The sequence below is a fragment of the Candoia aspera genome, chromosome 1, assembly GCF_035149785.1.
Source record: "Candoia aspera isolate rCanAsp1 chromosome 1, rCanAsp1.hap2, whole genome shotgun sequence".
In the NCBI taxonomy this organism is placed as follows: Eukaryota; Metazoa; Chordata; class Lepidosauria; order Squamata; family Boidae; genus Candoia; species Candoia aspera.
The window spans coordinates 200658213-200773860 of record NC_086153.1 but is presented as its reverse complement, the minus strand read 5'-3'; the positions used below and the strand labels follow the sequence as shown (position 1 = coordinate 200773860).

General features: G+C 41.2%; 1 protein-coding gene across 1 annotated transcript; it reads right to left on the bottom strand.

Annotated features, from left to right (window-relative positions):
- Positions 1-18814: 18814 nt before the first annotated feature.
- ACVR1 (activin A receptor type 1) lies at positions 18815-94166 on the bottom strand. The gene is made up of 11 exons (XM_063318343.1): positions 94025-94166; positions 69457-69622; positions 55545-55618; positions 44856-45116; positions 43701-43918; positions 36091-36190; positions 33120-33266; positions 30705-30980; positions 29040-29237; positions 24312-24442; positions 18815-21262 (listed from the first exon to the last, which is right to left on the bottom strand). Exons 2-11 carry the CDS (start codon positions 69498-69500, stop codon positions 21128-21130), a joined length of 1584 nt encoding a protein of 527 aa, XP_063174413.1. The 5' UTR covers positions 69501-69622; positions 94025-94166; the 3' UTR covers positions 18815-21127.
- Positions 94167-115648: the final 21482 nt, after the last annotated feature.

Genomic DNA, 115648 nt, shown 5'->3' with positions numbered 1-115648 from the left:
AACTCCGCTTTTACATAAAAGCATAAAGGATAAACATAGCGGTGGCCAAGATAGTTGGACTAAGTGTACACATGCTTTTTTTCTGAAAAGTTGAGTTTCCCGCCAGCGAGTGTGTTTAGGACTGAGGCCTGTATGCCCTTCTCAGTTGCATACAAACTCAAAGCCGTGCAGCCTCACCAGGTATCCGAGATTAAATGCGAGATAGTTATTTAACAGTATTTCTCACCTTTCCACCCCTTTCAAGCAGGGGCTGGGTATATTTACAGCAACCCTACATCCTTTATTATAAAGGGCAGTCCTTTATTTCAGAAAGCTGTCCTTTAGATTTATTTTAATTATTTATTTTCTTAGTTTTGCTCTTGACTTTTCCTTTGTAAAGCAAAGTTATAAACATAAACTTTTTTTATCCTCATGAATCTCTTTCAGATTTGCCCTCTTTTCAGGTTTGTCCTTTATTTTTTCCAAGAAAATATGGTCACTGTAGGTATATATTGGGAATGTATATGCGACTGTTTATAACATAATATGCATTTATTTACTTACATACTTACTGGACTAAAGAAAGTTTCATATAAGGTATGCCTCATAAATTAATTCTTGGGTATGGAATAGCTGTAACATGCAGGAATCCCGCCCCCCAACTTTTATTTTTGCCCTTCAGTGCCTATGGCTTTAGTGAAAACTTTTTAGTTTTATTATAGGATTTTTTAAACCTTATTTGAGGTTATACTCTGTCCTATGTGACACAGGGGAAACAGCTCAAAGCTGTTGTTGCAGCAAAGCTTTCAGGATATCACACAATTATTATATAGTGAATATGGGACTTACTTCCAGCACTGACACAGAAAGGTTGATTGATATTTGATTTGATTATTAAACATAATATGCTGTTAAGTTTATTAAGAATACTATAACTTTTATTAAGCTTCTCTATATAATCATTTGAAATTAGGGGGGTTTTTTGGTGTCCAAGCTTTTGAAATTTACAATTTCAAGATTGTAAATATATTGAACATTGCACATGAACATAAAAACTAGCCGTTTATACCGTACTTGACAAGCCCATTCATTCCAGTGAATATTGACTTTGCAAGGAGTTTATTTATTTATTTTCAAATTTCTATCACCGCCCATCTCTCCCGAAAAGGGGACTCTGTTCTGAATCAGATTAATACTTTTACAAATAGCTGTTAGATAGGGACACATTATATATTTAAAATTTACATTGATCTAAAATACTTTACAAATATGCCTTTAAAGCACAGTGTACAGAGGGGAGCATAAGTCCTAAGAGGGTAATTTTTAAAAAAACATATTCCAGTGCTTAGATCAAGGTAAGGAGGGTTTCAGTGTAAATTTAAGATAGCATAGCTGCTTGTTGAGAAGCAGTTGATTTAATTCAAATTCTCAGCAGGTGGCAGCATCTAGCTGATCTTAAGCATTAAGCATAGTCAGATCTGGTTGGTAGTTGGATAGGAGATCAGCAGGAAATCCCAGGGCTGTAGGCTAGGCTTGGAAAATTAAAAAAAAAAGAAAAAAAAGAAGTCATGTCAAACCACTTCCATACTGTTGCCAATTAACAGAAGTAACAGGACTAAAGCTTGACTTGGAGTCACTGATTCCAAGCCTTGACATTTCGCAGTTCTTGTAATGTAAACAAGTTCTGTTCAACAATTCCAAATGCCATATAAATTCAGAGATGGTCTTTGAATTTAGCATAATTTTTCTAGCCTCCACAGTGATCAAATTACATAGTTTTTTTTAATCTTAAACTCAAAACAGTAAATGACAAGCTTGAATCCTGAAGAAGCCTGATGTTATGGTTTATCTTATACTATTTTGCGATGTTGAATAAGCTATATAACTTCAGTCTGAAAGGTTCCCTGTGAACAGTTGTTGCCATCTCTGTTTTCAAATAGTTAAGAGACTGCCAAAAACTATTTTATTTCACTCCACACTTAAACTTTATAAAACTCGTAGTAGCTTGCTTTATGTTATTGAATATCTCAAATTTGCCCTATTTTCTAATAGTTTTGATCTACTTATTCCCCCATGCCTGTCTGTTAGCTCTACATTTGTTTGCCAGCCAAGTGCCCACAATTGTATTCACTCTATAGCTTCACAAATGTGATCTACTCTGTTCCTGCACACATTACTACATAGGAATCCCAGAATAGTCTTGACTTTTCTTTGTTACTGTATCAAATCACAAACACTGTAGGGCCTTAAGGTTAAAACCACTACACATTTGTCTCCAGACCACTGCAGAACTGTTTTTGATGTCAATTGAGGAAACTGCGTTGCATTACAAGGTGTCTAGAACATTATCAATAACCTGTATTTAGATTTGCCCCCTTACCTTGGAATTATGTAATGTCTCAGAGGTTGGTGGACATCCAGTAGCTGGAGCCTTTTACACATAGTGTCTTGGGGGAAGCCAAATGATTGGAAGAATATGCTCAGCCCATTAAAATATCAATTGTATAATAAATAAGGTAATCTTATTGTACCAATGCCTCCTGCTTACCAGGAAGAGGCATTGTCAGATAGCTTTTGATTTTATACAATTTTTTCTTCAGGAAGTTATTTCCAGCCATAACATGTGGAAACATGTATTTTTTTACTACATCATGCCGGTTCCCTACCCAGTCTTAGTTTTTCTTATAGTGAATTAGCCTTTTTCTGACATTCATTTTAATATTTTCAGTCTATTTATTCCTAAAATATCCTTATATCATGTTATGCTCACACAAAATGTTAAAAGTAGCCTTAAATCATTCAGATTTAGATGAGTATAACCTTAGTTATAAAAGAGTTTAAAAGCTATTTAGAAGTAGCTTTTAAATCATATAGATTTAGATGAGTATAACCTTAGTTATAAAAGAGTTCAGGGGACTTTAGGTATTCATATAGCTCTGTTCCCATAAAGCTACTATAGTCATGTACTGTAATTCAACTTCCAGAAATGTTGATTTTAGACCTGGAGTCCAACTTTAATCTAATTACAACAGAGCCTGGGGTCTTCTGCTTCAGTTGGAACTATAGTACATCTGGTTGAGAATTATGATAGTTGTCTCAATTTCTTGGGAAGGCACCAGGCCGGAGATGCCAGCCTAAAATCCAGCAGACATTAAAAGCAACTCCCTCTAGAGAAATTCATGGAGACAGGAAATAGTCTTAAGTAAAACACCCCACTAAGGTAAAATGGTGGAATAGTGCTGCTAAAAGTTATTTAAGCATTTCAGGAAAGGAAGCATTGTAGAGAAGCCACTGACAAGGCTTTTCTGTAAACACTTAATCCAAGGATTTAAACCAATCCCTTTCATTAAAGGAACAGATATGTGGGCCCATGTAGACTACAGAAGCCACACATCCCACTGGCTTCTGGGTGCTGATTATCACCTTTAAAGCCATACATGGCATGGGACCAAGTTATTTGTGGAACCACCTGTCCCTGATGGTTTCTGCCCATTCCATTAGATCTGGCAGATTAGATATACTCCAAGTTGCCTTGGTGAAGCAGTGTCATGTGGTGGGTCCTAGGAAGCATGTTTTCTCTGTCATGGCATCCACATGGAACAGCCTCCCCCCAGCAATTTGGACTGCCCCAATGGTGTTGGCCTTCTGGAAGGCCATGAAGACCTTGCTTTTACACCCATGCATTGGGGCTGAGATGTTAATAGAGTCTATTACGTGGGCGTGATGTTTTTATGGTGACCTCGACTTGGTTCTTTTAATTGATTTTATTGTGAAATATATATCTTTTGTTCACTGATCAGAGTTCCATTGATAGTTGTGTGGCTATATAAATTTGTTAAATAAACAAACAAACCATTGCTAAAATGTGGTAGGGATGTTCATGCTGTTCGGTATTATGAGAGTCAAGTCTGATTAACTGGAGGGCACAGTGTTGGGGAAGAATGATTTAACCTATTGTAGAAGCTCAGGGGCATTAAACATCTGTTCAGATTGCAATGGTGAGAGTAGCTTCATATGGTAGCATAATTTCATAAGACTCTTCAAAGCAGCTTTAAAAGTCAACTTTCCTAAAATCAATAGTGTTTATTTATTTATTTGTTTATCTATCAAATTTTTATGACTGCCTATCTCCCCCCTGAGGAGGGACTTTGGGCATATTATTTACAGTGTCATGCGCTGCCTCCCCCTGAATAACAATCAGACACTGGTTTGCGAATCAGGCTCTGGTTTATTGCAGGGCAGGTACAGCGTTGGTAGAAAAAAGCTGAGAGTGACAGGAGCGCGCCGGTGCGGGGTTTAAATACCCCGCGCCGGTCAGCGCCCCCTCGCTCACGGTCACGTCACCCCCCTTTGTCCCATGCGTTGCCCTGCCGGTGGGTGAGGGTTTCCGGGATCGCCCATCGGCAGGTTTCCATTCTTCTGCTGATTGCTTTCAGCTGGGCGATCCCCGTTGTATTGCCGCTGATGGTTTGGGTGGCTCCGTGATTCCTTTGGCTATTGTTTGTTGGCCGTTAGTCGTTGTAGGTTGATGGCTACTTAACTTGTACCCCTTCACCTATTTCCTTGTCATTGTCATGAGTGCCATTGCGCTGATGACTTTAGCTCAACGGCACTCATGACATACTGCCCCCTTTCCGAATAGTGTTCTCCCTCGGGTTTCTGGGTTTTCCCCGTGGAGCTGTCAAAACGCCACATTTTTTTTTTTTTTTTCAAAGTTCCCGCCGGAGTAGTTGTCGCCCCTCCCTTTGCTCCTCCCTCTACCACGTGCCTTCCCAGGGTGTGTCCATGGTGCGCATGCTCGGGTTCTAACCTGGCGTGCGCATGCTCCAACCACACCCTGTTTGTTTGGCTCAGTTCGGCGAGGCGAGAGGCGTGGCTGGTCGGGTGCTGCTCAGCTCCAGGTAGGGCCCTTCTTTTCTTTATTTAGAGTGCGTCGCCTTTGTTGTGTCTCCTGGGCGTTGCCCCCAGGTTGCCCTGTTGACTTGCTTGCCACTCCCCCGCGGCCAGGGGGCGGGGGGAGGGTGCTGGCGATCGTTTGTCACCACCCCGTGGGCCCGGGGCGAGGGGAGTGAGTCCCGGGGGGGGGAAGGTCCACCCAAGTCGCGGGCTTGGGGGGGGCCCTTTCCCTTGGGGCACGGGAGGCGGGGGGAGGCCTGCGGGGGGGGGGGGTTTGGTTTTGCTGACCTTGGTTGCGGTTTGTCGGGGTATGCCCGGTGAAATGCTCTGGTCAGGTCAGGCGCGTTAACATTGTGCGCCGCCACCCATTCCGGGTGGGGGAAGTGTTTCCACCTGACCAGATAGTGTAGAGTTCCTCGTTGCTTGCGGGAGTCGAGGATGTCCCTTATCTCGAAGTGGTGTTGCCCGTCGATCATAAGTGGTGCGGGCTGTGGCGTGCTTGGGTGCCATCGGGAGGTGGTTGCCGGTTTTAGGAGGCTGGTGTGGAACACCGGGTGGAGCCTCCGGAGGTTGTGTGGCAGGTCCAGGCGTATTGCTACCGGGTTCACTATTTGCGTGACTCGGAACGGCCCGATGTACTTAGGCCCCAGTTTTTTCGAGGGTTGGGTTGACTTTAGGAACTTGGTGGAGAGATAGGCCATATCCCCCGCCTGGAACGGCGGTTGTTGGCGCCGGTGCTTGTCGGCCTGCTCTTTGTAAGCAGCCTGTGCCTCCTTCAGCGCCGCCGTGATTACTGGCCATGCTTCCGCGATCTTCCGTCCCCAGTCGCTGGCGTCCACCTGTGGTTCCGGGGGTTGAGGTAGCTCCGGTATGGGGACGAAGTCGCGCCCCGAGACTACTTCGAACGGAGTTTTCCCCGTGCTCGTGTGGACGGCGTTGTTGTATGCGACTTCGGCGAATGGGAGCAGTTCGGCCCAGTCGTCTTGGTGGTAGTTCGTATATGATCGTATAAATTGCTCTAAGGTGGCATTAAGAACCTCAGTGGCTCCGTCCGTCTGCGGATGCCAAGCCGTAGATAGGGCCTGTTGGGTCCCCGTCAGCTTCAGGAAGGCCCGCCAGAATTTGGAGGTGAACTGTGTGCCCCTGTCGGTCACCACACGTGCGGGACATCCGTGTAGCCTGTACACGTGGATGAGGAAGAGTTTGGCTAGTTGTTGTGAGGATGGGACCGACGTGCAGGGGATGAAGTGGGCCTGCTTTGAGAAGTAGTCCTTCACCACCCAAATGGCCGTTTTCTTCTGGCTGGGTGGGAGGTCCACTATAAAATCCATAGAGATTTCCTCCCATGGGCGGGAGGGTTCTGCCACCCGTTGCAATAGCCCCGCGGGTTTGCCTGGTGCCCGTTTGGCCCTAGCGCACGTTGGGCAGGACGCCACGTAGGTTTTTACGTCTCGCCTGAGCGCGGGCCACCAGAATTGGCGCCGTGTTAGGTGTAGGGTCTTGAGGAACCCAAAGTGCCCCGCTTGCTTGGCGTCGTGTGACCTATGCAAGATCGCCTGGCGCTGCGAGTCCGGGACGTAGATTCTGCCTTCCCCCCATGCCAGGTCTTGCGCCATCGTTACCTTGTCGGGGTTCGCCAGGAACCAGGGGTCGGTTTTGAGGGCGGCGGCGAGGTCCGTGCGCATTCCCCCTGGTAGTTGCGGTTGGCTTCTTTCCGTCGCCGGTTGTCCCGCCGTCGGCTGCGCCGTAGCGTCGAGCTGCCTCCGTGCGCCGCTTCGGGTGGTCACGGCCATCCCCAGTTGCGAGGCGGATAGGACCGTCCCAATGGTGTCTGGGGCGGGCTCTTCGTCTTGGGGCAGTCGGGAGAGGGCGTCGGCCAGGAAGTTCTTCTTGCCCGGCATGAACTTCAGCTGGAAATCAAAGCGGCTGAAGAATTGGGCCCATCGGACCTGTTTTGGGCTAAGGCGTCTAGGCGTTCGTAGGGCCTCGAGGTTCCGGTGGTCCGTCCAGACCTCGAATGGTTGGGTGGCTCCCTCGAGTAGGTGTCGCCATGTCTCTAGTGCCGATTTCACCGCGAAGGCTTCTTTCTCCCAGACGTGCCATCGCCTCTCTGTCTCGGAGAACTTCCTTGACAGGTAGGCGCATGGTTTCAGGAGCCCCGTGGAGTCTTTCTGTAGTAGGATGGCTCCCAGGGAGAAGTCTGAGGCGTCGGCTTGGACCACGAACGGCCGTTCTGGGTCCGGGTGCGCGAGGATTGGCTCCGTAGTGAACAGCGCTTTCAGCTTGTCGAATGCGGTCTGGCACGCGGGAGTCCAATTCAGCACTGTGCCTGGGTTCTTGGCGCGTCGGGTGTCCCCCACCCCTTTGGTTTTGAGGAGGTCCGTTAAGGGGAGGGCTATCTCAGCGAACCCCCGGGCGAATGACCTGTAGAAATTCGCGAATCCCAGGAAGCTCTGTAGTTGCCGTCTGTTGCGGGGCCGCTCCCAGTTTAGCACCGCTTCGACTTTTGCGGGGTCCATTTCGATGCCGTCCCCGGAGATTCGATACCCCAAATAGTCTAGGCGCTCTTTGTGAAACTCGCACTTTGTAGGCTTCGCATAGAGCTGCGCCCTTCTGAGCTTGTCGAGGACTTGCCTGACTAAGGTTACGTGTTCCTCGTGTGTTTTTGTGTAAATAAGGACGTCGTCGATGTAGACCAGGACCCCTTTAAACAGATGTTCATGCAGTACCTCATTGATGAGCTGCATGAACACCCCAGGGGCCCCCGCGAGTCCGAAGGGCAGTACCTTGTACTGGAAAGCGCCTAGGGGGCAGTTAAACGCCGTCTTCCATTCGTCCCCCTCCCTGATTCGGATGCGATAGTACGCCTCGCGAAGGTCCAATTTGGAAAAGACTTTGCCCGTGGACAGGTGGGCGAGCATGTCCTTCACCAGGGGTAAGGGGTATTTGTTGGACAGGGAAGCCGCGTTTAGGCCCCGGTAGTCGGTACAGAGCCGTAGGGTCCCGTCTTTCTTCTCTCGGAATAAGACGGGGGCTCCGACCGGTGAGCATGCTGGCTCTATGAATCCCCTGTCTAGGTTTTTATCGATGAACTCCCGGAGGGTTGCCATCTCCTTCGGGGTCATCGAATAGATTTTTGGTCGAGGTAAGGGGACGTCGGGCAGTAGGTCGATCCGGCAATCCGTCTTGCGGTGGGGGGGTAGTTGGTCAGCCTCTGCCTCTCCGAAGACCTCGGAGAAGTCGGCGTATTGTTCTGGTAGGTCTGCTGGGTTAGCGGCGTTGTCTTGTGTGGTCGCCTCCGCTCGTCCTACCGTGGGGTTGCTTTTGCCGGCTGGAACTGGTGCTCGATACTCGCCGTCGCCGAATGTGAAGGTACGGGTCGCCCAGTTGATCCGCGGGTTGTTTTTCGCGAGCCATGGCATCCCCAGGACTGCAATGGGCCGTCCGATGTGCGTGACTACGAACGATGTGCGCTCAGTGTGAGTGCCCATTTGCAGGGTGACCGGCTCGGTTTGTAGCGTGGCTGGTTTCCCTCCCGCTGTAGAGCCGTCCAGCTGGTGGAATGCCAGCGGCGTGGGGAGGGGGAAGCAGCGGAGGTCGAGTTTGGCGACTAGGTCGGGGTGGATGAGGTTTTTTGAGCACCCCGAGTCCACTAGTGCCGCGGCCGTGGTGGCTCCGTTTCCGGTGGAGAGTTGAATTGCTGCCAATATTACGGAGCTTTTGTCGTTTCGTTGAGGTGGTCCGCGTTGCTGTCCCACCGCCTGCCTCGCCACGCGTCTCAGAGCAGGCGGGGAGCATTTCCCGCCGGCTGGTCGGGGTCGGGATTGTCCTCTTCCCCCCAGTAAGCGTCCCAGCTCTCTTTCGGTGTCGCTGTGGCCACGGTCATTCGGCGGTGAGGCGGCGGCCCCGGGTTGGGTGGTTTGGGGCTAATTTTCGGGGTGGGCTTGGGCGCGCTGGTCGGCGGTCGGTTGGCGAAGCAATCCGCCGTCTTGTGCCCTAATTTGCCACACCTCCCGCAGGGCTCCCGGTTGCACTTCTTTTTAGGGTATATGGGGCCGGCCATCCCCCCGTGTGGTGCGGGTACCTTTTTCCCGGCATCGTTTGTGTCTTCCGTGGTTGTCATGAGGAAGGTGCGGTGCGCGTGTTCGGCTTTCCCCGCGAGGTGGATCCACCCGTGTAACGTTTCTGGGTCGTCGCGGTAGAGGGCCCATTGGAGAACGTCGCGGTTGAGCCCCCTTTTGAAGATTTCCAGCAGGGTGGTCTCGGACCAGTCGCTGACCTTCCCCGCGAGGGCTTTGAACTCCAGGGCGTAGTCAGGGACCGTGCGGGTGCCCTGTTTAAGTCTTTGGAGTGCGCTTTTCGCCCGCACTTTGGCTAGGGGGTCTTCGAAGTAGTCTTTCATCTCTTTGATGAAAGCAGGGAAGGTGGCGAGGGCGGGGGAGCTTGACTCGTACAGTTGGACGTACCAGTCCGCCGCCCTGTCTTGGAGTTTGATCGCCACAGCGGCGATCTTGTCGGCCTCGGAGTCATAGGAGTGTCCGTGCCTCCCCATGAACTCCCTAGCGTTGGTCACAAAAAACGAGAGTTTTGTGGGGGTCCCATCGAAGAAGATGGGAAAGTCCTTTGGGGCCCGGGCGTTTTGTGCGGCCCCGCCTCTCGCTTCTCGGGGTGTGGTGTCGGCCGCCTGTGCCGTCTGCTGGCCCTCCGCTGGCCCGTGTGGGTTCGATGCTTCGCTCGGGGTGTGGGCTTGTGCGGGGACGTCGTTGGGTGGCGCGGGGGGCATAAGCGCCTGGAGCATGGTCCGGAGTTCCGTCAGCTGAGCCCGCATGGCCGCGAGTTCAGCTCGTGCCTCCTCGTCCACAGCCCGCGCCGCCGCTGGGGCCGGTTCCGTTGGCGCGTCCTCGGGGGTGGGTTGCCGGCGGGGTTCATCGTCCCTCTGCCGCGGGTCCGCTTCCTCCGCCGTCTGATGGGTGTCTCCGTCGTCCTCCTCCGTGTCGAGCGCCGTGGGGCTGTCGCTCCACGCCCGTTGCTGGGGTGCGATGTGGGGCGCGGGGTCCTCCGCTGGTTTCGGAAGTCGTGCTGCTCCCTCCCGCGGTCGGGTTGCCTCCGTCGCCATCTCCCCTTGGGGTTGGAGCTGAGGCCCGGGTCGGGTTGGGTGGGCGTCCATGGCTCCGGGAGTCCGCGGTGCCTCTGGCCTTGGTCGGTCCTCCTCTGTCTCTTGCCACGCGGCTCGCCCTCCTTGCCCGCGCCGTTCCGGCCTCATCTTGCTGGTCTTCTCGCCGTCTACTCCTCCCGCGGCTCGTTGTCGTCCGGTGGGGCTCGGCGAGGCTGAGTTTATGACTCTCAGCTTTATGTCATGCGCTGCCTCCCCCTGAATAACAATCAGACACTGGTTTGCGAATCAGGCTCTGGTTTATTGCAGGGCAGGTACAGCGTTGGTAGAAAAAAGCTGAGAGTGACAGGAGCGCGCCGGTGCGGGGTTTAAATACCCCGCGCCGGTCAGCGCCCCCTCGCTCACGGTCACGTCACCCCCCTTTGTCCCATGCGTTGCCCTGCCGGTGGGTGAGGGTTTCCGGGATCGCCCATCGGCAGGTTTCCATTCTTCTGCTGATTGCTTTCAGCTGGGCGATCCCCGTTGTATTGCCGCTGATGGTTTGGGTGGCTCCGTGATTCCTTTGGCTATTGTTTGTTGGCCGTTAGTCGTTGTAGGTTGATGGCTACTTAACTTGTACCCCTTCACCTATTTCCTTGTCATTGTCATGAGTGCCATTGCGCTGATGACTTTAGCTCAACGGCACTCATGACATACAGACAGATGATATAAAACATCCAAAACTTTAATAATTAATATTTATCATTTGTTACAGTAGGTTACCTGGCCCTATTTCCATGTACTTACTTGGACTTGTACCCAACACAGCTTATAAAAAAAATTTCATAAAAGCAAAATTATGGAAATATCCATACATTGAATTCATGTGTTCATCTTGTATCTCAGTAGAGGCTTTCAGCCCCTTTTCTGCTAAGCATACTAACAATTCCAAACAATGAAAAACACTTCGTATTGAAATAAATTAAACTGTTATCATAGCATCCAACGAATGGATTCCAATGGACAAATCTATTCATTTGTCCTGATACTGTAACTGAGTTTGCACGTTGCATTATGTCATAATGTGGTTTATTTGGATTTAGTGTGCCACACTGTGCAAACTTGGCCATTGTGGTTAATTGTAGTTTATGACAAGAAATGCACAGTTGTATGTAACGGGCAATTTTACCAAACTAAATTGTTGATGGTAAAATTATGCTATCTTTTCCTCTGTTTTCCTATTAAAGATCCTATATAAGATGAAGTGAACACTCTGAAGTAAGTTATAGGGGCTGCTTAGGATGGAGGAAATCATTTCAAACCAGGCACACTTCCATGTAATTTTAGGCAATTTTTCCCTCTGTCCAGTATAACCCTCAGTCACCTCTTACATTTTTCAAAACACTCTCAATTCTCCAGAGGGGCTTTTGGAAATACAACTACATTGGTGTGTGTGTGGGGGGGGGGGGCTATGCAGGGCATATGAGTTTTCCCTTTGTTTATGTTTTTTTAAAAGGATCTAAAACATTATAACATGACATACTTCATTATTGTCAAGTTTCTTTAGACTTTATTGGGGAGAAGTAGGATAGTGTTGATTCTTTAGATAATGCACATCCCAAGGTAATTCACTAGATATGAACTTTAAATCTGAACATGTGCCCAATTTTTGTTTAAACCCCCTACAGAATACCAGTACTTATATTGAAGCTGCTTCTGTGTGTACTTCTTCTGGGGAACAGATTTTTTTTTTTTTTAATTAATCAAATTTATCACCGCCCATCTCCCAAAAAGATATATATAATATATATCTCAAGGTGTAATGGTTGCCTATTCTAAAACACTATCAGACTCATGAGCAGGAATTCAGAGATATCTGATTTATTAAAGAATAGTATGCAGGATCACAGAGAAAGCTGAGAATGATAAAAGCGTGCCAAATGCAAACTAAAAACCCTCAGTGCAAATGAGATCCCACCCCCCGTAGAATCTTCCCAAGCTCACAATCCCAGGTGCTCCTAACGGCTTCTGATGGTCTGTGGGAAAAGTCCTTGATCAGAGAACATAACTCAGACACATTCCATTGTAATGAACACAGATACAGAGCTTGGTACAAGGTTTCACAGCAGCTCCCTCCCAAACAAACGCGCGTCAGCGCCATGGCATATGAAACGTTACGATGTACAGTGCACATTGAAACAGTGAACATGACACAAGGTGGAATAGTGGAAAAATTGAATAGAAATAAATGGACATGTACCAAAGTAGCAATTATGCCTAAACCTTCACGTGTTAAAAAGAGGGATTAAATAGTAGCCAGCTGCTCCTGACTCAGAAGCCACCTTCAAGCTACCAAAAAAGTAAGCATGTTTTACAAAAAGTACCCCTTTTATTTGGCTAGATTTAATTTAAAATCTCTTTCTTTTAAAAACTTCAAAAACAAGGTATTAAGTAGGGGTGTATGTGTGCATGTATGTATACACACACACACACACAGAGAACTTCTTAATATTGTAGCTGTTAGTAGTAAGTGTATTTGTTTCCCAGGTAACTAGGTTGGTTGCATGTAATTTAATTTTTAATCTAGAGTTTACCTTTCAGTTGTATTTGACAGAAATAGAAGTGAAGCACAAGTTTTCAGTGTAAGCTGAATTTATTTTTCCCTACTGAAAAGTACTGAATTTATTTTTCCCTACTTTTCAGCTCTCTCCATGTCATTGGTATAACATCTGATGGTTTTGCTTGGGAGAGGCTACCAACATTTTAATACAACTGTGTGGTTGGTAACAGAAGTGTGTAAGTATTAGTGTAATTCAAAATTAATCAGTTCTGCTATAAGAAATTATATAACTACGCAGGCAAAAAACTAACCATTATATCATTGGGATTGCAGCAAGTTTATTGTAACACATAGCACCAAAATTATGCTCTCTTAAATGGTGCTTAATTATGAGTCCATCTTGTTTTGTCTATATACCAATTGATATTTTAGGCAGAATAATTACATAACCCTGACTTTGGAGATACTTTCAACTCAGAGATTAGCCACATTTTGGTACCAGAGGCTGCACTTTCCTTTCTGCAGTAACATCATTGAATTAGATAGAGATGGGATTTTTGGTAAGTCAGATAGTCCTCATTTAGCAACCATAATTGTTAAGCAAAGCTGTCACTAAGTGAAACCATGACTGTGCTTATGATCTGACGTCAGCTTTCCTTTGCTCTACAGACCTGCAAAGGTTGTAAATGTGAGGATTGGTCGCAAAGTTACTTTTTCATCACTGTCATAACTGCAAATGGTTGCTAAACGAGGCAGTCACTAAACAAGGACTACCTGTACATTTTTAGGCTGAGTCTGTTTATATTATTTCCCACTGAAGTTGACAATATCATTTCTAGGAGCCCCGGAGCCACAGAAAGCAAGACTAAGGACCATATGAGACCCACAAATTGGTGCTGGTGCTTCTTCTTCTTCTTCTTATTTAGCTAGAGATTCTCCGATCAAACTGATTTTCTTTCGTCAAGGAAACAGGACACAGTAAATTCAGATGTTAAGCTATTGACACATATGGACAGCTAGGATAGTGGTTTTTGTTAGAATTACTGGCGATATGTTCTTTCCTTAGCAAGATAAAAACTTAACTGTATCAAATCACCATAGAAATGCAATTTTGTTTTTTGGTTTATTTTGAAATTTAAATTGACCCTTACCATGAGTTTTAGAACAATCCCCATGTGTTTATCTGCACACCAGGAAAATATGAAGAGTTGCCAGGACAGCACAATTAAAATGTATTGCCATTCAGTTCTCTTACCCATCACCCTCTTTCGTCTTTACATCGCACATTGTTGCAAGAATGTCCTCTGTGGTTGCTTATGCACTGAAGTGGATGGTGGAATAGCTGTCTGGAGAATTAACTTTGATGGCACAGTTCATCAACTCCGTTGTCCATCCCTGGATTATCATTCGCTTCCATCTCAGGACAGCGATAGGCACATGCTTTTTTAAGTTCTGATCTTGTGACTGGAAATAGACACCAGAGCTCCCATGAAGAGTTAAATCTTTCTGGGTCTCCTGGCATATATCATTGTTTGGCAACATGTCAATTACTCAAAGCAAGTTAGCAGAAAAAATTAGTGTTGTCCTAGAAGTGAATATCTGTATGAACGTTTTGGCTGCACTGCAAGCTATTAGTAACTTGGATGGTCGAGAGCTTGAAAGTTGACCAGAGTATTCACTTTTGAATGCGATGTGCAACAACTGCTCACATTACTTCTAGACCCTCTTTCAACCACTCCATGCTTCACTTCTCTATAGGTTATTTAGTAGCAACTTACACTTTGCTCAGCAGGAGAAAATGCATTACCCCAAGGAGGCTGTATTTTCCTGAAAAAAGTATCACCATTATATGTAGGTTTACACCAGTCATTCTTCACTGCTCAAAAAGGCACCTTTTTTACTTCTTTAATACCATGCTTGTGAAATAGAAACCAGAATTTTTAAACTAACGTACATTACACTGCATACCTTACACTGTATAGGTCATCTTGTTGGGGCAATCAGCCTAAGGCCCCGAAGTCACTCCTGCTCCTCTGTATACCTCAAACAGTGTTCTTAAAATGCTGCACTCTTATTGTTTGCAAAGAGCTCACCATGAACACCTTCCAAGATTTAGAACCGCACATATCTGCTCCAGCCAGCTTCGGGAATAAACCTTGGACTTTGGTGCCTAGAATGACATGTTGGCCTGGCATCTTGAAAATAATGACATACTGATTTCCCCTATGAGACACATCAGTCTATTTGTTTTGGAAAGTTTTGGGTAGCTACTTCATTTTCCGTGAGCATGTTTTCCTCTGGCACAGCAATCTGGGAGAAGTATTTTGCAAGGGCGAATGATAAGAAGGGCCACTTGCAGAATGCAAGAAAGAGTGAGCGAGCAAGCTGCAAGCTAGGAGCTCAATATGCCCAGTGCAATACTCACTGCAGTTGAAAAACCATAGGACCATACACCAACAAACCATTTTTGACTAGCAGGCATTATAAAGCACTGAGTTATTAAAGCAACCTCACTGTGAGAAGCTTTAAAAGATCTGGATATATCACACCTAAAACAAATTATTATAACTGTCACATCAAGACATTTTTTAGAAAGTAGCTTTGCTTATTAGGATTTTTTTAAAATGTTTTTAAAAAATATTTCTTTTTAATATAGATTTAATAAACACCCAACCAACTTGGAGCCAGAGAATCAAATCAGCTTTGTGGGGAAAAAAACACCTTTCTTCTAATAATTCCTTTTCACAAGACTCTATGTACATGGTAAACTTGTTTATTAGTTCAGTATCCAAGTAACTTCATTTTTAAAACAATAAAAATCTATCTGCACTCTCAAGCCCACACTGGAGATTTTTCTCTGAGAGTTCCCACTAAAATGTCATTTTATTAATTTTATTATTTTATTTATTTTCTATCCTGCATTTATTTTTATAAATAACTCAAGGCAGCAAACATACCTAATACTCCTTCCTCCTCCTCCTTTCCCCACAACAACCCTGTGAGGTGGGTTGGGCTGAAAGAGAGTGATGGGCCCAAGGTCACCCAGCTGGCTTTCATGCCGAAGGCGGGATTAGAACTCTTAGTCTAGTGGTTTCTAACCCACTGCCTTAACCACTAGACCAAACTGGTTATATAGCTAACCAACCTTTTCTGCAATGCCCTATAGGAGGTGCATATGTTAAAATTACATTTAATATATTTTATTAGGGTTATTATATATAATATATATAATATAAACCTACTCTAACCTTTGAAAAAATATTGTGCAAGAGGAGTGGGAAAATATAGCTAGCTGATCATTACAGATGTCTTTAGATTGTCCAACATCCATAACACTTCCACCATGCTCAAGTTTAGCAACCTGGCCCTCAAGTTTAGCAATAAAAAAAGTTGCAAGAAAAAGTTGCACTGCCCCAGACAGACTCAGTGCATAATCTGGGGTTCTCCTGACTCACGACTCCTGCTCGAAGAGCAGGTGGCAGTCGTGGCCAGGAGGGCCTTTGCGCAACTTCGGGTTGTGCGCCAGTTACACCCTTTCCTGGATTGAGAAGCCCTCCGAACAGTCACTCACACCCTGGTTATCTACCATATAGACTACTGCAATGCGGTCTACATGGGGCTACCCTTGAAGAGTATCCGGAAGCTTCAGCTGGTCCAGAATGCAGCCGCACGGGCTATTTTTGGTGCCCCTAGGTTGGCACAAATAACACCGTTGCTGCGCGAGCTGCACTGGGTGCCAGTTTGCTTCTGGGTCCAATTCAAGGTGTTGGTTATTACCTTTAAAGCCCTACATGGCATGGGGCCAGGTTACCTGAGGGACTGTCTCATCCCCATTACATCGGCCCACCCCACCCTTTCATCCAGAGAGGGCATGTTGCGGACCCCGTCCATAAGATAATTTCATCTGGCGGGGTCCAGGAGGCGGGCCTTCTCTGTAGTGGCCCCCGCCCTCTGGAACATCTTGCCCCCGGAGGTGAGGCAGGCCCCATCACTCCTGACCTTCCAGAAGGCCCCGAAGACTAGGTTCTGCCGTCTCGCCTGGGGCAGGAAAGTGAATAACCATTCTTGGGGGTGGCTCGCACCCTAGAGTCCCTCCCACCAGCCTGGATTTTATACCTTTCTTGGATTCTATTCATTTACTGTATTTTATAATAACTGTTTTTATGAGATGTTAATGTTTATATTTCGTGCTTGACTTTATTGTAAACCGCCCAGGGTCCCTCTTATGGTGGAGATGGGCGGTGGCTAAATTTGATTAATAAATAAATAAATAAATTAACCCGTTTCAACTTTAAATTCAGGAAGTATTAAAGCTTCATTTCCCTACTTCAGCCTGCTCAGCTGATCTTTCTTGTAAGCGTTCGTTCAAACAAGCAACACTAAGGAAAGTAGTAGTTCAAAATTTGCAGCTGGGTAAGAAAGCTTCACAGTATATCCAAGTGTGAAATGCAAACTATGGAGATATTAAATACAAGTTTAGCCTGCAATTTAAAAAGAGACTCCCTAAATTAACATTATAACATTAATTCTTCCTTGGATAGAATTGACATTCTATTTAAAAACTGTTTTTGCAATGTTGGAGATTGCAATACCCTCTGTGGATAAGCAGCGTGACCAAAGAAAATGGTCCAAGTCTCCAAAGTCAATTATTTTCCAACTCCCTCTTCATTATGGAACTTTTGAAGGCCATACTCTTAAGAGAATTTCTCTGTTGTCAGTTTGTGATACAAGCACATTTACAAATTGATTTCTTCCATTTATTGCTGCCATTTTATAAACATGAATGGTCCTACGCACGCTCTCTCTAGAGAGCAGGGCAACTACTAATGTAAATCAAGTGAAGTGTGATTATAAACACAGTACATTGTACACAAACATCGACTAAAACATTACAAATGAACAAAGCTAAAAAAACCTGAATGGTACAACACGAGTGCTGTGACAGCGATGTACTCATCAACCCACTAATACTTATTCTTCTCGTTTAAAAAACAATTTTTAATACCAGCTAAGAGATAAGGTAATAGGTTGCCACTGAACCAAGAAACACTTTACACAAAAGTGCTCTAGACATTAAAACAGGGCAAATGTCTTGCTGATCATCATATACTAATGTTTTACCCTCTCTCAATGGTGCCAAATTGTCTTCATAAACAGGAGTTCGTCTGCCATCTCAGCAGCCGTGCTTCTATCTGGGAACTGTCCACCTGTGATCAAGTAAAGGTCTTCTCTACTTTGTACACTGGATTACAGCATTTTGAAAAACTATCTGCCAATTTATCCCTCTGTAAATGAATTGAAGCACATTATTTAAAGTACTGCATCCTAATTTCTATCGAAGTAATTTAAAATCTCTCTTGTAACACATAAAAATATTGTTTTTAAGTACTGCAACATGCTATTTTTTTAAAGACAAGTTTTACCAGCTCCCCAATATATTTGAGTCATAGGGGCCTAGTTCTTCATATGGTAGGCATATTATTGAAGAAACTTAATCCCTGATACCTCAGACCGGGGTTCCCAAATCTTGATGCCCTCCAAACAGCATAGCCATAGCTCAACATCTGGAAGTTCAAATTTACAGATCTGGCGGGAAGTCTGCTTTAGGGGGGCTTTGGACCTGAAAATGCAGCTTAAAAAAGTATGTGAAAAGGAACGGACTGACAGGCATGCTTGTCCCATGATGTGCAGTATCAAATACTGAAGCCATATGATGTATTGTTTTATCTCTTATTTTGGCTAAAAATGGCAATGGCAGCAATTGAACAAGAATCTATTCCACTGCAGAATTACCGATCAGGTATTTAATACAAGGTTTCTGTTTTTGTGCATTTTGCAATTACTATAATTTGTAGATAGCAATTACTAATATGCAAAACATTTCAAATTTAAACTATTTGTAACAGCCCAAAATGCCCTGTTTCAGGTTAGAGACAGCTGTTCCACATTCAAAACAGGCTGTTTCAACTTCACAGGAAATGTTCCAGTGCTATAGGTATTTCCAACTTAAAATGTTTCAGATTTGAACCGTATTGCACAGCTCTTGCAGCTCCTATTCCAGATATGATATGAACTCAAACCCATTCTTTCTACAGCAGCAGTGACCCCCTAGATTTTTTCTACACTTTTTGTAAAGTGTGCCAACTGCATTGTAATCCTCTTCATTTTAGGACTACTTGAAGACAAAAAGATCTACCAAGAGTATTAAAGTGAATCAGCAAATCAGTTTGTGGATGCACCGAAACTCCATCAACCTGTAAATATTGTTAAATAGCCATACAAACAAGTTAAAGATTGAGTATTTATTAGATGGATAGCCAGTCCTCTTGGAAAAGTTCATCATTATTAAATGGAGTTTATTAAAAATTGGTAACTTCTCATTCCTTTTTCTTTGATTCTGGTTGCCATCAAGCATTTTAACAAGTGAAAGTGAGTTGGACAAGTTACAATTCTCTTAGAAAATACCAAGCTGCTTATCAAAACTATAGAAAGCTTAGGAAGAAGTATATCAAACACCATTTTTAATGGGTCCTTTCCAGCATTACTCTTTGCTTATTCACATATCAGTTGCCCCTTTTATGTGAACCTAGGGCCACAAAATTGTAGTTTCTGGTGTTAAATATGAGGAAGAAGTGATTTAACTACTTTTCTGCAAGCAGGGAATTTTTGAGGTGGGGAATTAGTTCCTATCTACAGTCAATGCAAATGCTACTTTTGGGACTGCTTGGCAGGTTCTGCACTGCAGAGGTAACATTTGAAAATCTACTCTACATAGGAGATGCAAATAAATCCTAATAAATCATGGTATATCTATCCAATACTATACGAATGATGGTCATATCTCCTTTTAGTGAAAGCAGTAGTACTTCATTGAGCATATAGCTGTCCAAACCAAAGCTCTTGTACACATATGTTATTGAAGCATGTAAGTTAGGACAGGGGTTAATGGAAGCCTCAATTGTCCTGTCCTATTTAAAATACTCTCATTTGAAACCAAGTCCATTCAGCCTGTTTCTAGACAAGCCTGTGGCATTGTGCTGGTTTAATGTTCAAAGGTCTGTTAGGTTCAGCATCCCTAGCTTTTACTTGGAAGGCTTCAAAAGGAGAGTACCTATTGTATAAGGCAAGGCACTGGAATCAAAGTTGTTTACTTGGGAAACTGGATATTTAAAAGCAGCCAGAACACATAATCTGATTCGTCAATACATTGTCCAACAATCCATGCCATTATGAGGTCACAGCTCCAGAATGGACACTCAGTGTTGGCATCCCCTGTGTGAGGGGCTGCTCCAGCATTCCAAACCTCAGAGACATCCCTTCCATCCCATGGGCCAAAGAGCATGACAGCTGACTTTCCAGCACAGCACAGGGTGGGAATCACCAACAGATATATGCTGGTGATGCTTCACCTTAAACACACCACCTTCACCTTAAGCCTAAGAGGCACTAACAGAATACTCCCCTTCCGTTTCACTGGGAAATATTCTCTTTCTACTCAGCAGGGAAAAAAAGCAAATTAAAACAGTAATTTCTTCCTTGTCAGCATTTAAATGCTCAATACATATAGCTTTGGGGAAAGGGGGGGAAGCAGCACTTTCTCACGACCTATTGTTTTGCTCTTTTGATCCCTGCGCTTCTAAATCAATAAGGTACTAGATGTGACATAATTTGGGTAATGGCTTTATATTTAGATATATATTTATATATATAATATTTATATATAAATGTTTTGCATATTTTGGACTGAAAATATATGTTACAGACCACACGCATATAAAATGTGAAGCACTTAAAAAATTGTGATTAAAATGTCTAAATGATTCAACAGGGGAAAGAAACAGAACCAATTCAGATTATATGATATTACCAAAAGGCGGCTGTAAGAAATGATAGAAGCTACATAAAAATAAACTTTAACTGTATGCACTTTTCTCAGTTTTTTAAAAACTGTTAAATGCACTAGTAATAAATAAAATCTGCATGTTTCCTCATCAACAATAATTCCTAGTGTCCAGCATTATTGTAAACAGTACACCTATGTAAAATGCAGCTTAACAAAATAAAAAAAGAGAGAGAGAGGAGAAGAGTCAGTTACAGGTTCAGTTGCCCAAACTGATTTCCTAATATCCAAAAACATAGATCAAGGAGTACAGAGCCAATCCTATTTTTGGCAAGTCAGTTCCTTAAAATTAAACTGTAACAGTGCAAGGAAGGAATGCAAGGAATCCCCTAGTGCAAGAAGAGAAACGCAGGCAATGTTGTGGATTAAAATTGACCGCTTCCATGTATCAAAGTTGGAAGCATCAAATTAACTCTGTTTCTTTTTATGAATTAAAAGAAAAATTAAAAGCCATGATTCTAATGCCCCAATTTTGTCTTAGGACTCCTCTGTCTTCTTCCATAGGCCACCACAGACTCTGCCTGAAGCCTTTACTGATTGGCCATTTGCACAAATGCCACGACAGGCTCTCATTGAAGTTCGCATGGCTCTGTTTCCTCTCAGATGGCTGGTTGGGTATACAACTGTGCTGATGCCTGAAGCCACTTGGAACCGAATCCCAGAGTTCAGCAAGCTGTATGTCCTTCTTTGTGGCTTTTTATCAACAGTCAGATTTGAGCTTGTCCAAGGAATTGTCAATTTTGGTCAACGTCTTTTTGATACGCAAAGCTGTTAATCTTGCCGATGGATTGTGATACCAGCATTCTTTCATGAGCTTAGCAAGTGAAGTTAACGTCTGAAAAGGTAAACACACAGACAGCTATTCAGAGCAGAGTATTTTGAAGGCACTGCTCCAACCACAGTTACTATCACTGCTCTGTTTGCACCATGGAAAACAGTTACTGAGCACACACAATACAGAAAACACCACTAGCTTCAAACCACAGTTTGAGGCTTAAACTATTGTTTATACTCTAAGTAATCATTACTATAAGCCATGGTCTGACCCAAACTGGGACGTGCAATCAGTTTCAACACTGAACATAATTCACACACACAGAAATGATCAGTGGCAGATGGCAGCTGTTTGAAATTATAAGAAACTACAGAAACCAGGAGACTGGGAGTTCTAGTCCCACCTTAGGCATGAAAAACCTGCTGGGTGACTTTGGGCCAGTCACTCAGCCCAACTCACCTGACAGGGTGGTGGTAGTTGTGGGAAAAACAGGAAGAGGAAGGAGTATGAAGTATGTTCCCCATGTTGAGTTATTTATAAAAATAATAAAGGCAAGATCAAAAAAAATCTAAAAAAAATCTTATTTGGTGGTTCACAAAAATTAGCATCTCCACAAGGTACCTTCCTAGGAACTGCTCACCATAAGGAGTAGTCTACACAAGGATTGTCTCCATGAGCTGTTTTTTTTTAAAGAACCAAAGTAGCACTTGGTATTTTGCTTCCAACTCTAAGCAATATTTCAATTTACATAAAGCTATTCCTGTTGGTACTTACCGGAGAAATATAACTAATTCTACATGGAAAGTTAAAAAGCTTTCTACAACTTTTTGGAATAGTGACCCTTATTAATCTGTTGCAGCCAAAGCAACATCTCTTTACTGAACAGGTAACATTTTTGAAAAAATCGCTAATAAGGAAGCTATGTGGCCATAGCACTGATGAAAAAGTGAGGAAAAATTCAAAATGTTGTTATGGGATATGGTTCTGGCCATTTTTAGTGAAATGTATATCAAAAAAGAAGGTATAAAGATGAGGAGAGCCAGTTTGGTGTAGTGATGAAGGCGCCAGGCTAGAAACCAGGAGACTGAGAATTCTAGTCCTGCCTGAGGCACGAAGCCAGCTGGGTGACCTTGGGTCAGTCCCTCTCTCCCAGCCCTAGGAAGCAGGCAATGCCAAACCACTTCTGAAATCTTGCCATGAAAACTGCAAGGACTTGTCCAGGCAGTCTCCAGGAGTCAAAAACTGACTCGAAGGCACAAAACGAAACAATGATGAGGGACACTTTCTTTTTTTCTGGAAAGATAAAGAATTATCATCAATGTACTTCATTTAATAAGCCCTAATCCTACTATAAGAGGACGATGAGAATAAAATGGAAAAATATTTTAAAAAGCAGATTTTTCCCAAGTTCATTTTGAGCTATAAGGTACACATGAACAGGAAAATCATAAAAAGCCGAAAGCATTTGAAAGAAAGAGTCTCCAAAGAGCGTTCTCTTGCTCTTTTTAAAAGAAAACAAGTGTCCTGACTTGTTTGCCCTAAGAAAAAATAATTCAAACTTGTGGAGCATTTTACAAATGACCTTTTCTGTTCAGCACCAGCCTAAAGCTTGCTTTTTTTCTGGTCTTCCCCATCTTCTATAGGGAGAATCATACAGTACTCATGAATAACTTTTTTTAATTAAAAAAAGTTGCTTCAATATTTAAACAGAGAAGTAGTAATGGGGCCGCCAGCATTTCCTGAGCCTCAAATGCCTCTCCAAAGAGCTTTCAGAAGCATTTGTCTCAACTGGCCTATGGGAAAGAAGGAGAGAGGCCACTGTTGGAAGAGGAGATGTAAAACAGGGAAACAACTGCACATCGGGGGTATACAGAAACTAGAAGCTCATACAACTGAACAGCCCATAATTGATGTAAAGTATACTTCCTTTGGCTTGGCAGTCTCAAGTCAACTGGTGGTTGAAGCAAAATATTCAAGCCTTTTGTAACAGCTTCATCTCTCGCTGATGAATGAGCCCAGAATGGTTTCACCTTATCAAGATCTTCTTCCTGTCTCCTGCCCAATGGCTTATGCCTCCAGTTGGCTCTGCAGGGCCACTCAATGGAAAACTCCCTCCCTGGTCTTAGATAGGTATATTCTGTTTGCATTGTACAATTTGTAAATATATAGGTAAAACTATTATGCCGTCCTGGGAGCGATAGGCTATATGTCTCTGCTGATGATATCAAGATCTTGTTAGTGATATTTTACACTGGGAGAAGCAACAATGTATATAAAAAATTCAGATTTTTTAAAAGCCTGAAAGCTTTTTTCAATTTTTCTTAAAGATGATTCAGTTTGCAAATTTCTCTCTTTCAACATGTAACCGTGACTAGCACAGTTGTTTCTCCAATGATTTTTCAGATGACACATTTTTCCCAGTTTCAATATAAATAGAATGGAAAGTACCAGAAGTGAGGGCTGAAGCCAAGGCTTTCCCACATTATTTCTAGTAAAGGTAAAGGTTTCCCTTGACGTAAAGTCCAGTCGAATCCGACTCTAGGGGGCGGTGCTCATCTCCGTTTCTAAGCCTTGGAGCCGGCGTTGTCATAGACACTTCCGGGTCATGTGGCCAGCATGACGACTCGGAACACCGTTACCTTCCCGCCGAAGCGGTACCTATTGATCTACTCACATTTGCATGTTTTCGAACTGCTAGGTGAGCAGGAGCTGGGATTAACAACGGGAGCTCACCCCGCTGCGCGGTTTCGAACCGCCGACCTTCCGATCGACAGCTCAGCGGTTTAACCCGCAGCGCCACCGCGTCCCTTACATTATTTCTACCTTCACCCAAATCCCTCATCTTCCAAAGTAGACCATAGTAAAAGTGCCAATGGTGAATAGATTTCAGGGGTGAGAAGTTCAGCTCCTTTGCCCACATGCCTTTTTTATTGTAAAAATATGACCACCCCTTGCTGTATTATGAATGGGAAAGATGGATGATTAAACAAATGTAATTACTGCTGCCACATCTAGTTTGGCCTATAGTCTAAACAGCAGATGGTTTTAACAATTCTTAACAGATGATCAAGTAGAAAATATATCAACCCATTACAGCAAGCACACTTACCGGGTCTGAAAACCATCTGTTGGGAATATTTGGCCTCTGCTGATCCACACAAACTACTTTTCTCATATCTTCAAAACTAGGATCATTAGGAACTACATCATAAAATGGAGGTTTGTAGTCTTCAACTATACCTATGACCAAAAACACAAGAGATACGTTATTGCACCAATATATTTTAAGAAGTTCATTAGCAATACAAAGTTCACATATTATTACAAAGGTTTAAGCTTTGCCAATTGGAAGCTCTTGCAACATCTCACTGATATTATGAAATGAAATCCTAAGAGCACAATACAACCAAAGCATTACTCAGCCGGGCCTCCCTGTGGACTAGAAAAGAGTTCTTGACTCTACAAACATGTACATGTACAGAAAACAAATCATATATATGACAAAGCAGCAAAGCTATTACAGATTTGGAAAGAGGAAGAACTTAATATTTCTTTACACATGCTTTCACATATTCTGCACCAGCTATCTAGACCCAAACTAGCCAGCATAGACTTCAGAAGATGCTGAGTGGGGCAGGATAGTAATTTTGAAAGAATAGGATGAAGTCAGTGTAAGATTAATCACTGCTCCTTCCCAAAACAACCAGCATGAAGTTCAGAATAAGTTGATCACAACTGCCTATAACAAATAAGGTGTTTTACTGGAATAGTGACTGCTACTGTATGATACATCATCAGTGATAATGATAATGATAAATTCTGGTGCTGCCTCTTGATGGAACGGCAGTAACCCACAAATGCAGGTCTCTGACTTGGGGATCCTCTGGACTTATGGCTACTGCTGGATGGGCAGGTGCAGATGGCAGCCATGAGGATCTTTGCCCAGCTTTGGGGTCCTACTTGGAATGACAGGACTTTACCCACATCACTCCTTGTTTAGACTACTTCAGTGTGCTCTAAACAGGGCTGCCTCTGAAGATGACTTTGAAGCTGCAGCTGGTCCAGAACGCAGCACTACTGTTCTTGGTTCCTGTATGTCAGTATAAGCACATCACACCAGTGCTTCGGCCTGCACTGGCTCTGATTAGTTTTTGGGTACAATTCAAAATGATGAATAAGGTGCCAAGTCATAAGGGCTTTAACTTATAAAGCCCTTATGACTTGGTACCAAGGTATTTGCAGGACCACCTTTTCCAGCCAGATTCAGCCTGCCTGATCCATCCAACCTGGGAGAAACTATTGGTTCTCTATTTCTCAAGGGGAGGGGAGGGGAGGGGCTGAGGCTTACAGGCACTGCTTCTCAGTGAGTGCACCTGCATTATGAAAGAGCCACCCCCTGGAAATCAGACCGGCTCCCACACTGGCTTTTGTTAAGTGTTTGAACAGAGAACTGTTCTGAAGAGCCTACAGAGGACAAAGTGATGCCACCAGCATTGTGGATGGAGCTCTTGTACTGTTTGATTTTTATGATTTAACTATGTTTATGGTATTGTTTTCTTTATGGCTATAGTTAACTGTTGAGAGTTTTTCGAGATACTTTTGAGACAGCTGAGAACTGTTGAGAGCTTTTCAATTGTGGTGGACACAAAGCCCCCTCCCCAAATAAATAACATGATTTTGCACTATATATTTTAACTGCAGAAATATTCAGGGTGGCTTGATGTGTGTTCCAATTCAACATTCCCTTTGGACTATATCTTAATTTTAATCCCATTATGAGTTGGTCATGTACAACTATTATACATGTCACACTCACGTTATTTATTTGGGAAGGGGGGTTTGTGTCCACCACAATTGAAAAGCTCTCAACAGTTCTCAACTGTCTCAAAGGTCTCTCGAAAAACTCTCAAAATAAAAGACAATAATACTTCAACAAGTTTCAGGAGGAAATGTTCAGATCAATTCAGTATTTTATTTTAAAAACATAAATATGGCAATTTACTCTTAGAAAAGTCTAGCGATGAGAAGACAGGCACACACACACGATTACTTGTCATGAAATCTTTAGTCTACCATTAGTTTACCTCTTTTAAGAAAACCTTCTATTCGGAAATATTGCCTGCCATTAGAGTTTTGTCATACATGATTTTTAAAAAGCAGATAGAAATAAAGAGAAAACTTATTTTATCTGGCAGTTTGTAATTATGTCATTGCATTTCAAAACTCCGCAGTTTGGATTTGCTTAATTCTGAAGCTATTACTTCTCTCAAATACAAATTGTGTTGGCCATGAGAAAAATAATCCAAAACCCTAAAGGCAGGTTGTTTATTAGCCCAACTGAAGTTTTACAACACCGTTGCAAAATTTTCAAGTTTCCAAGGACTCTTTATTTGACTAAAAGATTAAAACCCAAGAAAAAACAAGTGGGGAGGAGGAATGTGCCTGATCTTCCTGCCATGCAGATGAACAGCCTTGAGAAATACAAATGGGGCTTCTCAGGTGCACGTTACTGTTAGGTTCCTCAGCCGTGAACTTCCAGGAATACCCTATCAGCATGGCCTCTGACCGGAGGACACTGTACACTACAGCATCTTCCGAAACTTATTAGGGATATGAAGCAAGCCAACAATCACAAAGCCTCCCAGTTTTGGAGACATGCTTTCCAAATGTTCAAAATCAAAACCATTTCCAGACTTCGTGAGACACAGCAATCTTTTGGCAGAGAGATTCAGTTAGTGCGTCTGTACACGTAGAACAGGTTGTTATAGACACAGCTGGAGGCATCAACTGGGAAGGTCTGTTCAATACAGGACTTCCATTTATAGAACCAAATCGCTCTTTGTATGTTAAAAGCTGAACATATTACAATAAAAGAAGCAGTTGTCTGGCTTTTACTCCAATGCATTTAAAAAACACTAAAAAGACAATTAGTGTAGTCAAAATTTCAAGGACCTAGGGGACTGCAGCTGATTCCAGAGGCACTGAAGAATGCCAGCAGGGCAATATTAACCTCTGAGCTACTCTGTCATAATACTGTCACAATGAACCTTGACCCACTTTCTTTTCATTTCCCCAGAAGAAAAGAAAATGCCTTAAAGAGAACTGTCCTCGAACCTACAAAATAAATAATAAATAAAGATAGGGGTCCTGTAAGGGATCTATGCCTATAAAATCAGCCATCCTCAGCTTGGGGCTCATGGTGGGACTGCAATCCAGCAGGGCTATATTTTGCACTGCATGGCATTAAAAAAAAAAAAGGTTTATTTTGAGCTTGCAGTTAACCAAATTCAGGTTAGAGCTAATGCAATGAAAAGAGACACTATCTCCATTTTCCACATTATGCTTATTTCTAATCCCCCCTTCAGCAGTTACCATTTTTTCCCTAATAGAAAGGTGAAAAGGCTTTCTCTTTTCCCTTACTTAAGATGTTCCAAACCCTCCCCGTGTTCCCAAATCATTCTGGTTGCTCAATATTGACCCTTCTCAGCACAGCTGAAGAGCTCATAAAAGGTCAAATGGGAAAGCTCTGAGTAGTTCGGCTATACTTGTGCCACCAAAAAAGATAAATCCGTTCTCTTTTTCTTTACTATATTATTTTTTCTTTCTTTTCTATTTTTGTTTTTTTTCCTATTTTTTTTTTAGTTTGTATTAGTTTTATTGTTGTTTATATAGAGAACAAAACAAAACAAACACCAGCAGGGTGGGAGCCATTCAAATCTTGGGAGGAACTTCATTCCAGAGGGCAGGCATTGCTATGGAGAAGGCTTCGCTACTAATGGAGACAGGCAGTCCCTCAAGAAACCATGCCCTATGCCATGTAGGGCTTTATAGGCAGCAACTAGCACCTTGAATCGCACCTGAAAGCAAACTGGCCACCAGTGCAGCTCATGAAGCAGGTATGTTATATGGGCATACTGAGGCATGCCCACTGCTGCCTGTGCCACTTCGTTCTAGACCAGCTGAAGCTTCCAGGTGGTCTTCACTCCTGGATTGATACACTGGGAAAGACTGTTGGGAGAAACCCTGTTGAATGCTTTTGTTTGCCTCTATATTCTAGAGGTCAACAAGACATTGAACAGAGCTGCCCACTAGATCTCCGGGAAATTCCCCAACTGGAAACCAATTGGATTTATTAATTACCTGGAGTGGACCAACTGAATGGGTCCATCTACCCTATGGATGGCAGTGGTGGCTATAAGCCTCAAGGTAACCAGTGATCTGACCATGTGTCCTAACAACCAGGAAACACACTGAGACAAGGAACTGGTCTCTAATATTTATTGCTAGTACTTAACAGGAATCCTAACAAACTGAAGAAGCGTGGGGAAAACCCAGACATATAACCCCCAAGGGTTAAGGCGGTCCCAATCTGTGTCTCTTTGAATGGCTGAACAATTCATCAGTGCTACGCATGCGCTTGACAGTCTGGATGGGAGCCCCCTGCTCGCCATCCTTACTCATGACACCATGGCTGAACATATGTTAATGTCCTCCACCCTGTAATCATACAGTAGTTGCCCCTAAGGCAAAGACCAGACATACGGATGTCCCTCAGTGTGAGTTGGGACCATGACAACTTGGACACACTCATGGTTGTCATGGCAGCCATGAATTCCTCAGTTTTCAGGTGTAAAGATAAAAGATTTGTCTGTCTTTCCCCCTTGGCTTTCCCTCCTTTAGCTGATTTGCTAATTTTCACCCTTCTGGCTATCTGGTATTTCAGCATATACATTTTCAGCATATTTTATCTTGTTAGCCAGCTAAAGTGCTTTTTAAGTAGAAAAGCAGGATAAAGCATTTAAACTTAATAGATTAAACTGAATTCGCATTTACGTACCATTGCTAACCATGCGCCTGGCTACTTCCCAGAGGACTAGTCCGAACGCCCAAATATCAACTCTTTTGTAGGAGTCAAAGCAGTCCACCTGAATGGTTTCATCTAAGACTTCTGGGGCCATGTAGCGCTTGGTACCTACACGGGGATTGTTCCCAACATCCAACTGATTGGTACTTTGAGAATGCATGACGGAGAGGCCTATAAGTACAAAGGGAAGAGTAGCTGTGAAGGTGTCTCCTTTTACTTTCTTTTAAGTTAGGCCTGTGATAGTTTTAGGAGGGAAAAAACCCTGAAGAAGTTAGCTGAGTTTGCTGCATAATTTCACAGGTGAGACAAGTCACTGATATGGAATGGAAGCAGAGAAACGAGTTTCAGCTCATCTGTTATCAAACCACGTACATTTCAGCGATATAGCTACGTGTTTATCATCCAGAAAGCAGGCAGACTCAGGTGGAAAAACAGAACAGTAACAGCAAATGCAGCAATAAGTGAATAGCCCATGGGTACCCAGCCAGAATTACCACTGTGAAAATAGAGCCTTGGGCTCACACACTGCTCTCTCTCCTACCATGTGGCTATAAGAAGTTTAAAAACCTTCCCTTTGAAATTAGATAGTATTTACTACATAGCTCAAACTCCAAATAAATGATGTAGTGGAAACAAGCGAACTTCAAACCACAACTGATTGAAGCTGGCTTGTTTTCACCAACCATGATGGATTTTTATTATAATTTCTGGTCTGGATGCAACACTTTACTATGGTAAAAATAAGCAAAAGAATATGATCTTCTCACAGTGAACTGGAGGAAGGGAGAGAGTCCATAAGCTCGTGCCTTACCACAGCTTATTTTAATAACCCTAAACTTGGTTCAGCATTGCATACTCTATTGTTATAAGCTTTAAGGAAGCTTGTGTAGGGTTTTTGAAAGAGAAATCCATTATTGTCATATAAAATGCTGGTAGGAAATTCAAGGAGTTGAGGTCCAACACACCTGGAGGACATCAGGTTGGGAAAGAAGTCTCTTGTGGCAGACACTCTAAGCTCAGAAAACCATACAAGATACATCCAAGAGCTGTAAGACTTTTGGATGTTAAGTGCCCTCTAGTGGATGCTGAAACTTCCTACCTTCCTATCAAGTGACACCAAGGAAAGCATGAATGCCAGTCTGGTCTAGTGGTTAAGGCGCTGGGCTAGAAACCAGGGGACTGGGAGTTCTAGTCCCACCTTGGGCATGAAAGCTGGCTGGGTGACCTTGGGCCAGTCCCTCTCTCTCAGCCCAACCCAACTCACAGGGTGGTGGTTGTGGGGAAAATAGGAAGAGGAAGGAATATGAGGTATGTTCGCCGCCTTGAGTTACAGTACTTATAAAAAATAATAAAGGTGGGATAGAATGAATGAATGAATGACATCCCCTTCAATATACACCCCATTCATTACACTGGCTAATGTGACATCTATAATCTTTAATCTTCCTTAAAGCCTATAAACCTTCATGATTTAGATTTATATATGAACCTGTCTGTTATTGTTGCATTTGCTCGTTTTCTTCTTTTATCCCCCATGAGTTTTGGTTGGTTGGTTGGTTGGGCAATCTATGTACTCTCTCTCTCTGTGATAAACTACTCATGCTAGCCATGTGGAAAAGGAAAGAGGAAGCTACTTACCTAGATCTGCAATGCAACACTGCCCATTTTTCTTAACCAGGATATTTTTACTCTTCAAGTCCCGATGGGCAATGGCAGGTTTTCCTTGGGTCCCAAATATCTCAATGTGCAAATGAGCAAGGCCGCTAGCTATGGACAAGACTATTCGTAAGCAGCTCACTGTGTCCAATGTTGTGAGTTGCAGGTAGTCATAGAGTGAGCCCATTTCATGGTAATGCGTGATTAGCCACAACTGAGTGCTGGAATTCCGTGATGTCATGTCTGAGGCAATAAAACCTGAAATGGACAGGAACATTCCTTAGAAAGGTCAGATAACTTATCAGATACTTTCTTCCCTCATACTGTACAAACCAGGGGTAGGTAACCCTGTGCCCTCCAGCTGAGTTGGATTTCAGTTCCCATCAAGTGCAGCCAACATGGTCAATGCTGAGGAACAGAGGGAGCCATGGTCCAAAACATCTGCAAAGCACCAGGTTGATGAACCCTTAGCTAAATTCTCCCCAAACTGCATCATTCCCCACTATCCCTAAAACCAATGAGAACTGAATCCAGGCTGTTCTAAGTACGAAAGGCAAGTTCTATTGCCCACTGAACAACTGGCCTGACATCTTTTGAAAAAGGTGTTAAACATTCTCCCCTAGTTATGGCTGAAGACATGAAAATGCTCAAAATGTTGCAATGTCTTGTTCTGCTTATCAGTATAATTCCTTTCCTTTTTAAGTCAGCAATTCCTGTATTAAATGATCATTGGGCTGTGCAGTGCTTTGAAATAAGTTTGGAAAAGATTCTTTGGAATCTGCAGGAGTATGAACAAAGCAACTGCTTGTGACTCATTAAAGCAGCTGCTTCTGTTTCCAGGATGGCCTGTGTAGCAATGAGTCACAGCCAAGTGCTCCTGTGGGTTCTGAAGCACTTCTTCTGAAGTGAATCTGCAACTGAATCTACAGAACGATGTATTAACCTACATGCAATGCTAGAACTTGGAGCTCGTCTCCTCTGGCAGAAACCCAAGAGCATCTTTTTCCAGGACACACAACTTGCCACTGCTGTGGGGAGCTGTCCTCTGCACCAAAACATACACATAGACTACCTAACTCAGCCAACTCTTACATTTGCTTAAGTGCTCAACTGGAAACACAGCAGAAGCACTTCCCAGAAATGAGAAGGCATTGTATAGACTAAAGGAATAAGATACTGAACTGGCTTTAAAACTCGGGGAAAATAGCTTGATGAAGATTCTTCCAATATTAACAAAGGAAGCCATGCCAGTTCCACTAGTATATTCCTTCACCAGAAGGAAGACTGCATTAAAAACAAAGGTGGGAGGTTAATAGGTCCATTTAGACCTACCAGGTACACTGAAGGACTCAGAAGACAGGAAAGCACCTGAATGCTTCCCCCAACTCCACCCAGTGGCCCTTAAGTAAATGTAAATTAGCTTTAGCCATCACCAGATTGAAATACAGAAACGACTGTACAGAAAGCACTTGATTTTGTGCTGTATTCGATGCAAATAGATCCCAACACGTGCACCATTAACCTGGCAACATAAAGTCCATCCCCTCTCTGCTGCCCCTAGCAACATAGACCACTGCAAGTCTCCCTGACTATTGGTCCAAGGCTAAGCTGTGTACCCCTGCACTCACCCTCCTCTTGCCCCTATATATCGGACTAAACCCTGCAGAGGATTTAGAGAGGAACCATGACTTCACGTGACGCTTCACCACCAAAGCATGGCAAAAGATAACCGCAGACAGGCAGAAAGCCTAGAAGGATCACGTCTGAACTGAGATGGTATCAAGACCTGCACCAATTCTACAGCCCAGCTGGCCTATGATTGAATTCTGGTATTTTATCCCCCTTCCCCATCCTCAATGGTTAGGAGGAGACATTCTCCTCTGTCGCCCCATACCTCCAACTTATTAGATAAAGGAGAAGAAAACATCTGCAAAGGATAATTCAAAGGACTTTGAATCTGGGCTTAAAAGGTTTGCTCAAGCCTTTGAAACACCATACTTGATTTAAATACCATCTGGCAAGCATGGTCCAAAAGTCTATTTGGTATTTTTATGGCAACCAACACGCTCCAGTTTATTTGCCGTCTAAATGCTTTATTCCACTGCAGTTCAGCTTTTTTATTTCTTGAATTATACAAACATGTATAAACTGGCAGACTTAAAGGCTTTCTAGGGAGATCAGGCTGAAGAATATATTGTTTTTAAACTAAAAAGTATTCTCTATTACTTGGTCTTATCTAACCTCCCTTTTACTCTGGCAACTAAGTTTATTTCTCTATTTCTTCACAAAGGACAAGAGGAAAAGCTGAGTTGGATGGTCTCAGCAGACGTGGGGTCTCAGTTCACAAAACTCTCCCCATCTGTCTAGGCCCATAAGCAATGCCATTCCTCTCCCCACCTAAAATATTTTCATGCCTCAGCAACACAGTATTGTATAATTCTGTTTCTCTGAACCAGGACTTTTCATCTCGGGAAGAAAAGATCTTGACAGCAATGTTCTCTCCTTGCCACTGTCCTCGCCAGACTTCTCCGTATCGGCCTTTCCCTAGAAAGCACAAACAAAAGAGATTTTTATCTATAGCTCTTCATTCAAAGGAAAAGTTTTTGGCTTATCACCCCAACCAGAAACTGCATTCAATATCCATATTTATGAACCTCCAAAGGTTACACTGCTGGACTGAGGGGGAAGGGGACGTCTGAATCTCTATCATCTCCTTATGGCAGGGGTTCTCACCTTTGCAGTGCCTTAGCCCCCTAAAAAGAGGGGTGAACTTATATGCACTCTATCCCATAAATAAAACCAATGAAATCATTGGGGTTAGACCTGGGCCAGAAATAAATTAGTCACTCTTAATATTTAAATTTTAACCTAGATATCAAATAAATCATGATAGAACTTTGCAAGTCTATGAAAGAAAGCCTTTCCACTGGAAATAAATGTTTAATGGGAAAGGCCTGAAATCTGGATTTTAGTTTTGAGACAGCCACTTTCATTTCTCCTTTTTATTTTGGATCTTTATATCAGCAATATAGAAAACCTAGACTTTGCAATTGGCTTATGCCAATGGGAAGGCGTAACTTTGCCATTGGGAAGGCGCTCTGGCAGTTATCGTGCTTTGTGTGCACAAGACTCCCAAATCTGCAACCCTCAAGTTGGCTCACAATACTCTGGGGACTTGTTACTCACTGTCTGAATACCCCTGCCTTATAGGAATAAGGCTCAAACCTGAAGCTGGGCTAATCTAACTCCAGAGGTAGCCTCATCCCACTCCACATGTGACCTGACACAAACACCCAGCAATGGCTAATTGCAACATTTCTCTCCATTTAGCAAGCAGATACTAACAACTGCTGAGGCTTGTGAAACACGGTGATATTGACAAATAGCTTGACTAATTCTGCTTCAACTTCTTGTTCTAAAACCTGAGAACAGAGTTTGATGTAGGTGACTTGCTGAGGTGTTTAAAATTTATATGTGATTAAACTCCAAACATTAATCATGGACAATCACCTCCTTCTTTCCCCAACTCTTATTCCAAAATACTTTGGATTGGTGCAAAGCATATATTCTCCCGCTGAATTATGATCTGCCCCCTGCCCAATGGAGATACAGTACCTGGAGACTTGGTAACTGTTTTTAAACAGAACACCAGTGATGTCCTTTGACCATACAAAAGAATGACACTTACTCCCTCCTGCCCCCCAAATGGCACTAATGTGACTTGGATAAGAAATTGACATAGAGTATCCCTGGTCAACCTAAAGAAGTTATATTCAGTGCAGTGCCACCTGCTCTGTTTGTCAGCAACATACATCTGATTGGAGTCTCTCATTTCTTCATATTTGGCACATGTTCCTCAACAACAGATGTGGTTCAGGGTAAAGAGACATGTGACACATATGAGGAATTCCTATTACCCAGACGAGACTTCCTATCCAAAAATGACACTAGTAATGCAATACAGGCTAACCATTTAGTCTCTCAAAACAGATGCTATCTATCTTAGGAGAAGACCAAGTTCCAAGCCTATAAACAGTTGCAATAATTATCTGATCATTTTAGCTATAGGTGAGTGCAGTGCATATATTGAAAAAGCTGGCTAAGATCATATAAGGACTGCAGATTCCTGATACTGTACATATTCACCATGTTAACGACAGACAACTCATAAAGAATATAAAAAAGACTTCTTTATGACTTGTCCATCATTAAAACTGTGAGTGTTCCCAGTTAGTTGCCTGGGTTTAGAATTGTTCGTTATATTCAAGAACAACCTGCCGAAAACCGAAAGAGTGGGAGCATTACTAATACAGGAAACAGACCCCTTGCCAGCTCCCATGAGAACTGCCATTTGAAGAACCCACTAGAATAGCATCCACGCCAGTCCTGTGATGTAAGCACTGCCAACTCCTTTCACTCTTGCGGTGACAGAAATAACCTTAATTGCACCAGGGAGAGTACAGAAAGGAGGAAGAATGCTGCCAGCAATTGCTCCACACTCTAGAGCTGATCATCATTTCAAGTTGAACAGTTCTGAACCGAGGTTCCAGCATGAAAAGCTTCACAGAACTGAGATGGGTGCCTCCCAAGTAACTTTTGCAGTGGTCAGTTCCTAAGATCTGGAAAAGCAGGATCGTATACAAACGTATCTGGACTGTGCAACAGCAAGCAAACTGGATTTTAAAAGAAACAATATTATGGCCACACCATTTCTGCTTATCTTCTGATGGGAGCCCTTTATGCTTCAAATTATTCCAATCAAAGGCAGATGTATATTTCCTTTCTCTTATCCTTCCCAAACTATTACTTGGCTCCAAGATATATTAAGGATTATTTTATTTAATCAATTTGTAAAACTGCCTATCTCAACAAGTGACTCTGGGCGGCAAACAGTAACGAACAGAATAAAAACGATTACATCCTAAATACAAAAATTAAATACAAAAATTAAAACACATAGCAGCTGAGAAAAGCAACACAGTTACATTCAGTAGATTCCTGTTTGTCATTTTTTCCTTTAAGGTTAAGTGTCCTTTCTTAATCTTGCCAGTGTTTTTAGACCTAATTAAAAACATTCCACGTTTAGGAAAAGCAGAGAAGAAAAAAGGTTCTGGTTTTCTTCTGTGTAGCCTTCTGAAGCATTTTAAAACCAGCATTTGGATCCACCCCACTTGAAAAAAGTAATCCACCTATATCCATCTAGCACAATCTTCCTTAGCCTAAAAGCAGGAAGGTAGAATCTAATAATCTAGAGGGCATCAGGTTTGGGATAACTGCTTTCACCTTTCTCCAAGTCTCATTGCTCAACTTTTACTCATGTACTCGTTCATGCGGCTGTTCTTGATGGACAAGTCAAATGATGACTAACCTACACACTCCAGCAGGGTAATCTGCCGAGCCACTGTTCTCTGTACCAGGAAAGGCAGTCCTGAACCACTACCAGAGGTACAAGAATGGTCCAACAGGTCCTGTGTAGAAACAACAAACATCATTAGGTGCTATACTGAAAATGGAATAGGAGTAAGCATTCATTCCTTTCTCTCTCTTCGGGGAACCTTTCCTTACTGGATAAACTTGGAAATAATCTTACTAGCTAAGAGCATTTGGCACTAGGATGAACAAATCTTGTTTAGAGAGTACATAAACATTGCAATCTTATACAGCTTTATTGGGAAGCAAATCCTCCTGACCTCAATAAGCCTTAGTTCTCAGGTGACAAGTTCATGTAATTTCTTTTTCAGTAGCTACTGGATTACTGATCTAATGGACACTCTTACTAACTTTTTAACTGATCATAATTGTAACTAAATTTTTCAGTTTCACATCATCATTCCCTGGTATACAGCTCTCACTTCCTTCTTACCAATCTTGAACTGCCTGCCTGCCTGCCTGCCTTTCTTTCTCACTGCAAATGATGGCTTTTCTTAAATGAAAGGGAGGTTGATATTTCCAGATTTTCCAAAACTGCAAGATACAATTCTGTGCAATTATAGGAAATCACAGACAGATTGTATTTTATCAGAAATCTGCCAAATAGAAACACAGTTGCTTTTTGTGGACGCTAGATGCAGATGTTAATTATATACTTAATTAAGAGCCAGTTTGGCCTGGTGGTTAAGGTGCTGGGCTAGAAACCAGGAGGCTGAGAGTTCTAGTCTGGCCTTAGGCAGGAAAGCCGGCTGGCTGACCTTGGGCCAGTCCGTCTCTCTCAGCCCAGCCCACCTCACAGGGTGGCTGTTGTGGGGAAAAGAGGAGGAGGAAGGAGTATTTCTGTATGTTCCCTGCCTTGAGTTATTTATAAAAATAATAAAGGCGAGATATAAAATAAATCAAATTAAAAAAAAAACTCTTTCCAACTGCTTATTCAGGTTTCAAATGCAGAGTATTACTCAATTCTGAAAACCATTCCTATTCAAAGCAATTTACAGGTTGTGAAAACACTAAAAGGCCTGATCAGTTTGGAGATGCGTACAGAGGTTCTGTAGCCAAGTTTATAAATGTAAATCTATAGAAGCATCAACCACATACACAATTTACACTCTGTATGTTCATGTCAGAATGTACACATGGCAGTGTTGCTGTGTCATATTCCAATTTAATATGAACATGAATATAATAAATATGCTAAGAATCATTAACAAAACAATAACATAAAAGCAAAACGTTGCAGCTTCAGCTTCCTTCAGCTGTTCTGGATGCAGTAGTTAACATTTTATATATGCATGCTCATCCACACGCATGCAACTGTGCTGAAAAATAGGCAAAAGCTGCATTCCTATATATCAGGAACAAACAGTCTTTTTCACTGGATGGGCACTTTCACGTTGGGCATTTTCTCCAAATGGCTACCATGGTGGCCATCGGCAATCACAAAACAGCCAGTCAACAGAAACCACGAAGATGTTGCCTGTAGCCATTCCTTCTTTCCCTGACTACCCCAGTGTACACTTGGCTTTTTTCCAGGCAGGTAAACATGCTTATTTTATTTTATTATTTTATTTTTAAAACACTAAACTCACAAAATTGAAACTCCTTTAAACATTAGAATATTTCATATTATATATAAAGTAAAACTAAGGGACATCAATGTATTGCCTATTTCTTTTATGGATCTATGACTTAATTTACCAGAAATAGTAAAGTCCACCTTCTATTCATCCAAATCACTAATGGTAAACATTTTTATTCTTACCATAGTAAGAAATTTAGACATTATTTCTGGCTTATTCTTTGTCACTGATATATCCAGTAAGCAATTTTAGGTACTATGGAGACAGAGCATGTAGTGAATCTTTTCATGATATCAACCACCTCCTTCCAATATGCTTCCATTTTTTCACACCCACCACAGATGAAAATTGTCTGCTCCAGAACCCACGCATCTTCAACACAAATATGTTACTAAATTCTTCATTTTATTCAGATTTAAACATCTCAAAAACAAGTTATGCAAGACCTTCAAATGTTTTTCCCTCAAAAGCTGTTGAGATTGCCATTTTATTTAACTAGTAAAACCAACATGCCAAATATTCTCATTTATCTCAATACCCACCCACTCCCAATTACTATGCTACTTCACTTTCAACATTTTGTGTTTTTTCCAATGCCATTAGGCTACAATATGCTATGGACAATAATTTTTCTTTTTGTATTCTGAGGTTGTACACATAACTCTTCAAACCAATCTAAATGTGTTTTACAGTTATCCTTTACTAGGAAATAAATTAAAATTAAACCCCTCATTTCAAAGTCCAGTGAATTCTCTTGCTAAATCCTCAAACATATTTGTGTATGTAATACATTCCCATTCATTTAAGACATATAAAAGAAGGCTTGCTTTAATAACAGCCAGTTGTCAGATTTTCATTTAGGAGGTCTGCCAGATAGAAGAGATGCAATGAATTTCAATGAACACTGTCTTGCCCAGTGAATTCTTCCTGAAGAAATATCCATACAGGAGCCTCTGAAAGGAATGTTATTCCTGGATCTCATTCTTTTCATTAGATTTGTCAAAACTTAACTATTAATGTACTGTCCATAAAAGTACTTACAAATCTCGGAAAACCAGAAGTGATAATTCAGAAAACCTTTTGATTTTAGCATTCTGAAAAATTGTCAGGTCAGACTGGCAAAAGCCTTGAGTCAGCTGTATGTCATAAACCATACAATGCTATTTTAAGTCATATAGACATGTCCGCAAGGTGGCAGCAAAACAATTTCTTTGAATGCAGAGCGGAAAGGGGAGAAAGTCTCTTTCTATTAAACAATGGTGGAGATCAAGGAGTATACAGGGGGATTCTCCAAACAGGGGCGAGTGTGTGCTATAACTCCCAACCAGGTGAAGCCCAACATTTTTGATAGGTACGGGCCAAAAGGCTGATGGAGGCCACCATTAGCCGTTGTTCTCAAAAGGCATATTGAATTCAAATTTATAGCAAGATTTTCCTTCCCCCTAAATCTCAGATTAACTCTAATCAAAACTCTCTCTAAATGGAACTCAACAAACTGAGAATCTGACCAAGTTAATCTACATTAGATGAAGATAGTCTAAACCAGATTAGTGATTAGTATGTTGGCCTAAAGGGGAGGCCCAGGTGGTTCAATTCTCCAGCCTTGAATCTTACTGGGTGATTTGAGTCAGTCAGTATCTTTCTGCCCAACCTCTATTCAGGACAGTTTTGAGGATATAATGTATGCAACCTCAAGGTCTTGGAGGAATGATAAAATAATAATGTTCACTTAGCCATCCTACATATTTGGCTTTGTTTCTTGGAGAGAGATCAAGTGTCTTCTAAACCTTGCCTAAGAAGTTTCACAGAAATCAGCGACTCTCAGGATTTTCTTTAGCTGCCTTGGGCTTGAACTCAAAATTAAGTCAATTCTCTTAATTTTACAGAGATCTTTCTTCCTATTCAAAAATATTTATTCCTCTTGTTTTGCTGCTGTATGAACTAAAAGCACAGACTAGCTAACAGCAACCACCACACAACACTGGAAATTCAGTTTCACAACTGGCTGCTGAATGATCCCAGCAAGGAAACCCAGAGAGATTTTTGCCCAGGTTCATTTGGTTTTATTGTGGTCAAAATATGCATTATCAACATTTATATCACTGGCCAGTAAATTCTGTTCAGTGAGGTAAATTTTAAGAAGAGTCCAGTGAGATCAGGCCAAAAACTCATTTAGTCCAGCACACTATGTTACACATTGGTCAGCTGGATGCATTTAGCCTAGGCTGGGAAATACGCCTTGCATGCTGTTTCTGTGAAATCCAATTTCCTTGTACTATGTTACTTGGGCCACCAGAGTTCCCTTGTCTCCAAAATTTCTCTATTCTCTTCAAACAGAATTCCTCTCCACAGGTTGTATGTGGAGAGACACTAACTATGTGCAAAACCTCCTGTTCTGGACACGCCACTCAGTCACTTGGCCATTTTTTGGAAGCTTCAGGATCAGAAGCCCTTCATGGTGTTCACTTTCCACTAACCTTCAGAAACTGCCAGACCACCCCTGGAATGGAGTGTGGTCCAGATCGACTGAGGACACATGGAATCTTCCAGAATTATCTGGATTGTTCCATCCTAGAATAGATTTTGCACAGAGATTTTCTTTCAGCCATGCTTCTCCTCCAACTGCTAGGTGCTGCCTGTATCATTTTTCTTTCATTCCTTTCCATTCTTCCACACGCACACACTGCTGCCTGCTCAGGAAGGAAGGATATCAGTTAGATTAGCTATGATGTGGAAAAGATAAGCATGCTGGAACAGAATCTGCTGGGAATAGGGAGAATTCAAATGTTCACTTCCCAGAGCGAGCCTCTTTCCCTAGACAGTCATTGTGGCTCCCTGGTCCTCATTAAACAGAATATATCCCACCCTCAGGGATATGACTGTATACACTGTGCAGCCTATTCTCTTCAGGCCTCTTCTGAGATACCTATAGTAACTATGGAAACATTACCTGTTTGCTGCTTATAACAGCCAACTATGATCACATAAAGTTACTACAACAGGCAAGCTGCCTCTGCGGGCAAAAAAAAAAATCTGGTACAACAGCATTATTCTTACAGGGTTCTCTATTCCTTCCATGAAGTTAACCAACCCTTGGTGTTCTAGCCCCACTGCTACACCTCAAGCTCTAGTTCCCATTCTTCAGATATTGTAAGAATATTCTGTGATGCTACAGTGCCTTTGGGGAATTCATAAAAATCTGGAAGAATTCATTTGAGTTCACTGCAATTATCTACATACTCACAACACTATAAACCTGTAAGGGAGAGCCAGTGTCTCAGTTACTAAAACAGACCTATATTGCTTTCCTGTTAATCTTTTAACCTCCTACTTGTTTGACTTTGCTGTGACATATTCTATACTGCAAGATCTCAGACGAAGGAGTTACTTCCTTGCATTCTGCAAGGTGTTCAACAGACTGACAACAGGATATAAATATATAATATATGCATACATATTGATCAACTGAGTTTACCTTAAGTCATAAAGAATGGTTTATTAAATAAACCTTCAGTAGGTTCTTAAAGCACATTAAGCTATAAACCATGATCTGCAAACCAGAATAGCCGGATTTGCACAACATACTATACCTAATTCAAACCTTCCCCATTATGGCTTAGTTCAATGTGGGAAGCTGATCATTATCAGAAGCATTTTTCTTTCCCACAAGATATCATTGTAGGCCTTTCATTTTTAAAAATATTTTTATTAATAGGTTTTACATAGATAATAAAAGAAAGGGAAGGAGGGAGGGAGGAAATATAGCAAGGTAAATGTGGGAAAGGGAAGGGAAGGGAAGGGAAGGGAAGGGAAGGGAAAAGCAGATAAAAAAGAAGAAAATAAAAAGAAAGCATGAAATATATATATATATATATAGAGAGAGAGAGAGAGAGAGAGAGAGAGATGGCTTCCGATATCCTTCTTGGCAGTTAAACATACAATTCTCTAATCAAGCCTCTCTAAAATTGCATCATAACTCCCTTCTTTCTATAACCTATTCTTTCTAATCATCAAATCATAAATCACCAAATCAATTTCTTTCTCATGCAAAAAGTCCATAAGGGGTTTCCAGTCATTGATGAATGCCAGTAATTGTAGGCCTTTCATGAGGAATATAGCTTCTTTATCTGGGAGTAAGATACATAGGGCCACATCACAGTCTAATTTTCCTTCATCCACAATTCATTTCAGTAGTCAAAAAAAACCAACACAGCTCCTAATAATATAAAAGGTTTTAAGTAACAGTTGCAATGGATCTATCCTTCATTATCCTACACCAGGATGAACACCCTGGAGATCTCCAACTATTGCCAAAGAATACCCATTACTCTGATTACAGCTGGGACTGATATAATCTGAAGGTTTCTAACAGACTCCTCACCCTTGCAATATAAGAAACATTAAGACAAAATCCAGAAAAGGCATTTCACTGAGATCTAGAAAGCTCTCTTTTGCAGTTTACAAACAAACCTGCAATATTAGTTTCAGCTACTCTTGTGTCCAAGTGGCACAAGCGGTAAGTGTGCTTTTAAGTAACACATTGGATCCTTTCCAGGGAGTTATGTACATAGCTCCAGGCATTTTTACTCCTCCTCACCCCCACCCCCACCCCCAATTAAAAGAGCAAAAGTCCTCCTGTGCACCAAGTTGTACCTGGGATGTCCCAGGGTAGTTGCCAGGGGCAGGACACAGGTTCATAGTTCAAAAAGAAGGACAGTGGTTGTATATCTAATGTGAGCATGCAAAAACCTAGGTACCTTTCAACTGCACTCTAGGTTGTACCCACACTGTACCAACAATAACAGCCTTCCTTCCTTGCTTCCCCAGATGAGATAACCTGATCATGTATCCTGTATTCTTCATAATCCCTAATTCCCAGGTCATGCTCCAAGGGCAACCATAAAAAGGTCAAAAGAAATGGTTAAACTGTTTTGATAGTCTCCCTATCAGTCCTAACGATATCACCATCATCATCATTTTGTGATAGTGTCCTTGTTAACTAGCTGTCATCCACACACAGAAGCTGGGTTTGGCCCACACACTAGCTAGGCTCAGTTGGGGTTTCATAGTTTGTGGCTCAGTGTGTTGGGGAAACCGCAACCTCAGCATCCTATATGAACCAGGTTATCACAGGAAACCACACAAAGATTTTATTTATTTGGGCATAGTATTTTGCTTTGCAACAGAATTTGTATATCATTAACCCAGGTTTAGGGTATTGTATGATCCCAGCCAATGAGTGCTGTATTATTTCTCTGCTGCACAGAGAACAGCAGTCAGAGCTGTAGCTTTTAACTGTACGTACACTTACTCCTTGTTTAGCGATCAAGTTCCATTCCAGAAACCAGGTTGTTAAGTGAAATGGTTGCTAAGTGAATACATGACAGAGAGACAGGGATGCTGTGTGCTGCAAAGATCACTGGTTGCTGCCATCGCATTCAGACAAAGTTCCCACATACAGCTACGCCAGAGTTGCTCACACTCCGGTATGTGTTGTTGTCAAGTACACAAGTTTTGGTTGTAAATGTGTGCATTGGTCAGAAAATGAATTTTTTTATTACAAATGATTAACGGTATTTACAAATGGCTGCTAACCAAGGTAGTCACCAAACGAGGAGAGGCTCCATGTAGAAAAGTGGGTCAGTAAATGGGAACCTGTTCTTTTTCTAAGCCATTCAGGGCAGCACGAATTTAGTTCTTGGAACAGCCCTTAAAGTTAGGTTGAACGAGACTCCCTAGTGAACCTTCCATCTAAGTGTGTCTCAGCTTTCCCCAAACCATGCTGTGTGCCACATCTTGACAGCTTTCCCATGGTTTGCCCTGGCACCGTTCTGTACAGTCAGTAAGAAAGGGGACTATGCCATTCTCCGTATTTTATACATCACATTTTGGGCAATCTGATTAGAAAGAAAAACAAGGGAGCATTATTAGATGCTTAGCAACAGATCGTAAGACAAGGATTACTCACTGCCAACGTGCTGTCACCAACATTTGAGGCTATAAGCCCTTCAATTGTGCCATATTCTGCATCCCTTGAATTCAGCCTTTCCATATGGCGCTGCCGAATCTTTCTGATGATCAGCGCCGCTGCTGCAGAAAATACGATCAGCACCATAACAGGAGCCAGTATGAAAATGACAAGTGTTTCCATGGTGTAACCCACTGCTTCCCCTTGAGGTGGATGTCCTTCACAAAGAGAAACAACAAAAAGTACGATTAGGCAAAAGCTTAATGCTGATGATTTTGAGAAAGATGGTTTAAGAGGAAAACTGAGTAAAATCAAGAGTAAAGAGAGACTTCCTTAGGAAGGTGAGCACAAGCACAGGTGTCTCCCTTTGCAATGGAAGAGGATTCAGAAAGGAGGCGGTCAGACTGTGTGCTTGCTCTCCTCCCACTCTCTGGAAAAGGGCACTCAGGGATTTGGTGCAGGGGGGGGGAGGCAAAGTAGTGTACAAAAATATCCCATGGACACTCAGATTTGCATGTGGCAAATTTGGTGCCATAAGGGGTTACTGTACTATCAGTGAGAAAATAAAACAAACAAGAAGTACAAAGTGGTTCTCTCCAGTCTCATCACTGTAGAATCATCCATTAGTAAGATCAACTCTTCCTTGCCAGTTCTGCTGATCACCAGCCTCCTGCTTGGACATTTGTACCCTTTGCCCTAACCAAGAAGCAGGCAACCTTTCTTCTGTTGATAGAAAGAATGGGGGCTGCTCTACAAGCTAATGGTGGTTAAAAGAAAATACGGCAGATGAAGAACGAACATTTTTAATGTTCCAGTCGTTTACTGCTCTCAAACACACGTGACCGAGTTCTAATTTTGCACGTCACCATTATTCATCAATATGCTTAAATGAAGGCTCCTCCAACTATGGGTCATGATCTCCCAACCCCCAATGAATTCACAAGCAATTTAGAAAAGAATGGCAACTTTCTTCCAATCTGATCAGGCTTGTGCAGGCAGAGCAGGAGCGCTGCCCAAACTCACTCGTGCTTTACCTGGACGAGCATGTAGATTTGGATCTCCTACGAAGCCTGCCAAAGGAACAAGGGAAGACTAAACGGTAAAAGGTTCTCCCTCTCTAAGGTCTCTTTAAAAATATAACAAAAAAGGTTTCACCTTTTGTTGGTAGCTCGGCTGTTATGTTAATGTTACACAGGTCCCCTTGACAGCATTCAACTGCTTGGTCTGAAGATGGAGGCGTTCTGCACGTCATCTTCCCCTGTTCATAGACTTGGAAGCAACCCTTCTGATACACTCTAGCACCATTATTGATGCTCAGGGAGGAAAAGCACCTATGTCCTCTGCAGCGGACTCCGTTCACACATGACATGCCTTCGCACACGCATTCATAGTCAGTCATTAATTTTAGCTCGTCATCTGTGGAAAGGGGGAGGCATACCACTTCATTAAGCCAAGTGCATGCAAACAAATGCATTCTGATACATTTTGACAACAACAACAACAAGAGTTTGGTTCTCTGATTCTGTGGACATTTTGCGGAATCCATTCCTCCCTCTTGGTCCAGCTATAGAGCATTAGCGTTCCATGAAACTGCAAACTGTTCAGCATTTGTGTACTCTGTTGAGCCTATGTTTTAAGGTTAAATTAAGCAGAACATGCTAAGCCAAAATGTGCTTTGTTTGTTTTGGCTTAGCACGAGGGTAGGAACTCAGCTACCGGTTTGCAAACCACTGCTTAGAATTTAGTGTATGTGCAGGCCCAACTGTGGTTTACTCAACAAACTGTCCTTAATCAAACCATGGCATAGCATGACATGTAGGCAAGGCCACTCAGGAGAGCAGGGTATGCTTGCCAGGTGTCTTCAGTTTTCCATCAAAAGGTGTAGAATTCAATAACAGTGAATATAAATGGGCATGGAAATATCCTACAAATTCTTTTAATTTTCCTGATGTAAAAGCAAAATGTCCTGTCTTATTGGACCTAATTTCTAAAATTCATTCTACAGGTTTAATCATAAATCACAATTGTCTCTGTTCATACAACACTCTAAGCCTAAGCCAAACCCAAACCCATCACATTATGTACGAATGAAACATACGTACATAACTGGATGTCTACTGTAAAAGCCACCTTCAAAACACAAGCTTGATTCAAATATCATGCTAAGCCATAATGTGGTTTTCTTGATTTAGGTACAAAGGCTTGTATAAGTTGGTTCAGTATATGTGAATCCACCCATAGATTCCAATCCTGGCTTGTCATCCATCTGTATCTTCTCAAAGGATATACTGAATTACATTTAGAAAAATCAGGATGAAGGAATCATATTTATCTAATTTTCATCAAGCAAACAGCCTTGGGGAGAGGCAGAATGGATCCACCCGGCACACTTAGAATAGGATGTAGGGGACAAAACATGTAAAATATAACAATAAATGATACTCCTTATGTACCCACTTAGGGTGCATCATTCTCAAGGAAAGCCAGTGGACTGTGGCATATGGAGCAGAACATGCAACAAACACTTCCCAGCTCCAGGACTAAAAAAATAAAACAACATAGCCAAGTAATAGTTTGATTATCTTTCTTGACACCCAAAATATGCTGTCTCTGATGGCTGACGTGGTTTGCCTAATAGTAGGGCTGGCCCTGCCAGCAGGATATGAATTTTCAATTATGGGCAAGAGAAAGTTCCCACTGTAGAGTATAGGCATGTTTTGAAAGGATCAGGGATTGCAACTAAACGCCCCAACCTTCTGGGGATCTGCTGAAAATCACCTGCTGATCGGAGGATATCACCAAGGGGCCGTGGCCTTTGGGGTTTCAAGGGTAAGAATGGCAGTTGGAGGCTCCAACCCTTAAATCTGTGAGAAACACACACACACACACACACACACAAAATGAAGTTGCCCCATGAAATAGTGGTTTCAGATCTTTTGAAGGGGGTGGAGGATGGGAACAGGAATGTGAGGATGGATCCTGCATCTTGAAAATGTTCTGCAGACCACTTTGGGATCCTATAGCTCTGATGTCCTGGAGATATGCAGGAATTGTGTATGTACATAGTTCAAACACACATACTGAAACCAATTGGTAATCAGCCAAATTACATTTTTATAAAATGAGTGCTAAGCTATGTTTGGAAACAGTAAAGAGAACATTATTCTGCAAGGTGCCTTGTTGGCAAAGCAATAGAAACGTGTGTGTGTGTACACATGTGTGTGTATGTATATATAATCAAAGCTATACTGTTTTAAACTTGAGAAAAAAGAACATATGGTTCTGAAGCAAAAACAGGGCTAATTACATAAAGCAGCATCTAAAAATAACTCATGGCATGGGCCCTGATTTTCAGTTCTGGCACATGTTTTATTTCCTGATTGTGATTCCATGGCTTTGTATTTTAAAACTGCAGTTCCAAAACAAATCTGATTTGTCAATAAACAATCAAAGTGGAGTCCTTGGTGCTCCCTGAGCTTGGTTGTTTGCTTGCAGATGTTTCATCACCCAACCAGGTAACATCATTAGTGCGAGCACTGATGATGTTATCTAGTTGGGTAATGAAATGTCTGCAAGCAAACAACCAAGCCCAGAGAGTACTAAGGACCCCACAGTTCAACCCTGAGCTACATATAGTCTTTTCTATTGAAACAATCAAAGTCTCTACCTCCTAATTGATTGATTGACTGATTATGCACCATCAAGTCATTGTCGACTCTTATTGACCACATAGATAGATTTTTTCCATGACAGTCTATCCCTAACCTGGTCTTTCAGGTCTTCTAACAGTGCACACATTGCCACTGTAACTAAGTCCATCCACCTTGCTGCTAGTCATCCTCTTGTCTTTCCTTCCACCTTTCCCAGCATTAGAGCCTTTTCCAGAGAGCTAGGTCTTTGCGTAATTTGAGCCTGATTATTAGTATCTCAAGAGAGAACTCTGGGTTGATTTGTTCAATGATCCAACAGTTTAATTTCTTGGCTGTCCACAGTCTGCCCCCTAAACTAGGACCTATTTAGAGTAGGTTAAAATCACATTCATTTTCATGGCCCAAGAACCAAACAGAAACAATGTAGTCCACTTCCTGTATTCTCATTACTGAGCTCATCTCTACTCCATCAGACAGAGCTCCTGATGTTTGGACAGCCTGGGAGCAACCTATCCAAATCATGTAGCCAAGAAATTCCTGAGCCCTCTGCTCAATTACATCTCTGTGTAGCAATAATTGCTGGTAGTATCTCAGTATGATGTACTTTGGAAGACACACTGTATAAACAGGGGCAAACAACTCTACTTTCCCTTGGACATTTTTCCAGACAGAAGTATGCTTTGGTTTCCCTTTGGTTGGTCTATTCAGAAAAAGTATATGTGTTTTTGTAAAGCATTGCCTGTTTGTCATGGAACAACACACGCTATACCAAGCGTACTTCACAGTAATGTATGCACGCTCTGTGCATTTCTCAGCACATTTTTCTTTGTTTTGTTTGTGCAACTCGGTCAGAATTCTGGGAGTTCAAGTCCACACCTCTTCAAGTTGCCAAGGTTGAGAAACACTGCCATTGACTAAGCAATTCTTTTCCTACAATGTCTAGAAAGGGCAAGGAGTTTTTAACAAACTGAATGGATTTGTAAAAAAAATCTAAATGAAGCTTCTCATTCATAAACAATTCACCTGGTAGATGCTGTTTTTAACAACTTCCACCTGTTATGAACTCCAGCATTTTCTCTGGAGGTCAGAGGGCCCCAGTCAGCAGATCTGACACACCCACTGAGGAGGAGGGGAATGCCTGCTTAATAAATAGAAAGGCACTTGCTTAATGTTGCTTCTAGTGCCAGACAGGGTTTCCTTTGTTAAAACAGTCACTGTCTGTTCTGCAGTTGAGTGAGCCCCAGGTAGTGTCAACTGGTGCTGGGTTTTACCACCTGCGATCAATACTTGGTGATCATGTTATTTGTTCTTGCTACACAATGCCAGTGGAAATCTATGGGCCTGAATGATTCAGTTAATATCCTGATCACAGAGACAGTAAGACTCCAAGCAAGCACATAAATAGAACTCCTGTTTGCTGCACACGTTGCGTCTAATGAAAAGGGAGGCAGCTGAAGCAAGCTACACATCCTGCAGGTGGTGAAAGTGCTAAGAAGGGCAAAAATTTGGAAAGAGTCTGGTAGACTCCTTCTGATTTGTTTACTACCATAGACCAGTGTTTCTCAACCATGGCAATTTGAAGAGGTGTGGACTTCCATTCCCAGAATTCCCCAGCCAGCATTGCTGGCTGGGGAATTCTGGGAGTGGAAGTCCACACCTCTTCAAGCTGCCAAGGTTGAGAAACACTGCCATTGACTAAGCAATTCTTTTCCTACAATGTCTAGAAAGGGAAAGGAGTTTTTAACAACTCATCTCCTACATCTGAAAAATTTGAGCCACTGCAACACCAAATTGGACCATCCTCCCCAAAAGAACTTTCACTTTGCCCAAATTTGCTACCTGTACAACAGAATCATAACAATTATGAGATTTATTCTCAAAACACACAGACACCCAAACACAGATAAAGCCAGATTCACACACAATACTAAGCCATAATGCGGTTCAGTTTTTCACATACCCCTTCCACGCATTATAGCCGGATCAGGCTACTATAATTGATTCCACAAACCATACTTTAAACAGTGCTGACTTACCATTAAATGTGAACCAGACAAACTGTCTTCTAATAAGCCAAACCAAATGCTAGATGAAAGTACAAGGGCTTCTGTTGGTGGCCAATCAACATCAGAGAGACCACTGAGCAGCTCTCTAGGACAAGAGATACCACTTTCTAGGAGCTATAACAGTTCACATAAATTTCACAGCCGTCCCCACCTCTGAAGGCAGACTAGCACCCTGATAATCTAAGCAAATCAAGTACTGCCTGCCACATGAAACCATCCTTAAGAAACCTGGAGTCAAACTGTTTGGAAATTCTTCATTTTAAACTGAACTCACAAGTATAGCCAAAACCATTAAATTGAATACAACAATGAAGCTGCTATGAGAGCAAGATAAAAAATGCAATGCTTTTATCTATTGCCCTGCAATGACTTGGATTCAGAAAACCAGTATCACTCACAAATCTTCACGGTTGCATCACTATCACACTCTTGAATATCATGCCCAAGAACAGAATATTTGGGACCACCCTACCATTACCTAAAACAAAATAGTCTTTTTTTCCCCCCAGAATTATCTGAAAATTGTTTGTAGGCTTAGTTTCATACCTCCAAAGTTTCGGTCTACACTAGGCTGCACAATTTCCAAAATATGACAAATTGACGGTTAATTAAAGGTTTATTTAAAACTACTGTTGTCAGTGAAGAATTTAGGGTGGAATAGGTACAAACAACTTCATTACTGAAGCTGTCTTGTAAATCAGTCACATGAGGCCCCCGAGAAACATCTCTCCTCTACTCCCCAAAGCCACTGTGAAGGAGAACAGCTGTCCTCATTCTGAAAAGATTTATAAGCTGAGATGTATGAATGAAATACAACCAACATCAACAAAAACCAGATTGGATTTGCCAAAAGCTTTCCTACATTATCACTCTACCTGTCATCCCTGTTGTGTCCACTGCTCTCTGCACCCGAGGAAACTAGGAACTTCCTAGTTCAAAGGAACACTGCAGAGAAATCATATAAATACTGTAGCTCCAGCTATTTTGTCATTGAAGAAGGTGGGTAAAACCTTGCCAAAACTATAAGCCAAGCAGTAAGAACCCGTCAAAAGAACTGTTTGAAGTTCACTGAGATCAGGGGTGCAGAAAGTACCTAGCAAATCTTTGTTTTTCAGAGGTCTGGGAGTTTTAAGGGGCAACATCCCCCTACCTCTTCCATTAAGGTCCAGCTTATATCCACTTTTGGAGTGCGGCAAATCAGCAAGCCACACAAAGTCTGGCGGGATCTCTGAGCCAACAGGAGTTGCCCTCTGCTAGTCTAAACTTACTCATTTCCTATAAAGGCCTATACCAATAAGCCATTTTAATTTTACAGCTTTGAGGTTCTAATAAGCCTAAATATGGCATTATTTCTGCCATTACAAGTTTACCAACATCCCATCAGGAACACAAATGCAAGTTCAACATATAACTTTCAAAATAAATGCAACCAAGTAACACTTATGATAGAGCCATAGCTGCTGGGAGGGCCATAAAATCCTGACTGTAGCATCTGATGAGGGGGCTTTGATATGAATATTGAAATCCTTCCCTCCTCTATTAAGAAAACTCGTTTTACAGGATGCCAACACCTCCCCTTCAAGCAGAGATGTTAAATTTCAAGAAATGTTGAAGCAATGGGGAAAAAATCTCCCTAAGATTTTGTGGGGGGAAAATGGGGGGGGGGAAAGGAAATAAACCTGTAATATTTTTAGCATATTTCACAGATATAAAACCACATTATTTCATATAATTTATTATGTACAACTTGGTTTGCTGATTAAAAATATGTTTGGTATGTAAATATGTAAAAGTACAGTTTGTGCTCAGGCAATAATTATGGAATTATTGATTAGAATGTACTTCTAAAAGTTTTTTTTTTAATGCAACAATATGCTGCTGAATCTGACAGAACATAGCACATCTTTATTTTAGCTCATTAGGAGATACAGACACATAAATGTTAATATTGTAAATGGAAGTAATCATTAACATTGTTGTAGTGAAGCAAAATCAAAAAAGTATTCTGGATTTGTCCTCCAGGTTATCAAACAGATACTGAAAGCATTAATTTTCAGAAAAAATTAAGCACAGTGGTATTAATGAAGGCTCAGAATACACATTTTGCCCCCTGAAACACCGCTTAATTGTCTTCCACCCCACCCACCCCTGCCCAAATCTGAAATAGTTCTGCTGTACCTATTGCTTCTGATACTTTATCACTTTCATGCTGATATTGAGCCAAGCTTTTTCTAGTTTTTCCTGTTAGTTGACTTCTTGATTTGGAAGAGTATCCCCATAAAAGAGCTTAGCTAGTTCATGGATGTCTAACTAAAACCAACATTAGTAAATATTATATAGTCTTTCTCCTTCCATTTTTTTCAGAAAACAGAAGGAAACAGACTCTTCCCACTTCCCTACTCCACATCTCTGAGCATGCCACCCATCTTAGCAAGTAGGCTTTTTAAGTTTATAGGACAGACATGGCTAGTCACAATTCTTCAGTCCTTAATAACTTTCTAATTGAATAGTAATTAAAAAAAAAGAACATTTCCACATCTTATTTATACTTATGAAATTCCTTTTAAACATATAAAGGAAGCCTACTCATGCAAGCCCACCCATTTTCTGGACTCCAGCAATTTTCTTAGCATAAGAATGGGGAACTTGCTGCACTTCAGCTGTTGCTGAACTATAGCTCCTGGTCCTGCTTGCTGGATGATGTTGTTCAGCAACATCAGGAGGCCTCAGGTCCTCCAAACCTGGTTTAGCAGTTCACGGGACAAGTATTTTTGATACTTTCCATAGATGTTATCTGCACTTTTTAACTGTAAGGTGCTATTAGAATGAAATTGGTGGGTATTACAAAATTATATATCATCTTGATTATATTAATACAATGTATTTTAGATTATGCTGACATCACATCATTTATTGATGAATTCCCTCCTCTCCTCTTTGTTCTACTACTTGAGGGTAAAAATAGTTATTCTGATCTTTAAAGACTTCAGTGATGTAAATCAGGGCTATAACACCATGGTTGCATCTTCATGATTTCTGTATAGGAAAATCAATGTGAACTTTGGAAAAACATAAAAGCAACCAACAAGCAAAGTTGCCTTGTCAGCTTTCTGCATCATTTCTGGATGTTTATAGGCATATTTGACTTAACCCACAACTTTTCTGAATCTGTAACTCTCTGACCAAACTAATAATTAAATTGGCTTCATAAAGTGTAACTTTATGACACTATCATTGAATTTTCCATATTCCTTGCAGTTTTGCAACAGTACACAATTCTGAGATTTAACTTGTTCAAAGGACCTCTAAATAGAAGTTTTAAAAATTTGTTCTTTCCACTGTGGATACTCATGTCCTCTTATTTGTCATAACAGAATAAATTATACATCAAACAGATTGTATATTGATTCACATTCCTTACATTTTAATAATGTCTTTTTTTAAAGAGTCCCTTTGTATGCTTCAACCTGTTCTGCAACTGACAAATTTATAACTTGTCTTTTTTTTTCCTTTGCAAAAGAACACCTGGGCATATCTTTAACCACTTGTCTTGGGAGAAGGGAACTGTAAAACCTCTGGCTTTAATAGGCATTCCACTTTTTTCATGCTGCTTCTATATGGAATTAGACTTAAATAGCAACATGACTTGTTCTAACATACCAACTGAACTAACAAATGCTGTACAAAATAACACAGCAGGCATTACAAAATGTATTACTCTATCAGTCATGCTGTGACACAGTTTGCAGTATTTGTAAGTATTTGAATATTTAGCTTTTTTGCTTAAGTTTTCTGTCCTGGCAAATCCTTGTTTTCATGTGTATTTATTGAAATTGGTATGTTGAAGGGAAAAAGAAAACTACAGTTGAAAGTTCTGCCTAAGAGCAGTATGATAAGCCTGTCTGTAATAATCTGTAAAAAAGGCTTTAAAATATATTTTATTATATCATTGAAAACTGTGTGGTTCAGCCTGACAAACTGGGAATATCCTCGTAATAGATGTTATATAAACATGCTATACAATTCTTCTGTTGCTAGGGCCAAGACACTCCTTCTCTATCTCTCACACATGTGCACAGAAAAGTGGGATGTGCAAAATGTGTTAATCTGGGAACATTCCAGAGAATTCTAGAGGTTCCATTTCCTTCTGACCATATTGTAAATCCTATGTTCCAGGGTGGTCTGGCCCAAAACCAGGCTTGTTTCATCCAGAACACTATGTCTATTCCTAGGTCAACAAATTCTGCACATCACAGGTTGGAGAGAAAGGCAACGTGGAAGGCTGTTCATGGTTCCTGAGTTGCAGGTTCACGTCCCCATATTCAGAGACCAAAAAACAAAAAGCATAATATGTTCGAAATCGTAAATGGAAAATGTCCCCCCACCACCACCAAAAGTGAAGGTATTTCCTCATAATGCATGACACACACTTATCAAGCTTTGCCTGCAAGTGGTGAAAAGAGATCAAGAAGAAGGCTGGGTTAGAAGATTTCTTCCCAATTTTCCAAAAGATAGATAATTAGAAACTAGACACAGTCTTAGGTGACACCATCCTATGACAGGATTGTGCTACAGTGTTTTACCTGTCCTAAGGAAAAGCAGAACTGTTCAAGTTGTCTGAACAGGATATTGGCTAGGAAAGAAACACCTAATGGTTCCTGGACCAAGGGAAGACATGTAGGATTTAAAATAAATCTCTGTGTATGAGTGTGCATGGACATACCTACATATGTAACTATCATTTATGACCATCAGGCTTCTAATGCAATATATGATTGCTACAAGCCTCATTCTTGGAGGCACTGATTTCTATTTTTTAAGTTGCTTCCTATGGATAACTTCAGGGTAGATAATAAATCCTTCATTGTCCAATCATCCCAGAAGCTGCTTCTTGCAATCTTATGCTACTACAGCTTTAAAGGCTGAGAACTCTTACAAACAAAAAGGTCCCTCTTACTGAGGTTAAGTAATACCTGACCTTATAAACATTGGGAATCTAGCAAGATAAAAGGAAGTTTGTACAATGGGTACCACTAGACATTCCTCCCCTATCAAAGACTTTCACTTATGTTCATTTCAGAATAAAGCAAGTCTGTACTCAAGGAATAAATCTTATCACTAATTTAAAGAGGGTGGAAGGGAATATGAAACACAAGGCACTCATTTCATACCACAAAAATGGACATATTCAAAACACAACTCCCACAAAACATGAAGGGGCTTTTAGGAGAGGAAGAACCAAATTTTACACCTACTTTCACCACTAACTTTAGCTAAACCGCTTACTGCTTTGTTTCTTGGTGACATGTTTACTGATGGCACAATAGTGTTTGTGCCAATAACCTATTTATATATCCTGACAAGTTCCTCTGGGCTGAATGGCCTTATTTTTCCTCCTAAACCAATTTCTTTAAGGAAAAAAACCACAGCAAGACATAAAGAGATTCCAGCTACAAAGTATTTGTTTGTTTGTTTGTTTGTTTGTTGGGTTTATATGTCCCTTCAATCCCTAGATTTTAAGCAGATTACAACAATGTACAATAAATAGATTTAAAACATCCCAAAAGACCCACATTCGTATTACAGACAAACCTAACACTGCATTCGCAATTCCATATCCTGGGTTCGGCCTCCATCATCTCCTCACTCTTCATTTCTGAAGGCCCTGCTAAGAGCTAGGTCTTAACTGCCTTCCAAAATGACATCAGGAACAGGGCCATCCTTACTGACAGGGATAAATCTGATGGTACAGTAGTTGGGAGAGGTACATGCACAAAATCTTAGGCGTGGACCCAAGCACATTTTTTTATTTTTATTTTTTTGTTGATCCAGAAAGAGAGATGGAATTCCCTATTTTTCCAGGATGCAGAATTGAAAGCAGTCATTTTGGCCATCCACCCTTCTGCTTAGCACAGGAATTCAGATTATAATGAATCATGGAAGAACAGAGTCAGAAGGAGCTTGAGATAATATGTGACCTCCATCTCTGCATTGCTAATTGGAGCAAAGAACCAAAAACGAATATACAACATGAATGGGCTGGTTTGTAGTTAGCTCTTCTCACTGAATCAGTATATACAAACACAACAGCAGATCTGACTGATATGAACTGAAACCCAAATACTCACCAGCCTTGCTCGGTGAAGGAAAAACTATCATCACTAGAAAGGGAACAATCATAAGTCCATTTATCATTGTAGATCTAGAGAAAAGAGGAAAAATATTCTTGCTTTAAAAATAAAATCACAACTACTCAACATACCTTTGCCTGAATTCCAATTGCATTCGATGGTTCTATGTTGTTCAATCATCAAGTTTGAGCACCTTCCCTCAGGGCCGCAACTGGGGGGGGCAAGAAGGGCATCTGCCCCGGGCGCCGCGCTGGGGGGGGGGGTACCAAAATGGGCATGGAATCCATGTTTGCCCCGGGGTGACACAAACCCTAGTTGTAGCCCTGCCTTCCCTACTTCATTTAACAATCATTTGACAGACATCAAGAGTTTGTAAGAGGCTAGGTTCTGAAACACAAAAAATACAACCTTCTTGAGCAGCCAGATGCCTACAAAATAATGCATCTACAGGTATGAAACTCATATACACATTCACAAATTTAAGCCTGTGGGCCTTTCAAGCCATTCATAACAGCAGTTAATACAGAGCTATGGACAGGCTTTGACTGTGTGTGTTTGTGTGTGTGTGTGCACATGCACCTTTGAGTCAGCGTTGACTCTTGTCAACTGCCTGGACAAGCCCCCACAGTTTTCTTGGCAAGATCTCAGAAGTGGTTTGCCATTGCCTTCTTCCTAGGACTGAGACAGAGTGACTGGCCCAAGATCACCCAGCTGGCTTTGTGCCTAAGATAGGACTAGAACTCACGGTCTCCCAGTTTCTTAACCACTTCACCAAACTGTCTCCTATGGAGTGTGTAATATTTGGACTCCAAAGTTAGCATCTTGACCAATAGGAACCACAAAAAGACTCCAAAGCCAGACCTAAAGCATTGCATCCAATATAAAAGGAGGAGGGATCTTAACCAGCTGGGATGTTATTGTTCAAAAGCTGTTCCCACCACTAATCTTACAGATGTGAGCTCTGCACATTTCTTACCAGATCAACCTCACCTCAGAAAATCACACAACAGCAAAACTGTGAGAACTGGCAAAATTACTCAGGCACTTCACTTTTTAAAGACAAAATGGTCAGTTCTGGTTTGGCCTGTTTTTTGCCTCTTTTCAACAGTAGGGGTCTAATCTACTCACCACTGGAGTCAGCAGTAACATTCCTACCAAACCATAATGTAACAGACTGCAGTTTCATGCTGACTGGAGGTTGGCCCATTGGGACATCTCTTGACACATGATCTGGGCTTGTTGTGTAATTACCACATTTGGGGCTAAAATTTGCAAGATTGGTCCATAATTACATTAACCATTACTGGGAATCAAGAAGGCATGTTGATTACATCCCGAGGCTTTGGAATCCATCAACACATCAGGAATATTTTTTGACAAAAGGGCAAAGAAGAGGACTTTGAGCAATTTGGACACACTCTTTGGAGTTGTTTTCCAGGCCTTTTTTCTTCTTTTAAATTTAATGTTAGATCACATTCTTAATATATATGAAATTGTTTCATATTAATGTCATACAATAACATTTTTTAAAGAAAAAGAATGCTAGAGCCTCTTTAGTATGAGGTACCCAGTATATTCTTAAATATGCTCTAAAAGGGAAAACAGGGAGAGATGGGGAGGGGGCAAGAGGAAGGGAAAACCATACTACCAAATTCCAATTGTGCAACAGGAGATTTCATTCATGGATGGTTTGGGCTACATGTTTTCAAGCTAATTATATGCTGTTTGAATATTTTGCTGAAATGCTACATGTATGATTATCACTGTGAACAAAATGTACACTAACTAATGGTAGCCTTTATGCACATAGCAAAATACAAACTAGGTCCTCAGTGTTGAGTTCCTACACAGACCTTGCAGGAACAAAAGCAAAAGGAAGGAACAATTTGCAGCATTAGCTTGCCAAAAATACCGATTCTGTATTCGTTTTATCAGGAAACTATTCTATTGATCAAGACAAGCTGTTTAAATGATACCCTTAGGGAGGAAAAGTCAAGCACTTCTTGATATATAATGCTTAATAAGAAGTAGAGCCCAGCTCTCTACTATACTAAATTCTCTAACACAAGCCAACGAACTGTTTAGGCAGTTGAAGTCCTGCCAAGAAACTTTTGGAAGGGATGTCAAGATTTCTTGCTGGCTGCCATTTTGCTCAGAGAATGTAAGATACGCTGCTAGCCTGTAAATTCAAGCAAGTCAGAAATAGACCTAGAAAGAAAGGCTGTTAATTTTGAAAACACACATCAACTCCACAAACAGATGCCAAGAATTTTACACAAGAAGTCAGGTTTCACTGCTGCCTTTCACCTAGATAAACATGAAAACACCCAGAAGGATGATTATTAAACAAAAAAGATAATCAAAGCCTAGAAAACACAACCCTCTGGGTCACTGAAAACTGAGCCTTCATCTGAGGGGGCAGGGGAGTTAGGGGGCAATGGAATGAAGGAATGGCTTGGATCCAAGACATAATGTTTTAGAACTTGGATTGGCAAGTTCCATTTGCTTGAGGGATGTACTGAGACTCATTCTGGAAGGATGATATATTGGGGTTTCAGTGTCTTAAGAACCAAGCGTTTTTTTCCTTAAATTCCACAAAAACCTCCAAAAAAGTTCTACATTTTTAGCACACCTTGGGGCAGGGGAGCGGGGGCTCTATGGCCACAGAAGGAATGCTGGCAGGCTGCCTGCTACTCCCAATCTATTCTTTACAGAGCAGATCAGTCTTATTTTGTATTCAATTTCACATTATAATTTCCTCTAAAATGTATGTCAATAGCATTATCTAAACCACTATCAACATAAGTACCTTCCAAAGACAACCTTTAAAGTTGAAAGCATATTGCTACCTGATCAAGATAACCCAGACTGGGCCCTAAGCTGCACCACGCTTGGCCCTAAGTTGCACCAGGTCTGACAGTTTAATTAACCCTCTCACAATCTTGGCTTTACTTATGCTGATTGTTTGTTTTGTTTTTTTAAATTCCATTTTAATGGCTGGTTTTGTTGTAGGCCTCCCAGTATCACTTTGTGTGAGATGGACGGCCATATAAATTCAAACAAACAAACAAACAAATAAGCTGACAACCATTTATTGAACTTTTATATATGTAATGTGTCCTTTTGGAAAAAAGAACAGTAATATATACATGGAACTATCATTATCATCACAATCATCTCCCCTCAGCAAAACTTACAGATAATCCACGCCATTATCTGAAATGTTTATGTTCAGTTTTGTCTCTGTATATTACCTCTAGCTTTGTAAATTCCAGCACAAATTTTACCACAATTGAATAACAATAACAACAACAACAACTGTCTCAGAAAGAGATGCTGACTCGGGGACTAGCATTTTGGTCAAAAATAGAAGGCACCTGCAAGCTAAACACACAGACGTTGTGTTATTGGAGAGCAGTGCTCTCCAATACACACACAATCAGGTACACATCAGTACTACATACAATTTTGGTTAAATTTATGTAGAATTACTAACCCACTATACCTTCTATACACGTCTGTATTTGTGCACGCAGTTTTCGTTTTGCAAAAGGTATTTCCAAGATTAAATATAAGCCTCTAGATAGTCTCATTGCCATTAATTGCTGTATTATCTATCTATATTAGAAAAACCATTCAGACAGGCCAGCAAGGAAGTCATACTTCCTTTTGCCTAACAGAACACCATTATAAACAAAGGCGTTCTGTTCACTCATTGGATTGGATTGCATAACCATACCAAGTAAATGCTAAGGTTCTGAGTTACACAAACATTCTTTTAACACCTTAGAGACTAGCAAAACGAATTTTAATATAAACTGTCATGGTCTAAAGCTCTTGACATGTACTCTCTCTCTTTACTTCCTGTAAAGCTGACCATTTATTTTGCATTGCTAAGTATATATTGTTGTTGTTATTGTTATTCAATTGTGGTAAAATTTGTGCTGGAATTTACAAAGCTAGAGGTAATATACAGAGACAAAACTGAACATAAACATTTCAGATAATGGCGTGGATTATCTGTAAGTTTTGCTGAGGGGAGATGATTGTGATGATAATGATAGTTCCATGTATGTATTACTGTTCTTTCTTCCGAAAGGACACATTACATATATAAAAGTTCAATAAATGGTTGTCGGCTTATTTGTTTGTTTGTTTGTTTGTTTGCTAATGACATCTGTATTAGATACAGCCAGATCATTAGATGATGGGAACACTAGCCTACAAAAGGTTATGCCATCAGTCTTCAAGGTGCCACTAGGCCCTCTGCTCTCTTTTATGGCAACAGCTAATCGGACCTTTTGCAATGGTGAGCAAGAACACCATGAAGTTGCTGCTCACTAAAGCCCTTTGCAAAATGCTACAGAATAGCTTCCATAGACACACTTATGGGGAGGAAAATGTCCAGATAAAATTCACCTGCTTAATCTCTTATCAATGAGAATAATAAAAAGTGTTCACATGAAGTTTATTATGCTTCCATTAAAAAAATCCATTCCATATATTTAAGATGAAGCAATTAACATTCATTTGACACTGTCTTTAAAGAGTTAGGAGTTAATGATGCTTGATCTAAAGAAACTCTGTATATTTGATATTCATTCCATGCATGACATCGTACAACAAAAATATAGCTCTATGATCAAAGGACTCCCTTACTGCGTGATTCCAACAGTCTCTTTATTTTACATATAAAATGAAGAATTTTTTTAAAAAAAATACTGATTACTAAAATCTGAAGCAGGATCTTTGTTTTATTATTATATTGTCCTTTTGCAAACTACAAAGATGAACGATATACTGACAGAATCCTTTACTCTAAAGAGATTGCTCTCACAAGACAATTAATGAATTATACACCCTTAATAACTGTGCTTAAAAATAATGCTTAATAAGCACAAGAACGTTAGACGATGCCTGTGTCTTTGATTCTACGGACTGCTTGTCCATTCATTAAGTCTGTGGAAGAGAACCTCTTCCCAGAAAAATCTTAGAGGCTTCTGAAGTGTTCTCCTGTTACAAATCACTTGTCCGTCAGGGTTCACGACCCCTGCATGCTTGTGAGCTTATGGGTAGCTATAGATAGTGGAAAAAGCTAACTGACACTCCACATGTACCCCAAGAATGTACGCAGGCATAGGTAACTTGCAATACTTAAAATATAGCAAACATGGCATGCACATAGTATAGCATTCCCTAACTTGGCGCCTTTCTGATGTATTGCATTACTACCTGGGGACGGTGACAGCTGTGATCCAACATATCAAGACAGCATCCGGTCAGGGAAAGTTATTTTAGTGCAACAAAGGAAATGCCACAACAATGCATCCCTCTTCTTAGGAGAAAAAGGAGATGCCTCCTTAAACAAAGGTGCAGAAGAATTTGATAGTTTCTAATCAATTTCATTTTCAGATAGCCTTCAACAGGAAAGTACTACACAACTGGATACTCAGGAAAATCAATGGAAGAGGAGGAAACACAATCTAGATTTTCCCCCCTTTTCCACTGGATTATTTATTGGATGAGGGGGGGCCCTTTAATGCCAGATTCTTCCCTTCCCATATACTAAGACTTATGTCAAGTTCTGCAATATCCCCCTCTTCATGCCTCAGACGTACTAAGGTAAAGCCAGATAGAAATATTTAAGTTTCAAACCACACTGTTTAAAGACATCTCTGACTCTACAGAAGCTTGTACCATTACGTTAATTATAATTCTCTAATGTTTTTACAAGAGCACTCGCTTCATGCACAAATCATGCTTCTTGAATCAATGTGGCCAGAATTCTCAACTCTCTCCAATGCAAGCAGACACACATTGCAGCAGAAGGGACCTGCCTGGAAGAGAGAAAACAAGTTCTTCTGCAATAAATATTAGCATTATCAGTACTGTATTAGGTGAAGAATTTAACGTGCTGCTTTTACTGCAGGATGAGCTAATGCTCCTTGTTCTTCCTCCCTCTGTGAGAACAATCTAGACACATCAATAATTTGTTAAGCCAAGCACTTGCACACTGTGGAATGCAGACATTCACGCCTTGGGTGCTGCTGGGTGGGGAAAATTTAAGCCAAGGAACAGTCTGTTAAACATATGCCCCAGATGTTTTCTTCTTGGCCAAGAGAGCCCTTCAGGGCTCAGCCCTTATTTGCCTCCCCCTCAGATTTCCAATGCTCCCAAGCTGCAGCCCAACACACAGAGACTTACAGCACTCAGACTCTGGCCAGACGCCAACACACGCAGGCAGTTTTTCTCCTGACATGAGCCAGTCTTTATCAGGTGCCTCGCCTAGCATAATAGCTGCTCCATAAATGAAGGACATGCTCTTTTAGCCAGCAAGATACTTAAAATGTGTTAACAATGTGTTGCATTCACACTTACAGAAGGACTGCTGCCATAAATAGAAATCTGAGCAATTCTAGCCGGTAGAATTTCTACACACATATAAACACCCATTCCAAGAAGTTACCAGTTACGGTCTCTGTACCTTGAGTGTTTAGGGGAGACAACAATATCATACACACACTCTTCTCGCTGTCAAAGAGAAAAGGTAACGCAAGATGCAGCATAGTACACGACAGGGCAGCACCTACAGTATCCTCTTGGAAAAAGATAACCAAGGTCAAACTGGATTAGCACTTAGATGGGCCCCACCAAGAAATCCCAAGGAGTAATTTAGACTGGGAAGTCGAAGGAGGAGTGGCAAGCCTATGCTGTACTGTGGCCAGAAATCTTGCCTGGATATTCTATGTAGTCACTAAGAGCTGAGCTGAACTCAAGGAAGACTTGAGTTGATGTATGCAATTTGCCAACTTCCCCCTTTCTTTCCAGCTTCCCCAATGCTATCCACTGGGGAAGCTGATAGAATTTACTTACACTTCAGCTGGGAAGTTTTACCTTATTGCTAAAGGCGGGGAGGGAAGGGGGAATGGATAATTTGCAGCATGACTCAGATGCACAGCTGTTAATTAAATATGTTCACCACAAAATACAAATCTGTGCAGGGAAAGACAGTATAATGTCTTGGGAGACAACAAGCAAGCTAATTGTATAAGAATAGTAAGGGGAGGAGGGAAGCCAGTTTAAAAAGGTTGCAGCATATCCCCAGAGAGTAGGCCATCTGCAAATATGCTAGACTAAGCCAAGAACACATTTAGAAAATCTAAACGCTGCAATGCAGCCCGTGTGTACTGCTTTGCTCCTTCCCAGCACCTGAAAATAGAGTGCTCTTTTTTCAGTTTACTAAGAAAACTCAATTTTTTTCTCTAGCAGGAAAAGCAAAACTAAAGGCAATGGGACATAGAGGGAAAACATTCGATCTAAAAAGCACATTCTCACACTAAGGGGCATTTCAGTACTTACTCTTGAAAGTCTTCCACATAAATAGCTTGTCTACTACAAGCAGTTACCCTTAAATTCATGACATTTTATATGTAACCTCTAGGGAACCCTAATGTAATACTTCTGCCACATCACAGGATTAAAAAGCAAGTTTAATCATTCTTCTCCTGTAACTTTCCTGCCACAACAAGCTTTTGAGACACAGTAGAGCGCTGAAGAAGAGCGGCCATGAATACTACTGACGAGGGACTCTGAGAGTCAACGTCCAACATTTCTAGAGGACAGGAAAGGCTGCTCTGGGACGACAACACAAATGGGCTTGCTTGACATGCGAAGTGTAAGATAAGATAATATATTTATTTTGGTCAGTGACTAGATAAAACAGAACATATATGAACTAATTAAAGCAGAAAGAGGGGAGAAAGCAAACAAAGCATCCACATAACCATAAGATAAATGAATCAGGTATGAGGATGTCAGTCATGGGCAGTAGTCAATTGTTTGTGCACATTCACAGCAGCTATACAGAACTTCGTTCCATTAAGGAAGATAGCACTTTTCTTGTCTGATAAGAGAAAGTTGACAAGAAATTCCTCAGGATAATTCAGTGCATGCAGCAAGAGAGGGAAGATGAGTCTTCTTCGAATATCATTGTAAAGGTAGCAGTACAGCAGCATGTGGAGAATAGATTCAGCTGAACCATTACCACAAGGACAGGTTCATGGGGGTTTTACTGAATCTGCTGTATAAAACGGTATGGTATTGTATCTGGCTCTTAAGAACAACCTTTGTTGGGGTGGAGAGATAAGCGAGTTTATGCAGTTGGCTGGTTTCCACCTAACATGGTTAAGCCAAGTTTGGACAGTATTTGGAATGAGTCCTCAGAATTGCGTTAGATATACATTTTGGGGCATGCTAAGTGTCGGCTTAACATTGCCAAGTGTTAAGTGTTTCAATGTCTAAAAGTCTGTCTTTAATAATTCTCTTAGCCTGAGTGAAATCAAGAGAATATAAGGAGTCAAGAGAGAGGTCACATAATAGAAGGTTTTAATCTGTTGCTTGAGTCCAAGAGGACTCAAACTCATCTGAAAGAAGGGATGGAATCAGCATCAAATAATGGCATTTAAGCCAGTAATTAAAGATTAATAACCATGCTCTAATCTCAATCCTCATCTGACCAGCTTCTAGTCTCAGAATTGTGTTAGATACACATTTTGGGGCATGCTAAGTGTAGGCTTAACGCTGCCCGATGGACAAGAGATTTACTCAGTGAATGCTCCCCAACAAACACAGCACAGCCACCTGCATTTTGAGAGCTGTCTCCTTTCTCACGGTAGCCCAGCAACCTTGTGACACTGGTCAACCAGCAATTCTTTTTGATGTTTGCTGACTACAATGGGGAAAGGCTCTTCAGTAAACTTTTCAGGTATGGGGCAGTGCACAGGACAGAGGAAAGCTAAACTTTCCCCTATATCCTTTGTTTTGAAAAAGGACCTGGAATAAAAAACCAAGGAGGAGGAGCAGAGACACTGTAGGAGGAGAAACTCTATGTTGTGTTTGCTCTTTCTCCATCTCATTTTCCCAGAAGAAAAGTGGCTGCTCAATTGTAAGCTTGCAATTTGACCAGATGCAGGCAATGAGCTGGACTGCAGCTACATAAACCATGGATACAAGATTGTGGTTACAGTAGTTTTCCTTATATACAATTAACTTTCTTGGTCTTCATCCTGACAAATGAAAATGTGGCTGAGAATGTTGTGTGTGAAGGACCATCATCTAAGAAACATGTTGAAGCAAGTGGGCCAAGCAAAAGTGAAAAGCCCTGATGCCAAATAACCAAGCAGGGTAGGAACTACAAGGGATCAAAATGGTAGTCATAAGTGAAGTTGGGATTAAAGTCCAGGGATTACCATACAAAAGTGTTATACAATGGTATATAACTTTGCAAAAATATTAATTTCTCATTCCTGACCTGTATGAAACAAAGCAATTTTTTGCACAGGGTGAATCCAAGCAAAGAAGCAAATGTAGCAATGCCAACATTTCATCCACATTTCTAACTTTCCTCCTGTAAAGGATGGGGAAGACTTTTTCAAGTGAGGTTACTCTAGCATAAAAGTAACACTCAACCCATCTTATATGTCCCCCTTCAAATACTTCTAGATTTTAAACAAATCTGTGTATTAGGATTACTTTTAATGAAAAGACAGAAAACTAGAGTCAATCCAAAGTGACAGAATTTGAAGTACTGACCACTCCTGTGATATAAGGAATCCTCTGACATTCCATCAAAAGCTTTTAAACCACACAGCTATTTTACTTCCAACAAAATCTATTAGCCTTGATCAAGTGAACATGGAAGTGGGTAAACATGAAGGGGAGAAAGTAGCTAACACACTTTAGTGTAAGAATACTCTCTAATGTATGTCACACATGTGTTTAAAATATAAAAATACTGAGGTCTTTGATCTGTCCAAAAAATGGCCAAATATGTTTATGTCTATAATTTCTGCACATGTTCTTCAAATTTCTGGAAATTTTGAAATCAAGGCAATTTTTTCCTGGGAAAAATGCAAAAGCTGGAGACGTATGTTGGCTGGTTTAAAGCTGCTCTATAAAATCATTTTGTTCTGTCCTGTTAGTTTGCCAGCAGGCTTAGAGGCAAATATACATAGAAGGTAAGAAAAAATATTAGTAATACTTGTGACTATCATGAACTGTTATTCCTATGTAAAGTTACCCTAATTTGTTATTCTAACTAGGCTTCAGTAGTTTTGCAAGGTCCTTGGATAGAGCGCAGTGTACCAAATACTCCTAGAAAGAGCGATAAATAAGGAGGCTTCTGTTAATTTCTGCTGTTTGCTTCTCAAAGATGTGGGAAGCCTGCTGGTATCAGAAGTGCAATCACTACCGCATGAATCTGTCCTGCTTACAGCTGTCACTGCATCAGAGATGCTGCTCAACAAAAGAGCTTTTCTTAGGATAATGGGGATGTAATAAATCCCAACCTCCCGCAGATACAGCTTATACCACTCTTGTACTCCAGTTACCCACACAAGTCAATGGGAAAGCAAATCTTAACTGGATAGCTACATGTCTTTATTTTGCCATGGAATAAAAGGCCGCAGTAAAGCAACCCAAACAGCTGTGAGCCTCACTGCCCACTGAACAAAGAGTAACAAGATTCTCTAGCTTGTCCACAAGTCCAAGGCAGGACTTTAGGGGAAAATACTGGCTTCCATAAACCACACTACCTTTACTTTTAAGTAAAACATACAGAACATAGCTTGGCACTCAGTTCATGCAAACAGAAAGACTACTGAATGTGCTCTGATCTCTAAACAGGTAACTGACTTCTCATGTACTGGAGAAATAGCAGACCCCAGAATTAGTAGAATTTCTGCCCTCTTTATAAATCAGCCATGGAGAATTTTCAGCCTGTTGATCAAATCTGAATACCAAAAAGTCACTATGTGTTTCATTGATTACAGAAAGGCCTCTGATTGTGTCAATCATGTCAAGCTATGGAATGTGCTCAGAAAAATGGGAATCCCAGAACATCTCATTGTCCTCATGAGAAATTTATTGACTGATTTAATTTCTATAGCCGCCCATCTCAACAAGTGACTCACGAGTGACTCATATACCAGTCAGGAAGCCACAGTACAGATAGAACATGGTGAGACAGGCTGGCTCCAGGTTGGCAAAGCAGTGCAACCAGACTGTATACTATCCCCTTTTTTGTTCAGCCTATATGAAAGGAAGCTGGATTGGAAGATGAGCATGGTTTAAAATTGGAAGAAGAAAGATTAATAACCTACGCTATACTGATGACACTACTCTGATAGCTGAAAATGCAAAGGACTTGCAGGCTGTAGAAATAAAAGTCGAAGAGTACACTGAAAAAATGGGACTAAATTTAAATATAAAGAAGACCAAACTAATGTCACAGGTACAACAACTACCCTTAGAACTGACAATGAAGAGGTTGAAGTGATGGATAGCTGAACCATAGGATGAACCATCAACAGTAAAGGAACAAGCAGCTAAGAAATACGCTGCAGACTAGCACTGGATAGAACAGCTATGAAGGCCTTGGGAAAGATATTCAAATGCTGTGATGTCCCTATACCTACAAAGATCAAAACTGTGTAACCCATGGTATTCCCTGTGACACTCTATGGAAGTGAAAGTTGGACTTTGAAGCAGGAGGATAGGAAGGGTGTTGATGCTTTTGAACCTTGGGGTTGGAAAAGACTCCTGAGAATACCATGGACAGCCAAGAAAACAAACAAATAGATCATTGAAAAATCAACCCAGAGGTCTCACACAAGGCACAAATGATCAGGCTCAAATTATCCTACTTCGGACACATTATACAAATACCTGGCTCTCTGGAGAAGGCTCTAATGCTGGGAAAGGTGAAAGGAAAAAGAGGAAGAGGATGACCAGCAGCAAGGTAGGTAGACAGACATGATGAGTATACCAATGGGGGACCTGAAAGACCAGGTTAGGGGGGATCATCATGGACAGAATCTATCTATGTGGTCGCTAAGAGCTGACAATATCTTAATGGCACATAATCAATCTATGATCAAATCTGGTCTGCCAGGTTCCAGAAAGGGCTCATTTCTTCTATGACCTCAAGATGCTTCCCAGAGATTCACTTCATTCTTGCCTCCCCACCAAGAAGCAGTTCACTGGAGAGCTGCCACTCCTAGTGCCTTGAGGTAGCAGTTTCCCAGGACAACATTCACCCTTAAAGTTAACTTAAACTTTGAAGTTCAGTGGGTTCAAGGTGCTTGGATCATCATGAAATGGTGCTTCTTGAAGACTTCATTCACATCTTTTTCAAATGGAAAATTCAAGTGAAGCCATTTCAAGATTCTATAACACTGATTCTCTTTCCTCTCATTGTTAAGAGAGAGGAGAACCACAGGTAGCTGTCATATAGGAACATGAGTATATGCGGACAGGCAAGGGGTTTCTGTGCAAATGCGCTGGGAAGCTGCATACCAACAGCGGGCTGTGGCTTTTCTTACTGCCAACACAGAGACTTCAACATGCTTGGTCAGGTTCCTATTTATCCATTAAGCCATAAAATGTACCCCACCCCTGTAATAAATGAGAAACTATAGACACTTGCAGGCTTAACTCCAACTAAAGACCCTTTGCAAAGCACTTTTGGAGTGCTGCCCCTGAAATTGTCACAGTGGTCTAATCAGCCTCAGGATGTTGATAGGGGTGACCTAAAGGTCAACTTTAATTGCATATTCAGGAAAAAAGAAAAGAGACCCAGCAAGAAGGAACATTAGGATTCCATTGCTGAGGTTGAAATAAAGATCAAGTTTGCCCAATTTGTCCGCTGTGCATTAGTTACATTTCTGGAAATGAAGAGAAGAAACACACATTAACTCCTAAACTGTGGTCAATTATTGTAATAGTAATATGAAAATAAAAATATAAGTGAACAACATTCAGGAGTTACATCAGGTATAGCCCAAATACCAAATAATTGAGCAGCAACAAAGGGATATAAAAACAAAGATCAGTTCTAAAAGTTGTGGGTACAATTACATACGAAGCCTCATTATTATTTTGCTACGAGCTTACACCATAATACACTTTAAAAGGTAAGTTTATTTATAATTTAGATTTAGAAGGCCATTCAACTCAACGCTGACTTGGAATGAATGTAATAGTATTCTGAATTTCCCATAATGCTCAAATGATAATTGATATTATCTTACTGGTTAACTGACTATCATAGGAAATCAAGCATATTCTACCTCATCTTGAAGCAACCATTTCTGATCTGGTGTCTTTCAGATATATTGTACTAAAATACTTTTTTCCCTTTCTCAGCCAGCATGAAAACTGGAGTATAACATATCTGGAAGGCTGACACAGGAATTTTAATGTATTTTTATTGCTACCCTAAGAAACAATGAGAGCCAATTTAGTGTAGTGGTTAAGGCATTGGGCTAGAAACCAGGAGACCATGAGTTCTGGTCCCGCCTTGGGCACAAAGCCAGCTTGGTGACCTTGGGCCAGTCACTCTCTCTCAGCCCTAGGAAGAAGGCAATGGCAAACCACTTCAGAAAAGAAGTGCCAAGAAAACTACAGGGACTTGTCCAGGTAGTCACCAGGAGTTAAATTTTAAAAAAAAAACTGACTCAAAGGGACAAAGAAAAGAAAAAAGAAAAGAAAAGAAAATGCATGCCAAAAACAATGTATTCTGTGCATCATCATATTATACTGATTCTTTATCTACTAGAAGGTTGTATCTGATAAAACCTTTACAATCCTCAAAGAAGTCTGAAATGCAAAACTGAAAGCAATGGGCTACATCCAACATTTTATTATCCAACTTGTGCAGCTGGAATTTCCATTGATCCTTTACCCCTTCCCTGCCATGTCCTCCAAATCTGTTCCAGGTCCATTACCCTAAGATTATGGATGCAATAATGCTTCCATGTCAGTATCTCATAGCAAGCAGATTTTTTAAAAAGTATGGGACTGAAGCAATGTATTGTTTACTTAATGGAGTTGCCATTCTGTACACACTTACCTAAGAATAAATCCCAGGACTGAACTGTGAGCTGTATAACCCATCTCAGCAAAATCTGATTGAAGGGCCGCTGATCACAATTTATGAAGGATCCTTCTGCCCAGTTTGGGGGGCAGTTTCTGTTGCAGCATATCACTTCTTGCCATGAAGTGAAACTTCTGTTTTCCTGGAGCAAAGGCAAAAACAGTATTTAACTTGTTCCTGTCATCAAGAACAAACTCTCTTTCCTTTTACAAATAGAACAAAGCGTGATTAGTCAGAGAACAAGAGCTGTGTTTTAAATAAATGGTACCATAAGCTAAATATGATGTCTTCTGAGCTACTATATTTGACTTATGCTAATTTCAGCAGTTGTGAAATGCCACAGTGGTCACCAGGCTTCCTTCCACTATCCCTCTTACACAAGGGGACACCTGTGTACAAGCCTGTTTACTGCTTATGACCATCATCACAGGCCCTTCCATTGGTGCCCTTTGCAGCAGAGATTAAGCGGAGAACTAGAAGAGAGAGAATTTGTTCCGTAATTAACCTCCAACAGCGGAACTTTCCCTTCCCCAAAGGGAGATTAGTCTGAAACCTTGATCAGCCACCTTCAGACCTGCCACACCACGTTCGGGTACCTGTCATTCACTGAACACCAAAAATGGGTGGGACAGGGACCCAAAGCGGACCTGCAAAGTTTAAGACCCACATTTTGCTCCACAAAATGCAACAACAACAACAAAAAAACCTAGCACAACCTTCCCTCCACAAAATGCAACAACAACAAAAAAACCTAGCACCAATTTCTGGCTTTGTTCATTCTGAAAGTTGCAGATGCAGATAGTAGGTGGCATGTGGTTCCCAAGCTGCTCTTTTTGCACTCACATTTTAGAGCAAGGATTGGCAATCCACAGGCACCATATGGCCCAATCCCATTTTTGCAACCAAGGAAGCCTCCCAAGATTGTATTGCCAAAATTTAGATGAGAAACCCCCATTTTCAACAGACTTATTATTGCTGTTTCTTTCACTGCTGTTGAAAGATTAATTACGGAAGTATTGTAAGCCTGTGCTGGGCTTAACACACCTACCTGGAGCTTAAAAAAAAAAAGCAGAATCGCAAACCTACCCTCACAAACCATTTCAGCGCACCCCACTCTAATGATTTCACTGCATCACTGACAATCTCTTGCTGCTATTGAAGTTCAAAGCATTTTAAAAGTGCAGTTCAAGGAAGGGGGAAAATCCCTACCAGTTCTTTTTCAACCTTGGTCGGTCTCCAAAAGCTTAGCACGGTTAGAACTTGAATTGGAGACCACATTCTAATACCTGGATTGCAAGCAAGGCTAGTTGAAACAATATCCCAGAAATAGGCAATGGCAGGCCACTTCAATGTTGCTTCCAAGAGAATTCCAACCTGAATAGTACCATCCTAGTAGCTTGCTCAAGGAGAAACTCCTTCTAGTTCAATACCATCATGAAGTGAGGGAACCAAAAATTGGAAGAACTGCTTCTCATGGCAGCCTGGCTGCTTTGGAATAGTTTTTAGGAGGAGAATAGACTGGCCCCCTCTTCAGTAGCTATTTTGGAGAGGCTTACAATGATGCTATGTACTGCCCAATATCTATATTGATATTTTATTTAAATTGGGTTGATCTTAATCTCATGGTGTCTATGGATTTTCTGATTGAAGTGTAATTTTAAATGTATCATTGATTATGTGATTATGTGCCATCAAGTCAGTGTCAACTCTTAGTGGCCACATAGATACCATGGAGGCTTTAATTTTTCCTTATATTGTATGAACCAGTATGAATTGTCAGGTTGCAGGGGGATATAAATCAATAAATACTTCTTCATGGATGTATCCATGAAGTTACCAGCCCTATTCAAGGTGGACTTTTAAAAACTTTTGAACAACAGGCAAAGTCCTATTTACTCAAATTTTAAGTAAATAAATTGTTTAGTTTAAGGGTCAAGAAGTTTTAGTCTTGATTATGTAACAAAGAGCAGCTGCTCTTCTCTATGTTTTTATTACAATTATTTTTAATGAGATTTTATCAAACGCCTTGGTTGTTGACTATGAAACAAAGACAGCATACAATAGTAAAAATAAATGAATTCCATTTTTAAATAGAAAACTCTAATGCCACATAAGCAGAGTACTTCAACAGATATTACAACTTAAAATTAGAAGCAGCAGAAAGCCGTCTTTAAAAAGGCATGAAAAAGCTAAAATTTGAGTAAAATATGATGTCATCCCAGAAATCAGTGGGTGCTTCTCATTTCCCTTTATCTCAGAAATGTGGAAGCAGCTTTTGGGAAACCAATAAAAATATGTTTTTTTCCCCCATTATGAGGGAAATGTCTTCTAATTCTGCAAGGAAAGCAACCTTGGCTTGAACCTTGCAGAACACAGCACACAGAAAGTTTATGACCAGCTCTGATAACTTCTTCCCACATCTCAAAGTGACTTGGGAATTTTTATTTCCCTGACAAAAGGAAGAAAACAAAGACAACATGCAGTTTTTCTAGTTCAAAAAAATGCCTGCCAGTTTTCTAAACAAACCAGGCAACACAGAATGCCCCCTAAAAAACAATAAACAGGATACTCAAGTTTTTTTTTAAAAAAAAACTTGCCTATAGAATGACTGTTCCCATGTTCTGCCTATAGTAATAAGAAGGCCTGCCTGCATCTCAATGTCTCACTGAGAGTTTTCCACTGGATGTTAATACAGGTAGTCCTCAGGAAATTGGGACCGGAATTTCTGTCACTAAGCGATGCAGTTGTAAAGCACGATGTCACGTGACCACATCGCTTAGCAACAGCAATCCTGGCACTCCCCACTGCTGCTGTTAACCGAATTCCACCAGTCATTAGCCAAGGACCCACCCCAATCCAAGCCATTTCCGGTTTGGTGTCTCCCAGCCCCGAACCTCAGTTCTTCCAAGGTAAGGGGCTGCTTCCCCTTCAACTCCCCCACACTGCCTATTCCCCCCTTTTATTACACGTACAATATATGAATCATTTGCAAAAGGGAGTTCAAGATAATATACATGGCTCTTTCTCCCCAATGTTCTTCTCACCATTACTTTACAAAGCCAGTGAGAGATAATTGGTAAATGTAGATAAACACTAAGCTAGCTTACTTTGGGTGCCCACCAAATAATACAGAAAACCAACAGTCAAGCTTGCTTTCTGTACTCCTTCCCCAATCCCCAAATTGAGGAGGCCTAATTAGAGTTGGCGCTACTGAGCATCAGTATTGAGTAGAAGCAATGCTGAAGCAGAAACACACCCATTTTACACCATTACTGCTTCCCATCTCAAGGTCTGGAAAGAATGGAAACTAAACAAAAGGTTAACTCCCCTTTCCATGTTTGGGCCACCTGCCAAGTGATGGTTCAGTTAAATGCACCACAAGCATGGGTATAAACTGTGATTAATATTGGCAGGGCCCCTTAATGGAACCTCTGGTCTAGGTTCAGATGATACTCCAAAGCTAACCCACTGCGGCTTAGTAACTCTTCCAAGATCATTTAGTGGAAGTTCATAAATCTAAATGAAGATCAGTACTGACATACCTAAGCAGATTACTTTCATGGCTGACCCTCAAAAAGCTAAGCAGAATTGGATTTAGTTAGTACGGGGATGAAAAACAGCCATGAAGTACCAGTGCTGCAGGACAGCGTGGAAAGTCCAAAAATATTCCAGAAAAAGGCAATGGCAAACCACTTTATACTGATGTCAAGAAAACTATGCAGATGTATCCATGAAATCATCAGAAGTTGAATTCAGCTTGAAAGAGACTTTATCTTTTAGGTCTTTTTTACAAATAGAATTATATTAAAAAACTAGTCAGAAGCCCATTCTATGACAGATTATGGCTTATTTTTATACAGCTTTTGTTGTATATTATTATTACTACTACTACTACTATCATCATCATCATCATCATCCTAAATCAATCCACTGCAGGATGACAGCCTCTTCACTGAAGGTTATGGACTGTAATCTAACATGCCGGTCCAATACAGGTTGGTAAAAAGAAGTTTTTAACTTGTGGGTCTAGTCCCGACAGAGTCTGACTAACCCAAAGCCACTCACTTTTGTGCCTAAGCAAAGTCTAGAACCTGAGTCTTCCCACTCTTCATCCAGGACCTTAACCACGCTACCACACCAGCTCTGATGTGCACATATAGAGCAACAGATATATGGAAGTAACTAGTTAACCAATGGAAAAGAAAAAGATTGTGAAGAAGAACTTGCAAAATTCTTAAGTCATTAACAGCCTTCTCTTCACACCCTTCACTTCTCACACACACACACAACATCCGTCTGTCCAGCTGTCTCCTTATGCTCTTGGCACTGAACGCTGCCAATCTCTGGACTTATTTTCCAGTGAAGAAGGCATTGTTTTATTAGCTACTTAGGCAAAGCACACACCATTAATGGAGTTTTTATCTCTCTATTTCCCTGACAAAACAGAACCAGCCAGTCTGACTCTGTTATTATCATTAAGATTTTTTTTTCCCCTATTCACTATCATGAATCCAAACAACATCTGGAATTATGGCTATCCTCGAGAGGGAAAGGGAAGAAAAAAAAATATTGCATCTGCTTTGAGGGAACAAAACTTTTGTTCTTTTCTACATAAACAAATGATTAGATAAACATGTTTCCTGCTAGCCAGCTAGATTTTTAATGAAACTCTTATTTCCCTTTTAACTCTTGATAAGATTCTCAAAATATGCATTATGCTGTCTTTTTGTCCTCCTTTCAAAACAACCAAGAGATAAATATAATACTTCCGCCTTCAACACCAACACTATAGACAGAAGTGTTTGAAAGGGAGGAGCTAAAAGCCTTTGAACGCTGACTAGCATGTCAGGGAGTTTAATAAAAGGAAATTAAAGAGCCCTTTACTGAAATATTATTATTAATGTGTACCCTGGCGCCAGACATCTTTCTCATCAATGTAGCTAGTATGCATGACCCTCCTTAACAGACAGCTGTCTCCAGTGTCATTTCTGCCGAAATCAAACCTCAGGGCCTCTCCAGAATCAATACAGAACAGAGAAGCTACGCATGCAGCTAGCTACACACAACCAGAAATCTTGATTTATGTAACGCCAATCCAGTTTTCCACAACACAGCATCGAGATAAGGGCAGTCAGAACCATGGTCGCAAGAGAGACCCACCATACCTAGGCATGCTGCATCCTGCTCAACAGGACTTGTGCGGGAGCCCCTAGCATCCTTACTAGGAAATCCTAAACTTGGAGGAGCTCCCTCCTTCAAAGGAAAGTTATTTCAAGACTGGAGTATGAAGCACGCTTCAAATATTTTCTTTCCTTTTCAGAAAGAAAAGTTTAAACCCTTCTTTAAGGTCTGCCTAAGAACTCCTCCTCCTCCATGGAGTCATTCAGCCACACCACGACAAATCAACAAACATTTCAAGGTGCTTTAAGTTGAAGCAAGTTTAGAAAGCCACTCCAGAACAGGACACATTTTGTGGTACATTGTTTGGTGGGAATCCCTACAGCCTGAGATGCAGGTACCTCCACACAGATACACGGTGCAGCATTTAGAGCATCCTGTCATATCCTTAATGGCAGGCTATGTAACCTGAATCTCTCAGTGGGTATTTGGAGGCTCCCTTCTACTGTCCCACCTTAGGTGACAGCTGTTTTGGAGAGCCAGGGGGCTGCCCGTGAAGCAGTAAATGTGGTCAGGCAAGGAATTTTCATTCTGTCTACAGTTTGCAGTCCTAGGCTGCAGGAGCCTGATTTAGGACTGAAGTGTCACCCAGTTGTCCCCATTCTTGCCACCATCTTTCTTCCAATGGGAAGAACATACTGCATGCTAAGCAGTGGTTTCTTTGGTTCTGGTGTATTGTTTCAGTCCAATCACTGTGGTTTCTAAACTATGGTTGATAGTCTAATATGTTCTATGACTTCAGACACCGTTACTTATTCAATGACAGGGTTAAGCAAAACCACAGCTTTAATATAGAAAAGCTCAGCCCATAAGCCCAGTCAGTGAGTAAATCAGCCTAAAGGACAGAGATGGGGCACAGTCGTCCTGTGAATTTTCTGGCTGAGTAGGAATCTGATCCCTGGTCACTCAAAGCCAGCACTTGTAAAGATCTAATAAACTTTCAGCATAATCCTAAACATATCTACTCAGAAACAGACCCACTGAGTTCAGTGAAATATATTCCCAGGTAAATGGTACAAAATTGCAGTTTTAATTTACTTAATCCTTATATGGGGTACTGTATCATATGAACTATGATATAAGATCCAGTTTGGTCTAGTGGTTAAGGAACGGGCTAGAAACCAGGAGACTGTGAGTTCTAGTCCCGCCTTAGGCATGAAAGCTGGCTGGGTGACCTTGGGCCAGTCACCCTCTCTCAGCCCAGCCCAGCCCACCTCACAGGGTGGTTGTTGTGGGGAAAATAGGAGGAGGAAGGAGTATGAGGTATGTTCACCGCCTTGAGTTATTTATAACAATAAAGGTGGGATAGAAAAATAGATAAACAAATAAAACTGATGGTCTGGAAATCAACTGTACTGTGACATATACGTATTTTTAAAAAATCCAAGGGAACAGAAAGCACATATTGACAAGCAGGAGTCAGATAACCCACCTGATGGAAAAACCTTACTCACAAAATCCTGTCTTTACAGGGCACTCTGCAAAACGTTGTTTGGGATGGGCATTAACATTTGACATAATAGTCCTCTGTTAAAATCCTATTTTACAATCCTGTAATGTGCAGAAACGTAGCTTACCTGGTTCAAATTAAAAACATCATTTAGAGCTATTCCCTCTAATAGTCAAGAGTTAATTGTTTTCCATAAACCTAATTCAAGATGCTCGGCGGACAGATTTCTTTCAAAATACCCCTCCTCTAGCCACGCAGTTGCAGAAATGCTGCTCAGAGAACTAGTACACAATTTAAATACTCTTTAACTGTAACTCGGTATGGAACTCTGGAGAAGCCAGTGTTTTAAAAGTATCATCTTGTTTAGGATGATGCATAAAAAAAGAGAAACCTGAAAAATCAAACTCTGAAACCAAGCCTATGCATGTAGAAGAGTATTTATTTTACTTACTCTGCTTAAATCCTGCCTTTACATTAGGTACTCAAGATGGCTAACCTCATTTTAAAAGCAAAACTAAAAAAATTCAAAACAAAATTAATGGATTCTCTATTCCCTCCTTATAGCTAAAAGACTTATTTTTCAACACTGGAGAAGATATGGCCCCAATTATCTGATCTTATTAGCAATTTATGAATGAATCAGATATCAACATGGATTAGCAATGGATGATTATCATGAAATATCAGTATTCACTGAAATGCTTATGTAGAACTTCTATAAATATAAATATATGCATATGTATTCATGAATATATCCTCTTTTTCTTTTTCTTCTTGCTTTATAACTTTATTTTTTTTCTGATTTCTGTATTCCATTAACAAAAACAAAAATATTTTTTTAAAAGGCAGCTAACAACAGCTACCAGCAAGACAGAAAGCAGTATACTGTATAGAAAATTAAAAACAACACTTAAAATGAACACCAAAATGAACTAACAGTTAAGAGTCTGGTGGAACGAATGCATCTTTACAGATTTTCTGAATAGTATATCTATATAGAAGACTCCCTTCCAGGGACTACAAAAATGAGCCATGAGCGATTATGGCATCTTCAAAAAGGCCACTTCTACAGATCTTAATAGACAAAAGGTGAACTCCCTTAGACAGTTAGATCCTGAGTTATTTAGAGCTTCAATGCCAATAATTTAAGTTTGTGTCTGGTAATCAACAGGCAAGTAGTACAGATCTGTCAGTATGGATATAATGATCTCTGCACCTTTCCTTGACAATCAGCCCCTTTCCCATATTTTACACCAATCACAATTTCTAGACACATACAGGATATATCACAGGATGTAACTAAGTATTGACTAATTGTCACCAAAATCCAACTGCCTTCATGAATGCCCTCAACTGGCACACCAGCCTTAATTGTGCAAACATGCTGCTCTCAAGTGTCATCTGCAAATCCAGAAGATCAAGGAACATTCCCCCACTGTGGACCTGTACTTTCACAAGAGTGCAAACAGCAGCTGAACCTCAGTTCCCCAGGTTTAATATCTTATTTACCCAAAGCATCTCCATCTTGTCTGAATTTAATTAAGGCATGTTCTCCCTCATCCAACTCATTAGTGAATTTAAGCAACATTCAAGGATCCTTATTCTTTCCTTGGAATTCAATGACAAGGAGTTGCAGAACTGGGTGTAATCGGCATAATGATGGCATTTTACTCCGAAGTTCCAAATGACCTCCTGACAGCTTCATGGAGATGTTGAACAAAACAGAAGTATCCTACTAGACCTTGCAGGCCAATGACCTAAGTGCTCAAAAACAGTCCCCCAGCACTGACATGATCCTTGCACAGATCCTGCAAGGTAGACTTCAGCAGTTCATGGAGCGAGAATTGCCAGATGTACAAGCTGGGTTTAGAAAAGGCAGAGGAACTAGAGACCAAATTGCCAATATCCGCTGGATAATGGAAAAAGCCAGGGAGTTTCAGAAAAACATCTATTTCTGTTTTATTGACTATTCTAAAGCCTTTGACTGTGTGGACCATAACAAATTGTGGCAAGTTCTTAGTGGTATGGGGATACCAAGTCATCTTGTATGCCTCCTGAAGAATCTGTATAACGACCAAGTAGCAACAGTAAGAACAGACCACGGAACAATGGACTGGTTTAAGATTGGGAAAGGAGTACGGCAGGGCTGTATACTCTCACCCTACCTATTCAACTTGTATGCAGAACACATCATGCGACAAGCTGGGCTTGAGGAATCCAAGGCTGGAGTTAAAATCGCTGGAAGAAACATTAACAATCTCAGATATGCAGATGATACCACTTTGATGGCTGAAAGTGAAGAGAAACTGAGAAGCCTTATGATGAAGGTGAAAGAAGAAAGTGCAAAAGCTGGCTTGCAGCTAAACCTCAAAAAAACCAAGATTATGGCAACCAGCTTGATTGATAACTGGCAAATAGAGGGAGAAAATGTAGAAGCAGTGAAAGACTTTGTATTCCTAGGTGCAAAGATTACTGCAGATGCTGACTGCAGTCAGGAAATCAGAAGACGCTTAATCCTTGGGAGAAGAGCAATGACAAATCTCGATAAAATAGTTAAGAGCAGAGACATCACACTGACAACAAAGGCCCGCATAGTTAAAGCAATGGTGTTCCCTGTAGTAACATATGGCTGCGAGAGCTGGACCATAAGGAAGGCTGAGCGAAGGAAGATCGATGCTTTTGAACTGTGGTGTTGGAGGAAAATTCTGAGAGTGCCTTGGACTGCAAGAAGATCCAACCAGTCCATCCTCCAGGAAATAAAGCCAGACTGCTCACTTGAGGGAATGATATTAAAGGCAAAACTGAAATACTTTGGCCACATAATGAGAAGACAGGACACCCTGGAGAAGATGCTGATGCTAGGGAGAGTGGAGGGCAAAAGGAAGAGGGGCCGACCAAGGGCAAGATGGATGGATGATATTCTAGAGGTGACGGACTCGTCCCTGGGGGAGCTGGGGGTGTTGATGACCGACAGGAAGCTCTGGCGTGGGCTGGTCCATGAAGTCACGAAGAGTCGGAAGCGACTAAACGAATAAACAACAACAAAAGCACTGACATGGCCAGATAGAAAAAGAGTTCCTATGATTCAGATGGATGACATGGTTGATGGCACTGAAAAATCCTCTTCCCCTCCCCTTAGCTGCTGCTAATGTCACAGCATGGTATGTCCCACTGCCCTCCCCCATGTGTTCTACACCTTCCCTTCCCTCCTCCCCTCAGTCTACTTATATTCTTGGCTTTTTCCCCCTGTTCTCTCTCCATTATGCCCAGAACAAAACCACCCCATCTGGAACCATTTTAACCAACCCTTCACTTCTGCAGAGTTGCCCAATCTAAAACTGACCAGGGAGTGATCTGTCCATGACGACCATCATACAAAAGACTTTCCCTTTTACACCACCAGCCCCACACAACGGAACAGCAAAATCAAAGGGACCAAACAGAAAATGGGGCAAAGCAAAGGAGCCAGTTACCAGCTGGGCCATAGAGGGCATGAAACTGTGAGCTCCTCCTGACTAGGCAACTACAGCATGGCTATCAAAAATACAAAGCAACCTAAGACAATCCAGTGCCATGCTTGAGATCATCTTGGCTAGACCAGAAGAAGTACTAGGCATTGCAGTGGACTCTATAGTATCTCTGCATCCCACAAATACAATAGCATGCACTCAAAATTGACAGGCTGTTAGATGCAGTATCTGGTCAGCAAGATAGAATTTCTATAGACCATCAACACTTCTTCTCACTTTTCATCCTAGTCTGCTGAACAAATAGCCTGATGGACAGAATTGAAAGAGATAGCCTTCTCCCTCTTCTCTTAGCCAAGTTAGTGCTTTCATCCAATATTAAATCCTGGATAACAGCAAATGACCTGGTGCTAGAGCTACTTTCAGTGACAACATGACTTCCTAGTAAGTCATGCTCATTGAAAAGACAGGAGGCTAGCCAATGGCCTTTCTATGCAATCTCTAGGTTGCAGCTGACCACCACATCTCTTTTGCTGTTTATTATAGATATCTACAGATGACTCCAGACCATTTTCCTGGAGTATCTCTTAGCACCAGACCCCAACAAAATCAGTAAAAACTCCTCACCTAATTGAAAACCTTGCCCTTTCCAGACACCTATATGAACATAAAGAAATAAAATAAAGTCACCTAGTAAGGTGACCCTACAAGCAATAATTTTGCTACTGCAGGACAATATTCCTTTTCAGTCCCAGCCCCAGGAGGTTAGTGCAATCTTGGGCAGATAGCTTCTGTTCAGAAGCATGCAAAGGTTTGATCCAGTGAGAAGGCTTTTTTCCATAGCTAACAAGGCACAGAGTCAAGCAGCCAAAATGTTGTCCCCTGTTAAGGCGCATGTTTGCTGAGCTTATAGCTGGGTTCAGTACTTGTGAATATGACAGCAAGGATAGCATGCAGGAAAAAGGACCTGTGTTCAGAAGTATCAACCCTACCAACTTGGTTGATCTGGTTTGAATAGCTGCTTGACTCATAACAGAGAAATATCAGCTCTAATCCAAATGGGGGCCTCAGATGAGGGATATTATTGTAAACCGCCCAGAGCCCCTCTTTTGGGGGAGATGGGCGGTAATTAAATTTGAATTTTATATATATATATATATATATATATATATATATATATATATATATATATATAGCTTTGTTTTTGTTTTCTGACACTTGCAGAAAAGCTACTAAACAACACTAAGGTCCAAACAAGGATTATGAGTTTTTCATTGCAACTTTCTCAACATTTCCAACATGACTTTCACAGTTTTCTGCAAAGAGGACAAACAGTTCATGTCTACATTTGTTTTTATTTTAAAAGTCAAGTAAATCAGACTTCAGGTCAAATTTTCAAATTAATACCAGAATGTTGTCTACAGTTGTAATTGAAATTATTCAACGCCCACTGCAAATCAGGTTGATTGTCAAAATGTACAGACTTTCCGCTGTTTGCAATGAACAAATCAAACAGAAGCAATTGAAATAGCTCAACACAACAAACGCTCCAGGTAGTGTCCCCAGAGTCAACTGAAAATGCAACTCATAATGACTTCTCCAATCTCAAAATTATTCAATCCCCTGAATAGACTCCGTCACAACGGCACACATACAGTATGCAAAACAGGTGTTGTCTCAAGCACACCTGATGCAGCTAATCAAGGGCTTCATCAGTTGCACCAGGTGTGCTTGAGCTGGAACACATGAAATACCTGAACTGGCTAGGGGTTTGTTGAGTGTCACGTTTGACTGCGTGTTAGAAATACAGTATGGCTAAGTCAAAAGAATGGTCCAAAAAGATAAGAGGAGAAATCATTGCCCTTCACAAACAAGGAACAGGATACAAAAAGATAGCAAAGGCAATGTATGTTTCTAGAGACACCGTTGGAAGCATACTTCGCAAGTTCAAAGTTGAAGGAACAGTGGTTACACTACCTGGGCGGGGCAGAAAAAGGAAGCTGTCAATGGCTGCAACCAGATTTCTGAGAAGGCAGGTGGAGAGAAACCCTCCAGTGACTGCAAAAGACCTGCAGCAAGATTTGGTGACAACAGGCACTGAGGTTTCAGTGAGCACAGTAAGGCGCGTACTAAACACAGAAGGTTTCCATGCCAGAACTCCAAGACGTACACCACTGCTGACCCAAAATCTCAAGAAAAGTTGGCTCCAATATGCTCAAAATCATATAAATAAGCCACAGAAGTTTTGGGATTCTGTTCTGTGGAGTGATGAAACAAAACTGGAGCTTATCAGCCCAATGGATCAGCAGTATGTCTGAAGGAAGAAGAATGAAGCATACGCCGAAAAGAACACTCTGCAGTTAAGCATGGTGGTGGCTCGGTGATGCTCTGGGGCTGCTTTGCATCCTCTGGCACTGGAAACCTGCAGCGTGTGGACGGCAAGATGGATTCATTCAGGAAATCCTAGGAGACAACATCATGCCGTCTGTAAGGAAGTTGAAGCCTGGGCATCACTGGACCTTCCAACAGGACAATGATCCCAAGCATACCTCAAATTCCACTAAGGCTTGGATGCAGAAGAAGTCCTGGAAGATTCTACAGTGGCCATCACAGTCACCTGACTTGAACCTCATAGAAAATCTCTGGTGGGATTTGAAGAAGGTGGTTGCAGCACGCAAACCCAAGAAGATTACTGAACTGGAGGCCATTGCTCATGAGGAATGGGCTAAGATTTCTCAGGAATGCTGCCAGAAGCTGGTGTCTGGCTATGCATCTCGTTTGTAGCAGGTCATAACAGCAAAAGGATGCTCTACTAAGTACTGAAGATGCTTGCCATGAAGGGGTAGAATCACTTTGAGACTGGAGAAGTCATTTTAAGTTGCATTTTCAGTTGACTTTGGGGATACTACTTGGAGCATTTGTTGTGCTGAGTTATTTCAATTGCTTCTGTTTGATTTGTTCATTGCAAACAGCTGAAAGTCTGTACATTTTGACAATCAACCTGATTTGCAATGGGGGTTGAATAAGTTCAATTACAACTGTATATTGGAAATTTTGGGTTGCAAAAATAATTTAAAAAATAAGTCAACAGGAACGATCTCTTCTGTACAAGGCAATTCTTTAAAGGAAAATAAAAAGTGGTAAAAAGTATGTGTGCAGAATCCACAGGCAAGCCTTTCCCCCATCGTATTTCAGCCTTTTCAATCAATTCTGAGATACCTACCATTCACTTCTAATAACATATGCTCAAATTCTAAATCTGTTCAGAGGATTAAACTGAATAAACATACTATAGAGAGCCAAGAGTTCCAGACATCATACAATTGACTGCTACAACAAACTGAAGTGGGAAGAAAGTGCACACACAGCACAAAAAAAGTTTAGCAAACCTCTTTAGAAGCTCTACCGCTCTACACATTTTAGCTGTGCAGCAGCCTCTTCAGAGGGACAGAAAGCTGTGTTGAAACTTGATCTCATGATTCACTTATAGCCGTAACTCAGACAAGGCCTACGGGCTGTTCTCACCACCAACTCAGCTCTATGGAAGCAAAATTAAGGAACACCAATACATGTTTGTATTTGCAAAAAGGATGCCTCAGCACACTTTTAGTTGTAGCTTCTACCCTGCTCAGCACAGTTCTGCCATATGCCTACAGCAGTTATTTGACCCAAAGCTATGATTAAGGAAAAGGACCCTATCTCTCCATGTCGAAGTGGGATCCAATTGTTAGTTTTAGTTCAAAACACAAAGTACAGTACCGTAGTTACATTTTTCCTTGTGGCCTCATCGGCTGATTATTTTCTTAAGACACATTCCTGCACTATTTGGCTACCTTTACAACCCAAGAACCTGAATCTGCAAATGTGTGAAGAGAATTCTTTCCAGTTCTACATTTTGAAGGAATATGTCTACTTCAGAAATGGAAACATCAAAGGCTGATCCAGTAGTTCAGAATCTGGAAATCTGACATGCAGAGGATATATTTCACTACTGTGCTGTACAATACAAGGTTTCTGATCATGACTCCTTTCGATTTTATACTGTAAAACACCTTGGAGGTCCTTTCTGAATAACTCAGATATTTTTAAAAAAATATGTATCTAGTCTGAGGGGAAGGAAAAAGGAAACAAACAGGAGAGAAATTAAATTAAAAAATATACACAGCCCTAAGGATTCCAAAACTGATTCCATTTTACACAGAAATCAGAATTTTTTCTGACTCGCTGCCTTCCAGGAAACAACAAATATTTAAAATAAACCTCTGGCTAAACCTTTTAAAAATTCTCACTCTTCTCTAAATAGGAGAATTATAGATAACTAAAATTAAATGTGACAGAATCTTGATTACACATTACAGAAAAAGACTGTCCAGGTGACCTATTTTTAACATCCTATGTGACAGATGGTTTGCATTTAAGTTGAAATTTCAAGCTATTTCAAGACTGCATATGATATGGCCTATAAAATACTTTGAACGATGAATGTTTGAAAATAGTATAATGTTAATGCTACATGATGCAAGTCAGTATCCATGTTGCCACAAAAACAAACACCAACTACAATTAAATAAGCAGCCTCACCTCATTTTAGATCACCAGGTTGCTATATCTAAATACTTCTTTTCATCAGGTTAACATAAAAGCCACAAAAGCATTTGCAAGAGTGCTATTACTTTATTAAGTTTTCTCTAAATTAATCCCTGCTAGCATGGTTGCACACAACTCTTTAAATTAAGAAAAAAGGGAGTTGATAATTGCATGCAGTTGATTAAAACTTACCCTTTTAATCAAGGGGGGGAATATAGAAAAATCCTCCTTTTATCATTCTTAGATGAAAAGTTTTTCCTTTTCTAACCATGTTGATAGGAAAAAAACTGGTTTTTCCTCATTTGAATGGAAGGACACCCCAGCTAGATCAAGAGAGTTTTCATTTTTCCTTTGAATTTTTAAAAACAGCAAAACTGCTCAAAAAGGCTTGAACACCATCACTTTTCCCCTGAGTAACTCCAGCTATTTCCTGAGAGAAGCCAGATTCCTGTCCTACCCTGTATGAAAGGGTTCTTCAGGGCCAAGTCCTGCTGATTAGTTCCATTCAGACAGACTGGCCTTTGAATCCAGTAGCCCAGAGCCAGAGAAGCAAATAAGACAAGAGGGACTAATACAGAAATGTCTTAGTCACCAATTAGAGACAGTGGTTTAAGAGAGAGAATAATGCACATCTGCACATCGTTGGAGGAAAATTCTGAGAGTGCCTTGGACTGCAAGAAGATCCAACCAGTCCATCCTCCAGCAAATAAAGCCAGACTGCTCACTTGAGGGAATGATATTAAAGGCAAAGCTGAAATACTTTGGCCACATAAGGAGAAGACAGGACACCCTGGAGAAGATGCTGATGCTAGGGAGAGTGGAAGGCAAAAGGAAGAGGGGCCGACCAAGGGTAAGATGGATGGATGATATTCTAGAGGTGACGGACTCGTCCCTGGGGGAGCTGGGGGTGTTGACGACCGACAGGAAGCTCTGGCGTGGGCTGGTCCATGAAGTCACGAAGAGTCGGAAGCGACTAAACGAATAAACAACAAAAGCACACAGGTAAGGGGAACAATACAGCATTATCACTGATGCTTATATTCTCTTCAATTTAAATAGCTCAAGTCAAATGATAAGTAGTTTTTCCACTTTTGTTTTCATGTGCCAATCAAATATACTCAAATGCCACTCATCTTCTTGTCCAACTACCGTTTTCCACAAATTGGCACTTTTCAAATGTACTGGATTAGACTATAAACCTCATCATCCCAAAACAGCATAGCCAAACATTGCATGAGTTTCATCATACAATAGGTTTGGGCTTAGCATGTTATGTAAAGTCAACCACTATAGTTGGTAAACCATGGCTTACAACTTAGTGTGTTGGGTGAATACAGACATTTGTAGTTTATTCACTCACCATGGTTAGGTTTAGTATACTGTGTCAACCAAGTCAAACTTTTCCAGCCTTCATTCTCAACCCAAATTCATCTAGCAAAGCTGAGACAGTATCTAGGCTAGGCTACACATACCCTATGAGAACATATTGTTGTTGTTGTTGTTATTACAAGAGTATTCTTGAATATGAGAATATTTATAAGACTTGTGCAAAAAATACCTATTGAGATCTTAGATACTGTATAAGAAAAGCAAATCCAATGAGTTGCCTAGCTCTACTCTCCTCCCCAACACTAGAAAACCAGAATATAATGATACAGAATGGCCAAAGAACAGGAAAACGAGCAAACTGACTGTCTTTCAATACTTGACTGACCACATCAGTAAGTTCTCAGGGAAGAATTTAATTCACTTGGTTAGGATTTTTAAAGTGTGAAGTGCATACAGCCTCAGCTGTATGTGTTAATTTGCATAACAGCAACTGCAATGATGTGGCGATTGAAAAATGGATAGGTAAGCTATGAGAGCCAACCATAACTCATACCTGGATAAAATCAAATACCAAAATACCTCAGACACAAGATGTGGAACATTAGACCACCTATGTAGTTCACAAAGTTGCAAGTGTGCAGCTGTTTAGAAAAAACTCTCTAAAGTCCACCACAGCTTTAGGATGCAAGGCAAGGAGACTTAAGTATGTATAGCAACAAGAGGTTCGTCTAACTAATATAGGAAAGGGATAGCTTGAGTTGGCATCATGTGAATTAGAAATCAGTATGCCACAATCAGATGAGCATTAAAAATGTAATTCTGAACATGTCACAAGGCCAAAAGAGCTGCTTAATGAACACAGAATTTTAAAAAATGTAAAAATAGCCATGAATTGCAATCAGTCTTTGAAGATACTACAGTGATGAATGTATTCTGCCACCTGGGCAAATTTGAAGGCTTATGATACTGAAAATAACCATTGGGGTAATGGCATCTCAGAGAAATTAGGTCCCACATCACTAGTTTCTAAACAATGGTAAAACTAAGCTAAGATTTTTGTATCATCTACAAAACTTTCAGTCATGAAAAAACAGCCTTTGGCTTTGGATGTTTCCTCATTTTGCTATAAGCTTTAAAGGTTTCCCTCATTCTGCTTAGATATTTTATCTGATATGCATAATTTTAGGGTGTTTTTTTTTAATTAACTGTTACTTCAAGCAAATACTGAAGATGCTCTACAGACACGATAATTTCATATAGAAAGAGAAGGGAGAATCAACTACTGGAAGTCCCTTTTTAGATTCTACAGATTTCCTGCCTGAGAGACAAGAGCTGGAGTCCACAGAAAGCCACACATTCCAGAAATGCAGCAAGGTTTCCTTTCTGAGGCAGGGCATGCAATATTGAAGCAGGCAAAATATGGTATTCCTACTAGAATCACTCACCTCAAGAGTGGAAGAGCAAATAAAAGTTAGGCCTTGGTGTTTGTGCTCGGGTTTGAGTCAGACATCTGTAAGCTTTTCATTATGAAACAGCCTTGAAAGCTGAGGCCTGGCATTACTGTCTTCAGAGATGTTCTTGCTAAAAGCAATTCATGAAATGCCTGAAGTAGCCCTTGGTGGGAATTGAGAAAAAGACTGAGAGATGGTGCCACACAACCAGTTCCTGTTAACCCTGTCATTTTCTTGGCAAGGATCGAGTCAGCCACAGATATGACGGTTTCACCTTCACCAAACACCCATCACATTCAGAAACATCAATCATCTGTCTGATTGGAGGAATATGACACTATGAAATAGATTTCTGCACAGATACAAAACTCAGTATGTGCATGGGGGAGGGTAGTAAATAAGCCATGGTTTGTTTTAGGGTATGAAGCCAGTTTGAAATCATATAATTTTGGTGGCACACTGATTGCAAATGTGACTTCACATGACATATGAACAATGTCAATATGAACTCACGGTTTTTTTGCAGTTTCTGACTTACTTGTGCTTTGGTTTTGTGCTCAAATCAATCCAGAGATGTAAGGTAAGAGCAACTGTAAAGAAGAAGAAACTAGGAACTGGCTAAATAAAGCATGACTATTTTCTTTGTCTGAAAAACAAATCAGAAATGAACCAGAATTGGTTTAACAAATCATGAGTTAGCATGATGTAGGACTGTGGCTACATCATGCTAACTTGTTTTAATTTCAGTTTTCCTACAAGATTTCCATTGTACCAAATAGTCCCAGCAAATATGGACAAGCAGTGTTTATTTTAAACTCCATCCTGTGTAAAAATGTTATTTAATATGCCTAGTCTGTGAAAGAATCAGTCTATTCTTTCACACCAGCTTCTAAAATCATTCAAAGCTATGGTTCACATCACAATGAATAGGCCAAGACTGGCTGAATTCACACAACATATTAAGTGGTAATCAAACAAACCACCTTATGCATTAACATAATGTATGAACCAAATCTTGGTGTGTGTCCTCAAATGTACTTAAGCAATGATCAGGGATGCCATATAGCTTTCCTATAGCCAGCCATACACCAGGAGAATGTTGCTGTTATTTCAAATTCTACAGAAATACATTCACATCTCCCTACTTTTGGAATAAAGGGAAAACTGGAAGCTCCAGTGTCAAAGCTGGCACTAACAACAACAGAAGATCAAGGCAACTCAGTACATAGTAGTCAGAGACAAAGATGACAAGAAGGGTAATTTGGAGACAGAAACCTAACTGTGAAAAATTCAGGTGGCCATGTACCTTTAGGGAGCTCATTTTTCAAATACTGGGCATATCTTGTCCCACTAATTTCAACAACACAGTTTAGCTTAAATATAACTGTGCTTTATTAGTGAAGTGCTTAAATCTGTAACAGTTGTAAGGTCTGGTCTGTATTTTAAGGGCTTCAGAATGAACTTCAGAAGTAGCCCCCTCTCCATTCCATGCATAAAATAGAGCTTGTTGCAATGAACCCCCATGCCATAACCAAGGACCCATTCACAAGATTACCTAAGTGAGTAGTAATCTTAAAAGTCTGAATGAGCTACTTTCTGACAACAACCCAATTCCATGCATTTCAAGTCCATCCACATATAAACTCACCATATGTTTTCAGTGTAAGAGCTGTCCAAAAGTACCTTCAGAAGCAAATGAGTCACGGTCTTTTCATTTTTTAAAAAAATGTCATTTTCCAAATTCATATTTAGGACATATATCTTCCAGGTGTCAACAAACAGCATCCATACAAAGAAAGGTTTAAATGTTCTACCACAAAAAATAACTCCTAGAGAATTGTGTATGATCTGACCACTATAACTGTAAAAACTGATATATGCCAATTTTTAGATGGCAAGTCAAATAGTTATCTCACATATACAATATTTAGGTGATCCTGCCACATAATAGTGGGGTATAGAGAGCATCATAATCACATGTTCACAGGCTGATTTATGTTGTGGTCACCACTAACCCCCTCTTTCTTCAAATTTTCAGCTCTGCCAGACAATGTTACTAATTTTTAAAAAGGAGGGAAACAAAGTCTAATAATAAAAATAAGCATTCTCTCATCTCCCTGTACTTTTGAGCAGACAGACTCAAAACAGAAACCATGTGCAATACGTAAAACCAATCTGTGAAAATAGAATACATTCTGAAAAAGCATGAATTTCAAAATTAGAAAGCAACCTGAAGCCAATCTACTTTGGCACACATAAACTGCTTTAGAGATAAACATCAGAGACATCCCTTTTGATCACCCCGTAAATGTTTTTTAAAGGGCTGAATATAATAATCTAAACAAACACACCCATACTTACAAAGCCCCCTCTGCAACTACTATATAACTCGTAACTACAGGGAAGGATTTTAAGAAATACACGTTCTTATAGTACAAGTTGGAATATATATGTCAGCTTAAGTATTAAATATGAGCAAACCTTTGAACTTTCAAATATACTGGAAGCACTGAAAATAGTACTAAACCTTACTATTAAGTGCTGTAGAATACATTCTTAGAATGCACATTCAGCAAGAACATGACAACATGACAAGTATAAAGAAACCCTTCCAATTAGCTACTGCTGGTGATAGAATGAACAGGCCAAAGGAACCACAGATATTCCCACTACGGGTATATAAAACAGAAAAAGTGTTGGTGCAAACTTGTAACAAAGCCATCCTAGTTCAAACGTTCCAGTGAAACATTTTGAAGGGTTTTGTGATCCCACAGAACAAAACCTGAAACATTTTAAGTGCTGTACCACAGGGAACAATGGGACGTTAAAATAAGCCTCTTATTTTTCATCACAGGGTCACAAAAGTAGGTGAGATAGCAGTCCATGCTGACTGCTGTCTACTGCTCAAACTGTAACTACATTGACTAAAGGATTTTTTTAAAAGGACTGTAAATATTTAAACATTCCTAGGGTAAACAAGTTAGGCATGCTTTTTTGTAGCCTGTCTGCACAAATAATCACAGAAATAAGCCCAGCAAAAACACAACACAATAGATTCACTTCAGCTCAGCCTCTACACAATTTAACAGTAGCAAAACAAAAACAAAAACTCTTCCATGAGCACAACCTTCTTCCTAATGCACATGGTCAGTGTACAACTTCTGCATTCGGCAACTTGTCTTCAAACCTCTGACAAAGCAATATACACAAAATATCTGAGAGCTCACCAGCACAGAAATCCTTTCAATAAAGCACAGTGCATATTTTTGCATTTAACATCCTATCTGAAAAAGACACGATGCACATAGAACACTACATACAAGCCATGACCTCAAAAACTTACCTGTGGTACACAGTTAACTCACCCTCACACTACCAACCTTTCTCCCCTCAGCCACATTTAAACGGTAGCAGCAGCAGGGATAGAACTTATGTCTGCTATTTTATTGGCTGCTTGTGCTCTTAAGTCTCCATGCTTAGAGGAATGTTTAAAAGAGAAGCTAACTGCAAGCTATAGGGACAGTCCAAGCAATATAGAACAATATACCCTATTTTGATCTGAAGACAGGACAAAATTCCAAAACATGGTTGGTTTGTTCCATGCTTGGAACCCTCAAAACAGCTCTTTTAAGATTAGAATCCTTAATTCACACAATGCATCTTGTTAGTGCTAGATGTACTAATTTTCCTCAGATCTTTTATGTAAGTGTAATCCAAATGGAAACATTCAGCATACAAACAATATACATCGTCAGCCAAAAAACCCACAGGTTTTCTGAGCAAGTCAGTCTTAACACATAAACACAAAAGAAAAAAAACCAACCCACGAAAAATAATAATGGAAGTAAAAGCCTTAAATTCCACCCACTATTAACTGATGGCTACATTATTAAAGGGATGCAGCAAAATTACTTGTATACTGTAGTTTGTTCATAGCAAAGGCAGCAGCTTTAGACAAAAGGATTTGAGAACCACTTAGGGTAGGAAATAGACATTTCCTCAGAACACTATCAAATTTTTGTCTAGAAGCTCACTAATGATTTTCCCAACTGAGGGCCACCATGGACCAAACAATGCTATGAGCAAGAGCACTTTATATATCTCCCCACCTAAACACACACACGCTTATAGCATTTATAGTGCTTGTTTATGTCACAAAATGTTCTCATTTTTAAACAAATGATATCAAACTGGAAATGGAAAAAGAAACATTCAGAACTGATGGAAGTTCAAAACCTCTGGAATGGTCAGAACACAGTTGTGTGTGTTGGGGGGGTTGTTTTGGCCTCAGATCATTCTACATCTGCATATTTGAATACTATGTCTCTAAGGATGCCCACCTCAAATGTCAGCTTCGCCCAAAATGGTGCCTTCCCAATGTGCTGGACTACACCAATATAGGAAAGACAGACTATTCTTCTTTTCCGAGTTAAACTTGTTCACTTTTCAAGAGTAAGCAAAAGCAATTTCCCATGAACCGAAATATGGGACAGTCCTAATTCACAGCAAACCAGTTTCTTGTCTAAATTCCTACATCCCACTGTACAGTTCAAAGGGGAGTATCTTTTGGTCAGCTGGAACTTGCACAAACAGGAGTGATGGCTGTACAATCCAGCATTTCAACATTTTCACAACTTCCAGAAAGCATATCAGTGCACGACCAGTAATATGAAGCTTGACAAAATACCTGAAAAAGACAGCTATAGTTGTCTATTTCAGGGCAAGATTCATTTCCAAGCATAATTCCACAGAGGCGATACTGTCTTATGAGGGCATGCTCAGTTCTACCACTGCACTTCTTACATTTGCAGAACATAAACACTGGCTCCAAATTCAGAGCATCATAATCTCTGGTGTAGTGATGTAGAGGGAAGAGGGACTGGCAACTTCTCCCAGTTATGCTAACATCAATGCTTATTTCCATATTTATTTGCTAGGGAACTGTGTTACTCAAGACTAACTACTTGAGAAGCACACAAATGAGCTATGTCAAGTTCTCCTCCTTCATTAGGCTGTTCAACAGATTATCACTGCTGTTTAAAATGTACAGACTTGCAAAAAGAAGATTAGTGAACACTTCTAAAAATCAAAGAGCAAAGGCAGAGCAGAAATGCCATAATGAAGTACATATCCTGGCAGTTTTGAAGACAATAGTCTGTATAAGTCAGCATGAAGTGCACTTGACAAAAGTGAGCTGTTGCTTCCAAGAACACATACCACAACATACCAGTCACTGCTTACTATGCAAATACATGGAATACTAGGAGTGGGGGATCTTTTTTAGTTCCAGTGTCTGGAACAACATTTGGAATAACATTTAAATATTAACACACTCCCACAAATACACACACACACACACATTTAATTTTATGTTCTTCTGCAAAGGAAGATCAACTGCTACTTGCCAATAAATGATTTGTTGGGGGGGGGTTGTCCCTTTGGGTCAGTGTTGACTCTTTGTGACTGGACAAATCCCTGCAATTTCCCTGGCAAGGTTGAAGAAGTGGTTTGCCATTGCCTCCTTCCTAGAGCTGAGAGAGAGTGACTGGCCCAAAGTCACCCAGCTGGCTTTGTGCTTAAGGCAGGACTAGAACTCACAGTCTCCCGGTTTCTAATCTGGTGCCTTAACCATTACACCAAACTATTAACTACTATGAAAAATGGTGCATTGACCTGAGAGGTAGTACAGGGTTTTCTTAACCATGGTTTACTGGAATAATGTCTATGTTCACACCACACATTGTAAGCAATGGCTATAACCACAGTAGCTGGATATATACTACCCATTCTACATTATTGCACTCTGTGATGTGTGAATCCCACTAATATGAAGTCTTTGAAAACCCATGATAGTTATGGATCAGGAATAAAGAATTGCACAAGTATTTCTCTTGAATAGATCAAAAGCATTTCAGATCTCAGTTTAAATGAAGGAATACTAGTAAAGGAATCTGCCAAACATCATGCTCGCATAAGTATTTCTTTAACGAGTTGAAAAACATGTGTTTGTAGCCTGAAGACACCAATAAAAAGGGCTATTTCAACCAAGATATACTTCAGAGAACTGGATTAAATGTCTTTCCCAGGCACTGCCATTTGAAAAGTTGGTCGGCATCACAGAGGGAAGCCAAGTGTGCTAGTCACATTTCAGATTTCTTTTTTGTAGCAATTGTATATCTACACATACACAGAGAAATGAGGATACAAACTAGAGAAAAAAAATAAGAGCCCAAGCTTTTCTTCATTTCCCTGATGCTCTGTAGGCGCAGGAACATCACAAACCAAGCCAGACAGGTGTTGTGTAACAAGGCTTGCTTCCTTCCAATCAAACTATCCATCATCTTTCCATTTTGTTCTGCTGACTTTCCAAAACAAACCCCTCTTCCTACAAGAGTTACAGCATTGAGGGGCGGGCTTCTACTTGGCAGGGTAATGAGTAACATCTGTAACCACAGTTGCCCCGTGGGCATTCCTTCCTTTGATGCTCCTGAAGACTGTAGCCAGCAAGGGGAGGGAGCCAGGGAAAGTTTACAGATTCTCTTTCCTCTCTACACAGCCTCCCCCCACCCCGCTCCAGGAGAGGCGGCCTCCCTGAAGCGATTAAAAAATGCGTCTCTTCCCTCACCCCGCCGCTTCCATCTCTTCATCTCCTAAGTTTTCCAAGCCACCGCTGGAAGCAGGACACACAGATGCAGCATTAGCTTACGAGCTTTTTTTTGCTCGGAGAACTGTAAAGGCACGTCCAAAACGCCCATGTCTAACAGCAGATTTCTGAGCAACGCACACGGATCCCCCGATTTCGAACCGCTGTATGCTTTAAAACAAAATGCAGATTTAAAAAGGGTTGCCTGTCAAGAAAAGAAAGGTGGGCGGAGGAGACAAATTTGAGACCAAGGTTAAACAACAAAAATAGCAACTGTCTCCCACCCGCTTGGAAAGGCAGATTTTGACCAGAGGAGGAAGGGAAAGAAGCACGCCTTTTAGCCCCGGAGGAGAGAGAAAGCTGCCGAACGTTGGGGGGCGGGAAGAGGGGGATGGCGGCCAAGAGGGCGACTTCTCTCCGAGGTAGGGAGATCACTCACCTCCGAGCCCTACAGACAAAGGCAAAAGCAGCCGAGGCGGCGGTGCGGTAGCTTCAGGCGCAGCTAAAGGAGGAGTAGCAGCAGCAGCAGCAATTTCCCCTCCACCGATTTGCCGCAGCGGCAGCGGCGACCACCGCTCCACTACAAGCTGTAAGTTGCTGCAGCGCTGGCGGCGGCCAAACCCGGAGTCCCGCTCTAATCACTCCCCGACTGCATCTCCCCAGCGGCCGCCCTCCCTCCTCCGGCGGGATCTGCGCTACGCGCAGCGGCGGCGCCCTCGGGAGCCGGGAGAAGAACTTCCCGTCGAGCGGCGACGGGGAAAAGTTGGCAGAAGGGCGAGCCGAGCGCAAAGTTCCAGAGAGCAGCCGGGCGAGCCGAGACAAGGCAGACTCCGGCGGGAGGAGGGGCCACTCAGCCGGGAATCCAGCTGCAGTAAGAGAGGAGGAAGTGGCTGCTCCCTGTTCTGCCAATTGGGCTTCAGGAGCTGGAATGAACCAGGCGGCAGGCACATCATTTCCTCCCGGCGCAAATCCAGGCGCCGCCAAAGCCGGCCCACCTCGCCCCCTGCAGGGCCAAGGGGGCACCGCATCCTCCCCGCGCCGACGCGACCCGCCCACACGCGTGGGCTCGCCGGCTGGGGCGGGAGGCGCCCTGTTTTGCGGCAGCGGCGCCGCTGCTTTTCGGGACCTGGCCTTTTCCACGACGCCCGCGGCTCTTCTGAGCACCCTTTGCAAACCCCGACCTTATTTAAATGGATTTGGAATGAATCTGTTCATACTTTCTCTTCTCTTTCTATTCACGACCTGCTCCTATTCGGTAGCGAGGCGATTTCTGCTCCAGGAAAGGATGCACTAGGACTCGGGCCTAGCCTGCGAAGTGTGAACTTGTTGAACAGAAGAAAAAAAGTACAAGTACTCAAACCCAGACAGAAAATGGCGCGCGGGGGTGGGAGAGAGTGCATATTGTATGTCTCTCTCAAATGCTACCAAGAAATAATCTTGTGTAGAACTCCAACACATTTTTGGAAAAGCAAGCAATAGGAACAGTTGATATAATTTCATCCCTGTAAAAACATTTTTACACAATATATTGTTAGAATCTACCACAAAAGAGACATGTTTTAGGTATTCTATTTATCTGTAGAATAACCTGGAGCTGATTCACAGTCTTTCTAAAAAGGAAAAAATGTCCATGGTTAGGGATGAAAAAGCTAGGCTAATTAAACTGACATTTCAAAAACATAACTTTTGCTTCATTTTTTATCATTGATTATGTTTTTCATTCTCATATAAAAAGCAAACTCACACTTTCTGCAACAGTTCAATAGTTCTGCTCTTTTTTTAATTAAGAATAAAGCTAGAGAAAAAAAAGTTTTATTTTAGTCAATACGTTTACCTTACTTAGCAAACTTGCCTTGAAAAGGAACAGCTGTTTTAATGTTAATGATTTTTTTGGTCAATGAAAAAGTGTTCTATTCTTTGAGGAAAATGAATTTAATATATCTGGCTGAACAAAATCATAAGCTATGGAAAAAGTATATATAACCATTTTCTTGTTGTAAATACTTAGGAGAAGGGGGGTGGTAGGAAAAACTTATCCCAAGAATCAAATCAGTGCATATTAAATGCCTTCATTTAGTCCCTAGGGGATTAAGCTATTTAGTGACTGTCAATTTTATTCCCTTTCTTAACACTGTAAGTGTCTTTCGCTATATCATAACTCTGAAATCTGATGTCTTTTTTTCCATAATATACTTTAGTAAATGATCTCCTATTCTCTGATTTTCTTACATGCCCTGATTTTTGTGTTGTCATAGTCTCACCCACATAAATTCTGGGATATTATCATTGGTTCAGCAGTGGTATAAACCCAGGTAGGACATATAGTTCCAACAACCTAAGAGACGGCTTTATACATGGACTTCACCAGATAGACAACATCGAAATCAGATTGACTACATCCTTTGCAGCCAAAGGTGGCGGACATCTATACCGTCGGTAAAAACAAGACCTGGAGCTGACTGTAGTTCAGATCACGAACTTCTTACTGCACAATTTAGGATCAGACTAAAGAGATTAGGGAAGACCCACAGATCAGCTAGATATGAGCTCACTAATATTCCTAAGGAATATGCAGTGGAGGTGAAGAATCGATTTAAGGGACTGGACTTAGTAGATAGGGTCCCAGAAGAACTATGGACAGAAGTTTGCAACGTTGTTCAGGAGGCGGCAACAAAATACATCCCAAAGAAAGAGAAAACCAAGAAGGCAAAATGGCTGTCTGCTGAGACACTAGAAGTAGCCCAGGAAAGAAGGAAAGCAAAAGGCAACAGTGATAGGGGGAGATATGCCCAATTAAATGCAAAATTCCAGAGGTTAGCCAGAAGAGATAAGGAATTATTTTTAAACAAGCAATGCACAGAAGTGGAAGAAGACAATAGAATAGGAAGGACAAGAGACTTCTTCCAGAAAATTAGAAACATCGGAGGTAAATTCCAGGCAAAAATGGGTATGATCAAAAACAAAGATGGCAAGGACCTAACAGAAGAAGAGATCAAGAAAAGGTGGCAAGAATATACAGAAGACCTGTATAGGAAGGATAACAATATCGGGGATAGCTTTGTCAGTGAGCTAGAGCCAGACATCCTGAAGAGTGAGGTTGAATGGGCCTTAAGAAGCATTGCTAATAACAAGGCAGCAGGAGACGACGGCATTCCAGCTGAACTGTTCAAAATCTTGCAAGATGATGCTGTCAAGGTTTTGTTGTTTATTCGTTTAGTCGCTTCCAACTCTTCGTGACTTCATGGACCAGCCCACACCAGAGCTTTCTGTCGGTCAACTCCCCTTGGATTCCTCAAGTCCAGCATGTCGCATGATGTGTTCTGCGTACAAGTTGAATAGGTAGGGTGAGAGTATACAACCCTGCCGTACTCCCTTCCCAACCTTAAACCAGTCGGTTGTTCCATGGTCTGTTCTTACTGTTGCTACTTGGTCGGTATACAGATTCTTCAGGAGGCAGACAAGATGACTTGGTATCCCCATACCGCTAAGAACTTGCCACAATTTGTTATGGCCCACACAGTCAAAGGCTTTAGAATAGTCAATAAAACAGAAATAGATGTTTTGCTGAAACTCCCTGGCCTTTTTCCATTATCCTGCGGATATTGGCAATTTGGTCACTAGTTCCTCTGCCTTTTCTAAACCCAGCTTGTGCATCTGGCAATTCTCGCTCCATGAATTGCTGGAGTCTACCTTGCAGGATCTTGAGCATTACCTTACTGGCATGTGAAATGAGTGCCACTGTTCGATAGTTTGAACATTCTTTCGTGTTTCCCTTTTTTGGTATGGGGATATAAGTTGATTTTTTCCAGTCTGATGGCCATTCTTGTGTTTTCCAACTTTGCTGGCATATAGCATGCATTACCTTGACAGCATATTCTCACCCTACCTATTCAACTTGTATACTCTCACCCTACCTATTCAACTTGTATGCAGAATACATCATGCGACATGCTGGGCTTGAGGAATCCAAAGCTGGGGTTAAAATCGCTGGAAGAAACATTAACAATCTCAGATATGCAGATGATACCATTTTGATGGCTATTGCCAGCTCCTTTCTCTTTTCATAGCATGTGAGTGCCAGGTAAAGGCAACCCATGAGGAAGAGATTCAGGACCATCAGTTTGATGGCTGAAAGCGAAGAGGAACTGAGGAGCCTTATGATGAAGGTGAAAGAAGAAAGTGCAAAAGCTGGCTTGCAGCTAAACCTCAAAAAAACCAAGATTATGGCAACCAGCTTGATTGATAACTGGCAAATAGAGGGAGAAAATGTAGAAGCAGTGAAAGACTTTGTATTTCTAGGTGCGAAGATTACTGCAGATGCTGACTGCAGTCAGGAAATCAGAAGACGCTTAATCCTTGGGAGAAGATCAATGACAAATCTCGATAAAATAGTTAAGAGCAGAGACATCACACTGACAACAAAGGTCCGCATAGATAAAGTAATGGTGTTCCCCGTAGTAACATATGGCTGCGAGAGCTGGACCGTAAGGAAGGCTGAGAGAAGGAAAATCGATGCTTTTGAACTGTGGTGTTGGAGGAAAATTCTGAGAGTGCCTTGGACTGCAAGAAGATCCAACCAGTCCATCCTCCAGGAAATAAAGCCAGACTGCTCACTTGAGGGAATGATATTAAAGGCAAAGCTGAAATACTTTGGCCACATAATGAGAAGACAGGACACCCTGGAGAAGATGCTGATGCTAGGGAGAGTGGAGGGCAAAAGGAAGAGGGGCCAACCAAGGGCAAGATGGATAGATGATATTCTAGAGGTGACGGACTCGTCCCTGGGGGAGCTGGGGGTGTTGACCAAGAGGAAGCTCTGGCGTGGGCTGGTCCATGAAGTCACGAAGAGTCGGAAGCGACTAAACGAATAAACAACAACAAATGACATACAGTACACACACCAATACCTTTTGAGAAAAATAAAACTGAAAAATTTTCCTTCTACCTATTATATCCATGGGCTATTCTATTACCTCTGCTTCTATACTTCACTCTAGTGGTTAAGGCAACGGGTTAGAAACCAGGAGACTGTGAGTTCTAGTCCCGCCTTAGGCATGAAAGCCGTCTGGGTGACCTTGGGCCAGTCCCTCTCTCTCAGCCCAGCCCACCTCACGGTGGTGGTTGTGGGGAAAAGAGGAGGAGGAAGGAGTATTAGGTATGTTCGCCACCTTGAGTTATTTATAAAAATAATAAAGGCAGGATAGAAAATAAATAAATATACCTTATTCCGTTATTCCCAACAATTCTTATTGCATATCACTCTGCCTATCAATTCCCTTTATTTACTATGCCTATAATCTTAGCTATATAGTAGTTTCACTGTTTTTCTGTTTATTTCCTCCGGCCTATTTTTTTTTCTTTTGATAGCTTTATTTTATTTCCTATGTTCTTGCTGTATGTTGCTTAATCTAAGATTTCTACTTACCTACTCTTAAAATTTCTATGGGCCTTTCTTTCTCTGCACTAGGATCTCTATAGTTCCTGCCATCGGTACATTTCAGCTCCATCTTAGTGCTTTGTCCTCTGTTCCTTCTGATTTTTATCCTATGTTCTTTTCTCCCCAGGCATCTCAAACTACCTCCCCCACCAGCAGTCACTGCTGCTGGAGTTGAAGCTGTCCTTGGCTGCCAGCTGGCTCTGCTGCAATTGGCCAGTTGGTGCCAGAGCTGCTCTGGTGTCGCTTGACACTTTTCTTGCACCCAGAACTTCCAGGCCTTCCAAAGTCATCTTCCCTTCAGCCTACTTAAGCCACTGGCTGTGATGGTTGGGGTTGGGGTTTGGGTTACCCACTGCCCAGGCTGCTGCTATTTGCCTCCCACCTAGAGCTCTTTAATGTCTTTGGCCTCCCGGGCACCCTACTCTGCTGGGTTGCCCTTCATGGGCCTTCATTCATGCCAACTCCTGATGGTCCTGAATCTCTTCCTCATGGGTTGCCTTTACCTGGCACTCACATGCTATGAAAAGAGAAAGGAGCTGGCAATAGAGCAAAGACCACAAAAAGAAACTTAGGAAAGGCCCACCCTAATTACTCACGGTAAATAGGGAGGGTGGGAGATTTATACTCTCAGACTTGCAAGGTTCGGTTAATGTAGCCTTACAATAAAGTAGAATTAGCTCATCTCTCTCATCATGTTTCCTGTCTGGTTTACCTGGGAGGGCTGACCAATTTTCTGTTGGCAGAGTGCTAGAAAGCCTTTGGCCCAGGAGAGATCAGAAAAGTCACACACCAGGCATTTCTATAAAAATAATTTTATTTACAGAAAGCAAAACATATTTAAAGGCTGTTTGCTGAGAGGAGAGATTTCTCTCAGCTGCATACTCTCTGCAAGCCTACACAGAAGGGAAACTGAAACTAAAACAAGTTCAGGCAAGTTCCTCCCTTAGGCAATGCAACCATTAACTCATGAAAAGGGGACAAGTAAATTCAACCTCTTCACCCACCCAAAATGATTAGTTACCATAGTAACCTTAATCTGTAGTAGAAAACATATTAACACTCCCCTTTTTATACTACAGAATAAGACTCAAACCAATTTTCTTTGACAACTCTGTACATCTTTCCATTCACATTATTTTAACATTATCTCCCCTTTGGTTTAACAGAAAGCTACCATCCTTCTTCCTGTGTATTTCCAAACCTAGGTAATTTGTTACAGTTCCAAGGCTTTTTTAATGTGAAATGGCTTTTCATGCAGGCTTCAAAATCAAACCTTTGTTTTTCTGTTGGTGTGAACAGCAGCAAATCATCAACATAAATGCACAGATACATACAGCCTTGTTTGTCTTTCTTCATATATACACATGGATCTGCTTTTCCTTTTTCAAAACCAAAAGTCTGCAGTTTTTCATCTAAATTTTGGTTCCAAGATCTAGCAGCTTGTTTTAACCCATAGATTGACTTCTGCAGTTCACAGACTAGATTCTCCCCTTTTTCATAGCCAGCGGGTTGCTGCATGTATAATTTGTGGTCTAAATCACCATAGAGAAATGCAGTTTGAATGTCATAGTGGTGAACTGACATTCCTTTGAGTGCAGCAATTTTTAACAGTAATCTAATTGATTCACCTTTAGTAACTGGTGCAAGAGTCTTGTCAAAGTCTAAATCTTTCCTTTGAGTGAACCCTTTGGCAACTAACCTTGCTTTATATTTTTGGATTTTGCCATCAGCATCCCTTTTCAGTTTGAAAACCCACCTACAACCTAGACAGCGTTCATTGGGAGGTAGATTTACCAGTTTCCATGTTTTATTTTCTTTCAAGGATGCTAATTCTTGTTGCATGGCAGAATGCCAATTTTGTGCAATCTCAGGTGGTAAAGCATTCACTTGTTCTAAAGACTCAGGTTCTGTGAATATGTGAAAAGCCTTTACTGTTTCAGCCTGAAAACGTGATGAACGCCTTTATTACTCCTCTGAGATCTGCGAGGTAATACAGGGCTTAAATTTTGACTCCTATCACTTTCCTGAGAAGCATCTGTCTCATCAGACAGATCTTCAGTTTGCTTTTCTGGTTTAATGTCCTCATCAGGCAAAAGATCACCATCAGCAAGTCCTTGCTGTTCTCTTGTGGTCAGATCAACTGGAGAGCTAGAATTTAATCTCCCCCAGTTTTGTCCAGCAAAAGAAGCGCTTTTGCTAATTATTAATTTCTCTCCCATTATGAACCTGTAGCTCCTTTGGCTTTGTTCTTAGCCAACAAAGATGGCTTTCTTTGTTGTGGGGCCTCCTTTCCTTCTCTGTTGTTTTGGAATATGAACCCAAGCAGTGCTACCAAACACTCTAAGATGGTTTACCTTTGGTTTCACACCATAAAACAAATGGAATGGAGTGTCCTGAATCACAGTTATACAATCTGTTTTGTACATAACAGGCAGTAGATATTGCCTCTCCCCAATACTTAAAAGATAAATGTGAATCTTTAAGCATGCATTCCATCGCATTTTGCAAGGTTCTGCCCTTTCTTTCAGCAACACCATTTTGCTGAGGGGTGGAAGGGTTAGAAAGAATTTCTTCTATCCCCTTTTCCACTAGGAACCTTTTGAATTTGTGAGAAAGGTACTCTCCTCCTCTATCACATTGGAGTGCAAATACAGGCCTAGGGAATTTTCCATTTGCCCATGTCACAAAACTTTTAAATTTCTCAAATGCCTCATCTTTATGTTTTAAGATGTAGATAAATGTGTAACTTGAGAAATCACCAGTGATGGTCATTGCATACCTTGCTTGTCCAAGACTTTGAGCAAAAGGACCAATAATGTCAGAGTGTACAATTTCCAAAGGTCTAGTTGTAACTGTCACTGTGCTTACAGGAGCTTTTTAGTGTTTTGCATTCTTTGCAAACTACACAATCTAAGTATTTGTCACAGGGTTTTATCTTTAGGTCAGCACACAGCTGTGGCATTTGTGCTATATACTTGAAATTAGCATGACCAAATCTTCTGTGCATCAGATGTACACATTGGTCATGATATGGCGTGTTGCCAACTGCAGCCTTGCAGCTTGGCTTCCTTGCATTTTGCGCAATGTACAAGGAGTCTTTTATAATACCAGTAGCACACAATTTTCCATTTTTACGTATCTCACAACCATTTTTCTTAAATGTTATGACATACCCTGTTGCAGCCAATTGTGCCACAGATAAAAGGTTTGATTGTAAATTTGGCACATACAATACACCTTTTACAGTTTCTCCCAAGCAGGATAAATAGAAGTCACCTTGTCCCATGATTTTGGTCACAGACCCATCAGCCAAAGATGCACTTTGTCTTTCAGTTTTAGACAGTGACACAAAAGAGCTTTTACAATTACATAAATGACAATTGGCCCCAGAATCTAACACCCATACAACAGAATTACCCTTCTCAGCAACCTGTGCAATTTGGGTTGTCTGAAGAGCCTTCTTCTGTGTTGCCCTTGTGTTCTTCTTCTCTGTCTTTCTACTCTTGGGTCTCAAGGCACAGTCTTTCTGCAAATGTCCAGCTGAACCACAAGTGAAGCATCACTGGCTGGCTAGCTCTGTGGCTTCAGCTTCCTTTCCCTTCTTTTCCCTTGTTTTTTGGTACTGCAGCTTTCCAGAAGAGATGGGGGGCGGGATCTTTCCTCTCTCTTCTCCCATTCAGCGAGTAAGTGCTGTGTAACTTATGATGGGGTGAGGTCTGCTTCAGGCATAGCCTCCAGGGTACAAATCAGTGTGCCCCACGTTTCATTCAGTGAGGGCAGGAGGATATAGGATTTTGTGAGAGGTGTAAATTCCATTCCTCTCTCCTGCAACTCAACAAACAGCTGCTGAATATAATGCAGCTGCTCAGGAAGGCTATCTCCTTCTGCAAGGTAGGCTTTGTACAGCTTTTTTGTCAGGGTAACTTTACTCCCTGCTGTTGCCTTTACATATAAGTCTCTCAAAGCATCCCAAAGTTGCTTTGAAGACTGCATACCTCACATGTGGACTAGCTGATTGTCCTCAACTCCCAGGATAATGGTGGCTCCAGCCCGCTCATCCTGTCTAAGCCATTCCACACTGGGATTGTGGGGGGTTTGCTCACCAATTGGCAGCCAAAGATTCTCTCTGCAAAGATACATCTCCATCTTCAGGGCCCAATTCAAATAGTTGGTCTCTGATAGGTGCTCCAGAGGCATCGCTGAGGGCTGGGAGGTAGCCATGGCTTCTTCCTTCTTTTGCAAGTCACCTCAGCTGGCTTTTTTGTCCTGTAGACTGGCAGTTGCTGGAAAATCTCCAGGTGGCTCCAAAGAAAATCTTCACAGGTCTTTGCTACCTGCCTTTAAATTGTACATGAGGTGTGGAGCTGATCTCTCTATTCTCTCTGGGTTTTACTGGGCTTCCTGGGCTGCTGGGCTGCTTACTGGGCCCATAACCTGTTGGCAGAGTGCTAGAAAGCCTTTGGCCCAGGAGAGATCAGAAAAGTCACACACCAGGCATTTCTATAAAAATAATTTTATTTACAGAAAGCAAAACATATTTAAAGGCTGTTTGCTGAGAGGAGAGATTTCTCTCAGCTGCATATTCTCTGCAAGCCTACACAGAAGGGAAACTGAAACTAAAACAAGTTCAGGCAAGTTCCTCCCTTAGGCAATGCAACCATTAACTCGTGAAAAGGGGACAAGTAAATTCAACCTCTTCATCCGCCCAAAATGATTAGTTTCCATAGTAACCTTAATCTGTAGTAGAAAACATATTAACATTTTCTTAGTCAGCTGGTCTTCCTTCCTTCTGGCTCCATTGCTGTGGCTCCTAGTTCTATAGCAATCTCTCAACAGTCCACTAGCTTCTTCTGCTGGTCTGGTCTGGTCACTCGCTCTCTGAGCGTCTCTGGACAGCTCCTACCACCGAACCGTAACTTTATCTCCCAGGCCGCATTTCCGCTTACGTCCTCGGTCTGCTCATTCTCTGCACCTAGATTCCTAGGCTACTTTGGCTCACCAGCATTTTGGGCTCCTGAAGGACTGGCTGCCAGACCAGGCTGCTGCTGAATGCCATCAACATAGTCTCTGCAGCACATACTTCCTTTTCTAAATCTAGGACCAATTCTCCCATAAAGTTAAGGTTGGGGTCTTTAAAGGGTTTGGGTGAGAAGAGAGCCAGTTTGGTCTAGTGGTGAAGGTTCTGGGCTAGAAACTAGGAGACTGGGAGTTCTAGCCCTGCCTTAGGCATGAAAAAACGGCTGGGCCAGTCACTCTCTCTCAGCCCAGCCCACCTCACAGGGTTGTTGTTGTGGGGAAAGGAGGAGGAAGGAGTACTAGGTATGTTCGCCACCTTGAGTTATTTATAAAAATAATAAAGGTGGGATAAAAATCTAAAAAAAAAAAAGGATCAGGTGCGTCTGCCAGCCATCTAGTCTATTTGTCCTATTACAAACCCCCATTCCTGCTCACATTATATATAAAACATCCACACTTTTGCATGTGATGAATCCCTCAAGTCAATGCTTCCCAATCTCTGCAACTTTAAGATGTGTTTGCTTCAATTCCTAGAATTCTTAGTAATGGTCATGTGGTCTAGGGAATTCTGGGCATTGAAGTCCACACAAATTAAAATTGCTGGGGTTGGGAAAAACTGTTCTGAGTAATACCTCTGTCCATCCTCTAGATTAGGGGGAAAGGTGTGTTGTATTCTTAAAGTAAGTGCAATGACCACATGGGTGGGAAGATCCTATAATAGTTCAGTTTGTTATGGAACCTTACTTGCAGCTAAATCAGTTCTAGCAAGTACACCCTTCAGATTCTTGGCTTTTCTATGTGCAAAACAGGACACTGCCACATTCTGGTATATTTCTGAACAGTTCCCAGTGCATAAACTGCAATGCATTCACTGTATAATTATGTCAGTATACCTGTCATACAGCCACTCCATTTTTGTACCCAAGTTGCAAGTTCTTCACATGATCATCTGTTTGCTTTTTCAAAATTGACATTCCCCAATGAGACTGGATAGCCTCCACTTAATAATTCTTGCTTTAGCACTCCTGATTGCAATAAGGATTCTCCCTCTGCAGAGCAGTTGGGTTCGTCTCTTAAGAAACTGTCCTACTGGTAAATTATTCCTGAGCTGCTTCAGGGGCCATGGGGCAGCTGATTTACCAACAGCAGTTATTTTCAGAGTGAAAATAATTCTTGAAGCATACTATTTCTGCTAAAGATGGCAAAACATGAACTGGAGACTGTTTATCCTCTCAGTTATTCATGGCATGAATGATCACTTCCTTAGACTAGGACATAAGAAGCATATATCATATGCTTCTAGTTTGTCTATATTCCTAATATGGAAAAATTGGATTTTATGAATGAACTGTACTGAGTTCCTGATCTATGAAAGAAGGGAATGGATAAAAGTTTTTAATAAAAATCCATGTGTTGAACTAAAAGCTCCAGAAGAGAATTGTTCCCTGAGATATAGGATACCCGGGGGGTGGGGGGGCAGAATAAACATATTTATGATTCTACGGTAAAAGCAGACAAGCAAAATTTCACACTGGACTTTGAAAGGAAATTGTGTCTGCTAACATAATATCCCATAGGGCATTCTTCTCCAAAATCTCTGTTTTGATTTTGTTTTGTTCAATTTTCTGACTTATCCTATAAGATGTATTATGTATTATCTTTTAATTGAGTAATGACCTTGAGAGCTAGTCTGGTGAGGTGGTTAAGGCATCAGGCTAGAAACCAGGAGACTGTGAGTTCTAGTCCTGCCTTAGGCACAAAGCTAGATGGATGACCTTGGGCCAGTCACTCTCTCTCAGCCCTCGGAAGCAAGCAAGGGCAAACCACTCCTGAAAAACCTTGCTAAGAAAACTGCAGGGGCTTGTCCAGGCAGTCACCAGGAATCAATGCTGACTCAAAGGAACAAATATATATAATGACCTTACTCCTGTAATCTTCATGGTGGAGAATATCTGCAACACCCCTCTCACCTGCTGCTTTTATTATTTTAATGGGATCTGATGCCAAAGTCCTACGGACAGGTTGGCCCTCTTGCAATGTATTGATCTTTTTAGTTTTCAATTGAACCTGATCATTAACAATACAGCTCCTGTGAAAAGACATGGGTCTATAGGTCCTGACAGCATAAACAAGGTAGAAAACACATGCACATTTTTCCCCCTTCTGTGTAACGATGTACAGAATTGCAACTGTGTGTGTGTTTCTTCTCTCCCCTTGTGTTGTGTGTTCCTGTGTATGTGTCACTGGGAGCCACATACTCTCCTCTGGGTCATGTGACCAGAAGGGACAGGGGCCTTATGATGGAATAGTCAGCGCATTCCAAGCCATAGCCAAGCAGCCTTTCCCATAGGGATTCATTGAGGGAATTTTTCTGGAGTGCTTTTCTCCAAAGCACCAAGACAATTCCCATCCATTTTTGATCATGTTTTTTGCTGGCTTCTCCTCCCACACAAAATATGGCCCAGTTCTTTTCAGTTTTTGAAGAGTTATCCTGTGGCAGACAGATGGATTCCTGAGAAATTTATGTTCCACCCCACCCCAGTGTTGCACGGGGCTAGAAAGAATAAAAGGAAAGTGGTCTAATGGACATAGGAGAATCTGTTTAGCTAGAAATTTAATATTTTAAATAGTGTAGTTTAGTTTTTCTAAAGAATCTAAAACATTTATGCAAGTTTGTACTGAAGTGTTATGGTGCAGGGACAAAGAACAAATCTTTATTAAGAATGTTGAATTCCTGCATGGATAACAATAATTGGGATGAATTGATCACTAAAGTCTCCACTCTATTTTTCAAAAAGGCATTGAGCTGGATTCATTCAGGTCCACACAGCTGTTATCATCACTACTTCCTACTGTAGATTTCCATTCTGTGATAGCTGAATTAGTGGAAACATAGATATAGATACAGATGATGTAGATGTAGATGGTCTTCTTGTTCTGGCTGTTGTTGTCTTGTAAATAGCCAAAATGTGCAAGGAGCCTAGTGGGGTTGCCAAACATACTTGCTGACTCCTGGCAGGGTTTCCTCCCCATCTCCCAGGTATTTACACCACCTCCTCTCCATCCACTGTATGGGCGGCTGTTAGTTGCTGACTGTTGAAGTATTTGCTGCTTGGCAGATTCCCTTTCCTCCAGGTCCATTGAGAATTGAAGCCAACAATTCTCAAGCTCATCTGTGATTGCCACGGCGTGCCCCCAGCTTCCTGGAGTTGTCTGCCTGTCACTCCATGTCCTGTGTATCGTAATTCTGGGAGTAGGTATGCATTTTTAGGAGCTCATTGGCTGCCTCTATGTCCACTGGAAATTTGGGGCACAATTTGTGGTTGATTGTGATGCTTCAGACTTCAGAGATGCTATAGTGATACTTGCTATTTTTCTGCCAATTGAGAGGATATTCTTTTCCTATCTCATTCCTCTCTGCTCTTGAGTTAGGCATATACAGTACATAGAATAAGGCACCCAGGATGAGTGCATTGTTACATATTAAAGTGAGCAGTCTACATCCTCAGAATTATATCTATCTATCTATCTATCTATCTATCTATCTATCTATCTATCTATCTATCTATCTAATCTAATTTGTAGCATCCAAAACAGCCTGTGACCAAGGCTGGACAATGTGATTTGCTGCCATGTAGAGGCATTGCATTTCAGTATGTTGCCTGCATTTCAGCATGTTGTACAAAGACAATCAGAAATCCATCAGAACATTTTGAAATGGAAGGAAGGAAGGAAGGAAGGAAGGAAGGAAGGAAGGAAGGAAGGAAGGAAGGAAGGAAGGAAGGAAGTAAGTTTTGGAACAAAGAGATGGCAGAACATTAAAAGCAGTGATGTCTAACATCTAGGCTGTCATTTCTATCCCGTTTCTTCCCATGTCAGCCTTGGAGATTTCTGAGGAAAGAGAAGGATAGGGGAAAGCAAGCAAGCAAATTCAAGGAAGCTTAGGAGACGAACGGACTTCTCTGAGCTGCAGAGATTGTCTTTATGAATGCTTATTCCTGCCTCCCTTGTAACCTAGCCCACCAAACTGCATATTCACGTTTTGTGTGTTTTGTTCTGGTTTTCAGGAGCAGGGTGCTGACTGTCTTTAAAGTGACATGATCCTTTCTTTGACAAAGAAACTTTATTATTAAAATGGGAGGCTTGGTGGTTTGTGGGGGTTTTGGCAGGGGGGCGGGGAGAGAAGGCTTGGTAATTACCAAGAAAGGATTACATAATTGATGAAAGGCTTTTTCTGAACAGCTCTTTATGTTACTTTGCAGAGAGAGATTTAAGCATGGATTGAAGAAACTGTCTGCCACAAAGCACTTTTGTGATATGCATATCCCTGGAATGTAACTCATTTAGATTTTGATGTGAATTGTAAGAGGGCATCTGTTTCTTGGCAGCAATCCTTTGTAGCATTTGGGAAATCAATGACAAAAGTGATGCAAAATTACAACTCTGGGATCCCACAGCTTTGCCAATATCCTTTGAAGATAATCCACTTTACAAATGCTTAATCAACTCCTTTCTTCTACCAAGAAGGTGTTACTGCTGTTGTCTGCATTATAAAAGATTAGATAATGGGTATGCAGATATGGAAGAAATAGCAAGGTCATCTACCTTTGCCATCCTTACTTGAAACCGCAGGACAAAATGTGGATATTTGGCACTAGGCTGATTTGTACTGGGTAGATCTTTTGTTAATTCAGATGTAGTGAAACAATGTGAATTATTTATGGATCTTCTTTCTTTTGTCTTCAGGTCTACCTTATGGGTTACGACACATTTCTTTTTTGTAAATGGGAATGTTGAAGTTAAGAGGAAGTACTTACCCCACTTATTGGATGCATGGTGAAAATAAGCCTGAGAGATGGTCATCTGGCTGACAAGATTCCCGAATGTGTGCAACAGTGACCAATCACACATTTGGAAGTTATGAAAGTCAGTCATTACAAACAATTCAGTGTTACCAAAACTTTTATAATTTCTTGAACTAGAAATGCGGAGTGTGGATTTTTAATTAGTCTCTGGTCAAGTCCATTTTGTGGGAAAAGGCCAGACAACTGCTAAAACATGATAACCAAAACTAGGATGTGTCTGAAGCTGAAAAGTGTCTGAAAAATTCAATAACACACTGGCTAAATTGTGTCATTCCTTTTTCTACTAGTGTTCCACAGAATACCTGCCTCCCTCTCTACCCCCAACAATCATTTCAGCAGATGTTATCTCTTCAGTGTTAAAATGAATATAAAGGTACTGTGTTTGCTCGCCCTATTCCATACCCTCTTCTAGACAGTAGAGATAACTAAGTAAAGGGAACTAAGGAGAAGTGGGACAGAAGTTTGTTTCAGCTGCATCTTAGCTTATTTCCTCCAACCTCAGTGGCAAACTGTAACTGTATTCAGTGCTAAGCTATGGTTTGCTTAAACCACAGTTGGCTGCATTCAAACAACATGCTAAGTGAAAGCCAAATCAATTTTGCTATGGCTTAGTGCAATATGGGAGCATGGTTATAATATTGAGGCTTGCATCTTGAGATCCTACCACTACACAGGAGTCCAGAAGCCATCTGCTTGGCCATCCTATCAGTATGGTGGCCAATGTTTCAGTAAAGAGCTATAGTTATGCCTTTAACAACAGCAATGCATCTTTTTTTAGCCTAAGAGGGTGAAATGAGCAGGCAGGCTATGTGGTTTGTTGAAAAAGCCACAATGGCTGATTTCACACAGGAAGTATGGCTGAAACAGAAAGTGTGGTTTGCACACACCAATGGTTGGGTTCACACAATATACTTAGCTAAGGCCAAGCAAGCAATAATGTTGCTTAGAGAGATGTATGAATCCAGTTGTTGTATAGTGAAGCTTTCCCATCTTGGGACCTCCAGATGTGTTGGTGTAAATGCCCAACACCCCAGCAGTATGACAGTTAGGCTGGAGACTAATGGGAATTTTCATCCAACATACTTGGAAAGTAAGGTTGGGAAAGTATCTCTCAAAGATACACTTTAGTTCTGCTGTACAAACTAGCTTATTATGTTTTTGGTAATTGCTTTTAATTGAAAATATGTTCAAGCCATGTTACTATTCATGAGTAGTTCAGTTTCATATTATCTTAAATTTGGGGACAGACACTTCTGTGCATACTATTTTTTGCATAGAACTGTCTGAGTCACGGTTTGTGCAGCTGAAGAAGATGCTCAGGATGAAAACACTCCCACCAGAATGCTTGCTACTACAAATGGAGGGACACAGCTGTCACATGAAAGAGGCATTTTTCAGGACCATTTCGAAAGATAGCACGGCAGAGTTTGACTTTTCTGGGCAGGGAGGAAGTTTCATACTTACGCTCCCCCTTGCCAGGAGCAGATTGTACAGGAACACTGGTAGCATTAATATCCCGCATCAGTTACATACGATCAAAACGTATTTCCAAAAAGAGACGAGGCAAAAAAACAAAACAAAGCAAAACAAAGAATGAGCCCATACAAGGATGCAGCTGTCCTGATCTTGTTTGTCCCTGTATATATTCTGCATTTCCCCCACCTAGCCAGCTAAACATGGGTTGTTCGTTCATCACTGATTCTTTTGGCTTACTTCCACTCATACCTCCTCCAACTTGGCTAGGGAAAATACTTTCCTTGGCTACTGCTTCTGACATCTGGCATCTGAACGTGCACTTGATCTTCTCCCTGGTAACTCCTCAAACAGCAAAGTCATTTAGGTTCCAAAGTTCATTTTAAAACACATTATTAATGCCCCGCTGGCAAGCAGCACAGCTGAACACAAATTAATTGCCATATTTGCTTCTGATACATGCCAGCAAAGAACATCAAATTTAGTCATATCGTGAAAAGTGAATTAATTTACTCCTGTCCTAATATTGCTCAAGATTCACTGAGTGTGACTGTCAGGCAGCATCTGTTCCTTTCATTGGAGGCTCTGTTGGGCTTCTGGTTAATGGCGAATGCAAGTTTAAGAACAACTATGTTCAATGCACTTGTCTTTTTCTTTTCTTTTTTTCATGCAGCACTATTGTTTCTGGGAAACTAAATCTCAACAGATAATAGAAAAGAAGTAAATCCTTAATATAAGAACAAAATTGAATTGAAAAATGGAGTGTATAGGAATATACCAAATGACTGGGTTGGAACTTCATCAGCAGTTGATGATTTATGAACTCTCCAAATTGCCTGGACAAAAGGACTTGCATTTTAGCAACCATCATTTTTAGGGGTGCTCACAAAACAGGAAATATATTTTGTTTCAAGTTCAGGACAAAACAAGCATTGGAACATTTCAAACCGACTCTGTTCCAAGGAATACAGCTTGAAATGGCTCAGGTGTTTCAGCCATAGTCAACCCCAGGACACCAAAATTAGGTGAGGTCATCCATGCTGACTGCTTCATGCTGCCCATATTACTGCAAAAAATGGTCAAGGGAATTGTTATTTTGAAAAAAATTGAAAACATTTTTTAAGTTCCCACAGAAAACAATGTGAGCAATTCTGAATGTAATTGACTGAACACTGGAAATATCCAGTATTCATGCAAATATTCTAAGAAGATGGCATTAACAAGACTGAGGTCTTGGGTGAAACAGAATGACATCCTTGCACTGACAGAATTGCTTCTGGCAACAGAATAAAATGGAGGACAATTATCTCTCCTTTTCAGCTGTATATACACCCTCAGAATTTGCACTGGAAAGTCACAGGAACCTTTGGTAAGAGTGAAGCAGGTAAGAGATTGCAGGGAAAGGAGAAATCCACTTCACAGAAATGGATTTCCACTCATAAAATGTTGAATTTTGCCCCTAGTCTACATATGTTGCAGACTGCAGTAGAAAAATGAACCTATAGGTGATAAGGGCACTTCTTGAATTATCTCTTTCTTTTTAAAAACTTTCCTAAAGTAAAATGCTTCTGTGAGGTCATAGGTCAGGCTTGTTCTTTTCTCTCTCCAATCCTAGGCTTTTCCTTGCAGAGACACTCCTCACTTAATGAGGGGAAAATTCAAAGATGGCACCCTCCATTTCAGTTTAGTTTATTATCAGTATTTAGGATTCTACCATATCTGTTGCCTATGATAGAATAAGGAGCTAGCCAAGCCTTTCTCAACTTTTTGACCCTGGAGGAACCCTTGAAATATTTTTCAGGCGATGGGGAACCCCGGCACACTCAGGCTCAAATATAGGCCAGAAGTTACAAAATTATTATATTCCTTTCATGGGTAGGCCTCTATATATGCATTAACAGTGTTCTTAAACTAAAAATAAAGAATGAAACTTACCTTTTTAATGTGAAGTTGCCCAAATTTGAAATAATTTTTTAAATAAATTGTGATGTCCCAGGCAACCCCTAGTGACCTTTCGCGGAACCCTGGGGTGCCACAGAACCCTGCTTGAGAAACCCTGAGCTAGAAGGTTCAGACCAGAAGCATCTTTGTGGAAGTACTGTTCTAGTCCAGCTCTCTCCTTCCTGTGCTAATTGTCAACTTGCAGGGATTTTTTTAAGGCAGAGAACTTTTTAAAATGGAACCTTTTTACCTGCACACTTTTCTACCACTTCAGAATTCTTCTGTTACTTCTACCAATTGTACTAACAAGGTGGGATATCAAATTGAACAACTAATGCTCCTAAGACTCATGTGTGACAGTTTAGTTCAGGCTGGGGTTGGAGAAATTAAACTAAACATAATTAAACTACAGCTCCTGATCATCTGGAGGGCCACCAGTTCTGAACAGTACTTGTGATTTAAGTCTGCTCTCTCCCAAAGAGGGATGCTGTTCACCTCTGACCATCAGCCAGGATTCCTTCTTGCATCAGTGGTTACAGATGACAAGTGATGTCAGGAGAAAAACATCGTCAGGTATGAGAAGATGTTCAGGGCCCCACTGTATGTCCTGTTTAAACTAAGTTAATAAAACAGCTCTTACATAGTACAGGACATACTCAGAACTGCTACAACCTTTTGTAGCTACATTTTAGGGTGAGCATTTTAGAGTTCAGGAAGAAAAAAGTCATTTTTTTTTCATAAGTAACATTGTGCAAAGCAACGCTTCTTGAATGGTACATGGTGAATGAGGCCATCAAAAGGCAACAGTGTTAAATCACAGGGAAGCTGAGCTCACATAAGGCACAAAGAGACTAAGCACTCAATGCCAAAAATCAGCACAGCAGAATAATCTTAGTAGTGGAAGCCAAGAACCCTTCTGAAAGAGCCAACTTCTGAGTGTGTGACTAACTTGATGAATTGTTATTTTAATTACAATAAATATCTCCCAGATATGTAGCCTGGCCGCATCAGGATATTTAACAAAGGCAAAAGGACACCTGCTGGTGACACCATACTTAGACAAATACAATATAGTATTGAATATTAAGTCAACCATCTTAGAGTCCCAACATGCTGTGTAAGGGTTCCAACACCTGATGAGTAGTGCCCTTGGTACTCACCAGGTTTCCTGCCCTTCCTCATTTTTTACATTTAAAAAAATGAGAACCTGGCAGACTGAACCAAGTACCAGCCTCCAGGACTGTCCTTATTTATTTATTTATACCTCATACTCCTCCCTCCTCTTTTCCCCACAACCACCACCCTGTGGGGTGAGTTGGGCTGAGGGAGAGTGACTGGCCCAAGGTCACCCAGCCGGCTTTCATGCCCAAGGTGGGACTAGAACTCTCAGTCTCCTGGTTTCTGGCCCATTGCCTTAACCACTAGACCACCAAACTGGCTCTCCAGTTATTTCCCAGAATATCTTTGGACTCTAAAAGGGCCCTGTAAGCTTTCTTGAGAAACTTACAATAAAGGGTGGCTATTGTGCTGCCTTGCCTAGAAAAGGGACAGAAGTGGGTAAAATGGAGAGGGAGTGGCATAGCCATTTGATCCTTTGTAAATAGTGAGGATCCCATTGATTAAACTGATGACCATCTGATGGGACCCAGGAACCAGGCCTTCTCTGTTGAGTGCCTGCTCTCTGGGACAATCTCATCCCAGAAATGTACTTGGCCCCCACCCTAACCTTATTCAAAAGAGCCTGTAAAACCTGGCTCTTCCCCCAGGCCTTGGGCTAGAGGGGATGCAGGCTCCCTGTATGGGACTTTTCAGATCTTGTAGGGTTTTTTCCTGGATGCCTATTGTTCTTCTGTTTGTGTTTTTAAATTGTTTTAATACTGTATGCCATCAAGAGTCATAAAAAGTCAGACATCCTTATAGAGTAAAACATAATATCATGATTTTGCTTACTACATTACCTGGGACAAGCCAGGTAATGATTTTGCTTAAGGTATGACTTAAACATAGTTTGTATGTACAATTTGTTTTACACTAACATGCCTTAACTATAGTCTACCATGTCGGCCAGGCTAGTTGAGAGTTAAGCCATATTGTTCTCCAGAAAATGAGGTGGGGTAAAGGAGTGTCTGCAAAGCAAAGCCCTCTTGTAAGAGTATCTTCACTCCTCCTGTTTGCTTTTCACTCCAAAGGCATGCAGACAAACGTTTGGACCAGCAAAGTTTTTTTCTTGTTTTGTTAGTATTTTTTTAAAAAAAGGGAAGTACCAGCTGACCAGGTACTACAACATCTCTTCTGATAGTGGGTGAAAGGGAAGGGGACTGTGTCTGGCTAGAGTTTGTTTATTGATTATTTTTATTATTTATTCCATTTGTTTACCACTGAATCTGCCAAGAATTTTCAGCAGATTTACAATCATAAATCAATAATTAAAACACCCATCATAAAGGAGAATAATCAACAATAAAACAAAAGAGCCATGGCAATTATATATTTTGTTTGTTTGTTGCTGCTTTATTTATTAAATTTACAGTCAAAGACCAAAAGAACAATAGAACTTACATACAGTAGATCAGTTAAAACAAAAAACAATGTTATGTTCTCCAGGTCATTTTCCCTAGTTAATTATCATCAACTCTTAGAATTATGTTTTATACTTGTATTATAAATTTGTATTTGTATTATAAATAGTATTATATTTGATCCTTCAAATAAATAAATAAAATCCTACCTCAGTCACAAGTTCATAAAAGCAAATATTGTGAATAATTCAAAATAAGCCCCAATTCCAGTTCTTCTGATTAAACATATATAGGATTAGGCTGAATGGTTTCAATTTAGTAAAACACCTGATTTGATCAAATGGCATCAGGTCTGAGCAACCACATGGATAGAGTCTCTCCAGAGTGATCTGTCTTCAATTTGACCTTTTAAATGTCTCAGTGGAGCATTCATTACTGTCTTAATGGAAGTAAGATGCCTAATATGTATATAACCAAGAGTTATACACTAGCATTGAGAAAGAGGGGATCAGTTAATGTTGGGACACTAACTCTGTCAACACAGTATGGTAAGGCTGCCTCCTGGCTCCAGTCTGGCCTCTCCCCAGGGGAGTCAGCAACTACCTGTAGCCAAGATTCTATCAGAATCAAGAAATCATCATGCAAAGTCTTCCCCTTATGTACTTGTGTGTGATGTCACAATACAAATAATAAAAGGGCAGAGTTTGCTTTGTCACTTTGTCCCTTCTCGACATGCAGGCTTCTCCCACTGTCAGGAACAGCAAAATCAACAAAATCAGGATGCTTTTTTTCCCTTACATTATAGTTTTTTT

Bases quoted from the DNA above. Each gene is read 5' to 3' on its own strand.
- ACVR1 (XM_063318343.1), bottom strand. From the start codon at position 69,500: ATGGGTTATACAGCTCACAGTTCAGTCCTGGGATTTATTCTTAG. The intron at 55,619-69,456 runs GTAAGTGTGTAC...TCTTTTCTCTAG, and splicing joins GTCCTGGGATTTATTCTTAG to ATCTACAATGATAAATGGAC. The intron at 30,981-33,119 runs GTGGGGAGAGGA...TGTCCATTTCAG, and splicing joins GAGGCATGAAAATATTTTAG to GTTTTATTGCCTCAGACATG.